The sequence below is a fragment of the Triturus cristatus genome, chromosome 10, assembly GCF_964204655.1.
Source record: "Triturus cristatus chromosome 10, aTriCri1.1, whole genome shotgun sequence".
Lineage (NCBI taxonomy): Eukaryota > Metazoa > Chordata > Amphibia > Caudata > Salamandridae > Triturus > Triturus cristatus.
The window spans coordinates 367,257,432-367,401,610 of NC_140593.1; the positions used below are offsets into that span (position 1 = coordinate 367,257,432).

Below are 144,179 nucleotides of genomic sequence, written 5' to 3' on the forward strand. Positions count from 1 at the left end.
GCCCTTTTTACAACAGCCTGTTTAAAACATTGGCAGCGGGACAACTCAAATTTTGTACCGTAATTTAAAGCAAAATGAGAATGTTCAAATGAATGAATTTTCCCTATTATACTGTCAGGATCTTTAACATATACACCCACTGGTGGGTTTAGATAGCAATGTAGATCCATTGTAGGATTGTCGCAATATTTCGTTTGCGCTTCTACACCATTATAAATTATTAAATTAAGGATTGATTATTATTTGGGACAGGGTGTTATACATGATTTTGCTAATAACCACCCTCCCCCCCCTTTTTCTTCATGAATTTTTATTTTATATTCTTAACAACATGCACATGTAAAAATTGAGTGCACTACATTGACCAGAATGCTTCGCAACTATGGAAACAGGAAGTAGTTGTAATAATAGAAATAAATGGTGTCTGGTCATGCCCGGTTGATACCTGTGATCAAGGTTCGAGTTGCGAACCGAAACGCATTGGGCATAGCTTTGTTTTGCTCGTGAATATGGATTAAATGCAATCTCAAAAGCAGCAGATTCCGAGTGAGTGCATTTTCATTTTGACTTCTGGGCTCAGAGGTCACCTGCTTTGATATATATATATATATATATATATATATATATATATATATATATATATATATATATATATATATATATATATATTCAAGCTCCAGAGTTGCCCGCAGGCAAGGCCGCACTCCCCAGCAGCTTGTTACGAGCATATTTCTTGAAGCAATTTTCAGGGTAAAGTCAACACTGCGTCCTTCTGTGATTACAGTTCTCGTGTCAACGATAGTAGAGCCTGACGCGTTTCTGGGCTTCCGCCCTCTTCAGAGGCTCGACATGAGATTGTTGCGGTGGACACGCCCACACCTTTTGTAATTAAACGCCCTCAGATGAGCTTTGCTAGGTGAATCCTTGCAATGTCTTATGGGAAAGGTGGTTCGTGTCAGCCACATTGATTTTACTGTTGTGATGCCCTGGATGGGCCCGAAGGAACGGGTGTGACATAGATCCCCTGCTGCTGGTCCGTGGCTCCCTTTGATATGGGGTGGTGCGATCCTTTACGGCCGTGCCGCCGCATAAACATTCAAGCTCCAGAGTTGCCCGCAGGCAAGGCCGCACTCCCCAGCAGCTTGTTACGAGCATATTTCTCGAAGCAATTTTCAGGGTAAAGTCAACACTGCGTCCTTCTGTGATTACAGTTCTCGTGTCAACGATAGTAGAGCCTGACGCGTTTCTGGGCTTCCGCCCTCTTCAGAGGCTCGACATGAGATTGTTGCGGTGGACACGCCCACACCTTTTGTAATTAAACGCCCTCAGATGAGCTTTGCTAGGTGAATCCTTGCAATGTCTTATGGGAAAGGTGGTTCGTGTCAGCCACATTGATTTTACTGTTGTGATGCCCTGGATGGGCCCGAAGGAACGGGTGAGACATAGATCCCCTGCTGCTGGTCCGTGGCCCCCTTTGATATGGGGTGGTGCGATCCTTTACGGCCGGGCCGCCGCATAAACATTCAAGCTCCAGAGTTGCCCGCAGGCAAGGTCGCACTCCCCAGCAGCTTGTTACGAGCATATTTCTCAAAGCAATTTTCAGGGTAAAGTCAACACTGCGTCCTTCTGTGATTACAGTTCTCGTGCCAACGATAGTAGAGCCTGACGCGTTTCTGGGCTTCCGCCCTCTTCAGAGGCTCGACATGAGATTGTTGCGGTGGACACGCCCACACCTTTTGTAATTAAACGCCCTCAGATGAGCTTTGCTAGGTGAATCCTTGCAATGTCTTATGGGAAAGGTGGTTCGTGTCAGCCACATTGATTTTACTGTTGTGATGCCCTGGATGGGCCCGAAGGAACGGGTGAGACATAGATCCCCTGCTGCTGGTCCGTGGCCCCCTTTGATATGGGGTGGTGCGATCCTTTACGGCCGGGCCGCCGCATAAACATTCAAGCTCCAGAGTTGCCCGCAGGCAAGGCCGCACTCCCCAGCAGCTTGTTACGAGCATATTTCTCGAAGCAATTTTCAGGGTAAAGTCAACACTGCGTCCTTCTGTGATTACAGTTCTCGTGTCAACGATAGTAGAGCCTGGCGCGTTTGTGGGCTTCCGCCCTCTTCAGAGGCTCGACATGAGATTGTTGCGGTGGACACGCCCACACCTTTTGTAATTAAACGCCCTCAGATGAGCTTTGCTAAGTGAATCCTTGCAATGTCTTATGGGAAAGGTGGTTCGTGTCAGCCACATTGATTTTACTTTTGTGATGCCCTGGATGGGCCCGAAGGAACGGGTGAGACATAGATCCCCTGCTGCTGGTCCGTGGCCCCCTTTGATATGGGGTGGTGCGATCCTTTACGGCCGGGCCGCCGCATAAACATTCAAGCTCCAGAGTTGCCCGCAGGCAAGGCCGCACTCCCCAGCAGCTTGTTACGAGCATATTTCTCGAAGCAATTTTCAGGGTAAAGTCAACACTGCGTCCTTCTGTGATTACAGTTCTCGTGTCAACGATAGTAGAGCCTGACGCGTTTCTGGGCTTCCGCCCTCTTCAGAGGCTCGACATGAGATAGTTGCGGTGGACACGCCCACACCTTTTGTAATTAAACACCCTCAGATGAGCTTTGCTAGGTGAATCCTTGCAATGTCTAATGGGAAAGGTGGTTCGTGTCAGCCACATTGATTTTACTGTTGTGATGCCCTGGATGGGCCCGAAGGAACGGGTGAGACATAGATCCCCTGCTGCTGGTCCGTGGCCCCCTTTGATATGGGGTGGTGCGATCCTTTACGGCCGTGCCGCCGCATAAACATTCAAGCTCCAGAGTTGCCCGCAGGCAAGGCCGCACTCCCCAGCAGCTTGTTACGAGCATATTTCTCGAAGCAATTTTCAGGGTAAAGTCAACACTGCGTCCTTCTGTGATTACAGTTCTCGTGTCAACGATAGTAGAGCCTGACGCGTTTCTGGGCTTCCGCCCTCTTCAGAGGCTCGACATGAGATTGTTGCGGTGGACACGCCCACACCTTTTGTAATTAAACACCCTCAGATGAGCTTTGCTAGGTGAATCCTTGCAATGTCTTATGGAAAAGGTGGTTCGTGTCAGCCACATTGATTTTACTGTTGTGATGCCCTGGATGGGCCCGAAGGAACGGGTGAGACATAGATCCCCTGCTGCTGGTCCGTGGCCCCCTTTGATATGGGGTGGTGCGATCCTTTACGGCCGGGCCGCCGCATAAACATTCAAGCTCCAGAGTTTCCCGCAGGCAAGGCCGCACTCCCCAGCAGCTTGTTCTCGTGTCAACGATAGTCGAGCCTCTGAAGAGGGCGGAAGCCCAGAAACGCGTCAGGCTCTACTATCGTTGACACGAGAACTGTAATCACAGAAGGACGCAGTGTTGACTTTACCCTAAAAATTGCTTCGAGAAATATGCTCATAACAAGCTGCTGGGGAGTGCGGCCTTGCCTGCGGGCAACTCTGGAGCTTGAATGTTTATGCGGCGGCCCGGCCGTAAAGGATCGCACCACCCCATATCAAAGGGGGCCACGGACCAGCAGCAGGGGATCTATGTCTCACCCGTTCCTTCGGGCCCATCCAGGGCATCACAACAGTAAAATCAATGTGGCTGACACGAACCACCTTTCCCATAAGACATTGCAAGGATTGTTATGTTATGTTATGTTATGTTATAGGGTTCTTATAAAGCGCCTATCACCACCGGTCTCTAAGCGCTAGACAGAAGACCAAAAACATAATGACGCCTCCGCAACCATCTGCCTGCTCCAATTAGACCGAAGATGTTACCTTTCCGGACAGATATGTCTTCAATTTTTTCCTGAAGGAGAGTAGGTGAAAGTCTTCCTTCAGACTAGATGGAAGATCATTCCAAAGTTGGGGAATGAGTACTGAGAGAGCACAACCTCCTTTGGTTTTTAGATTGAATCTGGGTTGAGCCAGATTTGGGACAGACCCAGAGCGTAAGGGCCTACCGGGAACATACTTCCTCAGGTGCTGTTTGACATATTCTGGGGCATTGCCAAAGAGCGCCTTGTGGGCCATGCAGAGGCCCTTGAATTGGACCCTAAGCTTCACCGGAAGCCAATGCAGTTTACGAAGAAGAGTAGATGCGTGCGAACTTCTGGGAAGAGAGAAGACCAGTCTGGCCGCGTCGTTCTGCACAACCTGCAGTTTCCTCATCAGCTTCTGTGATAAGCCCAGATACAGAGCATTACCATAATCTAGCCTCGAGATGACAGTCGCTGAGACGATGGTTTGCAGCGTGGAGGCTGAGAGAATGGTAGTAAGCTTGCGTAACTGCCGCATCACGGCTGTGCAGGAACCCACCACAGCCGACACTTGAGGGGCCATGGTAAGATCCGCATCGATCTTTAGGCCAAGACTCTTCACTACTGATTCACCTAGCAAAGCTCATCTGAGGGCGTTTAATTACAAAAGGTGTGGGCGTGTCCACCGCAACAATCTCATGTCGAGCCTCTGAAGAGGGCGGAAGCCCAGAAACGCGTCAGGCTCTACTATCGTTGACACGAGAACTGTAATCACAGAAGGACGCAGTGTTGACTTTACCCTGAAAATTGCTTCGAGAAATATGCTCGTAACAAGCTGCTGGGGAGTGTGGCCTTGCCTGCGGGCAACTCTGGAGCTTGAATGTTTATGCGGCGGCCCGGCCGTAAAGGATCGCACCACCCCATATCAAAGGGGGCCACGGACCAGCAGGAGGGGATCTATGTCTCACCCGTTCCTTCGGGCCCATCCAGGGCATCACAACAGTAAAATCAATGTGGCTGACACGAACCACCTTTCCCATAAGACATTGCAAAGATTCACCTAGCAAAGCTCATCTGAGGGCGTTTAATTTCAAAAGGTGTGGGCGTGTCCACCGCAACAATCTCATGTCGAGCCTCTGAAGAGGGCGGAAGCCCAGAAACGCGTCAGGCTCTACTATCGTTGACACGAGAACTGTAATCACAGAAGGACGCAGTGTTGACTTTACCCTGAAAATTGCTTCGAGAAATATGCTCGTAACAAGCTGCTGGGGAGTGCGGCCTTGCCTGCGGGCAACTCTGGAGCTTGAATATATATATATTCACTTAAAAAACCATAGGTTTCACACATGTTATAGTTAGCTGGACATTTCACTCGTAAAAAAACAATGAAATTCCCTCGTTATAGTTAGTGCAGGCAACTATAACTCACGCGACCGCAATCCTCTGCTGATGACGTCAGATATTACATCACTGATGACATATGTGTCTTTATGAAAAATAAATATTTGTAATATATGTATAGCTAAAGATTAATGGAAGAAGACATGGGTAAATAAGTGTCTAAATACAGTGATGTAATATCTGACGTCATCAGCAGAGGATTGCGGTCGCGTGAGTTGCCTGCACTAACTATAACGGGGGAATTTCATTGGTTTTTTACGAGTAAAATGTCCAGCTAACTATAACATGTGTGAAACCTATGGTTTTTTAAGTGAATTTGCAAGGTTTTTTAAATGCTAATTCGTAACTATAAAGTGTGAAACCTATGGTTTTTTCAGTGAATATATATATATATACATATATACATATATATATATATATCTATATATATATTAATCTATATATATATTCACTGAAAAAACCATAGGTTTCACACATGTTATAGTTAGCGGAAATTTTACTGATAAAAAACCAGTGAAATTCCCCCGTTATAGTTAGTGCAGGCAACTATAACTCACGCGACCGCAATCCTCTGCTGATGCTAATACTGTATTTAGACACTTATTTGCCCATGTCTTCTTCCATACATTTTTAGCTATACATATATAACAAATATTTTTTTTTCATAAAGACACATATGTCATCAGCAGAAGATTGCGGTCGCGTGAGTTATAGTTGCCTGCACTAACTATAACGGGGGAATTTCACTGGTTTTTTATCAGTAACATTTCCGCTAACTATAACATGTGTGAAACCTATGGTTTTTTCAGTGAATTTGCAAGGTTTTTTAAATGCTAATTCCTAACTATAACATGTGTGAAACCTATGGTTTTTTCAGTGAATTTGTACGGTTTTTTAAATGCTAAGTTACTTTACGCCATTCGTGGCGTGCGCGCCCACTTAACGCAGTTCGTTCCGTGCGCGCACGGTGCGCACACAGTAAGCACGCGGTGCGCTTCGCGCACCGCGCGCCCACTTTACGCAGTTAGTGCCGTGCACGCACGGTGGGCACGCGGTGCGCTACGCGCACCGCGTGCCCACGTTACGCTAGATGGGCCATGTACGCACGATGCGCTTCGCGCACCGTGCGCACATGGAGGACATATGATGCACTTCGTTTTGAAAGGTAATATTTTAATTTTTCGTAATTTTTATAAGCCATGCACAAATGGTGCCCTTCGGGCACCATTTGCACACGGGGTGGAGAGAGTGTGGATAATTTTTTCTTTTATTATTTTTTTAAAAAATATTATAGTTTATCACACCTCTTATAAGCCATGCACAATTGCTGGCCTTCGGCCACCAATTGCACACGGGGTGGGGAGAGTGTGGATAGTTTTTTTTTTTTTTATAATTTTTTACCGTACGCGTACGGTAAGCGTAATCGGCTAAATTAGCGAAAAAATAAAAATTACATTTTTGCCCTTGGGGGATCTTTGGGGACTCCCTCAACATGGCTATGTGTGTGGGGGCTGACTAAACAACCCCAATACATGTTTTTGGGCTTTATTTTAAAACCTAACTCTCAGTGCGAGAGAGAAAATGGCGGCCGCCGCTTCCTGGTTTCGGCCGATTCGAATGTTTACTAAGATCTAAGAGCCAATCAGAATCGCGCTCGCGCACGCCACCGTACGCGTACGGTAAGCGTACCGTAAGCGCACCGTAAGCTGGCTCAGATATATATATTGATTTAAAGGCTATTTTCTCAGAATCTACTGAACAGATTTACACCAAACCTACAAAAGGCACTTCCTTGACCTGAGGACTACCTCTCTGCCAAATTTCTAGTAATTCTGTTCAGCCGTTCGGGCTGTAGCCCTGTCTAAAGGTCCTATGGAAAAATGCATGGGAAAAACGCGTTTTGGGACCCCCCTTTTATCTCAGCCCCCGCTTGACGAATCCCCCCGAGACTTTCAGGGTAGGAGCGGAGCGTAGCGCCCCACCTATTTTGAAAAATTCGCGAGGATTCGTCGACCGGCGCCAAAGTTATTCAAAATAGAATGTTGCGGATTTCCTATGGAAACGTGGTCCTAACTATAACTACCTACTGGCGACCGCCAGTAGGTAATATATATATATATATATATATATTTTATTCTGCATTGAAATGTACTTAGCTGTAATAACAGCTAGTGGTTTTTGGAGTAGAATATGAATTTCTATTAGGTCTCTAGAGATAATGTATTACAGTCTACACCTTACTATACTGAAATAGTTAAAGAAACAAGCCATAATTCTCACAGCATGTTTTGATTGCATTTAGATACACTACAATGAGAAGGTACAGATTGCAGATATACTACAATGAGAAGATGCTGATTTCAGGTTGCTCTGGAAAAAATGAAAAGGGGAAACCATATGCAAAAATGTTCAAACCAGTGCCGCTCACTTTGTCTTCCATTTTCCAGGGCCGTTTCTACCATTAGGCAAGACTAGGCGGCCGCCTAGGGCGGCAAAAGGGGGAGGGCGGCAAAAAACATGCGCTTTTGTATGTCTAATGCATTAATTCTTCTAGCCTGGGTGGCAGGGGGAGAGAGTGATGGTAGTAAAAGGGAGGGGGCGGCATTTTTCAATTCTCGCCTAAGGCAGCAAAACACCTAGAAACGGCCCTGCCATTTTCTCACACAGTCTTTCTCTTTCCATTCAACTACTTCTCTCACATGTCCTCTCTCTCTTCTCTCTCTATTATTTCTTTCTCTCTACCTTACCCCTCCTTTCCTCTCTTTCTCTCACTGGAAGCTTACCCCTGCCTGCTGCAATTAACTTCAGGAAACTAAAGAAGTGACAGAGGCGACAGGAGCAGCCCCGGGCCTTCAAAAACTGACCTCGGAGGGCCTCAACCCAACAGGAAAATAAAACGCCTATCCAGCCCTTTACAGTGCCTCTGCCAGAGCCAGTAGAAAGTGTGAAAGCTTTGTCATGAATCGAAATGATGTGTTGTTTAAACAATGTAAATGGAGAACTTGCATTTAGGGTCTACTGAAATTTTCATGAAAGGAACAGTATTAGCAGGAAGGAGCTTTCTAAGACAGAAGTTTTCCAGAGGTAAATTTTGTTAAACTAAAGTTAGGAAAGTACCATCATGTTACCATACTTTCTGGTTGACAGCCATTTTATGTTAGGTTACAGAAAGCTTTAGCAGATGTACTTTTTGCCATCAAGTCTTCACAAAATAAATAAAAACAAATAGAGAGAGAATGGGCTTTGGGTCTGCCCCATTGAGCCACTGGCTTTGTTGTGTTTTTCATTGTTTGCCATTGTTTGGATGGCCTATCGATAAAGGGCATGTCATTTTGTGAGGGGTTACAGTATGCTTTTTTTGTTACCATTATATTTTAGGGATGAAGAATCAAGTAGTCTTTTGTTTGATTGCAGATGCGACAAGACCTATTGCTTGCTATAAGGGGCCAGTATGTGTAGTTTGATGCTACATTTTTCTGAGGGATTACATGCAGAAGTGGCATTGGAATAACCCATTTAAATGGGCATCATATCAATCAGCCATGCTCTATGATCTGGGGAGTCCCCAAAAGTGACACAGAAAGGCAATCCTTATGAATGACATTATGCAAAGAGCCATGTTACAGTAAAGCTACTCTTAGAATGGTCCTTGCACTTAGCTCATAGACAAGACCACTAGTTTGTACAGAAAGGCGAGTTTTTAATCTTTTGTTTGAAAATCGTAATTGATTGCACTGAGTGGTGTTCTTGAAGAAGCTTATTCCATACTGACGGACCCACCTGGATTCTATTAACTAGGTAGTCTGGCAAGCCCAAATACAGGGCATTTGCGTAGTAAAACCTGGATTTGATGAGTGCCTGAATTACTGATGTCTTGGCTGAGAGGGAGATAAAATGCAGAGATTTTTTCCAAAATGTGCAGCAGTTCAAAGTGGGACCCGCCACAAAATTAATTTGTGGTTGGAAGGATAGAAGGTTATCAAATTTGCCACTGAGATTTATGACTGCTCCTTCCTGCGGGTCCAGAGGGGGGGACTCCCTCCATCATAAAGGTCGGCCAAGTTGTCCGGGAATTTTTGCCGAAATTCAACATTTCAGTTTTATCTCCATTACATTTCAATTGATTGAGGGTCATCCAATAAACAGCCACTAAGCAGGATTGTATCAACTCCCCTCCGATCGCTTCTTCCTTCCTACAGTAGAAGAGCAACTGTGGGTCATCAGCTTATGAAATTCTTTTTGCCCCACAAGCTTCAGTCAGCAGTGCTAATGGCATGAGATAGAAGGGAGATGGTGCTAAGTAAAGTGGGGCTCAGGGCAGAGCCCTGAGGCATCCCCACTGTTAACCCCAGGGAACCTGAAGAAAATGGAGGGACCCACACCTCCTATCCTCTGCTACTCAAAAAGGATGTGAGCCAGTTCAAGGCCTGACCTTTCAATCCAATTGACTGAAGGCGTATCAAAGGCTGCTGACAGATCTATCATTATCAGCACTGCCTTCCCCTCTGCACACAGGATACATTTGATGTACTCTGATACCTCCAGCAATGCGGTCTCAATGGTAAATTGAGGCGTAAATCCAAACCGGCTCGGGTGCAAGAGGTTGTTGGTCTCCAGTTACTGGGAGAATTGCTTGTTTACAAATTTTGCCGGCATGGTCTGAGGTGTCCACTGAGGAAAAAACAAGCAGAAACCTGTAGGAATGGGCAGTATACAACCAGCCTTGACATAGTCACTAGGGCATCCATCAAGGATTGGCAGCAGGGCAACCCATACAAACAAGCATTACACAGCCATAAAACATGGGTGGTAGATTTCCTGCTTTGAGTGGCAGGGAGCAAGCAATAGGAATGCACATTATACAACAACCATATTATATGTTTTGAGGAGTCTATTTAGGAGTGGCAAACGAGAAACTGTGTTATACAACCAGTCATGCTACATTTACTGTGTAGATAGGAACTAAACAGAATGTGCTGTACAGCCAGCTATGGTGATTGCTCTGAGAAATGCACCCAAGGAGCATAAAAGGGACCAAAGAAATCAATAGACACCACACAAGCATGAGTTTCTAGTGACCACTCTGGAACAGTGCCTACACAACCCATCAATGTGGGTGACATTAACCCTTTAACCGCGGCATAAATTCCGCCGCAGTGCGGGTGATTTATAGCGCGGGCAGAGCCGCGTCGGCCAACGGACGTGCGCAGCGCTACCGCGGTAGTGCTTGCGACGGCTGTTGCCCGACCCACACACATGCACGCAAAGGGTTAAGGACCCAAGAAACGTTACATCAATCACTCATTGTGTGGAAAGGTTGTGCTTCAGAAGGGGCAGGGGGTACAGTTGTAGGAAAGATCATGAAGGACAGTGAATACAGCTGAAGTTCTGCCCAAGTCCCTGTCAATCCCCTAAAAGGTTCAAACAGAGAAGATGCCACTGAACAACTCCTTTAACTGCTGCTCCCATCACCTGGACATACAGGCCTGATACTCTGAGAGATGAAGTAGGATGGAGGAGGTCTTATCACAATGGGAAGATGGCTGGTCAGTGAACGGGAGCAGGTGATCTAGGCAGAAGACGGATTATTTGGTATGAGCAAGAGGAGCAAAAGCAACCAAACTATAAGACAGAAAGAACTCTCTGTAGTTCAAAGGGCAGGGAAGGCGAGAGAAAGAGTGATAGAGGCTGCAGCAAGATCAGGAGCACACCATAATTTCAAATCAAATATAACAGTAAGGTCCCAGGTCAGACTTCCAAATCAGAAGCAACCAATAAGAATACCACCATGTATCTGTGGAGCACTATATACCTGTGTGACATATAGTGGTGCTGCTGCTGAGATATTCCACCAGGCCTAGGCATTACAGATGCATACAACAGATGTGTGGCCAGTGCGTTCCTAGGGTAGTAATGGAGTAGGACATTTAGACTATTTGGAAAAGTAGTTAGAGGGTGAGGCAATTATTTTTAACCAGGCCTCCCACTACATAGAGTGAGCTGGTTTTGTATGGCTTGAGCTGTGTGCATGTGAATGCAAAACAAAAAAGGGTTGAGTCATTGTATAACAATAGAGACTTTGTTTACTGAGACGCTGTTCAGAATTTAGCTGTGAACCTGTTGGCCACTACATAGCATTAAGCAGTAAACAGTGAGCTGAAGCCATATGAGTTGGCCATGCTCCCAAACAAGAGTCGAAGTAGGCTGCAAGGAATTTGCGGGTGTTTGAAACACCCTTTTAAGTGGCTTACCATGGCCTGAGTGGGTCATAGCTGGAGCAGTCATCAGAAAAAATGTCTTAGAGGTAGAAGCTGCACTTAAACTGTTTTTAATCCAAAGGGCACAAAAACATTAAAAGTGCAGCATAATCCAGCATTTTCCGGTTTCTACTGAAAAGTAAATGTTCCCTTCAGTGGTGATTTTTATAGTTAGTTTTAACTGAAAACTGCTCCACTCATATTCCTAAACTCTAGATGACGTTGTTGTAGGATTTTGCAAGAAATAACAGGCGAGCAAAGTGGGATTTGCAAGAAACACCCCGAGGAGGTTCCACTGCTAAGGCATGAGGAAGCAGCAAAAATGGTTTCCTAGTCCAAATTGGTACTATCAGAGTTCTTTTTGGTGAATCATCTGACCCTCTGTTAGAACTAAAGCCAACACTGGTATTGAAAGATGATAGAGAGTCTGAGGCCAGGGGAGAGAAAGCACTTCCACGCACCAAACCTGAGGGTGATGGACTTCTGAACTGAATAGAGGAAAAAGAGTATCTTCTGGCAAAGAGATTAAGTAAAGGAGTTGTTCCTTTTCCACAACTTTGATGAAAATGCTCTAATGGAGACAGACTTAGATAAAAGATGGAAATTGGTAACTAAGGAGGTTGGTGGACCCATTCTCCCTCCATGGAACATAAACTGCCAGCAGAAACAAAGATGGATCACCACCCATCTGAAATCTCAGGTACCACTTGATTCAGAGAAAAAAATCTAGTTCCCCAGGTGATTTATGTAAGCGCTGGCAGCTTGGTTGTCTGTTATGACAAGAAGGGTATATCCTTCTGCATGTAAGGCAACACAATTATGACTCTTAGCGTGACAGTCGGCTCCCTACAATTTGAGGACTCTGGGGCTTCTGAAGGACAGCATTGACCCTGAGTGGAAAACTCACCTAAAGTCTCCCTGCTCCATCCCACTTGACTAGCTTCTGTTGCTAATAGTAAAGCTGTTTGAGGACATGGTGACACTCTCTTCACTAGATTATCAGTGTTCAACCACCAAGTCAAAGGTTCTTGAAGAAATATTAATTCTATCAGATAAATGTCATATTTCTGAGAACTAGGGAACCAATTACATAAAATGAAGATCATTAGATATTTTGAATAGAAACAAGCCATGGAATTACAAAATTACAAACACCATTAGTACTTGTAGCCTCAACTAGTCTCTTACAGGTGCTTTTCTTCTCTGTAACCACATTTTAAGAGAATGTGTTTGGCATTTCGACTCGAGGAAGAAAGACTTTCTAACTAGGTCTGAAAATGATAAATACTGTGTAGGTTGCAGATGAGACTTACAGAGGTTGAGTAGCAAGCCAGGGACCACAGGAGCTCGACTCATCAGAGGAGCATCCTCCTGATCTTATGAAAAAGAAGAAGCAGCAATCAGCCAGTTGATGACATATGGAGAAACTCTGACTCCTTGCAGGAAATGTGGTTATTAGTTGGGACCAGAGGAAGCCCCACTCAGATAATAAGCACAATCCTTGTCAGCGTGAACCACAAAAGTCAATAAATAAACCTGTGCTTAAACCACTGACAGGTTGGCACAAAAGGAGTCAGGCTTAACTTAGAGGCCATGTATAAAGGTATTTATGCAGCACTCATGCAGCAATAAAGTGAAAACACAACACAAGAAAAACCCAAATCAATTTAGAGTAAAATGAAATAAAATTACATCAAAATTACTACATTCCAATTGGTAGTACTTAGATATTTGTTTTTAAAGTTGAGTTGAAAATAGCACCAAAATGTTTAAATGCCATTAGTGGTTATCTGGTCGCCCTGGACCAGAAGGAAGTCACAAGTTCAGGCTGACAGCGGTGGAGCGTGGGCCAGATACAGGGACCAGATTCGTCCTGCTGGAGAGCTACCTTCTCAAGTCCGCATGAAGAGCTGTTTTTTCCAATAGCTGGTGCCACAAGCAGGTCATTGTCAGTGCAAGGAGCAGGTCGGGTGTCACAGATGGTCACTGCTGTTGCATGAAGAGTCAGTTGTTGCTGAAGCTGTGTGCTGGCAGTCAAGTGGACGGCTGCTGTCTATGCAAAATGCAGGTCTCGCTGGAGCCTCGTGTTGCTGGTCACCACAGATGGCCGATCTCAGTGCGAAGTGCAGGTCCCACTGGGGCTTCAATTTGGCAAATCTCAACCTGAAGAGATTCAGTCTCAACATAAAGAGGTCACTTCACAGTTGCAAGAGGCCCAAAACTTATGTATTTTCACCTTTTCTTCAGGAGGAGTGCTCTCTTTTGCCAGTCAAGGATCCAAGCCTGTGGAGCACCTCTTGGGGATCAGGACTCACTCCAGCATAGGCCAGAAGCAGAGCTTAGGAAGATCCAAGCAGGTCCAGTTGCCACTGGTCAGCTGATCAGTTGCAGGGCAGCACTTGGAAATCGGTATCCCTGTACCTCAAACAGGAGGTAGGACAAATGACCCTTGGAGTCACTTCTGGGGAGACTGGGTTAAAGGCAAGCAGGTACAATCGTCCTTCTTCAGGCACAGGGCAACCCTTCTTCTGAGTTTTCCACAGGTACAGGAGTGTTCTGATGAGAAGTTCTGAAGACGCCCCTTTTACCCCCAGTGCTAGCCTGTGGGTAGAGGGATGCCTCCTTTGTCTAACTTTCCCCTTTCCTGGTTTGGCTCCATACTGTCTACAGTAACAAAGGGCAGGATGGCCTAAGTGTCAGCTGCATTTGTCAGTGTCAGTGCAGGCAGCCCTTAGGAATAAGGAAGCGAGTAGGCAAGCCCTAACCCTACCCATTGAAACTCAGGAAGAACTGAATACAACCCCCAGGGCATACTTCTCAGGAGAGGAATACCCTACCCCACACCCACGGCTCTTTCTTTCACATGTCTGGAAGAAATACACAAAAGACCACGGACAGCCATTTACCGTTATGTGACAGTGGACTTTGGCTGATAGGCACATTTGGTTTAGGCAGAAAAATGCACATTTTCTAAAAGTGGCATTTTCACAATAGTATCTTAAAATCCGACTTCACCATTAAAGAGAATTTTAATTTACAACTCATTTGAGTGTAAACAACATATCTCTATCTTGCAGTTACACTTGTTAAGTGTAATAAGATATGCCAGTGTTAGTCTATGAGAGAAATAGCCTTAAAACAGCAAAAAACAACTTTAGGAGTTTTTCACTGTCAGGATATATAAAACTTACAAACACATGTCCTGTTTTTTATATTCCATGTACCCTGACCTATGAGCCTTTAGCGCCTACCTGAGGGGGACATATAAGTATAAAAGAGGAAGGTTTAAGCCTGGCAAAAGGTTTATTTTGCCTGGTCGAAATGGCAGTTTAAAACTGCACTACTTTAGTGGGTGGAACAATGAGTGCTGCATCCCACTAGCAGCATTTAATTTACAGGCCTTTGTAACATGTAGTACCAAGTACTAGGGCCATATAGGTAAATTAAATTTGATAATTAGGTGTAGGCCACATTTACCATGTTTTAGAGCAAGAGCACAAGCACTTCACCTCTGGTTACCAGGGGTAACTTGCACAAAGGTCTTAATGCCAACACAAAAAAAGTTCAGCAATAGCAAGATAGTGGAAGCAAGAAGTCTGTGTCAATGCCATACCAAGGATGTCATGTCTAACACCCCTTAAAAATTGAAAAATGTAACTAAGAGAGCCAGAATATTTGTAAAAACAATAGTAGCTGATGTTACATCAAATGAAAGTACCTGTAATTGATAATATATTTTCTCTCTGCAGATCTCAGTGACCTTTGACACTTTGCATAAATAGCTGCATGGAAGTATATATCCTTTAGATCCAGTGACATCTAGAAGTATCCTGGATTAATTAAAGGCAGAATGGATTGTAATGTACTTGTGTAAAGTGCTTAGGTCTAGAACCATCCTAAGTTCTCCATTCGGCTTCTCCACCAAAAAGAGGATTGAATACATTTGGTGACTTTCTCCTGTCTAAGGCACTATTTTGACTTAATATTGCATCTCTTTTGATCTTGGAATGATGCCATAGAGCATTCTGAAGGATTTCTTGTGGTAGACAGTTTTTGAATTCCAGACAATAACCGAATTCTAATACTTGAAGAACTCATTGTCCGGACACTGTCTTTTTCTATTGCCAGAAAAAGTGACAAATCCTGTCTTCTACTGGCAAGGTTGCACATTCCCTCTTATAGGCATGATTTAGGAGCAGCTGGTGGATTGTTAGAAGAAGCAGAAGATGAGTGGGATTTGGCATAGAAAGGGTCACCAGCCATAGGTCCTTCAACAAAAGGTCTACCTTGGTTTCCTGAAACTTCTACTGTTGTCCTCTGTAAAGAAAACTGTGGTTGGAAGTTAATGAAAAGGTTGCATAATACAACATATATTAAGACTCAAGATTTAGCTCTGAAGAATTCCCAGAAGGGACAAAATGCGTTGGCTAATGCTACAGAGATAAAAGACGTTTTCTGAAGAAGATTAAGAATACAGTAAAGATTTTAAAGAAACACATCACATTGAGTCCTTGTACTATGTGATTTGATTGAATTAAATTGGAAGCTTACTGCCTGATTTAGTTACATGTGGTTAATATAATTACAAAATAATCTTGAGTGCTGAGTCATACATATTGTAAATTGACCAACAATGAGTCTACTTTGTTACAGTTAGGGCCTCAGTTTCAAAATTATCCAAATAACATTTTTTACTAGAAATCAAGGAAAAGCTGGCATTTCAATGTCTTGCCACTCTTTTTCTAAAATCTTGCAAAATGCTACATGAATTGGCAGAGAATAATTAACTTCGGATTGAAATCTTGCAAAGAAATTCTCCTGATTATCCTCTGCTTCCGGAGCAGGAAAACCCTGGCTCTCTTTATTATGCTCAATAAGGGCTTTCTATTCTGTGCCTAGATCATGTATGTCTTTTGGTTCCTCTGCCTCAGATTTTTTGTTATTATTCTGATCAGGGAGGTCATGAACAGAATGTCTTTTTAAAGCATTACCTAGAGTCTCACAAAGCAATGCTTTATAATTCAACAATGGAAAAAGACATGGAGTTAAAAGCCTCCTCCTGAACCTTTCCTATCTGGTTTGGTCCCCATCTCATCCAATCTGGACCACTAAGGAATGCCAGAAGCAGTGACGATACTGAAAATATAAGCCCTGCTGCTTCTAGCTTACTTTGTTACCCAGGCAAAAAAAGATGGCATGACCAATGCATGTCTAGCGCTGATGAGTCATGGATGCGGGTGAAGCATTGTTCTCCTAACCACTCAGTAGGACTCTTGTAGCCAGCAACTTAAGACAATGATATGAATGTATACTTCCTACTCTATATGTGAGTGGAAGATAAGATCTTTATGGAGTAGTGCCAGAGTACTAAATAGTCACACCACTTCTGTTCCATATACCAGAGTATAGGTCCATCGCCCCGTATCAACTGAAGCACAGCACCTGAGGGTAGCTCTGATATATGTGGTGTTAATACATATGCATTAAATAATAATGTCATAATTATTTTACCCTTATCTTGTGTGTATTTGAGGAGCGCAGCTTTATGAACTTCTCTAAAAACAGGATATGATGAAGGATCAAATAGGAAGTCTAAGCAAAAGCGTGGGGCTTCAAAAGATTTACAAGGACCAAGCCAAGTCTGTAGCCGGTGCCCACGTGGGGGCTCTCTACCAGCAGAAATGAAACAAGGGGTCTTGGAAAACATGGCGGCCGCAGGTTAGGTGGTGCGCGTGTCAGCATTTTGACCTCCCTGAGCCTCCGTGGAGAATGTATGCATTTACCGGCTTGACGTTTCTTTGATACGGAGGTCTTTTCGGTGTGAAGTACTTTATCGATAACGTTCCATTCTCTCTCTTTCTTTTGCTGCTCATCTTTCGGCTTTACTACGGCACAAGGATCGGATCGCCTGACGCCTGACGCGTTGATGTGTGTGAGCTCGAGCTCGAGCCTGAGGCCCCACCCCGCCTCTACCTTGCAGTGGAAGCAGGCAGCCGTGGAGCTTAGGCGTGGATGCAGGGCGGCGGCTCGTGGGTTCCTGAGGGGGAGTTCTTGGGGTCTGCGAGGCGAAGCTCTCCTAAAGGAGCCCAAGGAGCCACAAGAAGACACAGAGGATAGAGCAGTAAAGGCTAAAGAGACTGTAAGTGCAGCTGGCGACCTCCGCTTGTTCCCGGATAACACAGGATTGAGCAGTAAGGAGGGGGCACAGGTGGGGGGGCTGGGTCGCCAAAGGCCAAAAAACCTACCAGTGGTACATTCCCAGAGAGGGGACACAAGAGTAGAAGGAGGGGGAAGGGTCCCACGAGCAGCGCCCCCGGGTGAAAGCAAAGCGCCGGCCTCAAGGCCCCCCAACAAACTACCTTAGAGGCTTTAAAGGCTTCAGAGACATCTGTGAAAAAAAGAGGTAAAGGGGCTATACTTCTCAAGGCCAACGCCAGCTCCCAGTTAGCCAGAAGAGATAGCAAAAGAGAGATACGTAAAAGTACGATCTGCATAACCCCCTTGCTGCTGTCATATTTCAGGGTACGGCCCCAAATTTTAGATATCCAACTAGGCTTAGAGGCAGTTGGTGACCTCAGTAAAACCCTGGTTGGAGCTATGAGCAGCAATAATAAGCCCGATACGGCCAATAGTGAGGATATAATTAGCTTGGCCAACCCCCCTGGTCCAGGACCTACATTGGATGTCTTAGTAGAGGGTGCGAAGTCCTTACAGGACCTCGGGGGCTTTGGCCACCTCGTGGAAGTTGGTGTCCCGCCAACGCCAACGTAACTAATACTACTAACGGGGATCTCACTGATGAGGGAAAAGAATGTGGCGGCGCATTGGAGGTCCTTTTGAATGCTATGAGGGAGGAAATAAGGTGCGGCTTTGCGGAATCAAAAAATAATCAGAGTGAGGTTAGGGCTGTATGTGAGACTCTCGAGAAAAAGGTTGATGGTCTCTCTGAAAGAACTGAGCATCTGGAAAACTCCGTAGGGCGACTAGAATCTAGTCTGGAGTTGGCGGAGAATAAGATCCAATCCCTGCTAAGGGAAGGCGATGCTATGAAGGATAGAGTTGAGTCCTTGGAAAACTACTCTAGAAGAGACAATCTCCGTCTTCTGAAAATACCAGAGGGGAAGGAGGGTAGCGACATCAAGGCATTTGTGGTGGCCCTAATAAAAGACTCATACAACCTTGATGAAACGACAGAATCTCTCGAGAGGGACATACAGAGGATACATAGAGATCCTTTCCGCCTCAACCCCGGGAGAGTGAAACCAAGAAAGATCCTGGTGAATTTTCTCACTTATTCCCTCATGGAAAAAATTCTTAACCTAGCATTAAAAGCGAAATCGGTAAAAGCTACAGACTTTTCTTTTGAAATCCGGTCAGATCTTTCAAAAACCACGTTAGATAGACAGTGGGAGCTAGGTCAAAAAATTGACAAGTTTAGAGCAGTAGGGGCAACAGTACAGATGAGGTTCCCTGCCTTCCTGAGGGTGATATATAACAACAAAATGCATAATATCCGATCCCCTCAGGAGGCAGATGAGCTAATAGCTTCCATTAGTTAGCGCTCATGAGAAGGGTACTGAGTGGTTTCTGAATCGCGGGTCTTTTCTTCTTCTCCTTTCCTCTTTCTCCACCCCTTTAGGGCCTTAGGCCCTTAGGCTCCATACTCGGGTTAAAACGAAAACAACAAGGCTTGACGGAAAAAAAAGGGAAAAAGGGAAAGAAAAAAAAGAAAAAGAGAGGAAAAAAAAATCTCAAAGGGTTAGACTTAGAAAGCCTCCAAGTCAACTGAAGGTCATGATGTGGGGGTTGCAATAACTAGATAACCAAGGGAAAAGGGAGAAGTCACAAGAGAAAACAACGTAAAATAGGAGAGAGGGGAGTTCAAGGGGGGGAATGGTCCATATGGAAAGGAAAGGAGAGGAAGAAAGAGGAAGAAAGGGGAGAAAGGGGAGAGGGGAAACAAAGTCAGGAAATGGGGAGGGGGGAAGGAGAAGGAAAGGGGAAAAAGAAAAAAAAAATCCCAAAAAGTCATAATATAGGAAGGAAAGGAAAAGGAAGAAGGAAGGAAGGAAAAAAATAGGAGAAAAAAAAAAACTTAAATGTCAAATTAATTTGGGTATCATGGAGAAGTGTTCCCCCCTCCTTGATTCCACCTTGTCACTCTGATATCCCTTATGCTTTCTCTGCCATCCCTTTCGCTTCAGTAGCCAACTTGATTTTGAGGTGGCGGCAAGCCGTTTTTTTTCTCTTTCTAAAAGGCAATGTGGGGGTTCAGGGGATGGTTCATTTCTGATGCAAACTGGCGACACATCTGGCCAGTATTAGTAAGGGAGGGTTTTCCAGGGGGGGGAGGGGGGGGAAAGAGTTAAAAGGTCCTCATAAGTTTGTCCTAGTTTTCCCTATATCTTGTAAAAAAGTTGTTGAATATGTTCAAGTTAAGAGATATCGTTTGGTTCAGTTAGAGAGACTGGTTCTGTAGGTGGAAGGACGGGATGGATAGGAAGCGATATTGTAACATGACTAGGTTGCAGTTTTTATCCTGGAATGTCAATGGCCTGCGTGTGAGGGCCAGGAGATATAGAATTCTACAATACTTGAAAGATTCCCCCGCGCAGGTCATTGTCATCCAGGAGACACACTTACTCAAGCTTGAGGTGAGGGATATGCTTAAGAATCTGAAGTGGGTCGACAAATTTATTTGTACGGACCACAATGCCAACATACGTGGGATCCTCATAATATTTAAAGGCAGATCAAAGCCCTGATTCTGAAACAGAGGGAAGACTTTAGCGAAAGATGGCTACTCGCGAAAGTTCAGTTAGAAGGGCAAGTGTATACTCTAGTGGGTTACTATGGCCCGAATCAAGACGACCCGTCCGCGAAAAAGATCTCTGGGCTCAATTTATCTGTAGAACTCTGAACCTTATAGCGAACGGCCACCCAGTACCAGATTCCTGGAAAGGGGCGGACGTGGTGACTATCTTTAGGAAGGGGGATAGAGAGGACCCTGCCAACTACAGACCGATTAGTTTAATCGATGTCGTTCAAAAAGTGGTTGGTAGGGTCCTCTTAACGAGGATGAGAGAATGGATTGATGAGGAGGGTGTGCTGTCCCACTTTCAGGCAGGGCTCAGATGTGACATTGGAACGATGGACCAGGTATTTAGACTTTGTCTGATTTATTGGAAATCAGTAACCATTGAGAAGGGTAGCCTGTATTTGGCATTTATTGATTTAAAAACGGCCTTCGATCTGGTCCCTCGTTCCAAGTTATGGCAGGTTTTGCTAGACCCTGGTATTCCTCCCCTGATCCTAAACCTTCTTAAACGCCTCCACAAAGACAATTTTGCTAGAGTGAGGTGGGGCAGCCAGGAACAGTTGACTGAGAAAATAGCAGTCCAGAGAGGGGTCCGCCAGGGTTGTGTATTGGCGCCGACCCTGTTCTCTCTTTTTATAAATGGGGTGGCGGACCATTTGAGAGAGGACTCGGCCGATGCCCCAACCCTGTGTGGGGAAAAAACACCGACATTACTCTTTGCGGATGACACCCTCCTGATTTCAAAAAGCCCTATGGGCTTGCAGAAACTTCTGGACCGCTTTACTAAGTTTTGTGAAGCCAGAGGCTTAGTAATAAATGCATCCAAAACCAAGTTAATGGCTTTGGCACCATCAAAAAACTTCAGGAACAACATCAGGCTGAATGACTGCCCACTGGAGCTTGTGGAAGCATTTGACTATCTAGGGGTTAGGGTGAACAACAAAATGAAGTGGTCTCCCCATTTGTCAAAAATGCTTTAAAACCACAAACAGATTTCAGGGGCCTTAGCCAGGCACCAGAGGCTTTCTTACAGTCGGCCTGTAGCTCCAGCCATTAAAGTATATGAGGGCAAGGCCCTGCCCGCGTGCCTTTACGGGGCGGAACTGTGGGGTTTCGAAAATCTTACCGAACTAGAGAGATCTGAGAATAAATTCTTCAGAGCTCTGGTCTCGCTTCCTCCGTCGACCCCTCTAGTCCCGCTCCGTTATGATTTTGGGAGACACCCAATAAATGAAGTGGCAAGTCTGCGTCCCCTGCTGTATTGGACTCGGCTCAGGAGGTCCCCTGACCTGAGCCACTATGCCTCTGGCCTGAGTGAATTATTACATCTGGGTGCAGGACACAAAATTTGTTGGGTATTCAACTTGAAAAAATTGGTGGGTGAAATCGGTCTGGACTGGGCATGGGAGAGCCAGATGCCACCGCCAAAACAGCTGGTAAAAAAATTGTACTGGGACTGGGTCTCTGCCACTGTTATTAGGAACCAGAATGGCATTTTGACAGAGAGATTCCTAGATGTCAAACCTGTCCCCAGACTGGAATCTTTCCTGGACCTTATTGAGTCTCCGGGAGACAGGGCGCTGTACCTAAAGTATAGATACAGCACACTTCCTCTCTGTGATTTTCAAGGAGGGTGGAGCAACCAGTAGGAGAATGACGCGGGCTGCCCGGGCTGTGCCTCCCCCACGGAATCTATTGCACACTTTATGTTTGCCTGCAGGGCATATAGTCAAGTGAGGTCAAGGTGGCTAAAACCAGTCTGTATTAATCTGGTCTGGACTGTACATCCTACAGGGTGGCTCTCCGCATTCTAACCCATGAGTCACTTATCTTCAGTGTAATCTGTGGTACAGCAAAGTTTCTTGGCAGTGCATGGCGGATAAGACAAAAGCTCATCAAGATGGAACAATCGCTGAATAGTTTGCCTTGAGCTAGCCTTCTTCCAATTCGGCCGACACTCGCCGGGATATTAATGCAATGAATTTTGTCCATTGTTTTACCTTAATTATGCACCTTACACCTTTTATCAAATGTATAGTCTGGCCAAACTGGGGAATGTGGAAACTTGTTCACTATATCGTACAAAAGTGTGTAAATAATGAAGAGTTTTTAATACCACTGTTTAAAAAAAAATTGTTTTATACTTTTATGATATTTTTTATATCGAATAAAGTTTATGAAAAAAAAAAAATGAAATAAAATTCAGAACCATCTGATTTCGTGCCAAGACCCCGTAGTGTCGGTGGGAGACTTTAACATAGTCTTAAACCCCAAGCTTGACAAATCCTGCAACTCAAGAGCGTTGTCTTCTTCCAAATCCAGGCACACACTCATAGCAATAATGTCGAATCTGGGGTTGGTAGATGAATGGAGGCAGAGATCAGGTAATATACTAGGGGTTTCTTTCCACAACTCTAAGTATAAACACAAGTCAAGAATTGACTAGGCCATCTCTTTTACCCTATTATTTCACCAGCAGACCAGGCATACCACTTGGTCTTTTGACCGGACGATCCTGCTTGAGGAGGAAGAAACCTGCTTCCTCGTCTCTGAGGTAAGCTCATTTCTGAAAATTAATTTAAACTCTGCCTCGATAGCCATCGTATGGGAAGCACTAAAAGCCTTCCTAAGAGGCTGCATAACAAACAGAGCCTCATATAGATGTAGGGCTTACAGAACTGCAATTACCAACATAGAGCAGGAACTTAGGCAGGCAGAGCAGAAATGTGGCTCAGTTTCGGTGGAGGATCAGGAGAAGCGGGTAGTGTTGAAGACAGATCTTGAAAGCTTACTTCAGGAAAGGGTGGCCAAGAGATGGGAGGCAAGTAAGTTGTCACATTTTGAATATGGAGAGGCGGCAGGTAAAATTTTGGCTTGGAAAATAAAAGCAGATCAGGCCAAAAAATATATTAAGGAAATAAAACTGGAAGGGGAAGCTAAGGCCAGATCCTCCACCTCAGAAATAGGGATCGCCTTTCAGGAGTTCTTCCAAAACATCTATAAGGATGACATTGTGGACGATCCAATGGCTAGGGAGGCATGGCTAGATAAGGCTCATCTCCCCACCTTTTCGTTAGAACAGCGCGACCATTTGGAGACCAAAATATCAGAGGTTGAAGTTACTAACGCCATTAAACAACTGAAGCGAGGGAAGGCGGCAGGCCCGGATGGCCTACCAGGGGAGGTATATGATGCATTAGGTCCAGTTATAGTTCCATCTCTGACTGCCCTCTTTAATGCCATATTTTTTGAAGGCATGGCCCGGCCAGAATCGTGGAATGAGGCAACAATTGTGCTGATCCCCAAACCCGGTATGGACCCAGCTGACTGCGGGTCCTACAGACCAATCTCACTCCTAAATAATGACTACAAAATCTTTGCGGCCATCCTTTCGGGAAGGTTGGGGAGTGAAATTGGTTCGATAATCAACCAGGATCAGAAGCGTTTTATAAGGGGGTGACAGTTGGCAGATCCTACCCACGATCTGGTTGGAGCGAATGACATCGCTGCTACGTTCTCCCTTCCTCTGGCCATTTTTACCCTGGATGCTACCAAAGCATTCAATAGGGTTAATAGGCCCTATCTGGCCGCGGTATTGAAAAGGTTTATTTAGGGGATAATTTCTGTTGAGCTATCTCGCTTCCTTATAAGGATCCAAGGGCTAGACTCCTAGTTAATGGGGCTCTTACTGAGCATTTTAAGATTACGAGGGGTACCAGGCAGGGCTGTCCGCTTTCTCCCCTCCTGTTCAATATATATATTGAACCGTTCGCTCAAATCTTGAGAGAGGAGTACAACATCCCCTCTTTTGAGTTTGGAGGATGGGTCAAGCGGATAGGACTCTATGCGGATGATATTCTCATGTATACAACTGACCCTGTGCAGGCCTTCCCCATTATCATCAAAAGGGCCAAAGAATTCGGGCAGATTTCGGGGTATGAAATCAATGAAGGAAAGACAGAGGTAATGACTTGGAATATCCAAAACCCGAAGTTGGTAGTTTCTCCATCTATGCGCTACCTGGGAATCAGGATTACCCAGGAGATTGGTAACATAGCTCATATTAATTTGGACCAGGTCTTTCGAGAATGTCGGGCGCTATTAAAAGCTTGGGCCTCTCTCCCATTGACAATATTTGGGAAAGTTAGCTTAGTAAAAATGTCCATCCTCCCTAAGTATACATTTATTTTCAATACTATCCCTCTAGCTTTTGAGTCTAAGCAAATTCAAAAGTGTCAGCAAGATATAAATTCATTTGTGTGGAACTATAAATCAACCAGACTGGCCTGGAAAAAATTGAGAAGGAGGAGGGAGAAAGGGGGGCTCACACTTCCAGACATACAATATTATGCCTGGGCGTTTCAGCTATCATACTCCAGGATGTTGCTGAAATCTCCATCAAGTGCATCAATCGGTAAAATGTTCAAGGCTATGTTGATTGGGGAGTATCTACCCCCTGATGGCTTTCTATTCAAATTCGGGGACCGAAAGTTCTTCAAGAAGGTGAGGTTAAAGAACCTACAATCACTAGCAGAAGCTTGGAAGATGATTAGAGAAAGAGTAGGGTTGCCCTATTTTTTAAGTTTCGCTCCAATCTGGGACTCCCCGGGGCTCCCTCCCTGCTTGAGGGATAGTCTTGCAACTCCCATAAAGGAGGCAGGGATAGTAAGATGGGGACATCTGCTAGTGGGAGGGGCACTGGTAGGTTGGGAGGAGTTATATGAGAAGGTTGGCCCAACACTATCGAGATTTAAATATATGCAGCTCGTTAGCTGGTCCCGGGAATTGTTGAGGGATAGGGTACATTTGGGGAGGAGTAGCATCCTGGAAGAACAGTTGGTAGAGAGACAAGAGGGGGGAAAGAGGTAGCCTTTTGGTACTGGGCAATTCAGGAGGAGGTGGATGGGGACTTCACTCTACCCGATGAGCAGTGGGGAGGGGTCATGGGTATGCAATGTGAGGACCTATGGATAAGATCGTTCACTCTTCTGTACAAAGTGGTTAAGCCGGCTTGGCTGAGGCGGAATCACTTGTTTACTGTTCATCGAGCCTACCTATCCCCTCAAAGGCTATCTAAATTTCAGATTGGAAAATGCTGTAATAAGTGCAATCTCCCTGCAGCCTCCGATGTCCACATGTTTATGCATTGTCCACTTATTAACACCTTTTGGCACGAAGTAAAGAATACTTTGGACTCTATTCTTAAGATATCCATATCTTTTACATTGCCATTAATAATATTTGGGGTGGACGATAATATCACGGGGCAGGCAAAGTGTTTCTTGTTTTATGCAATTCTGCTGGCCAGACAGCAGATTTGAAAATTTTGGGTTGACCAGAAGGCACCATCACATGCAGGTTGGCTAATGTCCCTATATGACACATCTAAGGTGGACTTGGCCAGATCATGTGGCCAACGTAACCTCACCTTTTGGAACTTGCTGGCTCAGTGGCGGTAGAAGGGTTCGGCAGACCTTCCGGGGTTTTTTTGGGGGGGTTTTTCCCCGGGTCCGATGATTATGCCATCATACTCCAAGGTTCCTTGGTGGTTCCTACTGACAGGCTTTTTAAGTCTAGATGGAGTAGTGAGGGGATTGGTGTGCCCTCTTATTTTTTCTCCTCCCCCCATAATATCCCGCAGAACGTCTTTCGCCGGTCTGTGTTTTACTGGTGTTCGGGTCTGGGAGATAACTATATCAAGTTCCAGACGACATCCAAGGTGATCGGCGTCTCTTTTTGGGATTGTGGGGCAGGCAAATGAGGACAAAAAAAAAAAAGAAATTAAACAAGGGAGGCAGATGAGATCATGAGATGGCAATTGTTGTTCTTGATAATAGTGGGTCTGAAACAGACCTATTGCTCTAAACTGAATTGTACAATTTAAATGAAATTGACATTGAAGGTGTGGTATTAGCAACACTTTATGGTCACCTCCTTATATTTCTTTGGATATTTGGAATTTGAAGGCATTCTGTTTCTTTGCACAATAACCCAATAACTGACGTGAGTCAACAGAAAACATAGGTTTGCTGGTCATGAACACCTTAAGACATTTATCAAGGGGATGTTGGCTTCATTTTTTTGATTGGCTAGCTAGAGAATGATGCTGTATATGTGTTTTAATAGAATTTTCATAAAATAGATAATTCCATTCGGACTCCATTGTTAAGATAAGAGCTGCGAAACAAGTGAATCTATTAATTGCTCACACACTCTTGTAAATGTAGGAATACCAAAAAAAGATTCCAAGAGAGATTCTGAGGACCACAAGAGCATTGGTAATGTTTCATTCTTACACTGATTTCGATCTGCACTGAGTAGATTGGAGGTATCTCTTTATTTGACAAAACAGCAACAAAACATTAACTACAAATTGCTAAATCATATATTTTCTGAAACACTGGTTCTAGTTCAGCTGAAATACTGTGATGCAATGTAACGTGGCATGCTCCAGAAGGAAACCTAAACACTTCAGAAGATCCATAATCAAGCAGCTAGGCTGAGTCAGAATCTAAATAAATAAGTCAATGATCTTATCCGTCACTGAAAGAACTCCGTAGGCGTCAACTAAAACATATATATATATATATATATATATATATATATATATATATTACCTACTGGCGGTCGCCAGTAGGTAGTTATAGTTAGGACCACGTTTCCATAGGAAAACCTCAACATTCTATTTTGAATAACTTTGGCGCCGGTCGACGAATCCTCGCGAATTTCTCAAAATAGGTGGGGCGCTACGCTCCGCTCCTACCCTGAAAGTCTCGGGGGGATCCGTCAAGCGGGGGCTGAGATAAAAGGGGGGTCCCAAAACGCGTTTTTCCCATGCATTTTTCCATAGGACCTTTAGAACGACCTACAGCCCGAACGGCTGAACAGAATTACTAGAAATTTGGCAGAGAGGTAGTCCGTAGGTCAAGGAAGTGCCTTTTGTAGGTTTGGTGTAAATCAGTTCAGTAGATTTTGAGAAAATAGCCTTTAAATCAATATATATATCTGAGCCAGCTTACGGTACGCTTACCGTACGCTTACGGTAAGCGTACGGTGGCGTGCGCGAGCGCGATTCTGATTGGCTCTTAGATCTTAGTAAACATTCGAATCGGCCGAAACCAGGAAGCGGCGGCCGCCATTTTGTGTATTTCACTCTGAAAAAAAAGAGTGAAAACAAGGAAAGGGGGCAATGAGGAGAGTTACAGACCCCCTAACAATTGTAAGGGGGTCAAAGAAGGACAGAAAAGTACAAAAAAAACATTTATTGATTTTAAAAAAAATCACGGGGTACGCGTACGGTAAGCTCACGGTAAGCGTACGGTAAAAAAAAAAAAAATAAATAAATGAAAATCAGATTTAAGAGTTTAGAAATTAGGGAGCTCTAAAAAGAGCTGTTGTGTTTATGGAGTCATTTTTTTAGTGGTACCTACAAGTAAGTACCGATGCAGAGTCTAAGGTTCAAGAGGAAGACTCTGTTCCCTTCATCATTGAAGTGCACACCATCTCCTCTATAAATGTCTTGCATGTCGTAACGCAAGTTGTTGTGGTAAATGGCACCCATACCATAGTCACGGAGGAAAGCAGAAACAGATTTGTTGACGTGCTTTCTTGCTTTGTCAATCTGTGGACAGAAATGATTGGACCAGTTCCATTTTTGCCTTTGGCATATGTTGGAAAACACAAAGGCAGTTTTAGGGAAAAGTGTAAACAGTTGTGCAAAGGTGTCCTTCATAAGCATTTCCAGACCTACCCCAGTCAAAGTGCCTAGGTCATTGCCACCACAGTGCACTATTATGAGGTCAGGGTGTTGGATTTGCATGAAGGATTTCACCAATGGCATCAATTGGTGCCACTTTAACCCTCTCTGACCAATCCATTTAATGTCTACATTTGGCAAAGCAAGGTCTCTCACCATATCTGTTTTCTCTGCAAACTTTTCACTCCAGAAGACATAGCTGTGCCCTACAATCCACACTGTGAACATCTTCAAAGGAGAACTGGATGCACTCAGGAGGTGTCTTTCAGTAGAATGGCAATATGAAAAGAAAGACAGTTTGGAAATGGAGGCATACATATTTTTTACAAAACAAAAAGAACTGATTGGCTGTTTCATACCATTCTAGAAAAAAAACTAGGCTGTATGTGAAAATTAATAGAAGCATGTTTTGTATTGGTACAAAAAAATGTGTAACCAAAGAACAGTACTATGGATTTGCAGTTAGGTTTGAAAAGTCAAGCACTCTTGCTCTGTGGAATTGAAACATTGTGTGTCGAACTTCTGACCTAACTGCACACAGCAGTGTTCCATGAGCTGTTGCTATGGTAGCAGGCAGAAGTCAAGTTGGGGGAAGGGTACTAGGCAGAAGTCAAGTTGGGGGCAGGGTACTTTTGGAAAAGGGTTGGTTTTCAACCAATAGAAATGTGTCATTACATTTGAAAAAAAGGGGGAAGCACTGAGATTTGAAACTTACATGTATATGTGTGGAAAAATAGAGGGAAAGTTTGCCATTATCTGGTTCTGCTGAGAGGAGAGAGGTGTACAGAACAGAGATCCTGGCTCTGATAATCTGCTGTTTGAGTGACACATTTCTTTCACAACTAACTAATTCTAAAGGTGAGTTTACAGTTTGAGAGGGGATGTATGTGGTAACTTAAGAAATGAATAATAGAAATGGGAATTGTTTTTGTTGTAGTTACACATGGTGGATTCATAATGTGTCAGTCTGTAAATGAGATTTTCACTTGGCCCGAAAAAAAAAGAGCAGTAAGTGTGCTTTCAAATTGGCAAAGAAATTTCGTTTTGGCACTAATGTGAAAACATGACTGTGTGTGCATAGAAGAATTATAGGCAGAAATGTATTGCGTCTTGCTCTGGTGATTTCACAGTTGCAGTAGATGGAAAAGAGGAGCGAATTTTTGGGGGAAGAAGCAGAGGTTTAGCACACACCCATGTGCTTGCCATGTATAGTCATGCACAGTAATTAGAAGCGAGTGGGGTTTTCAGGTTTAAGTCTGTAATGCAAATACATTCAGCATCACTAAGGCTGGTTGCCCCTGCTGGAGTGTAGGCAGTCACAGAGAATACACACGGTGGTGGTCTGAAAAAAAAACTGCTTGGACATGTGCATTTAAATAAATTTAAAAAAAAGGTTTCAGAATGTGTCAGTCTGTAAAAGTGATTTCAAATTGAAAAAAGAGATATACACTTGCCCCCGAAAAAAAAAGAGCAGTAAGTGTGCTTTCAAATTGGCAAAGAAATTTCGTTTTGGCACTAATGTGAAAACATGACTCTGTGTGCATAGAAGAATTATAGGCAGAAATGTATTGCGTCTTGCTCTGGGGATTTCACAGTTGCAGTAGATGGAAAAGAGGAGCGAATTTTTGGGGGATGAAGCAGAGGTTTAGCACACACCCATGTGCTTGCCATGTATAGTCATGCACAGTAATTAGAAGCGAGTGGGGTTTTCAGGTTTAAGTCTGTAATGCAAAAACATTCAGCATCACTAAGGCTGGTTGCCCCTGCTGGAGTGTAGGCAGTCACAGAGAATACACACGGTGGTGGTCTGAAAAAAAAACAGCTTGGACATGTGCATTTAAATAAATTTAAAAAAAAAGGTTTCAGAATGTGTCAGTCTGTAAAAGTGATTTCAAAGTGTAAAAAGAGATTTTCACTTGGCCCGAAAAAAAAAGAGCAGTAAGTGTGCTTTCAAATTGGCAAAGAAATTTCGTTTTGGCACTAATGTGAAAACATGACTGTGTGTGCATAGAAGAATTATAGGCAGAAATGTATTGCGTCTTGCTCTGGTGATTTCACAGTTGCAGTAGATGGAAAAGAGGAGCGAATTTTTGGGGGAAGAAGCAGAGGTTTAGCACACACCCATGTGCTTGCCATGTATAGTCATGCACAGTAATTAGAAGCGAGTGGGGTTTTCAGGTTTAAGTCTGTAATGCAAAAACATTCAGCATCACTAAGGCTGGTTGCCCCTGCTGGAGTGTAGGCAGTCACAGAGAATACACACGGTGGTGGTCTGAAAAAAAAACAGCTTGGACATGTGCATTTAAATAAATTTAAAAAAAAAGGTTTCAGAATGTGTCAGTCTGTAAAAGTGATTTCAAAGTGTAAAAAGAGATTTTCACTTGGCCCGAAAAAAAAAGAGCAGTAAGTGTGCTTTCAAATTGGCAAAGAAATTTCGTTTTGGCACTAATGTGAAAACATGACTCTGTGTGCATAGAAGAATTATAGGCAGAAATGTATTGCGTCTTGCTCTGGTGATTTCACAGTTGCAGTAGATGGAAAAGAGGAGCGAATTTTTGGGGGAAGAAGCAGAGGTTTAGCACACACCCATGTGCTTGCCATGTATAGTCATGCACAGTAATTAGAAGCGAGTGGGGTTTTCAGGTTTAAGTCTGTAATGCAAAAACATTCAGCATCACTAAGGCTGGTTGCCCCTGCTGGAGTGTAGGCAGTCACAGAGAATACACACGGTGGTGGTCTGAAAAAAAAACAGCTTGGACATGTGCATTTAAATAAATTTAAAAAAAAAGGTTTCAGAATGTGTCAGTCTGTAAAAGTGATTTCAAAGTGTAAAAAGAGATTTTCACTTGGCCCCGAAAAAAAAAGAGCAGTAAGTGTGCTTTCAAATTGGCAAAGAAATTTCGTTTTGGCACTAATGTGAAAACATGACTCTGTGTGCATAGAAGAATTATAGGCAGAAATGTATTGCGTCTTGCTCTGGTGATTTCACAGTTGCAGTAGATGGAAAAGAGGAGCGAATTTTTGGGGGAAGAAGCAGAGGTTTAGCACACACCCATGTGCTTGCCATGTATAGTCATGCACAGTAATTAGAAGCGAGTGGGGTTTTCAGGTTTAAGTCTGTAATGCAAATACATTCAGCATCACTAAGGCTGGTTGCCCCTGCTGGAGTGTAGGCAGTCACAGAGAATACACACGGTGGTGGTCTGAAAAAAAAACAGCTTGGACATGTGCATTTAAATAAATTTAAAAAAAAAGGTTTCAGAATGTGTCAGTCTGTAAAAGTGATTTCAAAGTGTAAAAAGAGATTTTCACTTGGCCCGAAAAAAAAAGAGCAGTAAGTGTGCTTTCAAATTGGCAAAGAAATTTCGTTTTGGCACTAATGTGAAAACATGACTCTGTGTGCATAGAAGAATTATAGGCAGAAATGTATTGCGTCTTGCTCTGGTGATTTCACAGTTGCAGTAGATGGAAAAGAGGAGCGAATTTTTGGGGGAAGAAGCAGAGGTTTAGCACACACCCATGTGCTTGCCATGTATAGTCATGCACAGTAATTAGAAGCGAGTGGGGTTTTCAGGTTTAAGTCTGTAATGCAAATACATTCAGCATCACTAAGGCTGGTTGCCCCTGCTGGAGTGTAGGCAGTCACAGAGAATACACACGGTGGTGGTCTGAAAAAAAAACAGCTTGGACATGTGCATTTAAATAAATTTTAAAAAAAAGGTTTCAGAATGTGTCAGTCTGTAAAAGTGATTTCAAAGTGTAAAAAGAGATTTTCACTTGGCCCGAAAAAAAAAGAGCAGTAAGTGTGCTTTCAAATTGGCAAAGAAATTTCGTTTTGGCACTAATGTGAAAACATGACTCTGTGTGCATAGAAGAATTATAGGCAGAAATGTATTGCGTCTTGCTCTGGTGATTTCACAGTTGCAGTAGATGGAAAAGAGGAGCGAATTTTTGGGGGAAGAAGCAGAGGTTTAGCACACACCCATGTGCTTGCCATGTATAGTCATGCACAGTAATTAGAAGCGAGTGGGGTTTTCAGGTTTAAGTCTGTAATGCAAAAACATTCAGCATCACTAAGGCTGGTTGCCCCTGCTGGAGTGTAGGCAGTCACAGAGAATACACACGGTGGTGGTCTGAAAAAAAAACAGCTTGGACATGTGCATTTAAATAAATTTAAAAAAAAAGGTTTCAGAATGTGTCAGTCTGTAAAAGTGATTTCAAAGTGTAAAAAGAGATTTTCACTTGGCCCGAAAAAAAAAGAGCAGTAAGTGTGCTTTCAAATTGGCAAAGAAATTTCGTTTTGGCACTAATGTGAAAACATGACTGTGTGTGCATAGAAGAATTATAGGCAGAAATGTATTGCGTCTTGCTCTGGTGATTTCACAGTTGCAGTAGATGGAAAAGAGGAGCGAATTTTTGGGGGAAGAAGCAGAGGTTTAGCACACACCCATGTGCTTGCCATGTATAGTCATGCACAGTAATTAGAAGCGAGTGGGGTTTTCAGGTTTAAGTCTGTAATGCAAATACATTCAGCATCACTAAGGCTGGTTGCCCCTGCTGGAGTGTAGGCAGTCACAGAGAATACACACGGTGGTGGTCTGAAAAAAAAACTGCTTGGACATGTGCATTTAAATAAATTTAAAAAAAAGGTTTCAGAATGTGTCAGTCTGTAAAAGTGATTTCAAATTGAAAAAAGAGATATACACTTGCCCCCGAAAAAAAAAGAGCAGTAAGTGTGCTTTCAAATTGGCAAAGAAATTTCGTTTTGGCACTAATGTGAAAACATGACTCTGTGTGCATAGAAGAATTATAGGCAGAAATGTATTGCGTCTTGCTCTGGTGATTTCACAGTTGCAGTAGATGGAAAAGAGGAGCGAATTTTTGGGGGAAGAAGCAGAGGTTTAGCACACACCCATGTGCTTGCCATGTATAGTCATGCACAGTAATTAGAAGCGAGTGGGGTTTTCAGGTTTAAGTCTGTAATGCAAAAACATTCAGCATCACTAAGGCTGGTTGCCCCTGCTGGAGTGTAGGCAGTCACAGAGAATACACACGGTGGTGGTCTGAAAAAAAAACAGTTTGGTTTCATAATGTGACAGTTTGTTATACAGATTTTCACTTGCCCAAAAAAAAAGAGGAGTTTGTGTGCATTCAAATTGGCAAAGAAATTTCGTTTTGTGACTATTGTGAAAAGAAATGTAGTAATATATTTAAATACAATAAAGAATTTTTTTTTTAGTTTTTTTGCAGGTATTGCTGAAGAACAGTGAACAAAATTTAAGATGCCTACAACATCTCGAGTTCAAAAAACGCTAAAAAAAAAACTATATTTGAGGACAACTGGAGGACCAAAGTTAGTAGAAGATGCTGATGTTGGGAAAAAGAAAAAATCTTCTGGTAAGCAAAAAAGACAATTCCTAAACAAAATATTGAAAACAAACAAAAATGTACAAAATGTCTGTTCTCGGAAAAATGTAACAAAACCTACAGAACAGCAAAAAATTGAGGATTTAGTTAATGCAAATATACCTTCTGCAATTGAAAAGTTTAACATAAACAGAAAAACAGCATTTAAAGAGATACGTAGAAAAATGTTTCAGAGAAGAGTTATGTCCAATTTGATAAAGGATATAAAGAAATATAAGCAAAAGGCTAAATATTATAAGAGAAAAAAAGAAATTGAAGCCATTGCAGCAAAGGCATTAGAATTAAAAAGGAAACTATTCATATTAATTTTGAATAGGATGCGTACATTAGATAAAATGGTTAATGTACTGAAATCACAAAGCAAAAGCAAAAGAGTAGTGAACAGAACAAATTTTTGTAAAGTGTTTTTAGGAAAGTGGATGCATAGCTCAAGTAGTGAACCTTTTTTTAATGAAGAGAGCTATTTTCAAAGTAATAGTTTGCTGCATGCAGTTGACACCAGAGGTCGTTCATACGAAGTAAAAAATGGTTGCATAATGGAGAAGGAGATAATGGTTCCAAGAGATGAGGTACAAGTGATGGCAGATGAGGCAATGGGGAGACGTCCTAAAGCCCCAGTGTACACTTGGAATTGTAGTAGTATTTGCACTGTGCGTCAGGAATCTATTGACAGATTTCGAGAGTTTCTAAGAGAATATAGTAAAAAAAGTGTAAAACAAAAGATTAAGGTGCTTCAAAGTCTGGATCCATGCAGAGTGAGAGAGAATACTGGTTTGCAGGGTCATTCTCTTGCTTGTCTATCTAGAAAAGTGTGCAATAGTGTTTTCCATCATTTTAGGATGCTGGCTGTTCATCATACTGAAATGAGAAAGTTTGTGAGACGGTTGTATTTTGCCAAAAGTCCAGCAATAAAGTTAAATGAATTGAATAGGGCTCTGTTCCGAGGAACGGTATCAGATGTAGAGAAGGTTGTTGATGAAATTCAGTTTTGTTACTTTGGTCCTGAACAAAACAGTGCAGAGAAGGACACAGTAAATGAGGCAGAAGTGGAAGAGAATGTAGAACCTTGTGTAAGTAAGACATTTAATGATCACATAACAAAATTTGCAATAGTCTCTAATGAAAGACCAAATGTTACTTGTATTTGTTGCCGCAGAACTCATTATAGAAAACAAACTAGGAATGTTGATCTCTACAGAAAGAGTGAAAATGAAGATAATTATAAGTGGATGGATTTTGCAACATATATATTTCTTGAAAATTGTTTTGAATTGGGTGAAGATCAGCGTATTTGTAAATACTGCTACAACAAGTTAGAGGAAAATAGAATGCCGACCAGAGCTGTACATAATAATTTAGAATTGGATGCTATTCCTGCTGAACTTTCTGAATTAAATACATATGAGTCTATACTCATTCAATGTGTTCATCCGTTCCAGACCATAGTACGTATGGAGCCCAAAACTGGTAAATTACCTCCTTCAGATTTACTGAGAGGTTTAAAAGGTAGAGTGGTGTATTTGCCCTTGGATTTGAAAAAAAATATGGAAACTATTGATGCGGATACTTTGGAAACTGAACCATTAATTATTCTGGTTAATGGTGTACCTACAAAGAATAAGAAGATTTGGCAGGAGCTGGTAGATGTGCGGAAAGTACAAAGAGCAAATTTGTATTTGAAAAAAAATAACAAATGGTATGAATCAATTTATATAGTAGAAGAAGAAGAAGAAGAAGATTTACAAGGAGATACAGAAACACCAAGTGGACAAATTGAAAAAGTGGACAAGTCAAAGGAAGAAGAAATTTATGAACATTTTAGCATACATCCTCTCCATTCGAAAGAAGTTATGGGAGACAATATTGATCTCTTTCAGATGAAGAAAGCAAAAGGAAATCCCGTGAGTGTATGGGAGGAGAGCTTGGAAGCTCGATGTTTTCCTCAGCTGTTTCCTAAAGGAAAAGGAGGACGATACGATGAACGTCCGGAACAGATTCCAGCTTCTGAGTATCGGACTACAAGACTATATGCTGAAGATCCCAGATTTCGACAAAGTATCCCTTATTTGTTCCATCTTTTATTTGAAAGCGACTTGTCTGCACTGTCTTATGCAGTAAATCACATTTTAAAAAGTGGAGTACATTTACAAAATGTGTCTGCTAAGGATTTTATGGAGAAAGTGCAGCACCGAGATGATCATTTGGAAACACAACTGATCAATCTGATGGCTTGTCAGCGTGGGACAAATGAATATTGGTACCGACGCCATGGTGAACTAAAATGCATGTTACGCAATTTAGGAACACCAACATGGTTCCTTACCCTAAGCTGCGCCGAGTACGCTTGGGATGATTTACTGGATTTTCTACGAGAGGCCAATTCAAACATTGAAAACATCGAATACAAGACAGCAGGAGAACTGTGCTCATTGGATCCGGTTAATGTTTGCAGATATTTCAATCATAGATTTGAGGCTATGATGTCCTTCATCTGCAATAAAAAAAATCCACCCCTTGGAGAAGTAGTGGATTTCTTTTGGAGAAAAGAGTACCAGGCAAGAGGTGCTCCTCATATTCATATGCTGCTGTGGATCAAGGATGCCCCAAAGTTTGGAACAGATACTGATGAAGCAGTGTTATCTTACATTGAAGAATATGCAACATGTGCTATACCTAAAAGCACAGAAGAGTACAAGTTAAAGGAGCAAGTTCTACGTTTCCAAAGTCATCGGTGTGGAAAATACTGTCGACGGAAATACAAGAGCAAAGAAAAATACTACACTAAATGTCGATTTGGATTTCCTAGACCTGTTCTTACAAATGGAAGAGTCAACAGTTTTATGTCAGCTGTGAGACATACTATCACAAGAAAATCACCTAAGAATACCTACAACCTTAAAAGAAAAGAAGAATCAAAAAATATAAATGACTACAACCCAGTCATTTTATCCATGTGGAACGCTAACATGGATATACAGTATGTTGCTGACAATTCCATTGCTGTTGCTCGATATGTAACGTCTTACATTACGAAATCAGAAAAAACAGAATTGAAGGAAATGTGGGAAGAGATTTCTCACGAGAAGACTGTCAGTAAGAAGCTGTACAGTTTCAGTTTGAAGATGTTATCGCATCGAGAAATTGGATCCTACGAATGTTCAGATAGATTATCTTCTGCAAGTCTCTACTCGAAGTCAAGAAGAATAATTTGGGCAAGTTTAGGCCTTGCAGCAATGAGAAATCGGGTACTGAAATCTGTTGGAGAAATTGAATATTTGGCACAGTTCGAACCTGAAAGTACAGATATATTGAAAACAAACATGTTGGACACATATTATCCCAAGAGAAGTCATCATCTGGAGAACATGTGTCTCTATGAAGTGCTGCAGAACTACATTTATTCACGGAAAGCTGCAGAAGACATCAATAATGGAAAATATAAAGTCGTTGGTGAAGAAGGATGTTTGGTGAAGCAAACCAAAGGAAGTTTGATAAATCACCGGAAGCTGAGTTGCGACACTACCGACAAGAAAGAATTTTACTACTTGGCTCTTTTACAGTTGTTTAAACCATGGCGTTCAGAGGATGAACTACTGGGAGAATTCCAGAGCTATGAAGATTCTTTTAATGCTTGCAAAGACAGCATACAATGCAGTACATTCTCAACTTATCTGCAAATGTTAAATGAAGAAATTGAACAGGAAACTACAATTGCAGCAGAAATTGCTAGAGACAGTTCTCAGGACAGCCAAAGTTCAGGAACATACAGTCAAGATCCCCTAGGACAACCAATCGTTGAAAATGAAGCATCAATAGCCATGAATGAAGTGGAAACGGCTATGAATCAAGCTCAAGAAGAATTTATAGACTTAGAAAATTTGGAAAGACAACTGAATCAAGAGCAGCAACAAATTTATGAAGAGATCAAAAACAAAATTGATCACGGATTTCTACATGAAAAAAAAGAGTGCTCATGCACATCATTTCATCCAATCAGGATGTATGTAAGCGGACAAGCTGGCACTGGAAAAAGTTTCCTAATTAAAGTCATCAGAAGCTACCTAAAGCAAAAAACAGATTCTACTTTGTCTTGTGTGGTTACTGCTCCAACTGGGTTAGCAGCATATAACATAAAAGGAATCACCTTACATCGTTTGCTAATGTTACCAGTGGAGCATGAGAACAAAATACAATTCAACAAGCTAACTGGAGAAGCATGCTTGGAAGTTTCAAGAGTATTGAAGAAGATGCAAGTTCTCATTATTGATGAGGTGAGCATGGTATCAAACTTAATGCTTGCCTTTGTGCATTTAAGAATGCAGCAAATTTTGAAGACAGACTATGACGTGTTATTTGGTGGAAAACACGTCATAGTTTTTGGGGATCTTCTGCAACTTACTCCGGTTAAAGGACAACCAGTGTTTAATACTGTGACACATGAAGACACGAAGAAGTCATTGGGAAGCATCGGTAATACAAATATTTGGTCCTTCTTTGAGTACAAGGAACTTACAACTAATATGAGGCAAGCAAACGATGAAGAATATGGAAGTATTCTGAAAGATATCAGGATTGGACTACTCACAGAAGCTGGCAAAAAAGCATTACAGACTCGGCTGCTACATAATTTATTTCCAAAGGAAGAAATAGTTGCAGAGAAGATATACAAGAACATTGCAGAAAACAAAAGTGTCATCTGCTTAATGCCAACTCTACGTGAATGCTCAATATTCAATGAGGAGCTTTTGAAATTGGAAAAGGAAGAGATCAGGAAATTGGAAGCAGTGGACAAAATTGAGGATGGAAGAATTACTGTCACAGTAACAGGCAAACTGAAAAATAAATTGGACTCACTAGAGAAGAACATCTCCAAAACAGCAGGATTAGAAAAAAATCTATATGTTTGCATGAACTGTAGAGTGTTTTTAAGGAGAAATTTGGATGTTGAAAAAGGCTTAGTAAATGGAGCGATGGGAAGAGTTGTGGGTTTTATTAATTATCAGAAAAAAGATGGAATTGAATGGTTAAAAATAAAATTTGATCAGATAGAGGAAGTTAAAGACATTTGTCGTTGTTCAGTTCGTTTCATGCTTGTGAAAGACTTATATGTACGTAGGAAGCAGTTTCCGTTTTCTCTAGCATATGCTGTAACTATTCACAAGTCTCAAGGATTGACTGTAGATTGTGCATTTGTGAACATTGGATCTAGTGTGTTCAAAGAAGGTATGGCATATGTTGCTTTGTCACGAGTCAAAACATTATCAGGTTTATTCATGATAGACTTCGATGACTCAAAAGTTAGTGCTGATACAAACTGTGTAAAGGAGTATAATAGATTAAGAAGAAGCTATGCTCCTCATTTAGGTCAGTATCCTGTGTTGGAGAAACGTGTAGTTTCTCGTAAAAGGAGAAATGAGAATATCTGTAATGAAGATGTAGAGAAGAGGAAAAAAAAGAGGAGTGATGTAATTGCAAGCAAAAAGAATAAGGAAAATGAAGAACAGGTTGTAGGATGTCATTTTGAAAATAGCTCTGGTGTCAACTGCTACGCAAATGTAGTGCTGAATGTTGCTTTTTATCTGGAAAGTTTGCAAGAGCAGATAATAATAAATCAGGGAAAAAGATTCTGTTCAGAGCTCAGTCTCCTTTTTCAAAAGCTGAGTAAAGATAAAACTCAAATAGAAAGTGCTACTGATATTAGAAAACTTTTAGATGTATGTTCAGGACGAACACAGTTTTCTCAAAATGAACAGCAAGATGCTCACGAATTTTTGATGTATTTTCTTCAGGTAGTGGAAGAAGAAGGAGTTCCCATTGACATTTTTTTTGGTCTCTCTTATAAATGGGAACATAGTTGTGATAATTGTTATAATATAAGTGGTTCTATTGTTGATAATGAAAGGTTTATTTATTTGACATTGCCAGAGAGTAAAACAGTCACTTTTGCAAACTTAGTTAAAGATGCTAATCATAGCATGAAATGTGGTGAGTGTAATTCTGACATGTTATCAACATTAATTTTAAGGGAATACGGACAGTATGTAATTTTAATGATGCAACGATGTAGAGCTGATGGATCAAAATTGGATACTTTAATAAAGAAGTTTACAGGACAGCAATTATCAATTTCAGGAAAAACTTTTGTAACTGTTGCAATAATTTTCCATGATGGACCTACTGTTACTTCTGGACATTACACAGTTTATCTAAAATGTGAAAAAGGATGGACACTGTGTAATGATTCCCAATTGATTTTCAAACAACGTTTGCCTTTTGATTTAGCAAATTCCTATCTAATCTTCCTGAAACCTAAATTTTAGAGAGACTTGGCAAGATCTGGACAAAATAATTTTACCATTTTACAGGATTACCATTGCAATTTTGTAGAAAAAAGATTTTTAAAATTATCATTTGGCCTAAAGGAAAGATAACCAATTGTAATGTGGACTTTTTAAATTTTTAATGCAATTTTGAAAAACCAATAATTTAGAGATTATCGGTAACTTCTGCACATTTTAAATTTTGGAATGTTATTGGACTGCCACTGGAAATTTTTTCAAAAATGATTTCAAAAATTACTATTTGGCCATGTGGAAAAGTAAGCAATTCTATTGTGGACTAAATAAATTATTCGAAAAATTTTCGTGAACCAAAATGTTACAGAGAATCGGTGAGATCTGGACAGATTAAACTTTAGAATTTTAATGGTTTTCCCTTGGAAATTTATTCCAGGGAAAGAATAAAAAATACTATTTGGCCTAAAGGAAATAAAATCAGATGTATTTTGGAGTTATTTGAGATATATTATTGTGAATGTACTTCTGAAACAAAAATATCAGACGGTATTTTAAAGAAAAAAGTATTGTTTTTAGATGACATTTTTTAAGAATAATATGCATTTCTGTAATGATAAGTTTAAGTGAGAAGAGATTCTGGGCTTTTTTAATACAATCTTTGAGATTGTTATTTTTTTTTGCCCGCTGTAAAATGATGAATGCAATTGCTTTCACAATTTATAGTGAAATGCAATATATTCTGAAAACAGCAAAAATAAGGCAAAAATATTTTTTGGAAAAAAATGTAAATATGTGTACTGTATTATAAAATGTTTTAAAAATATTAATACTTTTTTCTTTTTTTTCAGATCGATATAGAAAATTTTCGTAAACTACAACCATTTTAAAAACTATTTTTTAAAAAAACAAATGAATAAATATTTTTTTCAGTGAGTATGGTAAGTCAATAGTAATAATTGTAGTCTTTCAAGGACCTTGTAATGTGAAAAATGATTTTTAGTGTTTTTTTTAAAAAATAAAAAAAAAGGTACGCTTACCGTACGCGTACGGTAAAAAAAAAAAAAAAAAGTTTTTAAAAAAAAAGAAAAAAAAAGATGAAAGATAAGGTTGGCTCTTAAAAGAACCGTTGTGTTCATGCAGGGACAGAGGAAAGAAAGATTGGGAATATTAGACGGTACGACAAGTGTGCTGATCTATTTTACTGTTCACCAGGGAAACACTGGTCTCCCTATAAGTAATTAGATCGTGACAAGTGGCGCACCGTACTTCAACCCTCGCAAACCGAGGGTTAATTTCCAGAGGGCCAGCAAAAGGAGATTCTCCCCCCACAGATGAAGGGCTCACCTGACCTGCAGAAGAAGGAGTCTGCCCTGCAGATGATGGTCCAGGCTGAGCTGCTGTGGATGTACTGGCTCGTCTTTCTGAAGAGTTACCTCCAAAAAGATGACCATGTGTCCTTCTGTGTACTTCTTTGAGGTGCCTCATCATGGTGTGATTCCCAAAGGAATACTTCCTGTCAGGATTACCTCTAGAAAGTACACGCTTACACAGAATGCAAGTAACTAAGGGTGCATTCACCTTTTGCTGGCCTTCTGGAAAAGTAAAAAAATCCCAAACATAAGAAGGCTTTACTTTCCTCGCTCTCTGCCTCAAGACAGTGCTGCTGGTGCTAGCCTCACTCTCAGAAGGGCTCTGCTGTTCTGCCATCGTATCCCAAAGACAAACCAGCTCCTTCTCCTAAGGGATCACAAGCAGAAATGAGGGGAATGGGTGTGGTGTAGGAGAGTTCTAGAACTGAAAGTAGTTTCAACCAATCAAAAGTTGTGTTTCAAGATCACATGACCTACCGTACGCTTACGGTACGCTTACGGTGCGCTTACGGCAAAAAGTACGCGTGCGCGTAAAAAAGACACGCGCTTGCGCACATGCGCATAACAGTCATTTCCCGGCACTTCCGCGTAACGTGCGCGTGTTGCGTAAGCGCGCACGCGTCCCACGCGCAGTACGCGCGGCTACGCAAAGTGCGTAACTATACGCAAGCAGCGTAGATAGATTACGGACGTTGCGTAAACCGTACGCTTACCGTGAGCTTACGGTACGCGTACTATAAAAAAAAAAAAAAAAAAAAAAAAAAATCTGGAAATAAATTGTACATGTTTATTTTAAAAAATATATATAAAAAAAATATTTAAGGATTTTAAAAATTAAAGCATAGTCTTTATAAAAGATAAGAAAATTAAAATAAAAATATGTTTGAAAAAAATGAAGAATATAAAAAAAAAAAGCATTTAAAAAACCTTGCAAATTCACTGAAAAAACCATGGGTTTCACACACGTTATAGTTAGGAATTAGCATTTAAAAAACCTTGCAAATTCACTGAAAAAACCATGGGTTTCACACACGTTATAGTTAGGAATTAGCATTTAAAAAACCTTAGAAATTCACTGAAAAAACCATAGGTTTCACACACGTTATAGTTAGGAATTAGCATTTAAAAAACCTTAGAAATTTAGTGAAAAAACCATAGGTTTCACACATGTTATAGTTAGCTGGACATTTTACTCGTAAAAAACCAATGAAATTGCCCCGTTATAGTTAGTTCAGCTAACTATAACTCGCGCGCCCGCAATGCACTGCTGATGACGTCACATATTACATCACTCATGACATGGTCAGTGACATCACTCATGACATCACTGATGACATCTCAAATGACATCACTGATGACCTCACTGATGACATCATCCTTGTGATAGAGTGGCAGACCTCCTCTCACCTTAATATAAGCTTTGATACACACATTCAAAAATAGAGACTAAAAATTTCAAAACAATGGACATACCAATACCAGTTACAACAACCTCTTCAGTAATTCTAAGATCCACATACACATCCACTCATTCACCAACAGTCCTATACAGTCACTCATACATGTACTCACTCATCATATGTACTCATACATCTATACATCCTGTTACACAATGCCACTCATCCATAGAGTTACTCACACACATAGTCACTCATGCTAATAAAGAATCAAACATACATTTACTTGCATATACAGTTATACACACACCACCACACTTACTTCTACGGAAACTTACACATACTTAGTCTTTTAAACAATCACTTATAGAAACACATACTTATTCATACAGGAACTCTTTCAATCTCTCACTCTCACATATACTCACATATATACACCAATAGTCACATATACTAGTTTAAAACATATGTAGTCACTCATAAAGACACTATTGAGACAGTCATTCACTCACTAACACACCCATACACACACTCATCCACCCATGCAGTCCTGCACACATGCTCTGTTCAACACATACAAACAGTGAGTCACTCATTCATGCACCGATGCACTACGTAATACCCCCCACCGAACCATGCAGACACTCAGACTGATACTCAAAAAAACAACTAATAACCTATATAGACACCCATGTAGCTACTCACCAACCCATGCAGCCACTTATACACAAAGTGAGAGACTGATACAGATATTTACATATTTAAACATTACTCACTAAGCCATGTATTCACTATGATACACTTAATCAGTCAGTTACACAATCAATTTTTCAAAAACAAATCATCCATTTAGACAGTAATATACCCATTTATTCTTCCATCAACCTTGAGATATACATATATAAAACATATTTAATTTTCAGAAAAACACACATTCACTGGATGATGTCATCAGTGATGTCATCAGTGATGTCATTTGAGATGTCATCAGTGATGTCATGAGTGATGTCACTGACCATGTCATGAGTGATGTAATATGTGACGTCATCAGCAGTGCATTGCGGGCGCGCGAGTTATAGTTAGCTGAACTAACTATAACGGGGCAATTTCATTGGTTTTTTACGAGTAAAATGTCCAGCTAACTATAACATGTGTGAAACCTATGGTTTTTTCACTAAATTTCTAAGGTTTTTTAAATGCTAATTCCTAACTATAACGTGTGTGAAACCTATGGTTTTTTCAGTGAATTTCTAAGGTTTTTTAAATGCTAATTCCTAACTATAACGTGTGTGAAACCCATGGTTTTTTCAGTGAATATATATATATATATATATATATATATATATATATATACGCTGCTCCAATCCACCGAGATGCGAGTCACTCAAGGGGGCGGGTGCCAGAATGCGGCGGTGCACCGCACAATATGAAAGCTCCACAATTCCCTTGTTTTGTAGAAGGAAAGACGGCACTCACGGGACTTCGTTAAAGCAATGGTTTATTTGTTAAAACGAAAACAGACTTGTTTCAGAATAGATCCTTCATCAGTGTTTACAGTGTGCGCTGTGAGGCACCATTTTAAAGTATCAAGTCAATTATCATTGAAACAGACAAGGGCTGGCAGCACGCCGTATTGCGGGCGCCATCTTGGAGAGGTTGTTATTACATTGCCTACTATGTAACAGTATAACAGTAACAATATATGACCAAATGAATTTGTGATGAATTTTCAATGAATATTCTTTGTTTTATAAGATATATTGACTGTTTGTGACATAGTATGCAATGTAATAACAACGTCTCCAAGATGGCGTCCACAATACGGCGGGCTGCCAGCCCTTGTCTGTTTCAATGATAATTGACTTGATGCTTTAAAATGGCGTCTCACAGCGCGCACTGTAAACACTGATGAAGGATCTATTCTGAAACGCGTCGGTTTTTGGTTTAACAAATAAGCCATTGCTGTAACGAAGTCCCGTGAGTGTCGTCTTTCCTTCTACAAAACGAGGGAATTGTGGAGCTTTCATATATATATATATATATATACATGAATTCACTTTAAAAACCATAGGTTTCACACATGTTATAGTTAGGTGGATATTTCACTCGTAAAAAACCAATGAAATTCCCCCGTTTTAGTTAGTTCAGATAACTATAACTCACGCGCCCGCAATCCACTGCTCATGACGTCACATATTACATCACTCATGACATGGCCAGTGCCATCACTCATGACATCACTGACGACATCATCCTTGTGATAGAGTGGCGGTCGCGCTAGTTATAGTTATCTGAACTAACTATAACGGGGGAATTTCATTGGTTTTTTACGAGTGAAATATCCACCTAACTATAACATGTGTGAAACCTATGGTTTTTTAAGTGAATTTGCAAGGTTTTTTAAATGCTAATTCCTAACAATAACGTGTGTGAAACCTATGGTTTTTTAAGTGAATTTGCAAGGTTTTTTAAATGGTAATTCCTAACTATAACGTGTGTGAAACCTATGGTTTTTTCTGTGAATTTGTACGGTTTTTTAAATGCTAATTTATTTATGTATTATTATTTTTTTTATATATTTATTTTACAATAAACTACGTATTACATTTTTTTTTTTTTAAATTAAAAAATGTTTTTCTGCCTTCGGGGTCCTTCAGGGACCCCCTGACAAAGGCTAAGGGGTCAGAAACTCTCTACCCTGCCCCCTTTTCACGTTCGCCACCTTCCTTTTTCACTCTCGCACTGAAAACAAACAAAATGGTGACCGATTTGAACGTTGACTAACATGTAACCACCAATCAGAATTACGCTCACGCACGTTAGGGTGCTCGCACGGTGCGCGCACGGTGCGCGCTTATAGATATTTATATGCTTTTAAATGCTATTTTCTCAGGAACTACTGAACAGATTGACACCAGACCTGCAAAAGGCACTTCCCTGACCTGAGGACTACCTCTCTGCCAAATTTCAAGTAATTCTGTTCAGCCGTTCGGGCTGTACCTTCGACTAAAGGTCCTATTGAAAAATGCATGGGGAAAATGCGTTTTGGGACCCCCCTTTTTTCTCAGCCCCCGCTTGACGAATCACCCCGAGACTTTCAGGGTAGGAGCTGAACGGAGCGCCCCATTAGTTTTGAAAAATTAGCGAAGATTCGTCAACCGGCGCCAAAGTTATTCAAAATAGAATTTTCCGATTTCCTATGGAAACTCGGTCCTAACTATAACTATCTAATGGCGACCGCCGGTAGATAATATATATATATATTTATATATCCACCAAATGTTCGCACAATTTCCTTGCAATCACGAGCCACACGAATCCAGTTTGGTAACTCGTAAATTTATTACAGGGCAAACAAGACGGGTTTCGAGCTATCCAGCTCTTGGTCACATGACCATCGGTTCAAAGTTCAGCATTTTTAAAGACACTTTCAAGGCAATAAAAAACAGACTTAGAATTACACATCATCCCTTAATAGCGTGAATCATATATAAAGACATCTTTATAAGTTTGTGCACATGCAGTCAAGCTAATTTAATTCTAAGGATGTGGCGGATTGTATATGAAAACAATCTATTAAATAAATATGTTCATACCAATTGCACAATAGTCAATGTATGCAACTAGAAAGATATCAATTGTAAATGTGCTATATTCTACTTCGATCAGGACTTAAATCTAAGCGACAGAGATCACAATTTTTTATTATTTAGTATAAATTCATAACGAGTAACGTACTCATTGTACATGATCTCTGTCATCAATTGTTTCAATAAAGAATAAATCATTAAAGGTATAGTTCCCAGACTGTTCTCAGATTTCAATCATCGTAAACACCTATAACAAAGTATTAGAGTGCAAATAAACAATAAAACATAAAAAAATGAAAATTGAAAATAAAAATAATAATACATGTCCATCCCTATAAATAACCCCATAGGTAGATCGAAAAAATATATAATCATAAATTTGTCGGTTAACAAAGGAGAACGTGATTGTAGTAACAAACACCTATAACTCCTTGCTCGTATCTCTTAACAGTAGCAGTGGTGGTCGTGGGCTTCACACGTCCAGGCTATGGGGAAAGAAAAATAGGGACAAAGATTTATTAACAGTGATGGTATATAACTCATAATCTTACATTAATATTCAATTTTTAAGGTTGTAATTGACAAATCTACAGCAGTCTCTGGATTCAAGGTCATTGAGGATTAGGTAAGAATAAGGTATGTATCTCTCTATTAAACAATTTATATTGATCACATGCGTCACATCAACATAAAGAAATACAGAGAATCACATATATTGTGGGGATGAATTCCATGAGCAATATGGACATAACTAATACATTTAGAATACAAAAACACATGTAGAAAGAAATCTAAACTTCTATGAAAAGAACAGGAGTTTCTAAAAGGTGCAAGGCGGAGGCTACATTCAACTTAATTAATCATTCTATAGATGTACGTGCATCTCTTCATCATTATTCATCCCAAACGGAACTACACTACCAGCCTGCAGAATGAATCTAGATTCTGTTCTGTGCAGAGCCTGGATTCTATTCCCCCCTCTGGGGTTTTTGGGGATGGTATCAAGGGCAAAGAATTTTGCCTTCGTCCAGTCTCCATTATGTACATTGTGGAAGTGTCTAGCCGTGCTGTAACTGAAGTCCTTATTGGTAATGGCACGCCAATGCTCCAGTATTCTTTTCTTGACTGGAAAGGTAGTTGAGCCTATGTACCACTTGCCACAAGGGCAAGTGATAACATAGACTACAAAGTCTTTGCTACACTATATGTTTTTACGGATATACCACTTCCTCTTAGTTCTCTCTAGGATGACCTCTTTGACATTTTCGCAATGGCTACAAGCCTTGCATTTACCGCAACGATGGAATCCTCCCACTTTGTCTACCCATGTTAGTTTCAGATTACTCATGTGGCTCTTGACAACCATATCTTTAATAGATGGGCCTTTTCTATAAGTTATGGCAGGGTATGAACCTAGTTTTTCTTTAAGGACCCTGTCTTGTGTCAAGATATCCCATCTCCTTCTGATTATTCCACTAAATTGATTGGATTGGGAGTTGAACGTCGTTATGAGTCTAATGGGTTGGTCTGTCTCTGACTCTTTATTCTTGGGTACTTTATAGAGTGCCTCACTTCTTTTTATTTCATCTGCTCTTTTCTCACCCATTTTGAGTATTTTGTAAGGGTAGCCTCTGGCTCGAAATCTCTCTGACATCTTCTTTTTGTTTCTTATATATACTTCCTCTGTGCTACAATTTCTTTTGGCTCGGATGAACTCACCAAAATGTATGCTCCACCTAAAATTGGGAGAATGGCAGCTTGATGAATGTAGTACTGAGTTACCGGCAGTACTCTTTCTAAAGAGATCCTTCTCAAGTTTGTTATCCTTTACGGTAAGTCTGATGTCTAAAAAGTCTACAGTATGTTGGATATTATTTTAATGCTACAAAAGATCCTGCAGGGCCTGTTAGAAGTCACACTTTCAAATAATAAAATATTAAAGGCACAAGAAACAAACCTAAAGCTCATTGTATGGGGATAAGGGGTTTAATGCCATCAGTGGTTAGACCGGTGTCAGACACTCCCAAAGGAGGGGGCACAGGAGACATTGGACCAATTGAATCAAGTTCAGGATGTGTATATATCGAAACAACCAATGTTAATCAGGAGAAGAAATGAATATGGGTGGCAAAAGATTAGACTTCCGTCAAGGAAATTCACCCAGTACTCAGGAAAGTGTAAAGGGAAACAAACGGGCAGTAAAAAAGCAAAGTGTAGAGAAGATAAATCACATGCACCAAAGGTAAGAACTGAAAGAAGAGTTCCTTCTATAATCACTAAGAAGGAGGAAAGGGAGCAGAGGAAAGATAGTTTCCAAAAAAGTGGGCATGAAATAAGTTTGAGGGAAACAAGGGAAAGAAGGTCCCAACAAAGAAACCACCGGGAGGAAATAATGGATGAGAAATGGACTGAAAAAAGGGCAAACTTAAAAGATAAGAAAAGCAACCCAAAAAGTATAGGGAAAGTGGGTGTTAAGATATTAGGCCCAAGCAGTAAAAGAGACATAGGTGGAGGAAAAATGAGAGATCGGGGAGCCACAGAAGTAAGTGGAAAAAAGTGGATATACTTTGAACCCCAGGAGGTACCTAAGGGCAGAACAAAACTAAGGAAAATTACACCATTAAATCGCTCGCAACTACTTTTTTCCTTCGCAAAATGTCCAAGCTTATGTAAAATTGAATCAAAGGATTTAAGGCAGGTTGGATTTCTAACTAGTAGCAAAGGGAAGGAATTGACAAACGTTGAAGTATATTCAGGGATGATTAAATCTACAATAATAAATGCTGAAAAAGAGATACTAAAAGAAGGAATAAGATTAATCACAGAGGCGGAAATAGAAAATGTAGGCCAACCAGATAGTAACTTCTTGAACTGTCACGCAGGATTGGGGAAAAGACAAGCTAGAATAATATCAGGGGCATGTGGAGTAAGAGAGGAAATTAAAATTATTGTTGAAAACCATGAGTTGGATAAGAACTGGGGAAATTGGAGTACTGAGGACAGAGAACTAAATGAATCTTGGTGGGCTATAGAGGAGTCAGGCAATCTCAGCGAAATAGATTAGGAAAGTGGGCCGTCGCACAGTCTAAGAATAATTTCAAGGAATATTAATGGATTAAAAGAACAAATAAAGATGGAATGTGTAAAAAATATTTCACGTCAGGCCGACATTGTCTGTCTGCAAGAGACTTGGTTATGCGACAGTACCCAGATAGTTGAAGGCTTTACACAGATTTATAAAGCAGCGACAAAAGCCAGATTTGGTCACCCATCGGGTGGAATTATGACACTAATATCCACGAAAACAATAAACAAGGTATCTTTGATAAATACCTCTTGGAAATGGATACTTGCCAGTGAGATACGTCTACAGGACCGGGGAAGGCAAAGTGAATATATGATTGTGGTTAATATATACGTGCAGTGGGGTACCCCAGGAGAATATGTAAAATAAATGGGGTTCTTTAAAGCAGATCTGACATCCCTAAATGATAAATATGGGAAGGATTTTCTAATTATCATGGGAGATTTCAACCATAAGCTAGATCCCGAAAAGGTGGACCTTTGGATGAAGGAAATTTTAGATGCATATGAGATAGCACCAGCCCTCTTTCCCACTGGTAAAATGAATAAACAAGATGAGGAGGTAGGGAGATTACTAGGGTCATTTGGGTTTGTTAGTTTAAATGGTAGATCGGAATTCGATAGACCAGCAGAACAAACATTCAGAAGGGGAAATCAACTATGCCCTATATATTATCTTTTCGTGCATGCCTGGAATTATGCCTCACTAAAAAAGTTTAAGGTGATTAAACGTAAAGAAAGTGACCACTATCCATTGTATTGTGAAATATTAAGAGCTCCCCCAAGAGTTTGCGAAAAAGTTTTACCACAACCGATGGATTACCCAAAAAGACTAACCACAAAATTGACGGAGGAATATATTACAAAATTGTCGAGCTTCCAACAAAATTTAGACCCTAAGATAGCATGGAGTCCGAAGGTTGCATGGTTTGAAGAAAAAATCAAGCAGGCTGCATTATGTCTATCTGTCAATTTAAAGAAGACAGATAAAGGGGGCAAAAATCAGCAAGGGGGTGGCAGACAGCAAATGGCTTGGTTTGACTCCACATGTAGAGAGAAAAAAAGGCAACTAAGGAGAGAGGAAAGAAGGATGAAATTAAGATACAACCAGGAGGGCTACAATAAATTATTAGAAATGAGGAAGGAATATAAAATGCTAGTGAGAAGTAAGAAAAGATGCTTTAAAGAAAAAAGCTGAATTTCTCTGCTAGAAACCATAGAAAGCAAAAATACTAAAGGGTTTTGGAGGCTGATTCAAGATGCATCGGGTCGATCCCCAGGAACCATGAGCTGTGAAGTCGATGAGGCATCCTGGGAGGAGCATCTAAATTAATTATATAAGCCTAGAAATGAGCCAGAAATTAGTGGGGAGAAAAACGTCAGGCGACAAGTAGTAAAAAATCGAATTCCCTTACGCTCGTTTGAAAACGTAAAGAATACTATTAAGAATTTAAATTTGACCCGTGCGGCTGGGCCTGATAATTTACCTGCAGTAATAATAAAAACAGAGCTAAAATGGTGGGCCCAATTCTTTTCAAAAATGTTTACAGCAGTGTTAAACACAGGTATAATTCCAAAATCCTGGAGGGGAGCCGTAATTAGGCCTCTGCATAAAAAAGGGTCTAGAAAGGATCCTAAGAATTAGAGATTAATCAATCTATTAGATATTGGTGTGAATGGTGTTCTCCAAAATAATCCTGGGAAAAATTAAGGAATGGGTCGAATTAAACGCAATTGTCCCGGTAGAAGAAGGTGGGTTCAAAGAGGGACACTCAACACTCGACCATTGTTTTGCCATGTGAGCTGTGGCTAGGAAGACAGTAGAACAGCAGGGTAGATTTTACTGCTGTTTTGACGATTTCCGGGCGGCATTCGATCTGGTAGATAGAGAATACTTATGGGAGACGTTAAAAAGATATAATATCCCCGACGACATCCTAGAAGTAATTCAAGGTCTGCATAGTGAAAATTGGCCACAAGTTATTAAAGGTACAGCAGGAGGTTTAACCCAAGAGATAAAAATCAATAATGGTCTAAGACAGGCATGTGTTTTGGCCCCTCTTTGATTTTCCATTTTTCTTGCTGACTTACCAAAACTATTAATAACTGAAAGAGGAGCAAGCCCAAAGGTAAATGGAAAGCATCTGTCTTGCCTACTATATGCAGACGACCTAGTTATCTTAGACCAAACGGAATTAGGGTTGCAAAGAAAGCTAAATGTTTTTGAGGTATATTGTTTATACAAACACTTGATAGTAAACATGGACAAAACTAAAATATTGTGTTTTGGAAAGAAAAAACATGAATATAGCTGGTTCTTGAGCCACACAAAATTGGAAGTTGTTAATGAATATAAATATTTGGGTGTATGGTTTGATAGAGCTTTAAACTGGAATATGCACCTACAGGCCCAAAAAACAAAAGGTCTAGCAGGAATCTGTGGGTTGAAAAAATTCAATAGCATCTACGGAGACATGTCACATAGACCAGTGTTGAAAGCATTTAAGGCTATTATTCTCCCTCAGATGCAGTATGGGGCAGAAATGTTATGTTTGGGGGGGAAATGTTCATGGGAGAAGGAGGAAGGGAAATGTTTAAAAACTCTTCTCTCCTTGCCTAGCTCCTCAATGGTACAGGTTAGAACTAGACTGGCCAGCATGGAACATACAAGTTCAGGTAAACCTGTGTAGATTTTGGAAAAGGTTGGGATCAGGAGAAGAGGAGAAAGTGTCATGTTGGTGTAGGAGGGAGATCCAACAGAGTGAATTAAAGTGGGCAATAGCTACCAGAAATAAACTACACTCTATTTGTGAAACCCTAAAAGCAAAAATTAACCCAGAATAATTGTGTATTGAAGAACGGAAGAGTGCTCTAAAAATCTTGGGAAATGTAAAATCTAGACAGATCAACATGGATTACTTGAATCAAAAAAAGTCTGTGTATTTTATGTTAAATACCTGGAGTAACGATAATTTGTATCCATATTTAGATACTGTACCAAATCACGGGATGAGATTGGAATTATTAAAAATGAAAATAGGTATCAATCCCGCCCATGCAAATGAGAAAATAAAAAACATATTAATGGATGACTATGGTAAATGGACATGTGGGCTAGATTTAAAATGTACTAGCGTTCATTTTGTAATGGATTGCCCAAAACTGATATCAGTACGGCGAATGATCTTAAGGCCACTCTTTTTAAAATATAGAATAAGCACAAGGACGCAAGCAATTGAGCTACTTACGGACATGCAGTTCTTAGATAGTGCAATTGCTTTGGCGAAGTTTGTACAAGTAGCCAAAAGATTTCTCATGGAATAAGAAAATGGAACAGGGCGGTCGAAGGAGGGATAAAAGGATGGAAATAGAATGTCTTTAATTATTTTATGCTCTGAAATTTTTAGGTATTCTGCTTTGACTCATAGTATGACAGTACAAAAACAAGTTTTTATGAAAACATAATAAAATTGGTTTTTAGGCTCTTTCATAAATTTTAACAATTGTATTTTTAATTTGAGTATTTTTAATCTGATAGTATATGTAGTTTAAAGACCGATTGGTCACAATAAACTTATTTTTGATTGATTGATACTCTTTCTAAAGAGATCCGTCTCAAGTTTGTTATCCTTTACGGTAAGTCTGATGTCTAAAAAGTCTACAGTATCTTTTCTGTGCTGCATCGTAAACTTCAGGTTTAGAGTATTCTCATTCAGCTCTCTCAGAAACTGAAACAATTCTTGTTCTCCACCTTCCCATACAAAGAAGATATCGTCAATGAATCTGAGCCAGAGAGCAACCTTATTGGTCCAATATTCCATTGATTCAATCCAGAGCACCTGCTTCTCCCACCACCCAACCAAAAGATTGGCATAGCTAGGAGCGAAATAGGTGCCCATTGAAGTACCTTGTACTTGTTTGTAAAGTACCCTATTGAATGTAAATACATTTTCCACAAGACACATCTCGATCATTTGCAGTAACATCCTAGTATGTGTTAACAGGTGTATACCCCTAGAGCTAAGAAAGTGCTCACATGCTTTAAGTCCATCTCTATGTCTGATGCTGGTATACAAGCTTTCCACGTCTAGACAGGCAAGCCAAAAGTTTCTGTCCCAATGTATATTTTCTATTTTTTGTAGAAAATCTTTTGTATCCCTAATATACGATGTCAAGTCCTTAACATAGTCTGATAGAAAATGGTCCACATACATGGAAACATTCTCGAGCAGACTGTTTTTGGAGGAAACTATTGGTCTCCCTGGCGGTTGCATAGGGTCCTTATGCACTTTAGGGAGGAGATAAAAAGTCGGTATGGTGAATGTCTCGTTTTTCAGAAATTTCTGTTCATCCCAATAAAAAAAAAACTCATCCGCCCATTCATTAAGGAGGTTAAAAAATCTATCCTGCAATTTGCTAAGATACGACTAATCTACCTCAGTATAGCATGTCCAGTATTGAGCTGTCTCATAGCTTCCTGGATATAGTTATTTTTGTCCCACAGGACGATATTGCCGCCTTTATCGGACGGCTTAGTGACAATACTGTTGTCGTTCTGCAGACCCCTTATCGTCTCTCTTTGTGTTCTACTGAGATTAGAATCAGTGACAGTTTTTTTTAGAAGATGTATATATATATATATATTCACTGAAAAAACCATAGGTTTCAGGGGTGTTATAGTTAGCTGGACTTTTCAATTGTACAAAACCATTGAAATTCCCCCGTTATAGTTAGTTCAGCTAACTATAACTCGCGCGCCCGCAATGCACTGCTGATGACGTCACATATTACATCACTCATGACATGGTCAGTGACATCACTGATGACATCACTGATGACATCACTGATGACATCATCCAGTGAATGTGTGTTTTTCTGAAAATAAATATGTTTTATATATGTATATCTCAAGGTCGATGGAGGAATAAATGGGTATATAAGTGTCTAAATGGATGATTTGTTTTTGAAAAATTGATTGTGTAACTGACTGATTAAGTGTATTATAGTGAATACATGGCTTAGTGAGTAATGTTTAAATATGTAAATATCTGTATCAGTCTCTCACTTTGTGTATAAGTGGCTGCATGGGTTGGTGAGTAGCTACATGGGTGTCTATATAGGTTATTAGTTAGTTTTTTGAGTATCAGTCTGAGTGTCTGCATGGTTCGGTGGGGGGTATTACGTAGTGCATAGGTGCATGAATGAGTGACTCACTGTTTGTATGTGTTGAAGACAGCATGTGTGCAGGACTGTATGGGTGGATGAGTGTGTGTATGGATGTGTTAGTGAGTGAATGATTGTCTCAATAGTGTCTTTATGAGTAACTACATATGTTTTAAACTAGTATATGTGACTATTGGTGTATATAAGTGAGTATATGTGAGAGTGAGAGATTGAAAGAGTTCCTGTATGAATAAGTATGTGTTTCTATAAGTGATTGTTTAAAAGACTAAGTATGTGTAAGTTTCTGTAGAAGTAAGTGTGGTGGTGTGTGTATAACTGTATATGCAAGTAAATGTATGTTTGATTCTTTATTAGCATGAGTGACTATGTGTGTGAGTAACTCTATGGATGAGTGGCATTGTGTAACAGGATGTATAGGTGTATGAGTACATATGATGAGTGAGTACATGTATGAGTGACTGTATAGGACTGTTGGTGAATGAGTGGATGTGTATGTGGATCTTAGAATTACTGAAGAGGTTGTTGTAACTGGTATTGGTATGTCCATTGTTTTGAAAATTTTAGTCTCTATTTTTGAATGTGTGTATCAAAGGTTATATTAGGGTGAGAGGAGGTCTGCCACTCTATCACAAGGATGATGTCATCAGTGATGTCATCAGTGATGTCATTTGAGATGTCATCAGTGATGTCATGAGTGATATCACTGACCATGTCATGAGTGATGTAATATGTGACGTCATCAGCAGTGCATTGCGGGCGCGCAAGTTATAGTTAGCTGAACTAACTATAACGGGGGAATTTCAATGGTTTTGTACAAGTGAAAAGTCCAGCTAACTATAACACCCCTGAAACCTATGGTTTTTTCAGTGAATTTCTGAGGTTTTTTAAATGCTAATTCCTAACTATAACGTGCCTGAAACCTATGGTTTTTTCTGTGAATTTCAAAGGTTTTTTAAATGCTAATTTCTAACTATGCCTACAGAGATAGGACATGTGAAGAAAGAAGAAAAAATGCACAGAAATAAAAAAAAGAAGTGCAGAAAGAAGCAACAGAAGTCCTCAAAGACGAAGAAAAGTGCAGGAAGAAGGATAACGTGCAGAAAGAACAAAAAGAAGAGCAGAAAGAATCCTTGTTGCAAAATCATCCTGTACCCTCAACTTTTTCAGACGGATACTGGTGGTAACTGAGTCTGACTAACCAGTCCTAGAGCCAGTGCTATGTTAAAAGACACTTAGAATACAGTGAAAACACCTACATACACTAGGGAACATTATGCGTTGGGGTCCCCCTGTGATTAGCATGACCTCCTCTGTAAGCCCCTAGTATATAATAGGGCAGGGGGATTAAAACTACCTCTTAAAACAGGCCACAGGGCGTTTTTGCACATGATAACTCAGGCCCCGTCCCCTCCCTTCACCACTGTGTAAACATGCCCTGTGTCCGTTTTTAGTTGGGAGATTAAGTTCATTTGAATCCTGAGGGTCCCTAGGGTCCAACTAGCCCACTAGGTACCTCCAGTAAGTGCCACAGAGCTGCGTTGCAGAGAGGTGTAAAAAGTGGCACAGCCTGGACCACCTCTCTGCAATGCAGCTCAGTGGCGCATACTGGAAGCACTTGGTGGGCTAGTTAGCCCCCAGGGGCCCTCAGTATTGAAGGGAAATTATATCCCCAATTTAAAACGTGCCATAGTGCGTGTTTGCACACGTCACCTCAGGCCCCGTCCCCTCCCTTCACCACTGTGTAAACGCGCCCTGTCCCTGTTCTAAGTTGAGAGATTAAGTCCCCTTGAATCCTAAGGGTCCCTAGGGTCAAACTAGACCACTAGGTACCTCCAGTAAGCGCCACAGAGCTGCGTTGCAGAGAGGTGTAAAAAGGGGATTGGCCTCAGAACACCTGTCTGCAGCGCAGCTCCCTGGTGCATACTGGAGATGCCTGTTGGGCTAGTTGGCCCTCAGGGACCCTCAGTATTGAAGTGGAATTAATTCCCCAACTTACAACTCACCAGGGGGCGCGTTTGCAGAGTGCTGCAAGGAGGGGGAGTGGCCTCCGGCACGATGCCAGTCTTTTATTTATTTTAATGTTTTAAGAAGGGGGGCTGTGTGGTTCCCCTTCTTATTCTAATTTATTGGCCCTGATGACCCCATCCCCCAGGGTCTGTCTCCTAATTATATTTTTTTACCCCAATCCCCAGGGCCGGCCACTGTTTTTTATTATTTTTAAAAAATATATATTTATAGACACACCTAGGACATGCTGGAAAAACCGTACGTACCTATCACCATGAAGATTTGAGTGATATTCATTAAAAGGCGACTATGCATACAATGAATCCACGTGGAATGTATTTACACCACTAGTGAAGCTCTGACATGTCTGATGCCCTACCGTGCATAATCCCGGTAGACACCCTTGTCGTTTATTTATACAAACATGGGTAGCTATTGACGGGCACATTTAATACACATGCACACCAAGCCATTCAAAGGGGATTCGACAAAAATTTGACCAAAACTATGTAAGAAACCCCCCTCATGGTTAATAAAACACACATCCACTGCCGGATATGTAATACTTTTTATTTTACTCTCTGGAAAGGGGACGAACATCACTTGAGAGTCACAGCGCGCTCCTGGCAGAGCCCAATGCTGTGTTACACCCACCATTGCCTGCCGAGTGCCACACACCTCTGTGTTGTATTCCACCAGCTAGTGCATATGCTATGACACGCTCTAGCCCATGTGCACTGTAACACCACCCCGTGAATATGTCATGCCACACTTGTCTTCGCACGGGTTATATTGCCCCATCTAACGTTCCTTCCTCGATGCCTATGTTATAACGCACAGTGCTATGCCTTACATATTACAATCTGGGATCCATATCTTTGTCACAGTGCATATGCAACGTTACACTCCCCAGCACATATTTTATATTACAACTTTAGAGACTAGTTAGGTTACACAACACTGCCCTGCGCATATTACACTCCAAGGCGCACATCGCATAGCACGCGCTAGTGCCTGTGCCATCTCGCGCTCTCCAATGAATCTGTCATTGCAAAAAATGTATTGCATATTATATTTCACGCCCGGTTCATCTTATATCACACTTTTTGGTGCATAGTTTATACCATACACTATATCTAGTTTTCATTTTCAATCGTGCTCTCAGGACTATGTTCTATATAACACTGTGTTCACCTACCCTTTTCACGGGCATTACATTTTGCGATAGGGGGTGGAGGGTCAGGGGGTGTTTCTGCCAAGTGAGCCCGGAGTCACTGTCACAAACGTCCTCTTCTTCCTGAATAAAAGTGAGATTATGCTGCATACTTGTTCATATTTTAAGTAGTTCGCACAGACACACGTTTTAAAAACAATAAAGTTCCTAATACCCGCCTTCTCTGAACAGTTAGCTTGCTACCCCATCCCCCTCCTCCCTATCCTCTGTTGTGTGAATCCATGGACTAGCCTGCTCCCTCCTGCCATGCATGTCTGATGTGCTGCCACTGCCCTCAATTTAGTATGATGTACCAGTCCCCTCCTCCTGCCCTCCATTGCCCAATTCTATGCCCCATCATTGACCTCCTGCTTAAACTCTGTACTTAGCTTGCTGCCCCTATTCTCCTTCCCCCTGCCCTCCGATGTCTTTGTGCATGCCCCTGCTCCATCCTTTTTGCCCACCATGTTCCATGGACCTGCCACTCCTATCTACTCTGAGTGTTCTGTTGAGCTGCCACTCCCCTCCCACCTGCCTAGCATAGTCAGATGACTGTAACCTGTCCCTGCCACCTCCACCCTGTTTGTCCACATGCCGTGCCCCTATCCTCTTCCTCCTGTCCTACATGGTCCATTGTACTGCCTCACCCTTCTGCCCTCCCTGGTCTGTTGTGCTGCAACTGCTCCTCCTGCCTGTCCCGTGCGGTCTGTTGTGAGGCCCCTTTCCTTGAACTTTCTTGTCTGTGCACAGGTCCTGACCCTCCCTTCTATCCTCCATCGTCCTTTGTGCATGCCCCTGCACCCTCCTTCTTGCCCATCATAGCCATTGTGCTGCCACTAACCCTCCCACTTGCCATGCATGGTCTTCTGTGCTGCCATGGCCCCTCCCACCTTCCCTGTGTGGTCAGTTAGCTGCCCCTGACCCCCTCCCACCTTCCCTCCATGGTCTGTGTGTATGCCATCACAGTCTCACTGTTGCTCTTCATGGTGTGTCTTGCTTCTAGTGCCCATCCTGCCTGACCTCCATGGCTATCTTGCTGCTCCTGCCATGCCCCCTTGCCCCCAGCCCTCTGTTTACATGTGCAGACCCCTACTCTCTCCCTCCTGGCTTGTCTGTTCCATTGTAATGCCCCTGATCCGTCCCTCCTGCCCTTTATGGTCTGTTATGCTGCAGCTTTCTCTCCTGTCTGTCCATTATGGTCAGCTAGCTACCATTGCCTCTTGCCCCTCTGTTCTCTGTTGTCCATGTGCATGGTCCTGTCCCCTCCCTCTTGCTTTCTATGGATTGTTGTGCTGCACTCCCGTCCCGCATGCCCTGTGTGGTGTATTGTGCTGCTGCAAACCCTGATGCCTGCCCTGCAGGGTCAGTTTGGTGCACCTCTCCATGTCCCTCCTGTCCTCTGTTATCCAAGTCCATGTCCCTACCCCATTTTTTTCCATGATCCAATGTACCATACTTGCGAACATTTTGAACTTGGTAAGAGGGAGATTTTGAAAAAAAACTGGGGTATTGATTTTCCCCTTTGAGTTACATTGAAAAAGAGGAGATTGTAGACAGGAGACAGATCAAATAAAGCCCATTTGAGCTTAAAAACATTGGACGTTTCCTGGCTGAATCGGGTCTGTTGGCATGTATGGTTGTACTACCATTGCCTCTTCCTTCTGCCCACAATGGTCTATTATATTGCCACAGCCTCTCTTGCAAGTCCTGTATTGTTGGTTTGTTGCCCCTGCCCCCCTTTCCACTGCCCTCCATAGTCTGTTGTGCTGCCACTGCCCTTCTTGCCTGCTCAGTGTGGTTAAATTGTTGCCTTTGCACCCTCCTACCTGCCTTCAATTTTCAAAGTCCGTGCCCCTGGCCTCTGCCTCTCAACAGTATCCTAATGAACAACTAGATTGCTAATATTCTATATTTATTACAAAAGTGTGTAACGCCTGACGTCATCTTGATGTAATCAAAACTGTAATACCTAGAGCATTTCCTTTAGAAATTACATATATGAGAGGGTCTTATTGGCATCAAAATTATGGTTAGTGCTCTAAAAGACTAAAATAAGGACATATTTTCTGAGTTTTCAAATAGCGACAAAGCACTTTTAAATTATTTATCTTTATGTTTTTTTATCCAGTTGACCACTTGATTAAATGTTGCACTTAGGGGAGAGGATGTGGTGTTACTTCCAGAACTGCAGACTTTGCAACTGGGGAACCAGGTTGGAGTTTCTGCTTCAGCTCGACATTCTGTGATTCTGGTCAAATCACTTAGTCTCCCCATGTCTACAACCAAAATGAATTTGTTCTTGTGTGATGTAACCAATGCTCATGTAAAGCACTACAATACCTGACAAGTCTTCACTATGTAACACTGCAAAAACACAAAATATTAAGTGTTTTGCACTTCTGTCATTGGGCTATATTTGGGCTACATCTGGGTGATTTTGTGCTACATTTGGGCTCTTTTGTCTCCGGTGGCCATCTTGGGAGATTTATTTGTTATGAAGTTTCCTAATTTCCTCATGTACTGCAGTCTCCTCAGTAGGAAATGCTTTCAGTTTTTTACTTTGATTCCATAATGAAGGTATTCAGATATGTCACACATTTGCCATAAATTCTGAAAGTTAGCACTCTAGTTGCTCATTAGATCACTGTAGTAAAACTACTGTTCACCATGGAAGTCTGCTCCTGGTATTAAAAGTGCATGTTTCAGTCTGCATGTCAGAATTTTTTTATGAAATAGAAGAGGATTTGAGAAGTCACTCAAAATGTGCCCTCATTTTCTTTCTTCAGGATTAATCATAATTTCTATGGCAAAATGAACCCCCTCATTGTGTTCCTTTTTAAATTAAATGTTTTAAGTGTTACCAGTTTATTCCAATCAAGATGGCTTCAGGTGTGCCATACTTTTGTCATAATGAAGACAGTAAGCGCTCTAGTTGTTTTTAAGAACACTCTGGGACATTCTGTCATTGGGCTATACTTGGGCTACATCTGGGTGATATTTGGGCTACATTTGGGCTCTTTTGTCTCTGGTGGCCATCTTGGGAGACTTATTTGTTATGAAGTTTCCTAATTTCCTCATTTACTGCAGTCTCCTCAGTAGGAAATACTTTAAGCTTTTTACTTTCATTCCATCAAGAAGGCATTCAGATGTGTCACACATTTGCCATGAATTCAGAATGTTAGCACTCTTTTTGCTCATTAGATCACTGTAGTAAAGCTACTGCTCACCAGGGAAAACTGCTGCTGGTATTGAAAGTGCATGTTTCAGTCTGCATGTCAGAATTTTTTAATGAAATAAAAGAGGACTTCAGAAGTCAAAATGTGCCCTAGTTTTTCTTTCTGCAGCACTAATCATACTTGTTATGGAAAAATGAACCCCCTCATTTTGTTCCTTTTTAAATTAAATTTTTTAAGAGTTACCACTTTAATCCAAGCAAGATGGCTTCAGGTGTGCCATTCGTTTATCATAAGTAGGACTGTTAGCGCTCTATTTTAATTTTTTTTTATTTTATTTTTCATTTTTTACAGTGGTGGAAAAGGTATTGGCAATTTAAGCTTCATAAAAAGAAATACAGAAATATATACAGTAGATTAAAAATAAACAACAGCAAAAGAAAAAGAAGTACATGACAGTTGATGATAAAAAACAACTTATTAATTTGCTAACCAATCCTGAAATGGGGCCCAGTTTTTAGCAGAAATTAAATGTCTTCTCCTTCCCTGAAACTTACGTACAGCAGTTTCTAGCTTAAACCAAGCCAACATCCTGGCCTGCCAATGAAAGAAAGTAGGAGGTTGAGGATTTATCCAGATAGAGGTAATACAGAGTCTAAACATTGCCATTGCAATGAACAAAAAGGAGTGAAGATATCTTGATCTAGTAGTGTCCATGGCATATTGATAACCTGTAATCACCATTTCAGCAGAAATTTTAATTGAAGATTGAGTTATCTGTGTGAGGAATATTTCAATTTGATTAATGAAGAGTGATAGTTCAGGGCAGTCAAAAAACATGTGAAGAGAAACCGCAGATGGAAATTTGCATCTTGGACATGACAAACTTGTGGCACCCGAGGCGATCCCCCATCTTGCTAATTTAGCTGGGGTATAATAAAGATTAAACATAGCCATATAACTTTGAGTACGGAGAGTACCGGAAACAAAAACCGTCTCGGCTAACATAAGTGGTACCTTTAGATCTATAGTGGGTACCCCAAATTTGACTGCCCATTTGTTATTGAAGTTCGAAAGATCATCTGATAGTCGGGACAGCACAGTTTGATACAATATGCCAATTTTGGCTTGTTTTTTAACCAGTTCAAATATCAAAATCTTGTCAAACAATGCTGGATTTTCTGAAAATTTCTTCTCAAGAAAACTTCTAATTTGAAGATATTTAAAAAATTGGTTAGATTGTAATTCAAATTTATGTTGTAAAAAAGAGAAAGATGCTAGCATGCCAGAGTCAGCTAGGTCGCCTATGTCGGTAAGGCCTTGCAAAGCCCAAATAGCAGTTATTGAATCTTGAAATATCACTGGAGGAAGCCCGGACGCATTCAATGGAGTATAAAAGTTGATTTTAGAGTTAGAGAATAGTCGACGAATTTTTTGCCAGATCGTAAACAGGGCCCATGCTACCTTAAACCTCGTTTTTTTAAAATAACTTGGTTCTAAAATACGTGTTAGTATCCCTTGTGTAGCATTACCTAATGAAATTGAATAGATTGAAGGAGCCAAAAATGGCGGTAATACCACCTTCTTACCAAATAGTGGAAAGGCAAAATGTTGAATCATCGCCGCCCAATAATAGTAAGTAAGATTTGGAACTGACCAGCCCCCGCGTTCTTGCGGGAGATAAGTCCATTTAGCAGCTCGTCGTGGCTTACGATATGCCCATAAGAACCTCTGACAGATTCTTTGTGCCTTTATTAAAGTGAGGTTAGAAACTAATAGCGGGATAGACCTAAATAAATACAAAACTTTTGGAAGTACCAACATTTTAAGAACGTTACAGCGCCCGAATAGAGAGAGATGGAGGTGGTTTAGCCGTTCTAGTTTAATATGAAGCTGATCGATAATGGGAGAATAGTTTAAATCTGAAATTTGGTCTACGTTCGCCGATATCTGAATACCTAAATACGTCGCTTGTGAAACAATGGGAACAGTTGTTATTGGCATAGCTGACGATTGCAAGATTTGAGTTTTTGTAATATTTAATTTGTATCCAGAAATTGAGCCAAATTGAGCTGCTAAAATCTCCAATGCAGGAAAAGATGCAGTAATATTATTTGTTAACACTACTATATCGTCAGCGTATGCCAGTGTTTTGTACTCAGTTCCATGAACGATAATCGAAGAGATGTTTTGTGCTCGTTCTATCAGGGATAAAAAAGGATCAATATATAAAGCGAAAAGGAGAGGGGAACAAGGGCACCCTTGTCTGGTGCCACGAGTAATAGGAAAATAACTTGATTCCTCTCCTGAAATACGAATTTTAGCGATTGGGGAGATATATAATGTTTGCAAGGCTAGAATGAATTCAGGCGGTATCCCTTTCCAACGAAGAACAGCCCAGAGATAGCCCCAGTAGGAAATACTTTCAGTTTTTTACTTTGGTTCCATCAAGAAGGCATTCAGATGTGTCACACATTTGCCATAAATTCAGAATGTTAGCACTCTATTTGCTTATTAGATCACTGTAGTAAAGCTACTGCTCACCAGGGAAGTCTGCTGCTGGTATTCAAAGTGCATGTTTCAGTCTGCATGTCAGAATTTTTTAATCAAATAGAAGAGGATTTGAGATGTCACTCAAAATGTGCCCTAATTTTTCTTTCTGCAGCACTAATCATACTTCCCATGGCAAAATTAACCCCATCATTTTGTTCCTTTTTAAATTAAATGTTTTAAGAGTTACCACTTTATTCCAATCAAGATGGCTTCAGGTGTGCAATACATCGTGAGATCTGATTAGCTGTGAGTACTTCATCCAAGAAGTGTTGGCAGCCATCTTGGGACCAATATACATGATAGCACCTCATTAAAAAGCTTTGCAGTTAATAGAAGGTTTTAAGACTTTAGTTACATTATAAATCATTTGTTGATGGTACCATACTCATTTTAGGAATTGTGGTGTGTTATAAGGTGATTTTACCATGTGAAAAAGCCTTCTGCTGTGATATCATGAATTATGTTTGAGAGAAACCTATTTTCTCATGCTTTTCCCACAGAGGTTTGGAAGGTGATCTATAAGCTAAACTGAGAGCATATTTTCCGTAAATTCACATTATCTTTCTCAGTCATGTGAGAATGAAGTCTTACATTCTCAGTAAAACATGTACATCCAACAAGGGCAGAGACTGTCAGTTGATTCCTTTGTGTTCTACTGCAGCTTCCCAGAGTGTTCTAAAGAACAACTAGAGCGCTAACAGTCCTACTTATGACAAATGTATTGCACACCATAAAGTGGTAACTCTTAAAACATTTAATTTAAAAAGGAACAAAATGATGGGGTTAATTTTGCCATGGAAAGTATGATTAGTGCTGCAGAAAGAAAAATTAGGGCACATTTTGAGTGACATCTCAAATCCTCTTCTATTTGATTAAAAAATTCTGACATGCAGACTGAAACATGCACTTTGAATACCAGCAGCAGACTTCCCTGGTGAGCAGTAGCTTTACTACAGTGATCTAATAAGCAAATAGAGTGCTAACATTCTGAATTTATGGCAAATGTGTGACACATCTGAATGCCTTCTTGATGGAACCAAAGTAAAAAACTGAAAGTATTTCCTACTGAGGAGACTGTAGTAAATGAGGAAATTAGTAAACTCCATAACAAATAAGTCTCCCAAAATGGCCACCAGAGACAAAAGAGCCCAAATGTATCCCAAATATCACCCAGATGTAGCCCAAGTATAGCCCAATGACAGAATGTCCCAGAGTGTTCTAACGAACAACTAGAGCGCTAACAGTCTGACTTATGACAAAAGTATGGCACACCTGAAGCCATCTTCATTGCAATAAAGTGGTAACACTTAAAACATTTAATTTACAAAGGAACAAAATGAGGGGGTTCATGTTGCCATAGAAATTATGATTAGTGCTGCAGAAAGAAAAAATAGGGCACATTTTGACTTCTCAAATCCTCTTCTATTTCATAAAGAAATTCTGACATGCAGACTGAAACATGCACTTTGAATACCAGCAGCAGACTTCCTTGGTGAGCAGTAGCTTTACTACAGTGATCTAATGAGCAACTAGAGTGCTAACATTCAGAATTTATGGCAAATGTGTGACACATCTGAATGCCTTCTTGATGGAACCAAAGTAAAAAACTGAAAGTATTTCCTACTGAGGAGACTGCAGTAAATGAGGAAATTAGGAAACTTCATAACAAATAAATGTCCCAGGATGGCTACCAGAGACAAAAGAGCCCAAATGTAGCCCAAATATCACCCAGATGTAGCCCAAGTATAGCCCAATGACAGAATGTCCCAGAGTGTTCTTAAGAACAACCAGAGCACTTACTTTCTTACTTATGACAAAAGTATGGCACACCTGAAGCCATCTTGATTGGAATAAACTGGTAACACTTAAAACATTTACTTTAAAAAGGAACACAATGAGGGGGTTCATTTTGCCATAGAAATTATGATTAGTGCTGAAGAAAGAAAAATTAGGGCACATTTTGAGTGACTTCTCAAATCCGCTTCTATTTCATTAAAACATTCTGATATGCAGACTGAAACATGCACTTTTAATAAAAGCAGCAGACTTCTGTGGTGAGCAGTTGCTTTACTACAGTGATCTAATGAGCAACTAGAGTGCTAACATTCAGAATTTATGGCAAATGTGTGACGTGTCTGAATACCTTCTTGATGGAATCAACGTAAAAAACTGAAAGCATTTCCTACTGAGGAGACTGCAGTAAATGAGGACGTTAGGAAACTTCATAACAAATAAATCTCCCAAGATGGCCACCAGAGACAAAAGAGCCCAAATGCAGCACAAATATCACCCAGATGTAGCCCAAGTATAGCCCAATGACAGAATGTCCCAGAGTTTTCTAACGAACAACTAGAGCGCTAACAGTCTGACTTATGACAAAAGTATGTCACACCTGAAGCCATCTTCATTGGAATAAAGTGGTAACACTTAAAACATTTAATTTACAAAGGAACAAAATGAGGGGGTTCATTTTGCCATAGAAATTATGATTAGTGCTGCAGAAAGAAAAATTAGGGCACATTTTGACTTCTCAAATCCTCTTCTATTTCATAAAAACATTTTGACATGCAGACTGGAACATGCACTTTGAATACCAGCAGCAGACTTCCCTGGTGAGCAGTAGCTTTACTACAGTGATCTAATGAGCTACTAGAGTGCTAACATTCAAAATTTATATTTATAGCAAATGTGCGACACATCTAAATGCCTTATTGATGGAATCAAAGTAAAAAACTGAAAGTATTTCCTACTGAGGAGACTGCAGTAAATGAGGAAATTAGGAAACTTCATAACAAATAAATCTCCCAAGATGGCCACCAGAGACAAAAGAGCCCAAATATCACCCAGATGTAGCCCAAGTATAGCCCAATGACAGAATGTCCCAGAGTGTTCTTAAGAACAACTAGAGAGCATACTGTCTTACTTATGACTAAAGTATGGCACACCTAAAGCCATCTTGATTGGAATAAACTGGTAACACTTAAAACATTTAATTTAAAAAGGAGCACAATGAGGGTGTTCATTTTGCCATAGAAATTATGATTAGTGCTGAAGAAAGTAAAATTAGGGCACATTTTGAGTGACTTCTCAAATCATCTTCTATTTCATTAAAACATTCTGATATGCAGACTGAAACATGCACTTTTAATAAAAGCAGCAGACTTCCGTGGTGAGCAGTAGCTTTACTACAGTGATCTAATGAGCAACTAGAGTGCTAACATTCAGAATTTATGGCAAATGTGTGACATATCTGAATACCTTCTTGATGGAATCAAAGTAAAAAACTGAAAGCATTTCCTACTGAGGAGACTGCAGTAAATGAGGAAATTAGGAAACTTCATAACAAATAAATCTCCCAAGATGGCCACCAGAGACAAAAGAGCCCAAATGCAGCACAAATATCACCCAGATGTAGCCCACAGGTAGCCCAATGACAGAAGTGCGCAAAACACTTATTGTTTGTGTATTTGCAGTTTTATATAGTGCAGGCTTGTCAGGTATTGGAGTGCTTTACATGAGCATTGGTTACATCACACAAGCTCAAATTCATTTTGGTTGTAGACATGGGGAGATTAAGGGATTTGACCAGAATCACAGAATGTTGAGCTGAAGCAGAAACTCCAACCTGGTTCCCCAGTTGCAAAGTCTGCAGCTCTGGAAGTAACACCACATCCTCTCCCCTAGGTGCAACATTTAATCAAGTGGTCAACTGGATAAAAAAACATAAAGATTGCAAATAATTTAAAAGTTCTTTGTCGCTATTTGAAAACTCAGAAAATATGTCCTCATTTCAGTTTTTTAGAGCACTAACCATAATTTTGATGCAAATAAGACCCTCTCATATATGCAATTTCTAAAGGAAATGCTCTAGGTATTACAATTTTGATTACATCAAGATGACGTCAGGCGTTCCACACTTTTGTAATAAATATAGAATGTTAGCAATCTAGTTGTTCATTGGGATACTGTTGAGAGGCAGAGGCCTAGGGGCACGGACTCTGAAAATTGAAGGCAGGTAGGAGAGTGCAGAGGCAACACTTTGACCACACTGGGCAGGCAGGAAGGGCAGTGGCAGCACAACAGACTATGGAGGGCAGTGGAAAGGGGGGCAGAGTCAACAAACCAACAATACAGGACTGGCAAGAGAGGCTGTGGCAATATAAAAGACCATTGTGGGCAGAAGGAAGAGGCAGTGGTAGTACAACCATACATGCCAACAAACCCGATTCAGCCAGGAAACGTCCAATGTTTTTAAGCTCAAATGGGCTTTATTTGATCTGTCTCCTGTCTACAATCTCCTCTTTTTCAATGTAAATCAAAGGGGAAAATAAATACCCCAGTTTTTTTTTCAAAATCTCCCTCTTACCAAGTTCAAAATGTTCGCAAGTATGGTACATTGGATCATGGTAGGCAGGAGGAATTGGGGTAGGGACATGGACTCGGATAACAGAGGAGAGGAGGGATATGGAGAGGTGGCCCAAACTGACCCTACAGGGCAGGCATCAGGGTTTGCAGCAGCACAATACACCACACAGGGCATGCGGGACAGAAGTGCAGCACAACAATCCATAGAAAGCAATAGGGAGGGGACAGGACCATGCACATGGACAACAGAGAACAGAGGGGAAAGAGGCAATGGTAGCTAGCTGACCATAATGGACAGACATCAGAGAAAGCTGCAGCATAACAGACCATAAAGGGCAGGAGGGAAAGATCAGGGGCATTACAATGGAACAGACTAGCCAGGAGGGAGGGAATAGGGGTCTGCACATGGAAACAGAGGGCTGGGGGCAAGGGGGCAGGGCAGGAGCAGCAAGATGACCATGGAGGTCAGGCAGGATGGGCACTAGAAACAAGACACACCATGGAGAGCAACAATGAGACTATGATGGCATACACACAGACCATGGAGGGAAGGTGGGAGGGGGTCAGGGGCAGCTATCTGACCACACAGGGAAGGTGGGAGGGGCCATGGCAGCACAGAAGACCATGCATGGCAAGTGGGAGGGTTAGTGGCAGCACAATGGCTATGATGGGCAAGAAGGAGGGTGCAGGGGCATGCACAAAGGATGATGGAGGATAGAAGGGAGGGTCAGGACCTGGGCACAGACAAGAAAGTTCAGGGGAAGGGGCCTCACAACAGACCGCGCGGGGCAGGCAGGAGGAGCAGTTGCAGCACAACAGACCAGGGAGGGCAGAAGGATGTGGCAGTAAAATGGACCATGGAGGACAGGAGGTTACAGTCATCTGACAATGCTAGGCAGGTGGGAGGGGAGTGGCAGCTCGACCGAACACTCAGAGTAGATAGGAGTGGCAGGTCCATGGAACATGCTGGGCAAAAAGGATGGAGCAGGGGCATGCACAAAGACATCGGAGGGCAGGGGGAAGGAGAATAGGGGCAGCAAGCTAAGCACAGAGTCTAAGCAGAAGGTCAATGATGGGCCACAGAATAGGGCAATGGAGGGCAGGAGGAGTGGACTGGTACATCATGCTAAATGGAGGGCAGTGGCAGCACATTAGACCATGCATGGCAGGAGGGAGGAGGCTAGTCCATGGATTCAGACAACAGAGGATAGGGAGGAGGTGGATGGGGCAGCAAGCTAACTGTTCAGAGAAGGTGTGTATTAGAAACTTTATTGTTTTTAAAATGTGTGTCTGTGCGAACTACTTAAAATATGAACAAGTATGCAGCATAATCTCACATTTATTCAGGAAGAAGAGGACGTTTGTGACTGTGACTCCGGGCTCACTTGGCAGAAACACCCCTTGACCCTCCACCCTCCATCGCAAAATGTAATGCCCGTGAAAAGGGTAGGTGGACGCAGTGTTATATAGAACATAGTCCTGAGAGCACGATTAAAAATGAAAACTAGATATAGTATATGGTATAAACGATGCACCAAAAGGTGTGATATAAGATGAACCGGGGCGTGAAATATAATATGCAATACATTGTGCGCAATGACAGATTCATTGGATAGCACGAGATAGCACAGGCACTAGCGCGTGCTATGCGATATGTGCCTTGGAGTGTAATATGCACAGGGCAGTGTTGTGTAACCTAACTAGTCTCTAAAGTTGTAATATAAAATATGTGCTGGGGAGTGTAACGTTGCATATGCACTGTGACAAAGATATGGATCCCAGATTGTAATATGTATGGCATAGCGCTGTGCGTTATAACATAGGCATCGAGGAAGGCACCTTAGAGGGGAAACATCCTAAACAACAAAGTTTGAATAACGAATTGCCTGAACCACGAATCCAAGTCTGCAGCCCGTCTGACATGATTCATTCGGCAATAGGCATGCATCTACATCCACGAGTCTACATTCGTCATTGCAATCCACAAACAACTCTATTTCCATAGATGTTTTATTCAGCTACTATGCCATCTACTGGCCAATCACAGTGCTCACGTCTCCACTCAGTCCTTCGTACTCGGTGGGTACCACAGATTCGAATATATATATATATAATATGTTATGATTACATGCTGCCAGTTACCAATTCCAGCAATTTATGTAAATGGAGCATGCGGGGCTGGGGTAATATTAAGGCAACGACACTCTCCCTCCCGACCGGTGTATAAAAATTGCCCATGGCTCCTTCCCTCTTCAGCATGCTCTGTTTGCACACAAGGCTCCGGCATCCCAGCTCCGGTCTCTCTACAACTCCACACACACGCAGAGACAACCTAAGACCCTCAGATGTCTCCTCCTCAGAGCGTCTTTGAACATTGAAGGATGCATCAGGTAGGTCATGTATGGCTCACGACATCAATGAAGAGGGGTCAGATATCCGGGCACCGGATATCGGCTGTGAATAGTTGGTATCGGGTTATTGAAGCGACTGGGAGTCACAAAGTGAACAGTTATGTGTTTCGGACAGGACACGTGGGCTCTCTGGACTGCTACAGATGGGTTTATTGATAGGGTTTTTGGAGCAGTGAATAAGCGGGCACTAAGGCAGTAAATGAAGCGTATGGAAATAAAGGCGTTATCTGGGACAGTGAATGAGATTTTATCCTTAAAATGTTAATAATAAGCGGAATAAAAAGAACATTGTGGTGAAAAAGGGAAAAGAGCAATTTAAATATATTTCGTGGTTTTGGAATTCGTTGTAAACAATGTAGTAGTTTTGCATTCCTCGTTGTTTAGCCTTTGTGGTTAAAGAATTTGTGGTTTAGGCAGTAGTTGTTAAATCATACAATCAGGTTAGATGGAGCAATATAACCCGTGCGAAGGCAAGTGTGGCATGACATATTCACGGGCTGGAGTTACAGTGCACATGGGCTAGAGAGTGTCATAGCATACGCACTAGCTGGTGGAATACAACAAAGAGGTGTGTGGCACTCAGCAGGCACTGGTGGGTGTAACACAGCATTGGGCTCAGCCAGGAGCACGCTGTGACTCTCAAGTGAGGTTTGTCTCCTTTCCAGAGAGTAAAATAAAAAGTATTACACATCCGGCGGTGGATGTGTGTTTTATTAACCGTGAGGGGGGTTTCTTGCATAGTTTGGTCGACTTTTTGTCGAATCCCCTTTGAATGGCTTGGTGTGCATGTGTATTAAATGTGCCCGTCAATAGCTACCCATGTTTGTATAAAGAAACGACAAGGGTGTCTACTTGGAAAGTACCCACCGGCGGGGGCGCCGGGATTAGGCACGGTAGGGCGTCAGACACGTCAGAGCTTCACAAGCGGTGTAAATACATTCCACGTGGATTCATTGTATGCATAGTCGCCTTTTAATGAATATCACGCAAATCGTCATGGTGATAGGTACATAAGTTTTGTCCAGCATGTCCTAGGTGTTTCTATAATATATATATTTTTTTAAATATTAAAAAACAAAGGACGGCCCCGGGGGATGGAGTCCCCAGGGCCATAAGTGGCCTGAGGAGGGGGGCAACGCAGCCCCCCTCCTAAAGAATAAAAAAAGAAAAAGGCCATGACCCGGGGGTTGGGGTCCCCGGGGCCGATTAAGGCCTTGGGAGGGCCAAATTAAATTTTTTCAACAAAAAAAATTAGGGTGCAGGCCCTGGGGGATGGGGTCCCCAGGGCCAATAAATTAGAAAAAGAAGGGGGGCCACACAGCCCTCCTTCTTAAAAAAATAAAATAAATAAAAGACAGGCATCGCGCCGGAGGCCACGCCCCCTCCTTGCAGCACTCTGCAAACGCGCCCTCTGGCCAGTTGTAAGTTTGGGAATTAATTCCCCTTCAATACTGAGGGTCCCTGAGGGCCAACTAGCCCAACAGGTATCTCCAGTATGCGCCAAGGAGCTGCATTGCAGACAGGTGTTCTGAGGCCATGCCCCTTTTTAAACCTCTATGCAACGCAGCTCTGTGGCGCTTACTGGAGGTACCTAGTGGGCTAGTTTGACTCTATGGACCCTTAGGATTCAAGAGAACTTAATCTCTCAACTTAGACCGGCCACAGGGCTCGTTTACACAGTGGTGAAGGCAGGGGACGGGGCCTTAGGTGACATGTGCAAACACGCCCTGTGACGCGTTTTAAGTTGGGAAAATAATTCCCTTTCAATCCTGAGGGACCCTGGGGGCCAACTAGCCCACCAGGTGCTTCCAGTAAGCGCCACTGCTCTGCGTTGCAGAGAGGTGGTGCAGGCCGTGCCCCTTTTTACACCTCTCTGCAATGGCGCTTACTGGACGTACCTAGTGGGCTATTTTGCCCCTAGGGACCCTCAGGATTCAAGGGGACTTAATCTCCCAACTTAAAAAATGGCCACAGGGCGTGCTTACACAGTGGGCAAGGGAGGGGATGGGGCCTGAGGTGACATGTGCAAACACGCCCTATGGCGCGTTTTAAATTGGGGAAATAATTCCCCTTCAATCCTGAGGGCCCCTGGGGGCTAACTAGCCCACCAAGTGCTTCCAGTAAGCGCCACTGTGCTGCGTTGCAGAGAGGTGGTCTAGGCCGTGCCCCTTTTTACATCTCTCTGGAACGCAGCTCTGTGACGCTTACTGGAGGTACCTAGTGGGCTAGTTGGACCCAAGGGACCCTCAGGATTCAAATCAACTTAATCTCCCAACTAAAAACGGCCACAGGGCGTGTTTACACAGTGGTGAAGGGAGGGGACGGGGCCTGAGTTAACGTGTGCAAACAAGCCCTGTGGCGCGTTTTGAGTTGGGGAAATAATTCCCCTTCAATCCTGAGAGATCCTGGGGGCCAACTAGCCCACCAGGTGCTTCCAGTAAGCGCCACTGCGCTGCATTGCAGAGAGGTGGTCTAGGCCGTGCACCTTTTTACATCTCTCTGCAACGCAGCTCTGTGGTGCTTACTGAAGGTACCTAGTGGTCTAGTTGGAACCTAGGGGCCCTCAGGATTCAAGGGGACTTAATCTCCCAACTTAAAACGGCCACAGGGCATGTTTACACAGTGGGGAAGGGAGGGGATGGGGCCTGAGGTGACGTGTGCAAACATGCCCAGTGGCGCGTTTTAAGAGGTAGTTTTAATCCCCTGCCCTATTATATACTAGGGGCTTACAGAGGAGGTCATGCTAATCATAGGGGGACCCCAACGCATAGTGTTCCCTAGTGTATGTAGGTGTTTTCACTGTATTCTGAGTGTCTTTTAACATAGTACTGGCTCTAGGACTCGTTAGTCAGACTCAGTTACCACCAGTATCCGTCTGAAAAAGTTGAGGGTACAGGATGATTTTGCAACAAGGCTTCTTTCTGCTCTTCTATTTGTTCTTTCTACACGTTATCCTTCTTCCTGCACTTTTCTTCGTCTTTGAGGACTTCTGTTGCTTCTTTCTGCATTTCTTTTTTTTCTTTCTGTGCGTTTTTTATTCTTTCTTCACATGTCCTATCTCTGTAGGCATAGTTAGAAATTAGCATTTAAAAAACCTTTGAAATTCACTGAAAAAACCATAGGTTTCAGGCACGTTATAGTTAGGAAGTAGCCTTTAAAAAACCTTAGAAATTCACTGAAAAAACCATAGGTTTCAGGGGCGTTATAGTTAGCTGGACTTTTCACTCGTAAAAAAACATTGAAATTCCCCCGTTATAGTTAGTTCAGCTAACTATAACTCACGCGCCCGCAATGCACTGATGACATCACTGATGACATCCTTGTGATAGAGTGGCAGACCTCCTCTCCCCCTAATATAACCTTTGATACACACATTCAAAAATAGAAACTAAAATTGTCAAAACAATGGACATACCAATACCAGTTACAACAACCTATTCAGTAATTCTAAGATCCACATACACATCCACTCATTCACCCACAGTCCTATACAGTTACGCATACATGTACTCACTCATCATATGTACTCATACACCTATACATCCTGTTACACAACGCCACTCATCCATAGAGTTACTCACACACACAGTCAATCATGCTAATAAAGAATCAAACATCCATTTACTTGCATATAGAGGTATACACACACCACCACACTTACTTCTACAGAAACTTACACATACTTAGTCTTTTAAACAATCACTTATAGAAACACATACTTGTTCATAAAGGAACTCTTTCAATCTCTCACTCTCACATATACTCACTTATATACACCAATAGTCACATATACTAGTTTAAAACATATGTAGTTACTCATAAATACACTTTTCAGACAGTCATTCACTCACTAACACACCCATGCACACACTCATCTACCTATACAGTCCTGCACACATGCTGTCTTCAACACATACAAACAGTGAGTCACTCATTCATGCACCTATGCACTACGTAATACCCCCCACCGAACCATACAGACACTCACACACCCATACTGATACACAAAAAACCAACTAATAACCTATATAGACACTCATGTAGCTACTCACCAACCCATGCAGCCACTTATACACAAAGTGAGAGACTGATACAGATATTTACATATTTAAACATTACTCACTAAGCCATGTATTCACTAAGATACACTTAATCAGTCAGTTATACAATCAATTTTTCAAAAACAAATCATCCATTTAGACACTTATATACCCATTTATTCTTCCATTGACCTTTGGATATACATATATAAAACATATGTAATTTTCAGAAAAACACACATTCACTGGATGATGTCATCAGTGATGTCATCAGTGATGTCATTTGAGATGTCATCAGTGATGTCATGAGTGATGTCATTGACCATGTCATGAGTGAGGTAATATGTGACATCATCAGCAGTGCATTGCGGGCGCGCGAGTTATAGTTAGCTGAACTAACTATAATGGGGGAATTTCAATGGTTTTGTACTAGTGAAAAGTCCAGCTAACTATAACGCCCCTGAAACCTATGGTTTTTTCAGTGAATTTCTAAGGTTTTTTAAATGCTAATTCCTAACTATAACGTGCCTGAAACCTATGGTTTTTTCAGTGAATTTCAAAGGTTTTTTAAATGCTAATTTCTAACTATGCCTACAGAGATAGTACATGTGAAGAAAGAAGAAAAAACGCACAGAAAGAAAAAAACGAAATGCAGAAAGAAGCAACAGAAGTCCTCAAAGAGGAAGAAAAGTGCAGGAAGAAGGATAACGTGCAGAAAGAATAAACAGAAGAGCAGAAAGAAGCCTTGTTGCAAAATCATCTTGTACCCTCAACTTTTTCAGACGGATACTGGTGGTAACTGAGTCTGACTAACCAGTCCTAGAGCCAGTGCTATGTTAAAAGACACTCAGAATACAGTGAAAACACCTACATACACTAGGGAACACTATGCGTTGGGGTCCCCCTGTGATTAGCATGACCTCCTCTGTAAGCCCCTGGTATATAATAGGGCAGGGGATTAAAACTACCTCTTAAAAATGCGCCACAGGGCGTGTTTGCACATGTCAACTCAGGCCCCGTCCCCTCCCTTCCCCACTGTGTAAACACGCCCTGTGGCCGTTTTAAGTTGGGAGATGAAGTCTCCTTGAATCCTGAGGGTCCCTAGGGTCCAACTAGACCACTAGGTACCTCCAGTAAGCGCCACACAGCTGTGTTGCAGAGAGATGTAAAAAGGGCCACGGCCTAGACCACCTCTCTGCAACGCAGCGGCGCTTACTGGAAGCCCCTGGTGGGCTAGTTGGCCCCCAGGGGCCCTCAGGATTTAAGGGGAATTATTTCCCCAACTTAAAATGCGCCAAAGGGTGTGGTTGCACACGTCACCTCAGGCCCCGTCCCCTCCCTTCACCACTGTGTAAACGCGCCCTGTGGCCGTTCTAAGTTGAGAGATTAAGTTCCCTTGAATCCTAAGGGTGCCTAGGGTCAAACTAGCCCACTAGGTACCTCCGGTAAGCACCACAGAGCTGCGTTGCATAGAGGTGTAAAAAGGGGCGTTGCATCAGAACACCTGTCTGCAACGCAGCTCTCTGGCGCATACTGGAGGTACCTGTTGGGCTAGTTGGCCCTCAGGCAGCCTCAGTATTGAAGGGGAATTAATTCCCCAACTTACAACTGGCCAGGGGGCGCGTTTGTAGAGAGCTGCAAGGAGGGGGTGTGGCCTCCGGCGCGATGCCGGTCTTTTATTTATTTTATTTTTTTAAGAAGGAGGGCTGTGTGGCCCCCTTCTTTTTCTAACTTATTGGCCCTGGGGACCCCATCCCCCAGGGCCTGCACCCTAATTTTTTTTGTTGAAAAAAATTAATTTGGAGGGGGGCCGCCCTCCCAAGGCCTTAATCGGCCTCGGGGACCCCAACCCCCAGGTCATGGCCTTTTTTTTTTTTATTCTTTAGGAGGGGGGCTGCGTTGCCCCCCTCCTCAGGCCACTTATGGCCCCGGGGACCCCATCCCCCGGGGCCGGCCTTTGTTTTTTTTAAAAAAATATAAATTTATAGAAACACCTAGGACATGCTGGACAAACTGTATGTACCTATCACCATGACAATTTGTGTGATATTCATTAAAAGGAGACTATGCATACAATGAATCCACGTGGAATGTATTCACACCGCTAGTGAAGCTCTGACGTGTCTGACGACCTACCGTGCCTAATCCCGGCATCCCCGCCGGTGGGTAATCTCCAAGTAGACACCCTTGTCGTTTATTTATACAAACATGGATAGCTATTGACGGGCACATTTAATACACATGCACACCAAGCCATTCAAAGGGGATTAAACAAAAATTCGACCAAACTATGCAAGAAACCCCCATCAAGGTTAATAAAACACACGCCTGATGTGTAATACTTTTTATTTTACTCTCTGGAATGGAGACGAACCTCACTTGAGAGTCACAGCATGCTCCTGGCTGAGCCCAATGTTGTGTTACACCCACCAGTACCCGCCGAGTGCCACACACCTCTGTGTGGTATTCCACCAGCTAGTGCGTATGCTATGACACTCTCTAGCCCATGTGCACTGTAACACCACCCCGTGAATATGTCATGCCACACTTGCCTTCGCACGGGTTATATTGCCCCATCTAACATGCCTTCCTTGATGCCTATGTTATAACGCACATCGCTATGCCATACATATTACAATCTGGGATCCATATCTTTGTCACAGTGCATATGCAACGTTACACTCCCCAGCACATATTTTATATCACAACTTTAGAGACTAGTTAGGTTACACAACACTGCCCTGTACATGTTACACTCCAAGGCGCATATCGCATAGCACGCGCTAGTGCCTGTGGTATCTCGCGCTCTCCAATGAATCTGTCATTGCGCACAATGTATTGCATATTATATTTCACGCCCCGGTTCATCTTATATCACACTTTTTGGTGCATAGTTTATACCATATACTATATCTAGTTTTCATTCTCAATCGTGCTCTCAGGACAATGTTCTATATAACACTGCGTCCACCTACCCTTTTCACAGGCATTACATTTTGCGATGGGGGTGGAGGGTCATGGGGTGTTTCTGCCAAGTGAGCCCGGAGTCACAGTCACAAACGTCCTCTTCTTCCTGAATAAAAGTGAGATTATGCTGCATACTTGTTCATATTTTAAGTAGTTCGCACAGACACACATTTTAAAAACAAAAAAGTTCCTAATACCCACCTTCTTTGAACAGTTAGCTTGCTGCCCCATCCACCTCCTCCCTATCCTCTGTTGTCTGAATCCATGGACTAGCCTCCTCCCTCCTGCCATGCATGGTCTGATGTGCTGTCACTGCCCTCCATTTAGCATGATCTACCAGTCCACTCCTCCTGCCCTCCATTGCCCAATTCTATGGCCCATCATTGACCTCCTGCTTAGCCTCTGTGCTTAGCTTGCTGCCGCTATTCTCCTTCCCCCTGCCCTCCGATGTCTTTGTGCATGCCCCTGCTCCATCCTTTTTGCCCACCATGTTCCATGGACCTGCCACTCCTATCTACTCTGTTCTGTTGAGCTTCCACTCCCCTCCCACCTGCCTAGCATTGTCAGATGACTGTAACCTGTCCCTGCCACCTCCACCCTGCCTGTCCACATGCCATTCCCCTTATCCCCTTCCTCCTGTCCTCCATGGTCCATTTTACTTCCACACCCTTCTGCCGTCCCTGGTCTGTTGTGCTGCAACTGCTCCTCCTGCCTGCCCCGCGCAGTCTGTTGTGAGGTCTCTTCCCCTGAACTCTCTTGTCTCTGCCCAGGTCCTGACCCTCCCTTCTATCCTCAATGGTCCTTTGTGCATGCCCCTGCACCCTCCTTCTTGCCCTTCACAGCCATTGTCCTTCCACTAACCCTCCCGCTTGCCATGCATGGTCTTCTGTGCTGCCATGGCCCCTCCCACCTTCCCTGTGTGGTCAGCTAGCTGCCCCTGACCCCCTCCCACATTCCCTCCATGGTCTGTGTGTATTCCATCATAGTCTCACTGTTGCTCTCCATGGTGTGTTGTTTCTAGTGCCCATCCTGCCTGACCTCCATGGTCATCTTGCTGCTCCTGCCCTGCCCCCTTGCCCCCAGCCCTCTGTTTCCATGTGCAGACCCCTATTCCCTCCCTCCTGGCTAGACTGTTCCATTGTAATGCCCCTGATCCGTCCCTCCTGCCCTTTATGGTCTGTTATGCTGCAGCTTTCTCTCCTGTCTGTCAATTATGGCCAGCTAGCAACCATTTCCTCTTTCCCCCCTGTTCTCTGTTGTCCATGTGCATGGTCCTGTCCCCTCCCTATTGCTTTCTATGGATTGTTGTGCTGCACTCCCGTCCCGCATGCCCTGTGTGGTGTATTGTGCTGCTGCAAACCCTGATGCCTGCCCTGTAGGGTCAGTTTGGTGCACCTCCCCATGTCCCTCCTGTCCTCTGTTATCCGAGTCCAAGTCCCTACCCCATTTCCTCCTGCCTACCATGATCCAATGTCACATACTTGCGAACATTTTGAACTTGGTAAGAGGGAGATTTTGAAAAAAACTGGGGTATTAATTTTCCCCTTTGAGTTTCTTTGAAACAGAGGAGATTGTAGACAGAAGACAGATCAAATGAAGCCCATTTGAGCTTAAAAACATTGGACGTTTCCTGGCTGAAACGGGTCTGTTGCCATGTATGGTTGTACAACCACTGCCTCTTCCTTCTGCCCACAATGGTCTATTATATTGCCACAGCCTCTTTTGCCAGTCCTGTATTGTTGGTTTGTTGCCCCTGCCCCCCTTTCCACTGCCCTCCATAGTCTGTTGTGCTGCCACTGCCCTTCCTGCCTGCCCAGTGTGGTCAAATTGTTGCCTCTGCACTCTCCTACCTGCCTTCAATTTTCAGTGTCCGTGCCCCTAGGCCTCTGCCTCTCAACTCTATCCCAATGAACAACTAGATTGCTAACATTCTATATTTATTAAAAAAGTGTGGAACACCTGATGTCATCTTGATGTAATCAAAACTGTAATACCTAGAGCATTTCCTTTAGAAATTTCACATATGAGAGGGTCTTATTTGCATCAACATTATGGTTAGTGCTCTAAAAAACTAAAATGAGGACATATTTTCTGAGTTTTCAAATAGCGACAAAGAACGTTTAAATTATTTGTAATCTTTATGTTTTTTTATCCAGTTGACCACTTGATTAAATATTGCACTTAGGGGAGAGGATATGGTGTTACTTCCAGAGCTGCAGACTTTGCAACTGGGGAACCAGGTTGGAGTTTCTGCTTCAGCTCAACATTCTGTGATTCTGGTCAAATCACTTAATCTCCCCATGTCTACAACCAAAATGAATTTGATCTTGTGTGATGTAACCAATGCTCATGTAAATCACTCCAATACCTGACAAGTCTGCACTATAGAAAACTGCAAATACACAAAAAATATGTGTTTTGAAAACTTCTGTCATTGGGCTACATGTGGGCTACATCTGGGTGATATATGTGCTGCATTTGAGCTCTTTTGTCTCTGGTGGCCATCTTGGGAGATTTATTTGTTATGAAGTTTCCTAATTTCCTCATTTACTGCAGTCTCCTCAATAGGAAATGTTTTCAGTTTTTTACTTTGATTCCATCAAGAAGGTATTCAGATATGTCAGACATTTGCCATAAATTCTGAATGTTAGCACTCTAGTTGCTCATTAGATCACTGTAGTAAAGCTACTGCTCACCACGGAAGTCTGCTGCTGGTATTAAAAGTGCATGTTTCAGTCTGCATATCAGAATTTTTAAATGAAATAGAAGAGGATTTGAGAAGTCACTCAAAATGTGCCCTAATTTTTCTTTCTTCAGCACTAATCATAATTTCAATGGCAAAATGAACCCCCTCATTGTGTTCCTTTTTAAATTAAATGTTGTAAGTGTTACCAGTTTATTGCAATCAAGATGTCTTCAGGTGTGCCATACTTTTGTCATAAGTAAGACAGTAAGCGCTCTAGTTGTTCTTGAGAACACTCTGGGACATTCTGTCATTGGGCTATACTTGGGCTACATCTGGGTGATATTTGGGCTACATTTGGGCTCTTTTGTCTCTGGTGGCCATCTTGGGAGATTTATTTGTTATGAAGTTTCCTAATTTCCTCATTTACTGCAGTCTCCTCAGTAGGAAATACTTTCAGTTTTTTACTTCGGTTCCATCAAGAAGGCATTCAGATGTGTCACACATTTGCCATAAATTCTGAAAGTTAGCACTCTAGTTGCTCATTAGAGCACTGTAGTAAAGCTACTGCTCACCAGGGAAGTCTGCTGCTGGTATTCAAAGTGCATGTTTCAGTCTGCATGTCAGAATTTTTTTATGAAATAGAAGAGGATTTGAGAAGTCAAAATGTGCTCTCATTTTTGTTTCTGCAGCACTAATCATAATTTCTATGGCAAAATGAACCCCCTCATTTTGTTCCTTTGTAAATTAAATGTTTTATGTGTTACCACTTTATTCCAATCAAGATGGCTTCAGGTGTGCCATACTTTTGTCATAAGTAAGACTGTTAGCGCTCTAGTTGTTCGTTAGAACACTCTGGGACATTCTGTCATTGGGCTATACTTGGGCTACATCTGGGTGATATTTGGGCTACATTTGGGCTCTTTTGTCTCTGGTGGCCATCTTGGGAGATTTTTTTGTTATAAAGTTTCCTAATTTCCTCATTTACTGCAGTCTCCTCAGTAGGAAATACTTTCAGTTTTTTACTTTGGTTCCATCAAGAAGGCATTCAGATGTGTCACACATTTGCCATAAATTCTGAATGTTCGCACTCTAGTTGCTCATTAGATCACTGTAGTAAAGCTACGGCTCACCAGGGAAGTCTGCTGCTGGTATTCAAAGTGCATGTTTCAGTCTGCATGTCAGAATTTTTTAATGAAATAGAAGAGTATTTGAGAAGTCAAAATGTGCCCTAATTTTTCTTTCTGCAGCACTAATCATAATTTCTATGGCAAAATGAACCCCCTCATTTTGTTCCTTTGTAAATTAAATGTTTTAAGTGTTACCACTTTATTCCAATCAAGATGGCTTCATGTGTGCCATACTTTTGTCATAAGTAAGACAGTAAGCGCTCTAGTTGTTCTTGAGAACACTCTGGGACATTCTGTCATTGGGCTATACTTGGGCTACATCTGGGTGATATCTGGGCTACATTTGGGCTCTTTTGTCTCTGGTGGCCATCTTGGGAGATTTATTTGTTATGAAGTTTCCTAATTTCCTCATTTACTGCAGTCTCCTCAGTAGGAAATACTTTCAGTTTTTTACTTTTGGTTCCATCAAGAAGGCATTCAGATGTGTCACACATTTGCCATAAATTCTGAATGTTAGCACTCTAGTTGCTCATTAGATCACTGTAGTAAAGCTACGGCTCACCAGGGAAGTCTGCTGCTGGTATTCAAAGTGCATGTTTCAGTCTGCATGTCAGAATTTTTTATGAAATAGAAGAGGATTTGAGAAGTCAAAATGTGCCCTAATTTTCTTTCTGCAGCACTAATCATAATTTCTATGGCAAAATGAACCCCCTCATTTTGTTCCTTTGTAATTAAATGTTTTAAGTGTTACCACTTTATTCCAATCAAGATGGCTTCATGTGTGCCATACTTTTGTCATAAGTAAGACTGTTAGCGCTCTAGTTGTTCGTTAGAACACTCTGGGATATTCTGTCATTGGGCTATACTTGGGCTACATCTGGGTGATGTTTGGGCTACATTTGGGCTCTTTTGTCTGTGGTGGCCATTTTGGGAGACTTATTTGTTATGAAGTTTCCTAATTTCCTCATTTACTACAGTCTCCTCAGTAGGAAATACTTTCAGTGTTTTACTTTGATTCCATCAAGAAGGCATTCAGATGTGTCACACATTTGCCATAAATTCAGAATGTTAGCACTCTAGTTGCTTATTAGATCACTGAAGTAAAGCTACTGCTCACCAGGGAAGTCTGCTGCTGGTATTGAAAGTGCATGTTTCAGTCTGCATGTCAGAATTTTTTAATGAAATAGAAGAGGATTTGAGAAGTCACTCAAAATGTGCCCTAATTTTTCTTTCTGCAGCACTAATCATACTTTCTATGGCAAGATGAACCCCCTCATGTTGGTCCTTTTTAAATTAAATGTTTTAAGAATTACCACTTTATTCCAATCAAGATGGCTTCAGGTGTGCAGTACGTTTGTCATAAGTAGGACTGTTAGCGCTCTAGTTGTTCTTTAGAACACTCTGGGAAGCTGCAGTAGAACACAAAGGAATCAACTGACAGTCTCTGCCCTTGTTGGATGTACATGTTTTACTGAGAATGTCAGACTTCATTCTCACATGACTGAGAAAGATAATGTGAATTTACAGAAAATATGCTCTCAGTTTAGCTTACAGATCACCTTCCAAACCTCTGTGGGAAAAGCATTAGAAAATAGTTTTCTCTCAAACATGATTCATGATATCACAGCACAAGGCTTTATCACATGGTAAAATTACCTTAGAACACACCACAATTCCTAAAATGAGTATGGTACCATCAACAAATGATTGATAATGTAACTAAAGTCTTAAAACCTTCTATTAACTGCAATGCTTTTTAATGAGGTGCTATCATGTATATTGGTCCCAAGATGGCTGCCAACGCTTCTTGGATGAAGTACTGACAGCCAATCAGATCCCACGATGAGATGTGTGGTTAGGCTCCGCCCAGATATATCTATCTTTTTAAATCTAATTTTCTCCGGAACTACTGAACGGATTTACACCATTAAAGCAAAAGGCACGAGTCTGAACTGAAGACTACCTCTTTGCCATATTTGGTGTAATTCCGTTCAGCAGTTCGGGTTGTAGCTGCGTCAACAGGTCCTAAGGGAAAATGCATGGGGAAAACGCGTTTTGGGACCCCCCTTTTTTCTCGGCCCCCGCTTCACTAATCACCGTGAAATTTTCAGGACAGGAGCGGACCGGAGCTGGCCAAAAGTTTGGAAAAGTTCGCGAAGATTCGTCAATCGGTGCCAACGTTATTCCAAATAGAATGTTGTGGATTTCCCATGGAAAATAGGTCCTAACTATAACTACCTACTGGCGACTGCCAGTAGGTAATAATGCTCCATCCCACTCCGGAAAAGAAGAAGGCACGTGCTCGAAGATGTAAGGTAAGGCTTTCTTTATTGTATCAGGTCTCACACGAACCCATGGCTAGAGAGACACGTTTCGGCTTCGCAGAAGCCTTTATCAATCTAATTGGCACTCTACACCTGAGAATATTTATAGCCCTTCCCCCTTGATGCATGGATGGACATAAAGAAAATACCATTGCACTTTAAACACATGTAAATGTAAGACACTTTTGCCAATGTGTAAGCATGCTCCTGACAACAAAACGAGAAATACAGCTGGTAAAATTATGAAGTGCGATAGTGTTCATGAAATACACAGTGTAGGGAATCAAACAACACATTGCATCATAATATATCACCAGGCTTTGTTACACTCGACTATGCATAATACGTGTAGAAACAGTTATCCAGGATAATGTTATCACTAGCCTTTCGGGGAAGAAAAATATGTCATTTCTAAATATAGACGGTGGTGCCAATCACTCTAGAAAATTAAGCCCTTAATATAAAAAACACACATTCAGATAAGGATGCATGACAACGTGCTACAACTAATACAAGAATGTTACAACAGAGGCATTATTAAGTCAGTCGCGCTACTTCTGATAAACATAGGCCCAGCAGCATGTTGTGTTTGAAAGCTGAACTGCGGAAATTGGTGTTACCTTAAACCCATTTTAAATCGCTAAAATGAGTCTTTTCATGCACAAGGGGCCGGAAGCCATAAATATGACAGCAGTTGCACCAAGGAGTATATAGATATATATTATTTTTATTTTTTTCAATTGAGCCTTTACTTGAAAAAGGGACAACTATCTCCAAAAGCTGACCTCCTATCACATCCCGGCACGAGTCTTTGGATCGGGCAACTCCAAGGTGGTAGAAGTTGGGTAGTTGGGGGGGGGGGCATTACAGTTCTTGTGCTTAGTCCTGGAATGATGCGACTCCAGCCTAACAGCCTTCAAGAAAGTCAAAGCTGGAACAGGAGGCACATGGTTCTGGGGAAAGGCCAACTTCCATCTTGTCTCTAGGTGGGGAAAGAATCTTGAAAACCTCTAAAGACATCTGTTATGAACTAACAGAATAATCTTCGCCACAGCCTACCTCAGTCTTTAGCACCAGATATATAGCTGTAAAGTGGCTATCATGAGACATGCTGGAATCATCTTAAGCAAAAATAGACATTTGGAGTCCTAATTTAACTTTTAGACAATCAGGAAAATCTGCAATAGCTTAAACGGGAAGTTAATTAGAAAGGGAATGATTTTTACGCACCGTTGAACAATTGAACTCAGGGGCTTTGAACATAAAATGCAATCGAATTCAAAGCATTAGGATTTGTCGAATATTGTTTCGGTAAAGTGCATTGCAAATGAGGCAAATCGGCAAATGTAAGGGTAGGAGCAGGAATGTAGGTGTTCAAGGGGGAAGGCGGGTGCACACAAAAGGCAATTAGCACTCACAAACATGTTTGCGGGCATTTGCTATGATTTGCAAGTTGCTCCCCCCGCTTGAGTATTTGCTAGGATTTGCAAGCAGTTTCCTCCTCTTGACTATACGTTTTTCCTGCACTGTCATGCAAGATAACTGTGTATAATGAATGTCAGTGTGTTGTGGCTTAGTAAGAGTAAGTAAATAGCACCCAAGTGTTTCCCCTCTTTTATAAGGCTGCAATAACTATTTCTGGACAAGTATTTGAATGTGGCATCTCTACCAAGTGTATGCATTGAATATTAGTTTAGATTCTATCAACACATAGACCTCACAGCTTTGTATTGCAGCATTTTCATCACCCACAGTAGTACTTGGCCACAATTCTCTTTAAATGCCCAAAATTATATGCTTGTTTCCACAGGTGGCTGATAGATGTATTTCCTGTTGGGATTCAGCCCCCCTGTAGAGACAACGGATAGATTCTTGATGACAGTTTCAGATACTCCAGTGCACAAGTTTATACAAGTAGTTAGATATTATTCCAGACATACACTTAAATCCACGAAAGTGCCAATTTCTTGTTGCCTCCAAGGAGAAAATGCACCGATTGCCATGACGAGACCAAATTGCTCAGCCCTAGGGAGAAACTCAAAAGGTTTGTTTTACTTTGTACTGCAGAGCGATGTTCCATCAGTTTGACGCCGAAACATCCCATCTGTTAAAGGATACAGTAATCTTAATATTACAGTAGCACAAAACAATGTTCCTCGAGGCTAATCTGCTGTACAATGAAAAATATGCAACAGTGATTTATGACAGACAAAATCGTTTATAATATGTTATTGTGGTGTTATTCCGAAAATATGATGCACTATAAGTATGCATCATAATTCAAACTAAAATGTGTGTGTGCGTGGTATAATTATTTTTAAATCCTCCACATTTGAAGTGGCGTCTGCATCAGAAGGCAAGAAGTGAAGTTAAAGTAGATCGGATTTTCACACGGCATGTGAGGAAAACAGCAAAGTTCAGAAACACTTTTAACCTCGAGAACAAAGACAGCCTCGTAAGGAGGTAAGGTGCACGTATAAACCACATGACTGAAAGTAATACAAAAAAGGCATGTAGTGCAGAAAGTACGTAATACACACATACAAAACATGCATTAAAAATAATTTGAGTCTTCAATAAACTCAAACTTAAAAAAAAAAAAAAATTGAGTGACATTGAGCAGCGCTTAATGGTCACTGTTACACTCATTTTGAACTGTTTTAAAGAACGTTACCCGGAGGCTCAGTTGGCATTATCACGTGTTTATTGCACCCCTATTGCACTTTGGTATTATAGATGGGGTCACCGATGCTGTAATATGTACATCACATGTGCACACACTTTTCACCTGTGAGATCCGAAAGTGACATTCCCTCCTTTGCATGGGACATGACGACCACTCTCCCTCGCCCACACCTAAAGAAAGCATTTCCTTTTCACTTGCTCTTACTCCGTATTACAGATGTGGGTGCAAAGGTGCGTTTGAGGGAATACTCGTAGTATCCACTTCAGGAGGGTGCAGTCAGTCATTGCACTCACCAGCCCCCTCCAGCTCTCTCTTCAAAGAGCTGCCAGACCATCTGCCTTGGAAGACAGACCAGCAGTTTCACACAACAGGCTGTCTTTGAATACTGCATTTCCCCCATTGTAGGTCTTTGTTCACATCTGCACTGGGACAGAGTATTATTTTCCACCATAATATGAATTGGTCTATCGCAGGAGAGCCCTGAGGAGGGTGCACCATCAAGCAGGACCAGGACAGTGCACACCATCTGTAATCCACGACCAGGAGCATGCCTTAGTGAGTGAAATTAGGGAGGGATGTGAGTCTGCTATTAGCCTAGTGGTGTGCTCGACTAAAAAATATAAGCAGACCCGCCTTGGAGTATTGGCAAATAAGGTGTTAGGGGTTCCAGTAGGAGTCAGGGTGTATTCTGCCACGTAAACAATATTCTTAAAGGCATTCAGATATCCACAAATATTGAGATCTATACATGATAAACTTGGTTAAACTGGTGAGTTGAGCACCTGCCTTAGAATATGAAACCAGCAGGTGATAACCCCCAGGCTCAATAAAATAACTGTCGATTTCGGGTGTCTGGAGTAGAGTTTTATGTGTAAACCGTTGGTTACCGGTTCGTAACCTCCGTGTCATCTGGGTTATTTTTAATTCTTGTTAGGTATTTGATGTACTGGGAGCCTAAAGCGAAGTAGCAGGGGCTGACATCACTAAGAGAACATTTAAATGCCAAAAGCGGAATCTGAAATTTAATCTGCAGAGTTTAGCGTGGTATTTGGTGCATTCATTTTGGTTGCAACCAGATTACAAAACCCAGGGTTGGATGAGGAGATGGGGAATTAACATTTCAGTGGGACACTGTGAGACAATGCAAGGTGTGTTTAACTTTTACACTACACACCATTTACATTACAAATACTTACAATTGCAGCTGCAATTCTTTGATCATAGTTATACAGTGTGTTCAAGTCAAGTCAGGTGCATTTTTAAATGGCATTTTGAAGGTAGGACTGAGGAACCTGTGCACAATTAACATTGTCCCGGTTCCCACACTTCACAAGATTTTTAAGAGGAAAAAAGACATAAAGAGAGTAAGATCAATTGGAGAAATGAGTGAGAACTTATTGGTCACTGCATTAAAATTGGACCATTCAGCAGCACAGCAAGTGTATGAGGACCCACCTAACCGATAACAGATCTCTCCATTATATATAAATCCGCTGGCCTTACTGGGGGAGGCAGGGGAGAAAACGTAGGGTCTAATATATTGCTGAAATTAAGCAACAACAGGAAGAAACTCGCTCTGATAGCCGCAAGACATGGATGGCTAAAAAGAAATTACAGGGAGCAAATATAAAGATCTCCAAAGCCTGTGCTGAAATCGTAGAAAGGATTACTTTGGTTGAAAACCTAGCTTCTGTATTGAAGATAAGCCTGGTGGGGCTGAAAGGTCAATCAGAAGCCAAGAATCTCAGGTCTCGGGCATACAATGGAAACTTGGGGATTTTGAAAATAGGCAGCAACAAAATAAACTGCGGATCTTGGGCCTCAAGGAGGGAGTCGAAGGAAACGATAATAGAGTATTTGTTGTAAAGCTGCTGAAGGGAGCTTTTCCTTATCTAATAGCCTGGAATTTGGAACAAGATATCCTGAGAGCTCATTGGTTCTCTCTCATGTTAAAAAGACAGAGTCAATCACAGGGAGAAGGAATTGCTAGGCCCAGGGCTATCATTGTCCATTTTGTTAACTTTCTTCTCAAGCAGCCCATGTATGAGAAAGTACGCCCTGATGCCAGATGAAATTTTGAGGGATATTCCTTCTTTCCAAGGCTGTATTTCTGCCTTGTAACTGTATAAAGACGATGGAGATCGAGACAACTGATAAAGCCATGCCAGGAAAAGGGAGCTGAAGCTTACCTGATGATCCCGCTCGTCTTATGATTATTTTTAAAAATAAGACTTGTGTATTTACTTCAGAGATTAAAGCCAAGAAGAATTTAGATGAATTTGTAGGATTAACATGAATGTCTGAGTCATAAGTGTATATTGATTGGCTCACTGTTGTTTGTATAATGTTTCTTTCTCTCAGGCATCTCTATTAAGTGCTCTGTTATTTCCTTTTTTTCTGGTTCTCTTTTTTTTCTCCAAAATGTTTCATATTCATGTATAGGTATGGATATGCAACTGGGGTACTATATTTATGTAGCTGAATAATCGATTATTTAGTCAGCTTCCATTAGCTCTCACGGTCAAGAGAGGTGTTGGACTTGGCTCTTCTGGCAGGTTCACCCCTGAACTTTTTTGCTTTTTACTGGGGACTTGGTGTGGTGATTTTTTGGTTTCTGCGCACTTTCCCTGTGTCCCAGGGTAAAGTGCATGCGCGGTCTGAGTGCATGTGGTGAGATAGGCCTGTCCTCCCATAGGAATGCATGGGGAATGTATGTGTCCCTACTAGTTCCTGATGCGTGGGGTGTGCAGGCCCGAGTTTGGTATGTGCGGACTCGTGTGATTGAATGCTGCGCGATGATGTGTGCGGCGTGCATGTACCTAGTGTGGAAGTGCCACTTCTAGAAGTGGGCACTTCAGTGTGCAGTGTGAAATGTGTGCCTTGTCGCGTGATTGGCTGGTTGAGGTCATGTGACGGGCTAGGGATTCCCCAGAGTCAGGATGAGTCACCCAGTGGTGAATGGGGAGATCAGCAGCTAGATGGGTGGGAGGAGTACACCTGGGTCCTGAATAGGGCAGGGTTTTCCCCACACAATGCTGGCTCCGCCCCCTGTGGTGCGACTGACGACCCTAGCCCTGCCAGTGAATAGAGTGAGGGGCTGAGCACATCAAGGGTGCTCCCCAACCAGCTGCGACTGGTTTTCCCCCTCACCCTGAACCCAGAACAAAGGGAAAAGATGTATAAAAATGGGGCTGTGTCCCCACAGAAGGGGTTCTGCTTTTTGGATCCTGACAGGAGGGGGCTGCTGCTGCTGGAGGCTAGGAGGAACCGCCACTTGGGACTGCCTCCCTGCTCTGGAGGGCCCAGTGAGCTGGCCCCTGGCCCAGCCTTGCCCCCTTCCTAAAACTTTGCTGGACCTTCTCTTTTTTTCTTTAATTCTCCCCTAAAGCGCTGGGAGCGCTTTATTTGTGTCCCCAAGTGCCTGGAGGGGCCTTTATTTTACATATAGCGCTAGGAGCGCTTTATTGGATGCCCCAGCGCGTTTAAAGCGCTCCTGTGTCGCCTCTTTCCAAACGAGGGAATCCCTGGCGTAGGGATTCCCCCCCCTCGTGTTATTTAAATCGGCGGGTGCCCACCCCGCATTGTGGTGTGCCCGTGGGTGCCCACCCCACTAATTTGTTTATTTTACGGCGGGTGCCCACCCCGCCGTATATCCACTATCAAGAGGGAGCCTACCCCTCGTTGCCGCCGTAGTAAAAATCACCGCTGCAGCCCGGGCCGGGACATCCCGGAAGTCAGGCGGGCCGGGGGCGGGCCGCCGGGACAACAGGAACAGGAAGTAGGAGGGCGGGAGCCTACCCCGCCTCCCACCGAGGACTCGCTGCTGGTTCTGGAGGTCCCGGAGCAGGCAGGAGCCTACCCTGCGCCCCGGTGCCCTGACACGGAGGAGAAACGTCCCACCCAGGCGGGAGCCCACCCCGCACTGGGACGAGCTGCCATCGTGTACGGGGCCCATAGGCCCCGCCTCCCTGGAAGATTGCCCCGGAGAGAGAGAGAGAAGGCGACGCAGGAGTCCCCCGTGCAATAGCCCGGTGAGTGCGGAAGGGCTGGGGGGGACTTCGTGTGCGTGCTGGCTTAGAGCGCTGGTGTGCTCCAACGAAGGCCCGCATTGCTTGGTTCTCGAGCTCTGTGTAGCTCCAACGGTTGGGGACATTCTTCTTCTCGAGCGCGAGTGGCGCTCCAACGAAGGGACAGTGGTTGTCCAGAGCGCGAGTACGCTCCTACGACGGGGGAAATATTTGCATAGAGCCCTGACAGGCTCTAGGGGGCATTTCATTGTTTTAGAGCCCAGAGAGGCTCCAAGGGCAACAGATTGTTCTAAGGGCCCAGAGGTGCCCAGGCCCCAGTCCCTACAGCTGTCCAGAACTTATTGGGCAGCTGCCACGTTTAGGTTGTGCCTTGTGCGCCTGGCTTGCGCAGCCTGCATAGTCGCTCCCTGATATCGCTGTATATTGGGTATTTCTGCATCCTGAGAGGCCAGTTGGCCTGCGGACAGTTATCTTGTGTTTTGCCCTCCCCTAGGGCGCTTGGTGATTTTCATACATGTACTTTTTGAGCCTGCGCAATGCCTTCATGATATTTTCTGTCCTGAATTGTGTTTACACCTCTGAATGTTTTTATGCGTCATGTGTAATGTGCGTTTACCCCTACAGGTATTGTGATACTTAGGTGGTTGTTTGTTTTCTCCTAGTACAGGTGGTGCTAGTGAGGTCCTAGTTCCCTGTGTGACATTTTCCTAAGGTGGTTAGGGTTGCGTAGGTGGTACTTACCTGTTACCAGTAATTACTGGTTGTGTGCTACATTTGCTATTTTGTACTACAGTATTATTCCTATGTTCTAAAAGTGCTAATTCCTGACAGTGGTCCATGTGGCCCTGTCCCTGTATATATAATCCCTTGTAAATTCTGCCTGTGCCTGTTGGCACATTGTAAAGTGTGTGTTTTTATCTAATGTGTTTGGTATAATACAAAGGTTATTTTTATATAATACCTTGTGTGGAGTTTCCTTTGTGGTGGGCCTTGGGTGTTGTTGCTGGGTGCGCGCGCAAACGCTTTACACATCGCCTCAGGGATAAGCCTGTCTGCTCGTGCCAAGCTACCAAGGGGGTGAGCAGGGGTTATCTTTGGCGTGTAACTTCCTTGCCCTGACTAGAGTGGTGGTTTCTGCCTGACTTTGGCGCAAGCCTTAGCCAACCAGAAATCCCATTTCTAACAAGAGGATATTAAATTGTGAGTACACAAGCTGGGGAAGGAGGGTGAGCATGGGAGCCATAATGCAGGCCAGCTTAGGTCTGAATTCTTATTGTGGTTTGAGAGGGTGGGAGGGGTGGGGAGAGGGGGTGGGAGCAAAGGATAGATAATACAAGAGGAAATGAGAAGGACAAATGTTTTTCCAAATTCTCACAGGCTTTCCGGATTCAGTTTCATTGTGGTCTTAGGATTGAGGTTGATGGAGTATTTTATATGGTGGGACTAGAATATGGAATCCTCAAATGGTACAAGTTAAATTACATATAGCCACTATTAATATCTGTGGCAAGAGCGATGGAATGAAAGAAAGGAATGTTGTAGAAATGCTGCAAATATTGAGAGCAGATATGCTCTGTTTGCAAGAAACTCATGTAGAGGGCTCAAGGAAAAATCTTTTGGAGTCTTTGGGCTTTATGTTGTTGGCATATACTACACAATGTGAAAATACACTGGGATGGCAATTTTGACACACAGGAATATCTTCAGTTTTATATGCAGTATCTCTGACAAATATGGAAGGTGGGTGATAGCAGTGTGTCAGTGGAAAAGCCACACTGTGCTCTGTTTATGGACCTAACTTAGATGATCCTACACTTCTCAATTTTCTGACTTTCAAGCTGGCCTCATGGCCAACACCAATCATATTGTGTGGGGACATAAATATAAGCCTGGCAAGTGGGTCATCTGGTTTAATAGAAAGGTACCTACCTAGAAATATACAATTTTTCAGCCCACCATAGGAAGCATGTTAGATTAGATTACTTCTTCAAATCAACTTAGACTTGCTACCGGGGTACAAATTGAGAAATACTCTTGAGTCATGTTAGATTAAAATCCTCTGGTGTTTGAAATTCCTTTGATGGGTTGTGTGAGATCGGCCAAGACTTGGTCATTTGAATGGTGACTATGATCCAATGAAGAATACAGTTCCCATATAAATAAATGGATCCCTGACTTTTAGCACAGTAATAGAAATATGAGTAGTGCCTCAGTTGGTGTAGTCTGGGATACATTTAAGGTGGATATAATGGGGGAAACTCTTAGTTCTTGTCTAAACCACCAAAAACCTCAATCACAGTTTCTAATGAATACATATAGAGAATTAAGTGATCTAGAGGCTCAATTGATTGCAGCAGTTGTAGAGGGGGCTGAGCTGCAAGAAATTCAGTGTCGGCCAGCAGTTGTCAAATCTGCTATTAATAATAACTCAGCATATAAGGCAGCGGAAAAGTACATGGTGCACAGAAAAGAATGCTATGACTACAACAAGCAGGTTGGGCACGTCCTGGTGGTATGGAGCAGAAAAAAGCATGTGCATGGGGAAATTGCAGAGATCAGGGAGAAGGGGGTCAGACTGCTTCCACCCCAGCGGCTATTTTAGGGGTGTTTCAGGATTTTATAAAGATTTGTACCACGCTAGAGGAGACATTGATGGGCATGAAATACGGTAATACCTGGATTCAATCATAGGAAGTGCGAATAATTGTGAAGAGTGTGAATATTTGGAGGCCCCATTTTGTAATGATAAAATCAGGGAGGTACCTTAAAGCTTTACCCTCTGGAAAGGCGGTGGGCACAGGTAAAGTTCTGGTTAGAATTTTATAAGTGAATCAAGGAATGGTATGCAGTTCGTAAAGGAGATAGAAAAGAGGGGGGCGGGAGGGGGAAGGGAAAGGACAGGGTAGGGAGGGCGGAGAGAGAAGGGAATGGAGTGGAACCAGGTAAGTGAAGGATCAGAGAGGGGAGAGCTCCAGTAAGCAGGTTTAATTCCCCCTGCCAGCCGAGACATTTGTAGTCTTTTTAATTATAGCAGAGTGCCCAGTCAATAAAGGTTCCCTGGAGCACTGATAGCTATTTTTATTACATGTATTGCACCCACTCTACTCACCACTCAATGCCCCTCCACCCCCACACATAGGACCTCCTGGCGTTCTAATCTAAAGACCTCCGGCAAAGAGCCCCCCTGAGGGGCCCGTTGGGCATTGCAGCGCCAGCCCAACGAAGAGCTGGCCTATGATGAAGCATGACACCTCTCGGGCGTGTGAGGGCCCTTGCTCCTTATTGGAGTTCGCCCCTCTCTGACCCTTCACTTACCTGGTTCCCCTCCATTCCCTTCTCTCTCTGCCCTGCCTACCCTGCCCTTCCCCTTCCCCCTCACCCCCCCCCTTTTCTCTCCTTTAGAACTTGCTATTGGGCATGTATTCTGGACCTGCCTCTCAAAAAGCCCTCGTTCCTCGATGTTGTTTAATTGGAATTTTATATGGTCTTTTCCCCTGTCCTAGAGGCATATTTGATTAAAACTCTATGAGAGGTACAAAGCAGTCAAAAGGCTCCGGAAACTTGGGCTACTACATATATAGTGGATTTTAAAAAGAAAGGGCAGTCCCTTTGAGACCCTGGGTCATATAGACCTTTTACACTTATTAACAGCAATACCAAGCTTTACTCTAAAATTTTGCATCAAGGCTAATCAGTGTCATCGGTAAATAGGTATCTCCGAAACAACAAGGTTTTATACCTGGGAGATGGTAGCCTGGACAGAGTGTTGATGGGAGGACCACCAACTTGGAAAATGTTTTGGAACAGCCAAGGTTTGTGTGGGTATAGAACCCTTGCACGTCGTGCTGATAAAACTGGACACAGGCAAGTCGTTAACCGCTAAACTAACTGGATTCTAAATGAGAGTGACTTCACCTTCTATATTATTTTGATGACTCTGCCACATATGGAATGTTATCTTTTAAAGGCATGCTAAGAGCATGTTGGTTCATGTAACTAAGAAGGGATGAATCAATCAAAAATAAGACATTGGAGGACAGCGACATTGGCGACAACTACAAAGCATTATGGCTATTTTGGTCCTCATGATATCAGTAAATGAGTTAAGTTAATGCAGTGAAGAAAAGTGGTGAATGCCAAGTTTTTCATTTCAATGGACTTACAAATGCATGACATTTCAAAAGTACACACTGTTTTTACATGGGAAGTAGTATATAGCACCCTAGTGACTGACAAACTACCACTTTGAATATCAGTTGAAATGCTTAAATGCCTTGTCCTTCTTCATAGCCCTTGAATCTACATTTAAAATGACCAAATGTAACGTGTGTTCACTTTCATTTATTGCATATGATTAAGACTGGTAAAAGTCGATATGCATTATGCTATGAGGCTTGCCCAATTATCACTTATTCACTTATGCACATGTGGTGAGCCTGTTTACATGGTATGAGAGGCGGTGTATGTGTTTCTATTTGGCAGGCTCACGGCGACGTCTTGAACCTCAAAAATCCAAAATCTTAGTTGTGTTTAAACAAACCAATGACGAGCCCAATTCCTTTGTAGCATGGATACGTTTATTTCATGTAGCGAAAAATGCCCGAAGAGTTTCGAAGTAGCCGCTCCTTGGTCACGGGTCGAGAAACGTTTGTTTACATCAATAACATATAGTGCACAAGTATACCAACATAAAGGTAGGACTACGATATCATATACATTAGTGTGCAAAATGGCATCCATTTTGAAAGGGTCAATTCATTTTGAACAAGTTTACTCAATATCATGTTAACACTTCATGTTAGGTTAATTCGTCCCTATTACATGAAAATTCTTGTAATGACCGGAACATCTATTCATGCTGTTATAATATGATAATTAATGGAACCAAATTAATTATTCGGTCTATTTCTTTCAATTGTGCCCCAGTGGGATGAAGAATTACAGCAGTCAAAGATGCTCATATTACAATCACTTCAATTCTGCCCAAGTGGGCATATAAGTGTACACTTCATCACTTAAACCTCTTTAAATTAAACAGCGACCCAGGTACTGTAGCTCTTTTGCATTCATCTTCATTACCTGATGATAACCCCATCTCCTACAAAATTAAAAACAAAGTGCATCATCATTAATGATCTTCTTATTACCATTAAAACCAACAAACATTTAAACAAAAGAGGTGTAATGAGATTACATATCAATTACATTCTACATTTAAAGATACATCGATTCGGGTTTAAACCTTTAGGCCCAAGTGAACAGATAATTCTTCATCCTTATTTAAACCTATTGGATGCATGGTCTCATATTTTAAAATCAGTTTAGATTCCAAGCGTCTTAATTCACAAACCCTATGTACTCCTCTCTCTGAAATTGGAATTCTGACAATAGCACAATATTTTAAAAGCCTGGTATCTTTGTTATGACATTCTTTAAAATGCCCAATAGGATACTGTTTATCCTCCTTTGCGATCGCTCTCATATGCTCCAAGATTCGTTTTTTAACTTTATGGATTGTACTTTTAATGTAAATTAATTAACATGGGCATGTTAGCGCATAGATGCAGAAATCAGAATTACATTTCAGATGTTTCTTAACATAAAATTGTCTTTGATGTTTAGACAGATATATTTGTTTGCAATTTTTGCGCCATTTGCACGCTTTGCACGTCCCACATATAAAAAAAAAACTGTATTTGATGTGGACTGGATTATAGATTGTACTGTGTTTCTACTCAAAATATCTTTCAAAGCCATACATCTTCTGAAAGCTGTCCACGGATTATCACCAACATATGTTTTCAGTGTATTATCAGTGCCTAGGACATGCCAGAATTTTTTAAGGCATCTCTTCACCTCCCAAGCCTGATTACTGAGTGATGTTATAAACCTTATTGTGTCTTCCATGGTGTCATCTTTAATTTTTATGTTCAATAGATCTTCTCTTTTAACTGTTTTCACTTTGTCACTCACTTGTTCTAGCACTTTCTTAGAATAGCATCTTTCTCTGAATCTCGCTTTGATCATCATCATTTCATCATGGAATGCCACATCCGAGCTACAGTTTCTTCTTGCCCTGAGAAGTTCTCCATATGGTATGCTGTTAATTAGATATATGGGGTGAGAGTTATCTGCATGCAATAAACTATTGCCTGCTGTTTTTTACGGAATAGTAGACTCTCTAATTTGTTGTCAACAACCCTTAGTTTAACATCAAGAAATTCAATTTCATTTGTATGTATTACACTTGAAAATGTCAAATTGAATTCATTTTCATTCTGGGTTTCCACAAAACATATAGCCTCAGTTTCTGTCCCTCTCCAGACACAAAATACATCATCAATATACCTGTTGGTCAAAGGCTTTGATGTTACTAGCCACTTGCTCCTCCCACCAGCCAAGGTACAACCCCGCATAGCTGGGGGCGAAGCAGGTCCCCATTGCCGTCTCCTGGCTCTGATGGTAAATCACATGATTAAAAATGAAGAAGTTATTGGTTAAACATGTGTACATCACGTCTAACAGCATCTCAGTATGCATCAACTATGACAGGGACCAAGCTTGTAGGAAATGGCGACATGCATCCATACCGAAATCATGCGGTATGCATGTGTACAAGCTGTTTACATCTAATGTCATTAACAGATCTTTCTCCCAGACTATGTTGTCAATCAACCTTAAAAAGTCACCTGTATCTCTTACGTAGGATGGAAGTGATTGCCCAAAAGGCCTCAAAAAGTAATCAATATATTTTGAAGTATTTTCATAAAGACTCCCCATGGAAGAAACAATAGTGCCTCCTGGTGGATTTTGCTTGTCTTTATGAATGTTCGGCAACATATATATTGCTGATAGTTTTGGGAACTCACAATTTAGATATTTGTACTCATCAATCGATATCAGGTTTTCATTTGTCCAATTAATAAGATTGGCTTTGTATCTTTCATTGCTTTTCTCATAACTTGTTCTGTCTGTTTTTATATAGCTATTTTCATCTTCTAGTTGTCTATTGCCCTCCTTCAAATACATGTCTATGGGCCAAACCACTACATTTTCACTCTTGTCCGATCTTTTGTTCACTACTGATTTATTGTCTTGTAATTCCTTAATGGCTTCCTGTTGTTTAATAGTAAGGTTACTGCGTTTAAAGGTTTTAAATTTGTTACGTTTTTTAAATTTATTCTTAACACCTTTTTCAAATACCTCTATTGCATCATTATGTATTTGGTAGAAATATGGATTTGGTTCTAAAACCACTAGGACTAGCTCCATCTATTGTCAGATCTTCACCTGCTAAACTCAATACAGGGTTATCAATCAATCCCTCTTCTCCTTTCAATTCTCTCATTGTATGTAGAATTTCTATATTACCTATTGTAAGATGTGAATCATCACTGTTTACAGGTGGTACTCTCTCTCTTTTGTTTCCATATCAGTTTTTTTAATTTAAATTGTCTAGTGAATTGGAACAAGTCAATTCTCCCATCAGTATAATTAAATCTGTTTGTTGGACAAAATGTTAGGCCTAAAGACAGAACATAAATTTGACAGTCTGAAAGTAAAATATCAGATAAGTTTACCACAGTGAATGAGTCCTTTATTTTGTTGCCGATTTGCCTCTTGTGGTTATTCCCATGAAGCCATCTAAGTTTCCTTGCTTTTTTGTGTCTCGCTTGTTGCCTCCTCTGGTGTCTCGCACTTTGTTTTCCTGGGGACCCGGCTCCCCAGTCCTTGTTGCCCCCTTGCTATAAGGTCAAATTCTTTTAACCCCTTCGCTGCTGCGGACATTCCGCTGCAGCGCTGGGGGGGGCAGGGGGGCAGCGCGGTGGGCCTGTGCTCATGACGGAGCCGCTCCGTCATGAGCCACAGTTGAGCTGTGCTCATGACGGAACGGTTCCGTCATGACTCCGCCCATTTGCGTTGTCGCCCCGCACAGGCGGGGAAACAGCGCCGCGCAGGCGGAGCGGCCGCCAACAGGATTGTCATGACGGAACCGTTCCGTCATGAGCACACGGCAACCGTGGCTCATGACGGAACGGTTCCGTCATGAGCGGGGAAGGGGTTAAAATTTTGGATTTTACTCCCGGTTGTCCGACTTGCAGTGAAATAGCACTTTCATTGGCTTCTCTATCTATACCCTCTCTTTGATCTTGGTGTGCCTCCTTTTCAGCCTCAGTTTCAACAATGGCCTTATGTTTTATCTGTTGAATTTTCCCAGATATTGGCTGGCTTGTCTCACTTAGATGGTCAAATTTTCTCCCAAACGTAAATATTTGTCCCATTTCATAGTCTATTTGATCCCTATGAAATTTTGATTGTTTCTTCATTTTAATTTCTTCTTCAGTTTCCTCCAATCTCAAATTTAACTTATTCATCTCCAGGTCAAATTCATTGTTAGTGTATTTTTCTTTCAATAGACTTGATATTTTTTTAATCTCCAGTGATAGCCTCTGTGTGTCCTTTGATGCATATTTGATTATTAATTTCAGCATGAAAGTGGAGCAGTTATGATTGCTAGTGGCCCATTCATCGATTATGTTGTTAAATGTCGGGGTGCTGAAAAACCTTAAACCCCTTGGGACTCTCTCACAGTCAGCATATTTTTGCAAAGCTGTCGCTTCCCATCATTTTGCCTGTTCCAACTTTGCTGCTTTCCATAGCTTATTCCTTAGTTGCTTTTTCGTTTGGAACTCACTTGCGGCTATACCACTCGGTTTATCTCCCTCTATTGTGTCTTTCAACATCGGTATAAACAGCAATTCTGCTGCTTGACATCTTATTGCCTCTCTGTTTGCTGACATCATGATTAATGTTTTAGGGTTGGTTGATTAGAATTTCCCCCTTAGCTTGTATACACAAACTCTTACCACGCTATACTCGGCTGTGGCTGAACTCGACCAGCCGCGCTGGTTCCACCAACCACCCGATATTCGTTTCCTGGCTCACGGTCAATCAGCTGATCGGTACAAGTCATCCGACTCCGCCGGTCGCTTCACAGCAGGAAGTGCTTGACGGTTCCAAAACAGTCCTAGTGTTATTTCGAATCCCAAGATGCGGGCAGAAAACGTTATTATTCCAATTCAAACACTTTCGCAAAATCTTAGTTGTGCTAAAACAAACTAATGCCAAGCCCAATTCCTTTGTAGCATGGATAAGTTTATGTTATGTAGCAAAAAATGCCCGATGCGTTTCAGAGCAGCTGCTCTTTTGTCACAGGTCAAGAAACATTTGTTTCACCAATAACATATAGTGCACAAGTATACCAACATAAAGGTAGGACTACTATATCATATTCATCACTGTGCAAAATGGCATCCATTTTGAAAGGGTTAATTCATTTTAAACAAGTTTGCTCAATATCATGTTAAAACTTCATGTTAGGTTAATTCGTCCCTATTACATGAAAATTCTTGTAATGACCAGAACATCTATTTATGCTGTTAAAATATGATAATTAATTGAACCAAATTAATTATTCAGTCTATTTGAATTGAAAGAGGAAAGCATGCAGAACAGTGACCAGTTATTGAAAAATATCAATGCCTCCACGGAATCAAGCAAGCTGCGTATTAGAAATAGACACAGCCCGTTGTGCCTTTCAGCTTGTTCGAACAGAAGAACCTGAATGTAATTTCAGTAACATTACTATGCGTACATCGTATTTGCTTTCAATGTTTAGAATAAGAAGCCTCCAACCCTGTAAACAGTCATAAATCTACAGCATGGTTTTCTGTCCTCATGCAGAACAGCAACCAGTTATTGAAAACTACCAATGTGTACACCACTATTTAACTCATAAAAAGACCTGGTGTCACAGGCTCTTAATACAGGTACCACGTTTTACGATACTCAGAATAAAATGTAGTACTTAGGAATGACTAAGAGAGAATTGAAGAAATTATAGCTAAATGTCTCTGGATTTCTTTGAATTCCAGATTTTATCCAGTCACAAGCCCTGAAGAGAACCCTGAAAACTGTTTAGGAGCTCGAAATGCGTCAGAGTTTACTCCTACTGGGATAGCATAATTCATGAATAATGTTTGTCTGCGTTGAGTCTTGTGTTTGAAATGATTTATGCCCGTCAGACTTTCAAAATGAGCACCCAGTAGGCAACAGCCTTTGTAATATTTGTGATGGATTGCTTAAAAATATTTACTCTATTGGCTGTTGAGTTCAAAATTGACTGGTCTATGAGCAATATTGTTTTGTACTTTGTACATAATGTATGTCTAATTCTATGTTGAACACAGTATGTATATATGTTTAATGTTTTATGTGGTTTGTCTTTTTGAAAGACATGTTCAATAATGTTTGAATGAGCTAAAAAGAAATGGCATAAAGAAAAAGTAATTAAATTACTAAAATTACTAAGTTAATGGTCAGGATCTGGTGTGTTTAAAAACTCTTTCTAAAAGGGGCTTTTTAGACTTGCAACTTAAAATCCAACTTCGCCCTACATTGTTGTTTTAAATTGTGAGTCCAGGGACGCCAAACTCAGTATATTAATCTTGTCCCAATTGGAAATTACACTTATAACATGTAATAAGGTAATCACAATGTTAACCTACAGAAGAATAGGCCTTGCGGTACTGAAAAATGAAATTGGGAGTTTTCCGCTACCAAGATATGTAAAGTTTAAAGTACATGGCCTGCCTTTTGAATACACTGCACCTTGACATGAGGGTTATACAGGGCCTACCTTAGGGGTGACATATGTATAAAAAGTGATGGCTAAGGCCTGGCATGAGGGTTTTCTTGCCAGTACAACATGGCAGTGTGAAACTGCACACACAGGTTCTGTAGTGGCAGGCCTGAGATATGGCTAAAGGGCTACTTATGTGGGTGACACAGGTCATCTGCAGACTGACTTTTTACATCCCTGTTCTGCAAACCTACAGAGAGTAATACCCTCCTCACCTACACTAGCCATCACCCAAGAGGTCTTAGGGATTCCTTACCATTTTCACAGTTCCTCCATCTCTGGAGAAACTGTTCCCTTAAACAGGACTTCTTTTCTGAAGCCAAGACCTTATGCACCAAACTACAAGCCAGTGGATACCCACGCAGATTGGTGAAAGAGTCCATGTAAAGTATCTGGTACTGTGCTAGGGAGGCACAATTGACACCCAAGATCAAGCAAGACAATGAACGCATGATTAGTGTAAATACATATTCCCTTGTTGCCAATCTGATAAAGAAATGCATACTGAAACATTTGCCAGTATTCATTGCAAGTGCACTTCAGATGGAACAACCCTTATTTGCATTCCGCAAGAATAGGAGTATTAAAGACAACTTGCTCAGGGTTAGCTTTCCCTTCACCAAAAAAAACCTCAAACCTTACCAGAAATTTGGAATATGAAGCCCGGCTTGGGACATTATAAATGTGGTATTTGTAGTGTCTGGCCTTTCACTGTTGAGACCAAAAACGTTATACACAATAATGTAAACATCATGTTAAATCAATTATCTAATTGAAATACAATGATGTTATATATGCCATTACCTTTCCATGTGAACAGATTTATATAGGGCAAACTACACAAAAGGTATGCATTCGGATCTGTCAGCACAGGAGCCACATTCGATGCAAAGGCGGCAACACACCATTGGTGGACCACTGTGAACTCAAGGGCCATCCACAGAATGATCTACGCTGGCAGGTGATCACTGTATTAAAGCCCCCACCCAGAGGTGCAGACATGACCTCATTACTCAACAAAGAGGAACTCAAGTGGATACCTCGCACCAACAGCTTAAACCCTGGCTTGAACAGAGCAGAGGACTGAACTACTAGGTTATAATCCTGCTTGTTCCGCTAATGACTGCTTGGTTCCTTAATGACTACATTGTGCCCGCAGCTTGTCGCCAATTTTTCTTAAATGTTTCAAATATATGTTTCATTTGCTAACTGCACGAAATATGATCTTCCTTTCCACACTTATAGATGTGGATTTGGTACACTGGTTATTGATGAAAGTATGGCATGTAATAATCCGTTTCACACCATGATCTAATTTGTCATTTCTTGTCTACTCCAAAATTTTTCCCCACGTAATTTACAATCTTCTCATGAGCTGGATGTGAGCAGTCTTCAATTAGTAATTACCCTATCAACCACCTTCACCTGTGGTTATACTGCCCCTTGCAGGTGATGGAGCAGGTAAAGCAACATTTTGTATACCTCCTCTATTTACATGAAAATACTAACTATATAACCTACTTATATTATAATTTGACTAACGGTATGATGTGTTATACTAATCAACCTTTTGCAAACCTTTGTAAACACCAATTACACGTGGGACTTATTGCTATTTGCATGGCAAAATAACTCTAATTACTAAAATATTTACGCATATTAATAGTAGTACATGTGGTAATAGGATATCGCATGATTTATGTTGCTTATGTGACATTTGCGTTCCCGTTTTGGATCGTAAAGGTGAGTATTATCGCTTTAAATGTCGCTAAAAGCTAGGAAGATACTAATACATAAAGGGATTAGTGAGGGTTTAACATTAGAATCTTCATTTATTTGTATTAATTATTCTTTTGTGTTTGTTTCGCTTAAGTTGGCATTTGGGCCTACCAAAATATGGCGTACGAAATGAAGTTCAGAAGTGGCCACCATCTTGTGAGTGCGATGCCTACTGCGCAGACTCGGATGGCTCCGTAGACCTCCAGGCGACCCCAAGTCACAGTGTTCCTGGTCAAGGATAGGAACATGGAGGACTGCCAAACTTCAGTCAGTAAAATCTGGTCTAAATATACAATTGGGACATACAAGCAAATCTTCAACAATGTTGCATAAGGGCAACACGGACAGAGGAAGTGAACCAGCAAAATCCATGAGAACCTCATAGTGTAAAAAATCTGACGTTCCCAACCAGCCAATCACCTGTCTTCTTAGCCTAAGAATGTTTCATGTTATACCGCAATGTATTATAAAAAAAAGCAGTAGAATAGGGAGGAAGTGGAATGGAGATCGATTGATGCAGATGCTGCCTTCTTACTCGATGACCGCAAACCTCTATTGACCCCACAGGCGATGACAGATGCTTGCACGATTTCTGGTCCTTTTGAGATCTTTGGGACTATAACATGCTGAGCAAAGAACTTTTGGACTTTGAGCATTGGCCTGTTTTATTTGGACGATTAATGGCTAAATTTGGTTATGCAGAGCCAATTGAATTAGAGAAAAATCCAGATAGCAAGAATTGGTTAATATAATGTCATGCGAATATTAATAAACAGAAATTACGAGTTTGTGGTTTTTCAATGAAGAGAGTAGAGGATTCTGAGTCTTAAATGTGTTTTTAGCTGGTTCTAAATCACCATCAACCAATCAAACTAATTGGTCCATCGACCAAGTGGCGGAGTGCCTTGATGTTTAGGATTAGGAATCTATATGTGGTAAATGCTAATGTATATTCTGTAAAATAACGTTTCCTTCCTATAGGTAATAAGATACCCCCCACATGTCCAGCGCGAAATCATCATCCCTCCTCTGTGCAGACTCGTGAGTGGAGACGTGCGAGTGTTGGTGTTATGGGCCCCACCAATGAATGCGTGTGTGAATGAGCTAGTGTGACGTTGGGTCTGCGACGCAGGTAGGATAATTTGTAAAATATTGCCCCTTTCTCTTTTTCCCCCGGTCTTGCGCTGGATCACAGGAATACAGTCAATTCTATAACTGATAATGCTGTACAACATGTATGGTAGTAAATAATTTTAACTTACGCACTTTGATTTGTCTTCAAGTAGCCCTTTTCTAGACACTACTTGGTCTGATTTTTGTGTCCATGACCAACTACAATATGGCCGCCTTATATCATCTCATTATTTGTAAAATATGTCCCCTTTTAGCTTTCCATCCATTCATATGTAACCCAAGCGTACAGCATTCCTCAACCGCGAGGCTGCTTGTAAACGTGTCCTGGTACTTTCCTACCTATAGCGATCCTTTAACTGAACAATGAATTGTAAATCACACAATCTTCATTGATTAGCCTGCATGTCATTCTCATTCCTTTTATACCGCTCTCCATATTGCCACACTGTTCACTTTATTTCATATTCTTGTGCACCATCCTCCATATTCTGGCCAACCAGAAACTGCACTTTTGGAGTCTGCGATAGTTGCTGACTCTAGTTACTAATGGTAAGTGGCCCCTCCCTTGCTTACCACGCTTGCACCCATGGCATCCATGAGTCCTTGTATGCCTTTAACCATCCGTTATTTCTTCCTTTTTAGATCTGCAGCCCCACTTTCTCGTCGCTCTCTCAATGTCCAATTTGTTATCTGCTTCGACATCTTATCTTGCCATTAGGTGCATCCTTCACTATTTATTTTCCCTTAGTTAATTCAAACCAGGCTAATGCACGCTCACTTTGCAAATTATTCGTTTTAGAATATATAGCACTGCTGCCATAGGGACTGGGCTCCCGCCCCCTTCAGGAACTATAGTACCCCAGTGGGTGCTTATGTGTAGGTCAGTGTTTTCTGCAATTTTGCTCTTAAATTCTGGACCCATGTTCAGATCAGTCACCTTCTCATTCTGCGTTTGTCAATATTTTAGCTACAGTGTGATGCACGTTCGGTTTACACATGATCACATACATGCATGAATTGAGTGGTTGTTGCCTTCCACCGTGGCTCAATCATCATTAATCAATTTCAACATCTTTTCTCATCTTTTTTCTGACCATATCTCTCTCTCTCTCTTCTCTCTCCACCTCTCTCTCTCCTTTGTATTTCATCTTCCTTACAGGCATTTTTTGCATCTCAGGCATATTCAATTAAATCGTGACTACTGCAAATGTTTTTGAGTAATTATAGCATTGGTACTCTAAACTGACATGTGACATAAACGTTTTATTATTTCTGCTGTCACTAGAAAATGTCTGAGCTTTGACATTTTTGTTTCTTGTTTTTGCTTGTTGTTCCCCACTCTTATTTTTTTCTGTGTGTGTTTGATTGAATAAATACATGTATGAATCCATTTGGATCTTCTAACATAGAATGGATTATTCTTCTATGGTTTAAGCTTAGGAATATTCCACAGTAAGGGACCTCTTGTTCCTTTATAAATAGGCCCACTAGAAGCATTTAATTCACAGGCTCTGGGCACAGTAGTCCACTTTGCTGGAGACTTATAAGTAAATTAAATATGCCAATTTTGTATTACCCAATGGTACCATGTTCTAGGGAGAGAGCACATGCTCTTTAACACAGGTTACCAGTGGTAAAGTGCTCAGAGACCTAAAGCCAGAAAAAACGAGATCACAAAAATAGAGGTGTTAGACAAAAGGTTGGGGGGAAGGCCACCCTAAGGCTGCAGGTCTAACAGCCCCTGAATATGGGGTCCTGCAGAGGTCACACATGTAATTTCCACATCAGTATTGGGGTATCCTGTGTTCCCAGCTGAGGGATAGCAGTAGTGGGGTACGGACCGACTGGGTGCAATATAGTTATTTCTGTGTCCATGATGGCTGAAGTAAGTCTGTGGGAGCACAGAATCTTCTCGAGCCAGTTATGGAAGTCGTGTATAGAGGAGTAAAAAGAATGTGTTGCGGGGATTCTGCACATATATAGAATTATGCTCAGGAAACGGGACCTCAGTGAATAGGGGTGTACCAACCTACCATAATAGTACCCAAAATACCAAACCGACTAGCTATAGTGACTCATTCATTTTCCGACCACAGCAAAGCTACCAATGATTAGACAACCCAGAACACGTAACTCTCTCTTGGGAATCGCGGGAGCCAGACAACTATTTTGCTCACTCACTCATACTTGTCCACAATGCGTGTATTCAGAGACGCTGTATAGTTTAAAATGTTTATTTTAACTAACGTGCTCTATGGTACAGTACATGTGCCATTACTAGCAGCAAAATGCATAAACACAATATAGTCAGCATTGTCACAATTCCATAGAATACAAACGGGGATATCATTTTATAAAGACAGTGGAAAAAGTACTAAAAGACCTAGCCACCCTCCCCGTGGTAAGTAATAGTTTATTATAAAAATAGAAGACCTCTGGGCTTTGTCAGCAGACCCCATACCTCAAGGCCTAGATGAAAGGTTCACATCGCAGGACAAGCACAGCTCTTCTCTCTGGAAAGATGTCTCTCCAAGTGTGTCAAAACACGTTTAGCTTGCAATAATAAAGCACACGATTTCCAGTAGTGCAGCTGTGGGTAGTATGTTATGTCTAGGTGTGAGGGACTGACCAGAACAGAATAACAAGGGATCGATCTTGTACCTCATGTGCAGGCTAAACCTCAGAGCACAGCAGAGAACACAAAAAGCAGACAGTTCTCATGTGAAAGGGGCACAAACAGAGTCTTGCGAAATATATGCTTGCAGTGTCGTGCGCAAAAGCCGCCTCATGGCAGCGAAGCTCATGCTAACTTAGCAAATGTTGACAATGAACCCATAAGCTATACTGCACCCTCCCCCTGGTAAGCCTGTCACATGTAGGCATAGGACAAAAACAGAGTTCAAAAAAGCGTGAGCAGAGATTAACAGGCATGTCCATAAATTTGGAAAAAATCAAAGACAAGAGTCTACATAAAAAAAACAATTTCTGGAAGAAGAGAAAGAAATATAGGGGGAAAAAGGCATCCAAAATCAAAATGATGCCGGCTGGCCATTTATGCGTTTAATCCATCAGAGTGTAGGAGCAAAAGAATGCAACACCCTCCAAAAGTATATCATTGTGGTCAGTAGAAAAAAGAGACGCCATCCAACTTGTTGAAATTTGCTTTCATAGCTGGTATTGAAGGCCAAACAGAACTATCCAGCGGCCCACGCGGGGGCGTAAAAAGCACATTATTGCAACAAATTACACACTGTGAAACCATTGCAATGTAGGGTATGCCAGCAAGCAAGCCACAGCATTCCTGGTTATTTAAAATAAAATTACTACCGTTAGTAAGCAGAGTGAACGTGGGAACTATTGCTGGAACTGGTTTACCTTTTAAAACACAAGCGAGGTTCGGAGCCGACATGTTACATGCTCTGTGCAACTTTATGTTTTTGCATACCAGGGAATGAGCTACTGTGGCATCACAGTCCTCCCCATTAAGAAATACTTCCATATCTTCCCTTAAACATCAATAGGTGAAAGGCAAAGACCAAAGTTCATGCATAAAAGTGCTTCCAAGGGGTTCAAAGTGGCCCAAACGGTAATGTTTCATACAAGAGCTGAAATGAAACACTGAGAAAGGCAAAGATATAACTCCATGGATTAACCAAACAGCAGAGTCAGTTTCTGCGATAGAAAAAGGTAAAGGATCTATTATTTCAATGTGCAGAAGAGTGTAGATAGCATCTTTCATGGACGTGAATTGCTCTTTGTCTGTTAAATTAAACGGTAAAAACAAAGTAGTTGCATTCAAATGATCCCACTGTACTTTTCCCATTTTTAGAGTTTGCAAAGTACATGCGAATTGCATTACAGAACGCAATTGATTCTGACTATGATATAACAGAGACACATCTTCTTGTACAATGTCAATAACAGAGGAAACAATATTGCCTAATGTATAAATGCGGGAAGACAGTGTATTTATAGTGTTGTCGACAACAGCTATGACTTTTTCTATGTTAGCCTGGTTTATTTCACGCAAACAAGATGCTGCTTCAATTTGTGAAAGTTTCCAAATTTCATTGTAAGCAGCGTTTATCTATCTTTTTGTCCTAGGAGCCCTCGGTCCTAAGACAAAATCGGCCAAATTAATAGTGTTGGATAACAACGATAAGTGTTGTTGAACAGACGATAGTGTAGAGTACTGCAACAACTGTTGACATAATTTACCAACCGAATAGGTTGTCACAGAATGGGAATCAGGAAATCTTGGGTCAGTCCGTCTTGCTTATAGCCTGAAGTAGTGTTATGAAAACGGAGCTGGCGGGCATTTGAATTTAACTGCCAAACTATCTAACCTAGAGGATCCATTCCAGATACATTGAATGAATTATTTTGAAATAAAGTCTGTAATGACTCAATTGTATAATTTGTGTATGAGCGCCAACTATTATATTCAGCTAAAGAGGGAATGGCTGGGACGTTCATTTTCTTTGCAGTAGCCAAACCAAAGCATGTAGTTTGGTACCCTGTATTATTTAAACATATAATCTGTGCTGGGATAAGGCACGCATGATGTAAGGCCTCAGTGCCTCGCACGTGCAAGTTCTTACAACCTCAGATGGATTTCAAATCAACTGTGTCCTTCCAGTGATCATAACCTTTTAGAGACAGATCATGTCGGAAAGAAGTGGAATAAATTAATTTACTATGGGTCAACATGACTTTTGGAGAGGAAGAAAAACTCAATTAAAAAAATATGTCTCAGGATTTGACCTATCAAAGTCTGTAAAGCATGTAAACTTATTTTTAAGTGTTTTTGAGCTTCCTTTTAACGGTGTTGGGCAATGTTCCCACTGAGTGTAATTAACCACAGGACGTAATGTATTTTTCTTGTGTAGGAAATGATGCCCATAATGTTGATAACAGAACAGATCAGCATAATTGGCAGAAATTATATATAAATCTTCAGCATCAAAAGCAGGATAATATTTTAAATCAGAAAAGAAGGCTTATATTGCATGCACATCCCAATCATCAGAATGTATGTCCTGGGTCACCACATCACCCATAGAAACACGAAATATGTATGGTACATTGATGATCTCACTCAGACCATGGACCTGAAAATCCACTTTATCCCAGACAATACCATCAGAAACTGGGAACGCTGAAATATTTACAAGTCTGGTCAAGCTTCATGATGTGGGAAGATGAGTGGGGGCCAAAATACCAACAACCAAGTTTACAGCAGAGCGATCGGACAAAGTAGTGACCATTGATGAGTAGGAAAAAAACAGTTATAAATCCAATTGACATGAAGACAAAAATCAGGATAAGGACCAACCAGACGTATGTACATGGAGGGACCAAATAAGTCTGTTTAAACCAGGAGAAAAAGATAGTCAATTTGGTTGGGCCACTGGAGGAGGTGAAGGACAAGTCGTAAGAAAAACTGCCATGGTGCAAAGGACTATCTTGCAATTCATGCAAAGACTCGCTTGTGGGATATGTGTATTCAGCCTCCGCGTTGCAGGAGGTAGCTGGTGGAAGAGAAGAATGGTCAACAACAGGGTCCATCTCGATGACAGTGTCGTGTGGTGTACTGGAAGACATGCCACTTTACGAATTCTCGAAAATGTGGGACACAAAACAGCAGGCGTCACACTATTCAGAATCGTCCAGATATTGTAGCTTGACATTGTCCACTGAAATGTAGCTGTTGTCTTTGCGACCAGGAAGAGGAGGTAAAATTACTGTTCGAGTACCCTTCAAGCCAAGCACTGAAACTGGTGCACGATAAGAGGGACCAAATACTTTTTTGTTCTCCAACTTTTCCCAGACCAGATCACCAACTTTATGAAGCCAGCCAACCACCGGAATCAGTAGTGATGCATCAGTTGCTGAGGACAGATTTTTAGTAGCAGGACTGGCACGGGTCTCTTGTAGGTTCCGTAACATAGTAGAATGATTCTCTACGTCAAAGATCACGGCAGCTGCCGCAACGTCTAGACCATCAAGGTCTGGCACAAACATTTTGATGCCAAACAGCATCTTGTACTGGGTCCGCCCACCCAGAGGTCTTCTAGGGAGATTATTAAGTGCACGTTGAACACCATACAAATGGGCTAACCAGTTCCTGCCAATACCTAAGACTCTAGCTGTCAAAGATTGCTTTAAGTCACGGTTCATTCGCTCCACAATTGAGTTGCCCTCAGGCCTGTATGGAGACGAATACTGCACCAGCACCCCCAAAGACTTCATAGCATCCTTGTACGCCTTAGTGGCGAACGCTGGACCTTGTTCAGAATGAAAGGTGCCACAGAAAAAAATCCATACAAAGACACGCAAATCCCTGATGACATTTCGAGCGTCAGCACTGCGTTGTGGCCAAACCCAAAGGAATCTAGTGCACGAATCAACTGCAACTAAAATTTATTTATATGCAGTATTGGAAGAAAATGGACCACAGTGATCAACATACACACAAGCAAAAGGGCGATTGGCAATGCAAAGCGTAGTTTCGGGTGGTCATGTTACCGTAGAAGACTTGATTTGTTGACAGATGTCACAAGAAAGTACTTAATTACAGGTCTGTTTATATAAACCACACCACCAATAACGTTGTTGCTAGATTGAAACAGTCGCAGACACTCCAGCACGGTCCGAAGCCATACCTTCGCGTGTGGTTTTGATAGAAGTGTGTCTGCGGTCTGCATTGGAAATTAGCCGATCTCTAATGTCAGATATTCTAGCAAAAAGGACATGTTCGGGAATTAACTGATGAGAATACTTTGAAGGGAAACCCAGTGGATAATTAGATCCCTCCGCAGTCGCAGCTATTGCTGCCAAAATGTCACTATCAATCTTAGTCATCAACCTTGTAACGTCTGCAACAGAACACGTGGCTACTGCAGATTTGGCAACTTCATCAACCAAACAATTCCCAAGAGCCTGTGCTCCCACACGCTGATGGCCAAGAGTATGTATAACATGTGTGAGTGGCAGACGCTGCTTAAGATCTGCCACTCGAACCCAAAGCGTTTTATGCTTAATTGTGCTGCCTTTAGAATCTCGATAATCATTTTGAGACCAAAAGAATAAGTTGTCATTGAAAGACTGAACACAGTAAAAAGAGTCACATACAATAAGAGTTGACACCTTTGGACCCGCAAAATCGAGAGCAAGAACCAGAGGTGTAGCTCAGCCAAATAAGCGGTACAGTCTCCTAGTGCCTGATTGTGCACTATATTAGACTTGAACTTACCATTCACCATTGTACCAGCCACAATAGCACAAGCCACTGAATAAGCATGTTTAGAACCAGTGGCCGGTTGCGCCGAGCCATCTGTGTAAATGATACATGCGTACTCCTCCAAAGGAAGAAAAGACAGAGGAGTTAATTCTATAGGAAATTTTGACACAGGCTACAGCCCGAACTGCTGAACGGAATTACACCAAATTTGGCAAAAAGGTAGTGCTTGGTTCAGAAAGCGACCTTTTTTTTTTAAATGGTGTACATCCATTTAGTTGTTGATGAGAAACTTTTTTAAAAAAAGTTTCGATATCTATGGCTGCGGTGGATTCGCGAACCCTCCCGACCATGAGCTTTATTCAAAAATCCCCCGGGTGGGCCAGGTCCTGGGGGCACTCATAAATTATGTTGCAGGGGCCCGCAGGGGTCCCCGCAGCCCTGGGGACCACCACCTCCCCAGGGCTTATTAAATGAAATACGGGGGCACCATGCCCCCATAGCCCCAGGGACCGCCACCTTCCCTGGGCTTTCTAAAGAAATACATGGGGGTCTCAACCCCCTCACGCTGCTCCAGGGACAAACACCTCCCCGGAGCATTTATCTAAATTTGGCGGGGAACCTCGTGGGCCCCCCTGAGCACCGGGGACCACCACCTCCCCGGTTCTAAAAAAAAAAAATTAGTGTGGGGGGGGCTCATGCCCCTTCACACTGCCCTAGGGGACCACCACCTCCCCACGGCTTCACACATGTTGGGAGGGTGGCTGCGCGGCCCCCCTCCTGGAGCCCTCGATGGCCATGGGGACCGCCACCCCCCAGGGCCAACTCCTGCAGTTTCCCGCGGTGCCCACACCCGGGACACTGCTGTTTGCTATGACAGGGCGGGAGCCGCACGGCTCCCGCCCTGTCATAGCAAACATTGGTTTGGATTTTGAAACCAGCTCTCGCTTACAAAATCCAAACCAGATTGCTTTACCACAAGGGGAGCTTCATGTTAGCAGCTCCCCGTGTGGAAAAGCAATGCCAGCTCCCGCAGGAGGCGGGGAGCCAGCAGGGACCGTGGGGGCATTGGGGCTCCCCCCACGGTCCCCAACGGAGTGGCCAGGCCCCAGAGGATGGGGTCCCCGAGGCTAGAAGTGGCCCGGGAGGGGGGCCACGTGGCCCCCTCCCTCGAATAAAAAAAATAAATAAAAGAGGCACTGCCCCGGGGGATGGGGACCCCGGGGCCATTAGAGGCCTCAGGAGGGGGGCCATGAAGCCCCCTCCTTAAAAAATATATGAAATAAAAATATATATGTGTGGCCATGCCTGTGGGGATAGGGTTCCCGGTGCCGAAATTGGCCTCGGGAAAGGGGGCCACGTGGCCCCTTTCCGTTTTTTTTTTTTAAGTAAAAAAAAAGATCAGGCTCTTCTTGTAAAAGAAGGGGGGCCACACAGCCCCCCTTATAAAATAAAAAAAAATTAAAAAGCCGGCATTGCGGCTAGGCCCTGACCCCTCCCTGCAGCACTCAGCAAACGCCCCCCTGCCGGGTTGTACGTTGGGGAACTAATTCCCCTTGAATACTGAGGGTCCCTGGGGGCCAACTAGCCCACCAGGTACCTCCAGTATGCATCACAGAGCTGCGTTGCAGAGAGGTGTTCAGAGGCCATGCCCCTTTTGACACCTCTCTGCAATGCAGCACTGTGGCGCTTACTGGAGGTACCTGATGGGCTAGTTGGCCCCCAGGGAGCCTCAGGATTAAAGGGGACTTAATCCCCCAACTTAAAATGGACCATGGGGTGCGTTTGCACACTTGTCACATTAGGTCCCGCCCCCTCCCTTCACCACTGTGCAAACGGGCCCTCTGGCACATTGCAAGTAGTGGGATTAACTCCCCTTGAGTCCTGAAGGTCCCTGGGGTCCAACTATCCCACCAGGTACCTCCAGTAAGTGCCACAGAGCTGTGTTGCAGAGATGTGTAAAAAGGGGCGTGGCCTCGGACCACTTCTCTGCAAAGCATCTCTGTGGCGCTTACTGGAGGTACCTGGTGAGCTAGTTGGCCCACAGAGACCCTCAGGATTCAAGAGGACTTAATCCCCCAATTTACAATGTGCTAGGGGGCGCGTTTGCACAGTGGTGCAGGGAGGGGGTGGGGCCTGATATAAGAAGTTAGCAATCCTGCTGTGTGGGACTTACTGGTTCCAATTAAAGGGGTAGTTGGCCCCCAAGGTTGACATTGGGGGCTAACTACTCCTCCTGTTACCTCCAGTAAATCCCACACAGTGGGATTGTTAAGAGGTATTTCAAAGGCCACGCTCACCTTTCTCCACCACTCAGGAAACGCAACTGGTATGTTATACTTAGAAATTAGCATTTAAAAAACCTTTCAAATTCACTGAAAAAAACATAGGTTTCAGGCACGTTATGGTTAGAAATTAGCATTTAAAAAACCTTAGAAATTCACTGAAAAAACCATAGGTTTCAGGCACGTTATAGTTAGTTGGACATTTCACTCGTACAAAACCAAAGAAATTCGTCTGTTATAGTTAGTTCAGCTAACTATAACTCACGCCCCCCAATGCACTGCTGATGATGTCACATATTACATCATTCATGACATGGTCAGTGACATCACTGATGACATCACTGATGACATCTCAAATGCATAAACACAATATAGTCAGCATTGTCACAATTCCATAGAATACAAACGGGGATATCATTTTATAAAGACAGTGGAAAAAGTACTAAAAGACCTAGCCACCCTCCCCGTGGTAAGTAATAGTTTATTATAAAAATAGAAGACCTCTGGGCTTTGTCAGCAGACCCCATACCTCAAGGCCTAGATGAAAGGTTCACATCGCAGGACAAGCACAGCTCTTCTCTCTGGAAAGATGTCTCTCCAAGTGTGTCAAAACACGTTTAGCTTGCAATAATAAAGCACACGATTTCCAGTAGTACAGCTGTGGGTAGTATGTTATGTCTAGGTGTGAGGGACTGACCAGAACAGAATAACAAGGGATCGATCTTGTACCTCATGTGCAGGCTAAACCTCAGAGCACAGCAGAGAACACAAAAAGCAGACAGTTCTCATGTGAAAGGGGCACAAACAGAGTCTTGCGAAATATATGCTTGCAGTGTCGTGCGCAAAAGCCGCCTCATGGCAGCGAAGCTCATGCTAACTTAGCAAATGTTAACAATGAACCCATAAGCTATACTGCACCCTCCCCCTGGTAAGCCTGTCACATGTAGGCATAGGACAAAAACAGAGTTCAAAAAAGCGTGAGCAGAGATTAACAGGCATGTCCATAAATTTGGAAAAAATCAAAGACAAGAGTCTACATAAAAAAAACAATTTCTGGAAGAAGAGAAAAAAATATAGGGGGAAAAAGGCATCCAAAATCAAAATGATGCCGGCTGGCCATTTATGCGTTTAATCCATCAGAGTGTAGGAGCAAAAGAATGCAACACCCTCCAAAAGTATATCATTGTGGTCAGTAGAAAAAAGAGACGCCATCCAACTTGTTGAAATTTGCTTTCAAAGCTGGTATTGAAGGCCAAACAGAAATATCCAGCGGCCCACGCGGGGGCGTAAAAAGCACATTATTGCAACAAATTACACACTGTGAAACCATTGCAATGTAGGGTATGCCAGCAAGCAAGCCACAGCAATCCTGGTTATTTAAAACAAAATTACTACCGTTAGTAAGCAGAGTGAACGTGGGAACTATTGCTGGAACTGGTTTACCTTTTAAAAGACAAGCGAGGTTCGGAGCCGACATGTTACATGCTCTGTGCAACTTTATGTTTTTGCATACCAGGGAATGAGCTACTGTGGCATCACAGTCCTCCCCATTAAGAAATACTTCCATATCTTCCCTTAAACATCAATAGGTGAAAGGCAAAGACCAAAGTTCATGCATAAAAGTGCTTCCAAGGGGTTCAAAGTGGCCCAAACGGTAATGTTTCATACAAGAGCTGAAATGAAACACTGAGAAAGGCAAAGATATAACCCCATGGATTAACCAAACAGCAGAGTCAGTTTCTGCGATAGAAAAAGGTAAAGGATCTATTATTTCAATGTGCAGAAGAGTGTAGATAGCATTTTTCATGGACGTGAAATGCTCTTTGTCTGTTAAATTAAACGGTAAAAACAAAGTAGTTGCATTCAAATGATCCCACTGTACTTTTCCCATTTTTAGAGTTTGCAAAGTACATGCGAATTGCATTACAGAACGCAATTGATTCTGACCATGATATAACAGAGACACATCTTCTTGTACAATGTCAATAACAGAGGAAACAATATTGCCTAATGTATAAATGCGGGAAGACAGTGTATTTATAGTGTTGTCGACAACAGCTATGACTTTTTCTATGTTAGCCTGGTTTATTTCACGCAAACAAGATGCTGCTTCAATTTGTGAAAGTTTCCAAATTTCATTGTAAGCAGCGTTTATCTATCTTTTTGTCCTAGGAGCCCTCGGTCCTAAGACAAAATCGGCCAAATTAATAGTGTTGGATAACAACGATAAGTGTTGTTGAACAGACGATAGTGTAGAGTACTGCAACAACTGTTGACATAATTTACCAACCGAATAGGTTGTCACAGAATGGGAATCAGGAAATCTTGGGTCGGTCCGTCTTGCTTATAGCCTGAAGTAGTGTTATGAAAACGGAGCTGGCGGGCATTTGAATTTAACTGCCAAACTATCTAACCTAGAGGATCCATTCCAGATACATTGAATGAATTATTTTGAAATAAAGTCTGTAATGACTCAATTGTATAATTTGTGTATGAGCGCCAACTATTATATTCAGCTAAAGAGGGAATGGCTGGGACGTTCATTTTCTTTGCAGTAGCCAAACCAAAGCATGTAGTTTGGTACCCTGTATTATTTAAACATATAATCTGTGCTGGGATAAGGCACGCATGATGTAAGGCCTCAGTGCCTCGCACGTGCAAGTTCTTACAACCTCAGATGGATTTCAAATCAACTGTGTCCTTCCAGTGATCATAACCTTTTAGAGACAGATCATGTCGGAAAGAAGTGGAATAAATTAATTTACTATGGGTCAACATGACTTTTGGAGAGGAAGAAAAACTCAATTAAAAAAATATGTCTCAGGATTTGACCTATCAAAGTCTGTAAAGCATGTAAACTTATTTTTAAGTGTTTTTGAGCTTCCTTTTAACGGTGTTGGGCAATATTCCCACTGAGTGTAATTAACCACAGGACGTAATGTATTTTTCTTGTGTAGGAAATGATGCCCATAATGTTGATAACAGAACAGATCAGCATAATTGGCAGAAATTATATATAAATCTTCAGCATCAAAAGCAGGATAATATTTTAAATCAGAAAAGAAGGCTTGTATTGCATGCACATCCCAATCATCAGAATGTATGTCCTGGGTCACCACATCACCCATAGAAACACGAAATATGTATGGTACATTGATGATCTCACTCAGACCATGGACCTGAAAATCCACTTTATCCCAGACAATACCATCAGAAACTGGGAACGCTGAAATATTTACAAGTCTGGTCAAGCTTCATGATGTGGGAAGATGAGTGGGGGCCAAAATACCAACAACCAAGTTTACAGCAGAGCGATCGGACAAAGTAGTGACCATTGATGAGTAGGAAAAAAACAGTTATAAATCCAATTGACATGAAGACAAAAATCAGGATAAGGACCAACCAGACGTATGTACATGGAGGGACCAAATAAGTCTGTTTAAACCAGGAGAAAAAGATAGTCAATTTGGTTGGGCCACTGGAGGAGGTGAAGGACAAGTCGTAAGAAAAACTGCCATGGTGCAAAGGACTATCTTGCAATTCATGCAAAGACTCGCTTGTGGGATATGTGTATTCAGCCTCCGCGTTGCAGGAGGTAGCTGGTGGAAGAGAAGAATGGTCAACAACAGGGTCCATCTCGATGACAGTGTCGTGTGGTGTACTGGAAGACATGCCACTTTACGAATTCTCGAAAATGTGGGACACAAAACAGCAGGCGTCACACTATTCAGAATCGTCCAGATATTGTAGCTTGACATTGTCCACTGAAATGTATCTGTTGTCTTTGCGACCAGGAAGAGGAGGTAAAATTACTGTTCGAGTACCCTTCAAGCCAAGCACTGAAACTGGTGCACGATAAGAGGGACCAAATACTTTTTTGTTCTCCAACTTTTCCCAGACCAGATCACCAACTTTATGAAGCCAGCCAACCACCGGAATCAGTAGTGATGCATCAGTTGCTGAGGACAAATTTTTAGTAGCAAGACTGGCACGGGTCTCTTGTAGGTTCCGTAACATAGTAGAATGATTCTCTACGTCAAAGATCACGGCAGCTGCCGCAACGTCTAGACCATCAAGGTCTGGCACAAACATTTTGATGCCAAACAGCATCTTGTACTGGGTCCGCCCACCCAGAGGTCTTCTAGGGAGATTATTAAGTGCACGTTGAACACCATACAAATGGGCTAACCAGTTCCTGCCAATACCTAAGACTCTAGCTGTCAAAGATTGCTTTAAGTCACGGTTCATTCGCTCCACAATTGAGTTGCCCTCAGGCCTGTATGGAGACGAATACTGCACCAGCACCCCCAAAGACTTCATAGCATCCTTGTACGCCTTAGTGGCGAACGCTGGACCTTGTTCAGAATGAAAGGTGCCACAGGGAAAAATCCATACAAAGACACGCAAATCCCTGATGACATTTCGAGCGTCAGCACTGCGTTGTGGCCAAACCCAAAGGAATCTAGTGCACGAATCAACTGCAACTAAAATTTATTTATATGCAGTATCAGAAGAAAATGGACCACAGTGATCAACATACACACAAGCAAAAGGGCGATTGGCAATGCAAAGCGTAGTTTCGGGTGGTCATGTTACCGTAGAAGACTTGATTTGTTGACAGATGTCACAAGAAAGTACTTAATTACAGGTCTGTTTATATAAACCACACCACCAATAACGTTGTTGCTAGATTGAAACAGTCGCAGACACTCCAGCATGGTCCGAAGCCATACCTTCGCGTGTGGTTTTGATAGAAGTGTGTCTGCGGTCTGCATTGGAAATTAGCCGATCTCTAATGTCAGATATTCTAGCAAAAAGGACATGTTCGGGAATTAACTGATGAGAATACTTTGAAGGGAAACCCAGTGGATAATTAGATCCCTCCGCAGTCACAGCTATTGCTGCCAAAATGTCACTATCAATCTTAGTCATCAACCTTGTAACGTCTGCAACAGAACACGTGGCTACTGCAGATTTTGCAACTTCATCAACCAAACAATTCCCAAGAGCCTGTGCTCCCACACGCTGATGGCCAAGAGTATGTATAACATGTGTGAGTGGCAGACGCTGCTTAAGATCTGCCACTCGAACCCAAAGCGTTTTATGCTTAATTGTGCTGCCTTTAGAATCTCGATAATCATTTTGAGACCAAAAGAATAAGTTGTCATTGAAAGACTGAACACAGTAAAAAGAGTCACATACAATAAGAGTTGACACCTTTGGACCCGCAAAATCGAGAGCAAGAACCAGAGGTGTAGCTCAGCCAAATAAGCGGTACAGTCTCCTAGTGCCTGATTGTGCACTATATTAGACTTGAACTTACCATTCACCATTGTACCAGCCACAATAGCACAAGCCACTGAATAAGCATGTTTAGAACCAGTGGCCGGTTGCGCCGAGCCATCTGTGTAAATGATACATGCGTACTCCTCCAAAGGAAGAAAAGACAGAGGAGTTAATTCTATAGGAAATTTTGACACAGGCTACAGCCCGAACTGCTGAACGGAATTACACCAAATTTGGCAAAAAGGTAGTGCTTGGTTCAGAAAGCGACCTTTTTTTTAAATGGTGTAAATCCATTTAGTTGTTGATGAGAAACTTTTTTTAAAAAAGTTTCGATATCTATGGCTGCGGTGGATTCGCGAACCCTCCCGACCATGAGCTTTATTAAAAAATCCCCCGGGTGGGCCAGGTCCTGGGGGCACTCATAAATTATGTTGCAGGGGCCCGCAGGGGTCCCCGCAGCCCTGGGGACCACCACCTCCCCAGGGCTTATTAAATGAAATGCGGGGGCACCATGCCCCCATAGCCCCAGGGACCGCCACCTTCCCTGGGCTTTCTAAAGAAATACATGGGGGTCTCAACCCCCTCACGCTGCTCCAGGGACAAACACCTCCCCGGAGCATTTATCTAAATTTGGCGGGGAACCTCGTGGGCCCCCCTGAGCACCGGGGACCACCACCTCCCCGGTTCTAAAAAAAAGAAATTAGTGTGGGGGGGCTCATGCCCCTTCACACTGCCCCCGGGGCCACCACCTACCCGGGGCACTTAATAGTGAAATATGGGGGACTGTAGCAGACCCCCGGCCCCGGGGACCACCACCTCCCCACGGCTTCACACATGTTGGGAGGGTGGCTGCGCGGCCCCCCTCCTGGAGCCCTCGATGGCCATGGGGACCGCCACCCCCCAGGGCCAACTCCTGCAGTTTCCCGCGGTGCCCACACCCGGGACACTGCTGTTTGCTATGACAGGGCGGGAGCCGCACGGCTCCCGCCCTGTCATAGCAAACATTGGTTTGGATTTTGAAACCAGCTCTCGCTTACAAAATCCAAACCAGATTGCTTTACCACAAGGGGAGCTTCATGTTAGCAGCTCCCCGTGTGGAAAAGCAATGCCAGCTCCCGCAGGAGGCGGGGAGCCAGCAGGGACCGTGGGGGCATTGGGGCTCCCCCCACGGTCCCCAACGGAGTGGCCAGGCCCCAGAGGATGGGGTCCCCGGGGCTAGAAGTGGCCCGGGAGGGGGGCCACGTGGCCCCCTCCCTCGAATAAAAAAAATAAATAAAAGAGGCACTGCCCCGGGGGATGGGGACCCCGGGGCCATTAGAGGCCTCAGGAGGGGGGCCATGAAGCCCCCTCCTTAAAAAATATATGAAATAAAAATATATATGCGTGGCCATGCCTGTGGGGATAGGGTTCCCGGCGCCGAAATTGGCCTCGGGAAAGGGGGCCACGTGGCCCCTTTCCGTTTTTTTTTTAAAGTAAAAAAAAAGATCAGGCTCTTCTTGTAAAAGAAGGGGGGCCACACAGCCACCCTTATAAAATAAAAAAAAATTAAAAAGCCGGCATTGCGGCTAGGCCCTGACCCCTCCCTGCAGCACTCAGCAAACGCCCCCCTGCCGGGTTGTACATTGGGGAACTAATTCCCCTTGAATACTGAGGGTCCCTGGGGGCCAACTAGCCCACCAGGTACCTCCAGTATGCATCACAGAGCTGCGTTGCAGAGAGGTGTTCAGAGGTCATGCCCCTTTTGACACCTCTCTGCAATGCAGCACTGTGGCGCTTACTGGAGGTACCTGATGGGCTAGTTGGCCCCCAGGGAGCCTCAGGATTAAAGGGGACTTAATCCCCCAACTTAAAACGGACCATGGGGTGCGTTTGCACACTTGTCACATTAGGTCCCGCCCCCTCCCTTCACCACTGTGCAAACGGGCCCTCTGGCACATTGCAAGTAGTGGGATTAACTCCCCTTGAGTCCTGAAGGTCCCTGGGGTCCAACTATCCCACCAGGTACCTCCAGTAAGTGCCACAGAGCTGTGTTGCAGAGATGTGTAAAAAAGGGGCATGGCCTCGGACCACTTCTCTGCAAAGCATCTCTGTGGCGCTTACTGGAGGTACCTGGTGAGCTAGTTGGCCCACAGAGACCCTCAGGATTCAAGAGGACTTAATCCCCCAATTTACAATGTGCTAGGGGGCGCGTTTGCACAGTGGTGCAGGGAGGGGGTGGGGCCTGATATAAGAAGTTAGCAATCCTGCTGTGTGGGACTTACTGGTGCTAATTAAAGGGGTAGTTGGCCCCCAAGGTTGACATTGGGGGCTAACTACTCCTCCTGTTACCTCCAGTAAATCCCACACAGTGGGATTGTTAAGAGGTATTTCAAAGGCCACGCTCACCTTTCTCCACCACTCAGGAAACGCAACTGGTATGTTATACTTAGAAATTAGCATTTAAAAAACCTTTGAAATTCACTGAAAAAAACATAGGTTTCAGGCACGTTATGGTTAGAAATTAGCATTTAAAAAACCTTAGAAATTCACTGAAAAAACCATAGGTTTCAGGCACGTTATAGTTAGTTGGACATTTCACTCGTACAAAACCAAAGAAATTCGTCTGTTATAGTTAGTTCAGCTAACTATAACTCACGCCCCCCAATGCACTGCTGATGATGTCACATATTACATCATTCATGACATGGTCAGTGACATCACTGATGACATCACTGATGACATCTCAAATGACATCACTGATGACATCTCTGATGACATCATCCACGTGAAAATCTGATGCACCTCCTCAAACCCTAATATAAACTTTGATACACCCACTCTAAAATACAGACTACCATTTTCAAAACAATAGACACACCAATACCAGTTACTAAATATGCACTGACTGATTTCTAGGTGTACACACACATTCACTCATTCACCCATACAGTCACTCATACATACAGTCACTCATCAATACAACACTATCATATGCACTCATACACCTACACAGACACTCACACACCACCACATTTCCAGAGTTACTCACACACCTAGTCAGTCATGCAAACAATCAATCATACTTCCATTTACTCACTTATACAGGCACCACCTCACTTATCTTATTCATACAGATACTCTCTTATAGAATCACTGATACAAGTACACACTCATCCATGCAGCCACTCTCACAATCACTGACTCTTATATATAGTTATTTATATACACCGTTACTCACATTAACTGCCTTTTACATATGTAGTTACTCACACATGTACCACTGAGACATCCATTCACTCACCAAAACACCAATACACACACTCACCCACCCATACAACTATTTTCACACGCACTCTTGAACCCATACACACAGTGAATCAACCACTCACACATCTATGCAGAGAGCCACACAACACACCCTCAGGCAGTCATTACAAACACTCAGGCACCCAATCAATAACCTATATAGACACTCATGTAGCTACTCACCAACCCATGCAGCAGCTTACAAAACAAAAGACAGACTGATACAGACATTCACACAGTTTAGTCACTAACCCATGCATTCAGTAAGACACATGTATTCACTCACTTATACAGTCAGTCACACTCCTACTAAATTCTCCATCCAGACACTTATACACCCAATCATTCTTCAATACACCTTAGCATATTTATAAAATATATTTAAACTTTATAGAAACACACAGTCACTGGATGATGTAATCAGTGATGTCATCATTGATGTCATTTGAGATGTCATCAGTGATGTCACAGATCTTGTCATGAATGATGTAATATGTGACGTCATCAGCAGTGCATTGCGGGGGAGCGAGTTATAGTTAGCTAAACTAACTTTAACGGCCGAATATATATATAATTGTAAGTATAAAAAATAAAATACATTAAAAATGTATAATTACATCCAAATATATATATACATTTCAATACATCTTTTTGACATTATTCCAAAAGAATGTAATATATTTAAAAGTCATAAAAAATTAAGAATATGTTGAATAATATATTTAAATATATAAATAATAACCAACATAAATTGAAAACACTATAAACATAAATACAACAGTTAAATTAAAGTACAATGTATATTCTTATCACAATACAAAACTGAAATATAACATTAAAAATGATATCACATAAGTGAATTCTTAAATGACAATAATATAATTAAATACCAAAAAATAAAATATTTAAATCTGTAAAATGAATTCATAAATGTAAATACATTACAACGATTTTTTTCAAAAAATTCAAACTTCAATTTATATTTTTGAAAATCTACTCATCCTTTCCCCATATAACCCCAACATCCTACTACTGAAACAAAAATAAATCTACATTTGAAAAATAGTATACAGATAGTGAACAAAAAAAAACCTTCAACATTTAATTCAACTATTCTGCAAAGAAACACAACTACTAAACTAAAAAATATAAAACATAAGAACATACTATCAAATACACTACAAATATTACTAAAAGGACTGACAAACTATAGAAGAAAACAATATTTTCTTACAATGATAGTTTGACCACGCAATTTTTTAAAGAATATTAAAAACAATATTCTTAGCTGCGATATTCCTGTTGATTATATTTTCTACATCGAAATATACTTGTGGTGATATTCTGGTTTCACAATATTAACAACTCAATATTTTGTCCAGACCCCACTGACTAAGATGGAAGATAGTGGATACTCTGTAGGACTCTGCATATGACTAGGAAGGTGTGTGAGATTATGTTGCGGAGGCTGACATTTTGTCTATGTTCTTCCAGGAATGTGAACAAGTAAATATTGTTTTTTATCAGACCCTTGCGATACAGACTTAAGTTGATTAATGAGGATTGATTAGTGCTATATTTTCGGTCACTTACCTTCAAGATAAGGTGGTAGAAAATATTTTGGCTATGGTATTTTTGGAGCACAACAGGTTCCTACAGAATATTCTGAAATACAACCATTTATTTGCTGGCTAATTTTATTCCCTGTTGGAGAAAAGTGTCAAGGAAGTAGTTTTTGTTAGAGGAGGCTTATTGAATCAGACTTTAAGTTTCCAAATAAGTCTATGAATTATTGTGCATAAGGGATGGAATTGCCATCAAGCCAGAAGCTTAACTCACCTACTGGTAGGATATGGTTGGAGTTACGTAAAAGGTCAGCTAGAAATGTATAGTAAGTATTAGAAGGAAGTTTTATTAGTATGTGGTGAGAGTTAGCATGTCAGGAGTGTGTATGCATTGTTTGGGGAGACTCGTGACATGTTGGAGGGCATTTGTGTTGTACTGAGGATATATTTGTGTATAATGATTACCCTACATCCCCTTCATAGGTGTCTGTTGACATGGATGAGAGTATAGTTCAGGGGAACAATGGGCTTGAATGCTGGGATGCTGGAGTCTGTGATCCAGGTCTCTATAACAAGTAAGATATCAAGGTTATTCTCAGTGAAGAAGTTCTGAGTATTGTGGATGTGTTTGATGACTGACCTGAAATAAATAATATAACAATGTATAATATAGCATTTGTTGCGGCCTAAATTAATTATGTTTGGCCTTGGAGATCGGTGCTGAAATGTTATGGCATTAGGATTATTTTGGGTTGAGCATAGTAAAATATTGTGAACTCCTATTAACAGTGTTTTTAACATGGGTGCTTTAAGACTGCAGGTGCATTATGTGTATACTGGAATGGTGGAGGGATGGCAGTTCTGTTGGTACAGTGACAGGCCTTCACATGCTCAGTCTGATGTGTCTAGGTTTCTCACACTGATCCAGGACTTGTCAAAACCTTAACAAACACAGACTAGCAGGGCCCTTAGCAATTGTTCCCTAGCTTCTTGACCTGCAGTATATGGGAGGCTGGAGTAATTCCTTAAATGAACAATTCATAACTTCAGTGTCATTATAGCTAATTTCAGAACTACCAACCTCTGAAAGCATATGCTAAGGGGCTATCAGCCTCTACAGAAACACACTATTGGATATACACTCTTGTTGTCAACAGTAAGAAAAGTAGAACAAGAGACAGGCATTGCTATACAAAGTGAATAAGCACATCAGACATACAGAAGCATTTTTATCTTTACATCTTATCAGTATTGGACATACTAGCAATTTGCCAATAGTGACATTACATGCAGTCATGGTATTACCCTTCTTTTCTTCTACATGTATTGCTATAATCTGCTTCCAAGAACCTTGGCCAAGATTAGGAAAGACATTAATTTATCTGCGAGTCTCCAGGATTTGTAAATTAAAGGAATAGGGTTAAATGTCACAGTATCGAAATATCATCTGACATAAATATCATATCCTAAATCTAATTTTTAATAACATCATGCCATTTAGTGTAGAGTTTCTATTATTACCTTCAATGAGTCAAATTTTTTATAGACTAACTGTAGGGCACATTTTTTATGTGGAACAATTTTTAGGCAAATGCTCTCACATCTGAACCAGAATACTGGAAAAAGTCTTAAAGAGTTTCACTGGAATAGCAATGGAACCAGTCATTTTGCCGCCTGAGTACAATACAGGTTCCCTGTAATGATCTGCAAATGTCTGTGAAACCAGCCCCAGTTTTCTTCCACCTCTCTGCTATCTGCATTTTCGGTCCGCCTATCCTTATACAGAGAAGATGGTAAACTGTGAAAGGTTGTGCTAAATGTTTAGAAGGTAGAATACTGTATATTTAAACACACTTTTGCAAACTAAAGCACGTTGGTATGTCACGTAATAAATGCATTTCCATTAACACAAACATAAATAATTTACACTTTTCGGCTCTAAAACAGTGAAACATGTACATATTCACTTTCTGCATGTTATTCCCCATTTAAAATGAAATTACCCAAATATCATGTTTGTTGCTTGTGGCAATGCAGTCACAAGTATGACATATAACCAAAGCCACTGAAAATGTATGATTGGACAGCTGAAGTGTTTTCCACACAGTTATTAATTAACAACACTTGGAACACAATTCACCATCTGCTGCAGGCAAAATTTAATTTTGGTTGTAGCTCAAGGAGATCAAAAGTTAATCTAAATAAGCATTGGCAAAGCCACCAGGAATGGCTTTGGCTGCCAGAATGTTGACTTTGTCCATTCTTGCTTGGTTTGTACATGGATTTTGAAAACTTTTATTGTCGGGGAGGTTGCCTGTCCCTCTTCTATATATTCAAAAAGAGAAAAACTGTCTAGATTTTTTTTTGTCTCAATAAGTAAGCAGCACACATTGCCATAATAGTTCCTGGCAGCGACGTGCTTTAATTTGCGTGCAATTAAGATCCTTGCAAAAGAGCCAAATGCTACTACTCATTTTAACGCTGGTCAATGGTTGAAGTGGGCTGACCCACTGCCCCATGCTGTATGCTGTAGACAAGTGTGAATGACACAACAATATGCCAATAGATAGAGGCAGTTGGCTGAAATGCTGTGTCTGTGCGTGCGTGTGTGTGTGTGTGTGTGTGTGTGTGTGTGTGTGTGTGTGGGTGTGTGTGCGTGTGTGTGGTTGTGTTTGTGTGTGTGTGTGTGTAGATATAGATATATAACCTACTGTCAGCCACCAGTAGGTAGTTATAATTGGTCAACAGAAGTGGAAGTAATCAATCTATCGAAGAAACCTCTTACTGATCTGGAAATTCAAGTCCTCAAACGTGGTTTAATCTTCCGTCCCACCAATACAATGGACCAGGCACAAACCAGGATAGATATGTGTAAATATGTTTGAAAACTAAAACTTGCCAAGACAATCAAAATCTGGCTGATTATAAAAAACAATTAGAAAAACCAACAATGAGTCTGGCAGCAAATGACTCTAGTGACTTCATAACACTGATGGAACTGGATCAGGATCCCAATTCACAGAGCAAAGAACTGGCCACAATTGGATGCTGGCACCAGTGGTAAAAATTCAAAATCAAAATTCTATCCACAATTACCAACTGGAAATATAATAGACACTTTTCACGAAGCAGTGATCAAAGATCTACATCAACTGAAGAAACAAAAATATAGATACAACCTGACACTTAAGGAATGCAATGCTCTAATTGTTTTGAAAAAATAGGAAGATATTGAAATAAAAATGGCCGACAAGGGTGGAAACATTATTGTTATGGATAGGGATTTCTACATTCGAGAGGCACACTCTCAACTACAAAATACAGAATATTATGAACAAGTAAAGCAAAACCCAACAGCCAAATACATACAGATTCTAGACAGAATATTACAGGTTTGGTTGCATCAAAAATTACTTGAGTACGATGAAGCACAACACCTGACGACAGAGTATCCAACAACAGCTACAAATATTTCCTCCCCACGATCCACAAACATTCAACTAGACCACCAGGGAGACCCATTATCTCTGCAAAGGGGTCTCTACTCAAACCTATTGCAAATTTTGTGGATGGTTACTTGTTACCATATGTCAAAAGGCTAACATCATATTTACTAGACACGAGTGACTTACTACGATTTGTTCAAGACATTTCATGGTTACCAACATGCAAATTAATCACAATGGATGTGATCTCGTTATACACGAACATCAAAAATAAGATTGGATTGATTGCATGTGAGTACTTTTTCAGAGAACGTAACATCCACTTTGCTTATCACAACACAATGGTAATGGAAATGATTAGACTATATTTGTCACAAAACATATTCATGTCTGGGGAAGAAATTTACGAGCAAAAAAACGGAACTGCGATGGGCTTTTCTTTTAGTCCCAGTTACGCGTGTCTAACAATGGGGTGGTGGAGGCAAAAACTGGCATGGCACCCTGAAAATGATAGGTTTGTGAATAAAACCATAATGTGGTTGAGATACATAGACGATCTTTTCATAATATGGGATGGCTCCCATGAAGAGTTTGAAGAATATTTCCAAATTCTGAATAATCCCAACACCAACCTACATTTCACATATACAATCAGTAACAGTCAGGTGGTCTTTCTGGACACCGAGATCTATATCCCTGAAAAAAAGTACACACTACATTACATCGTAAATCCACCGCAAGCAACGCAACTCTCAATGCGGAAGCCACACTAATCAAGAACATCCCATATGGTGAATTCTTGAGGATACGCTGGATATGTTCTAAAGAGGAGGAATGGCAGAAAAACAGCCAACAAACCACCAAAAGCTTCAAAAAAAGAAAGTACAACAAAAAGGTTAAAGCCTCCTGCCTACAAAGGACATACAATCAAACAAGATCAGAAATAATAAAAGAACAAAATAACGAGCGACTTGCTGATACAAACAATGACAACATTTGTAAAATTACAACATTCTCCACTGAATCGAAACAAATCTCCAACATCCTACGAAAACACTGGAACATTTTGCATCTAGATCCAACAATGTCGACAATTGCAGGGAACCATCCAAGCATTGCCTTCAGATGAGCAAAAAACCTGAAGTATGAACTGGTTCACAGCCACTTCAAAACAAAAAAACAAGATGTGTGGCTGAAAGCAAAAGGGTTCCATAAATGTTCCAACTGTAAAGTGTATCAAATTGCTCAAAACCCCAAAGAGATTCGCATGGCAAACAAAAAATTGTGGAAAATCAATCAGTTAATCAACCGCAAAAGCCAGTATGTCATCTAAATAATTGAGTGCCCCTGCTCATTAAAATACATGGGGAGCATGATTTGCAAACTCAAGGAGCGCATACTAGAACACGTAAGGGCAACGATTAACACAGATCGAAGCAACGCAGTTACCAAACACATGGAAACAAGCCACGGAGGAGATTGGAAAGAATTTAAAGTTTACGCAATAGAGATGGTAGAACGCCACATGAGAGGTGGTGACAGAGAACAAATTTTAAGGCAGAAAGAATCACGCCACATTTTAGCCTTCCGATCATGAAATCCAAACAGTACTATTAGGAGGAAGAGATGCATTTGCATCTATAATGAGAGATACTACCCCGTATACACATGTGTGCATAGAGATATATACATGTGTATCTGTATAGACAAAATCTGCACTCTAGCCTCTCTGATATATTGTTTTTAACGTGCACTCACAAAAATCACATGTGATTTACACTGTGACATAAGAAGATGTTTGTATGTGTTCCAGAATTAAATTAAAACTGTTTGTTACATGTAGGGAATAATTTATGCCCAATATCCAGAATTAAAAAGTTTGTGCGCAATATAAAATGCAAAATGTGCGATAAACAGCTGATGCTCATAAATATAAAATAAGCCCACTGGAGGGCAGGATTTAAATATTAATTGGAATATTATATTGTACAACATCATATTGTATGATATAGAAAAGATTATTAGCAATCATCCAAGGTTTGCAAACAGTGATGCACGCAAATTGGTTGGGGGACTAACAATTTATTGAAGTTGAGAGGTTGAGCCCTTGACCAAAGATTGCTTGAAAACAGTTATCAAAACCACTTTTGAAGGGCTGTTATACATTTACATAAGGTTGTGCTACAGGTAAATTTCTTTGCCCTGGATCAGATAACGGTTTCATTTTCAAATGTATTATCATGTTTAAATTTTGACATTTCACTCACACATACTTTTGCATACATTTGTAATCCGCGTAATGGAGTCTTTTTAATCACATGCACTACAATTACCACAATGCATAGCGCGAGATAAAGAGGATATGATGTAATGAATCCTGTTTAGCATATAACTTGAGCAGAATTACCGCGCTTTGTTAAACCCTTATCAAGGTCTTGGATAGACGTATTTGTTTCTAACAGAAATACCATGCTGATATATATATATATATATATACTAAAATCCCGACGCCAGCATAGGAAGCAGAAGGTGCGGGGAGGAGAGTCAGATGGTGTCGCTGCCCTGATGGAAATCTTCATCGACCCACTGGGGATTTTATTATATGTTACTTGTGATTATCGGCAAAGATTCCACTGTGAATACATCAGCAGGCACTACAATAACCATCAGGCAGTTGGACTGTCTCCGCCCACATGGGCTTGTATCGTAATTAAATACAGGTGACCTGAACTTTCTTGCCGTTCTCACTTCGTCAAGCCATGAAGAAGTGCGCACAGCGCACGAAATGCGTCAGCAGAATTGACATTGATTCCTGATGTTTGTCTTCACTTTGCAGCGTCATCTCTCCCCCAAATAAACCGCTGAAAACTTACCTTTTGCTGTGTGGCTTCCACTAAGGGGACAACTCTCTGATGTTTATTTGATGCGGCCAGTCCTGCTGCGGTGGAAGCCCTGCCATGGTTTCGTGGTCCGTGTGCTGGCGCCAACCGACGCCAGGATAGGAAGCAGAAGGTGCGGGGAGGAGAGTCAGATGGTGTCGCTGCCCTGATGGAAATCTTCATCGACCCACTGGGGATTTTATTATATGTTACTTGTGATTATCGGCAAAGATTCCACTGTGAATACATCAGCAGGCACTACAATAACCATCAGGCAGTTGGACTGTCTCCGCCCACATGGGCTTGTATCGTAATTAAATACAGGTGTCCTGAACTTTCTTGCCGTTCTCACTTCGTCAAGCCATGAAGAAGTGCGCACAGCGCACGAAATGCGTCAGCAGAATTGACATTGATTCCTGATGTTTGTCTTCACTTTGCAGCGTCAGCTCTCCCCAAATAAACCGCTGAAAACTTACCTTTTGCTGTGTGGCTTCTACTAAGGGTACAACTCTCTGATGTTTATTTGATGCAGCCAGTCCTGCCGCGATGGAAGCCCTGCCATGGTTTCGTGGTCCGTGTGCTGATGCCAACCGACGCCAGCATAGGAAGCAGAAGGTGCGGGGAGGAGAGTCAGATGGTGTCGCTGCCCTGATGGAAACCTTCATCGACCCACTGGGGATTTTATTATATGTTACTTGTGATTATCGGCAAAGATTCCACTGTGAATACATCAGCAGGCACTACAATAACCATCAGGCAGTTGGACTGTCTCCGCCCACATGGGCTTGTATCGTAATTAAATACAGGTGTCCTGAACTTTCCTGCCGTTCTCACTTCGTCAAGCCATGAAGAAGTGCGCACAGCGCACGAAACGCGTCGGCAGAATTGACATTGATTCCTGATGTTTGTCTTCACTTTGCAGCGTCAGCTCTCCCCAAATAAACCGCTGAAAACTTACCTTTTGCTGTGTGGCTTCTACTAAGGGGACAACTCTCTGATGTTCATATATATATATATATATATATATATATATACATATATATATATATATATATATATATATATATATATATATATCACGATTTTTCCTCCGTAGCTTTTCCAAACTAGCGGCTCTCCTGAAGAGAAAGGCACGGACCCAACTTGTAGTGCAAAAAATCTTTATTCCTCTGGCGCCATTACGCGTTTCGGCTCGCCTGAGCCTTGATCACATGACAGTGGTCTAAGAGAGATAACACCTTTTTAAAGTGACAGTGCCAGTATGATCGTGACCACGTGATCAGCTTGCTGCGATAATCTCGTAATAGACATAAACAACAAGAACAGCATATATTGGTGACGAGACAGGTAAAATTACATAAAATGTCAACCTGAGTATATATTTTGTAACAATCTCATAAAAATATTGAGAAACTATATCACATGTATATTTACTTAGTGTACTGTCTTCAAACATGATTGATGTTTTATCTTCTGTTTTTTGCGTCACGATCAAGGTAAAATCAATAACAATAAATAACAACAATTGTTCTTGAAAAAAAGTGCTTCAGTGTAAAGTGCCATATAAATGCAAAGAAACCTGGAGTATGTGCTGCGCAATAACGCGATAATTCAGTGAGGTTGAATTATTTGTTACATTAGTTAGGTGATACTTGATGTTTATTGGATCATGGTTTTAATACCCAAGCGCTCTAGTATAGGCAAAATGACAAGTGGAAAGGTAGAGAGAGTTATTGTAATATCACCTTGGGTTCGTGTATTATAGCCAATATATTTTAGAAGTTTGGTTGTTTTATTGAGAAAATATCCATGCCTTAATGCACCGATACTCCAATGAGGTCATTCGCCCTCTACTTAGGAGATTAAATACTGCCTGACACCGATGTAGTCCTAGATCAAAGGGAACGTAATATGTGCATCAATGCTGATACATAGTTTATGCAAATTCAACTAAGGTTCTTCTACGACTAAACATATTAGACTAAATGTCATATGTAAAATGTATATAAGTCAGTGTCGTAGCATAGTGCAAATTGCTAATAAATAGATAAAAAGGTGTTAAAAAACCTTAAAAATACTATCTATCCATTGACCTATCCCTGTAATGTGACATATGGATAGGTGCCAATTTAAGAACAAATTTACAATAAATATATTAAAAGACTAAGAATTCAAAATCTTATTAATACCTTAAAAAAGTTGTACAAAAGACATAACCACATAAAAAATTATTATTGTCTTCCCTTTGCGAACTTATAGGACTTAAAAAATGTTTTCTATATACCAGTGTCAGTGATGGGTGCTAAAACTGAATATTCTGAATCTAAAATAGAAAATGTCATTGAATGCTATATATAGTCAAATCACGTGGTGACCACATATTTCCTCTCTTTGAGTTAAATCAAGCATGTGTATAAATCTTCAGTAGCGTTGAGGCCGGCAGGGTGCTTGGTATCTAACTGCAAAATGTACCGAGTTTCAAGTTTTCTAAGTTTGTTCTCTCGGTTGCCTCCCCTCCTGCTTGGTGGTACGGTGTCAATTACAAAGTATTTTACTTTGCGATTATCGGATTGATTACATTCTTTAAAATGTCGTGCGACGGGGTAGGTATTGTCCTGATTTGTGATGGCCCTGAGGTGTTGAAGGATACGTTTGTACACGGGTAGCTTAGTGCTGCCAATGTAGCGCAGCTTGCAGGGACATGTAAGTACATATATCGCGAATTCAGTTTTACACATGAGTAGCTTGGAAATAACGTGATTGTGATCGCTGAAAGGGGTTTGATATTTGTTGGTGTTCACTCCCTGGATGCATGCTTTACATGTTTTGCATCGAAAAAATCCTTTCATGGATTGTATCCAACTATTGCTATCAATCACCTCAGGGCTTGTTCTGCCAAGTAAATCCCTCATTGAGGGCGCCCAGCTGTAAGTGATGGACACCCTCTGCGGTAGCAGGGGTCCTATCACTGGGTCACTTCGTACCAAAGGCCAATTATGCTGAAGAATTTTGTTTAACGCTTCGTGCTGTTGATTATATTGCACAATCAGACGAAATTCATTGTCTTCCTTAGTGTTAATACTTATGGTATTAGTGGAGCTTGCATTAGTCAAAATGTTTACGGATTTCTTGTCCCTTATGACTTCATCTCTACTCAACATCATAGATTTTTTAATGGCATTATCAATGACTTGTGATTGGTAGCCACGTTGTTTGAAGCGAAGTTTGCTTGCTTCTTGTGCTACCACTAAATCATCATTGTTGCTACAAATGCGTCTAATCCTTAGCATTTCCCCATAGGGGATGCTATTGATAAGATGTTTAGGATGCGCACTTGACGCATGAAGTGTAGAGTTGCCTGCCGTCTTCTTTCTGAAAAGACGGGTTTCAATTTTGCCATTCTTTATATACACCTGGGTGTCTAAGAATTCAATTTGTGTGGCACTGACTGTGGCAGTAAACTGTAAATTCATGTTGTTAGCATTAATCTTTTCAATAAAGTCATTAGCTTGCTGGCTAGTACCTTCCCAAATAACAAAAAGATCATCAATATATCTTAACCATACTTTGACATTAGTATTGACATATTCTTGGTGTTCTTTCTTGAGGACCAGCTCCTCCCATCTGCCCATATGCAGGCATGCATAGCTCGGTGAGAAGCTGGCCCCCATAGCTACGCCTCTAGTTTGCTGGTACAGTTGACGTAAACAAAATTCTGTCATTTCAACCAGCATGCGATTATGTTCTAGATGCTGCGCAGATCTTTGTGAAAGGTAATGTTGGATCGCTGCTAAGCCAGACACATGTTCAATGCTAGTGTATAGAGATGTTACATCTAATGCAATAAGCAAATAATTGTCCTGCCACACAATGTTCAAAATTTTTCTGAGGAAGTCACTGGTATCTTTTACATAAGATGGTAATTCTTGTACAAACTCCTGCAGGTAATAGTCAATGTATTTGGTTGTGTGTTCCGTCAGACTGTTTCTGGCACTGATGATTGGCCTACCAGGAGGATCGTTGTAGTTTTTGTGAATCTTCGGGATAAAGTACATAGTTGGTGTAGTAGGACTGTCATTTTTTAGGAATTTAAATTCATCGTTGCTGATCAGATTAGCATTTTTCCATTTGTTGAGCTTAAGGTGGAAATCTTTATAGGTGATTTTCATGTTACTAATAGTGGTTCGTGTGTAACATGTGCGATCGTTGAGTTGCTTATATGCTTCCTTGTTGTATGCACTCATTGGCCAAATGACAATATTTCCAACTTTATCGCTGTTACGAATTACAATCTCTTTGTTGTTTTTTTGTAATTTAGATGTTAACTGCTTGTATTGCTGATCAACTTTATTATAATGCTTCGTTTTAGATTGTATTTTCCTGTTCAACTCCTTCATTTGGGTGGTCACCGCTTCATGGAAGATATCGATGGAGTCTCTGATCATGATTGGGTTAAAGGAGGATTTGGGTTTAAATGGACTTGCTTTAAGAGTTAGATCAGTTGGGTTACTTTCATTGCTGAGATCCTGCATAATTTGTAAAAGTGATGTATCTGACTGGGTTAGTGTGTTCGATCCCCGTTGGGTATCCGAGTAGAGATATCACCCATAATTGTTTGGTTGGGTGTATTTATAAGGAAATGCTTTTTTAGTTTCAATTTACGTACTCCTTTGTATACATCAATTCTTGTTGTAGCGTAATCAAAGTTATTGCACGGAGCAAATGATAGACCCAATCTTAGAATGTTTTTCTCCTGTGTTGTGAGCTCGATGTTGGATAGGTTCACTATGGTATTTTCTACCTGCTCATCAATTATTGTTTGTTTCGCCAATATCCCCGTCCCCTCCTTTTGCCTTGTCTTTGCTCGTTTGGAATTTGCTTTACGCCTCTGTCTCCGTTTGAAATTGATGTAACCAGATTTGCCTGAGGTCTTGGGCGCAGAGTTTGTCTGCGCTCTTGACATATAGCGCAGACAAGTGTGGTCAATTCGTAGGGACATACATATTGGGATTTTTATGCCCCTCTGAAGTTTCCATTGATTTAATTTACTTATGGACACTTCTCACTTTAATTTTCTTTTTTATCTTTACACTAGTTGTGATAATAAATAGGTATTTTTATTGTACAGTACTTTAAGCATTCTATTACATGTACTAATATGTACTTGCCAACATTGACGGTGCATTAAATTAAATTCCTATTAGAATATCTGCACTATGCACTTTTCGCAACTTTGCACATTTGAGGGGTCAATCGAATGTTTTTTACACTTTTCCTTGGTTTATGGGTGATTTTGATTATGAAGTAGAGTCTTTTTCTGTGACACCTTCATCCCTTTTCACATACACATAGTTGAGTTTTGATGGAAATTAAGATCAGGTGGACAACCACACATCTAAGACTCACTAAATTACGCATTTATGCCATCATTTTAAGAAAACGATTTTAACATATAGTGAATTATATTGTATTTATACTGAAATGTATTTATGTATTTATTTATTTATTTATACGTAAATGTGTATTTAAAGGTGTATATATATGTTATTCCTTCCACTTTATGTAGTAATATGCAATTAATGTGGAGAGATACCACCTAGTCTGTTTTCCAAAATCTAGTATGTGTAAAAATGTCGCAGTCTATTCTCTATGTCTAGTAATCATGTGACACTGGGTTTGAAAGAGAGAAAAAAACATTTAAATTGGAGTTTTCCCGCTATGGCGTTGTTATGTGAACAAGGCCGACGGTACGGCCGAAACGCGTCATGACCAAGAGCAGTGAGAACCGAAAATAAATTTCGTTTTGCCACCTAAGAGGAGTTCGTGTCATTTCCTGATGGAGTGATTGTTGCAACATATATATAGATATATATATATATATATATATATATATATATATATATATATATATATATATATTACCTACTGGCAGTCGCCAGTAGGTAGTTATAGTTAGGACCTATTATCCATAGGAAATCCGCAACATTCTAGTTGAAATAACTTTGGCGCCGGTTGACGAATCTTTGCGAAATTTTCAAAACTTGTCGGGCACTCTGGTCCGCTCCTATCCTGAAAGTCTTGGGGTGATTCGTCAAGAGGGGGCCGAGAAAAAAGGGGGGTCCCAAAACGTGGTTTCCCCATGCAATTTTCCATAGGAACCTTTAATCGCAGCTACAGCCCGAACTGCTCAACGGAATTACACCAAATTTGGCAAAAAGGTAGCCCTTGGTTCAGAGTCGTGCCTTTTGGTTAAATGGTGTAAATCCGTTCAGTAGTTCCTGAGAAAATCAAAAGTAAAATCACATATATATCTGGGCGGAGCCTAACCACACATCTCATCGTGAGATCTGATTGGCTGTCAGCACTTCATCCAAGAAGTATTGGCAGCCATCTTGGGACCAATATACATGATAGTACCTCATTAAAAAGCACTGTAGTTAATAGAAGGTTTGAAGACTTTAGTTACATTATAAATCATTTGTTGATGGTACCATACACATTTTAGGAATTGTGGTGTGTTCTAAGGTGATTTTACCATGTGAAAAAGCCTTCTGCAGGGATATCATAAATCATGTTTGAGAGAAAACTATTTTCTCATGCTTTTCCCACAGAGGTTTGGAAGGTGATCTATAAGCTAAACTGAGAGCATATTTTCTGTAAATTCACATTATCTTTCTCAGTCATGTGAGAATGAAGTCTGACATTCTCAGTAAAATATGTACATCCAACAAGGGCAGAGACTGTCAGTTGATTCCTTTGTGTTCTACTGCAGCTTCCCAGAGTGTTCTAAAGAACAACTAGAGCGCTAACAGTCCTACTTATGCTAAACATATTGCACACCTGAAGCCATCTTGATTGGAATAAAGTGGTAACTCTTAACAACATTTAATTTAAAAAGGAACAAAATGAGGGGGTTCATTTTGCCATAGAAAGTATGATTAGTGCTGCAGAAAGAAAAATGAAGGCACATTGTTAGTGACTTCTCAAAACCTCTTCTATTTCATTAAAAAATTCTGACATGCAGACTGAAACATGGACTTTCAATACCAGCAGCAGACTTCCCTGGGGAGCAGTAGCTTTACTACAGTGATCTAATGAGCAACTAGAGTGCTAACATTCAGAATTTATGGCAAATGTGTGACACATCTGAATGGCTTCTTGATAGAATCAAAGTAAAAAACTGAAAGTATTTCCTACTGAGGAGACTGCAGTAAATGAGGAAATTAAGAAACTTCATAACAAATAAGTCTCCCAAGATGGCCACCAGAGACAAAAGAGCCCAAATGTAGCACAAATATCACCCAGATGTAGCCCAAGTATAGCCCAATGACAGAATGTCCCACAGTGTTCTTAAGAACAACTAGAGTGCTTACTGTCTTACTTATGACAAAAGTATGGCACACCTGAAGCCATCTTGATTGGAATAAACTGGTAACACTTAAAACATTAAATTTAAAAAGGAACACAATGAGGGTGTTCATTTTGCCATAGAAAGTATGATTAGTGCTGAAGAAATAAAAATTAGGGCACATTTTGAGCGACTTCTCATATCCACTTCTATTTCATTAAAAAATTCTGACATACAGACTGAAACATGCACTTTTAATACCAGCAGCAGACTTCCGTGGTGAGCAGTAGCTTTACTACAGGGATCTAATGAGCAACCAGAGTGCTAGCATTCAGAATTTATGGCAAATGTGTGACATATCTCAATACATTCTTGATGGAATCAAAGTAAAAAACTGAAAGCATTTCCTACTGAGGAGACTGCAGTAAATGAGGAAATTAGGAAACTTCATAACAAATAAATCTCCCAAGTTGGCCACCAGAGACAAAAGAGCCCAAATGCAGCACAAATATCACCCAGATGTAGCCCACATGTAGCCCAATGACAGAAGTGTGCAAAACACTTTTTATTTTTTGTGTTTTTGCAGTTTTATATAGTGCAGACTTCTCAGGTATTGGAGTGCTTTACATGAGCATTGGTTACATCACACAAGAACAGATTCATTTTGGTTGTAGACATGGGGAGATTAATTGATTTGACCAGAATCACAGAATGTCGAGCTGAAGCAGAAACTTCAACCTGGTTCGCCAGTTGCAAAGTCTGCAGCTCTGGAACTAACACCACATCCTCTCCCCTAAGTGCAACATTTAATCAAGTGGTCAACTGGATAAAAAAACATAAAGATAACAAATAATTTAAAAGTGCTTTGCTGCTATTTGAAAACTCAGAAAATATGCACTCATTTTAATTTTTTAGAGCACTAACCATAATTTTGGTGCAAATAAGACACTCTCATATATGTAATTTCTACAGTAAATGCTCTAGGTATTAAGTTTTGATTACATCAAGATGACGTCAGGCGTTCCACACTTTTGTAATAAATATAGAATGTGAGCAATATAGTTGTTCATTAGGATACTGTTGAGAGGCAGAGGAGAAGGCAGGTAGGAGGGTGCAGAGGCAACAATTTGACCACACTGGGCAGGCAGGAAGGGCAGTGGCAGTGCAACAGACTATGGAGGGCAGTGAAAAGGGGGGCAGGGGCAACAAGCCAACAATACAGGACTGGCAAGAGAGGCTGTGGCAATATAATAGACCATTGTGGGCAGAAGGAAGAGGTAGTGGTAGTACAACCATACATGCCAACAGACCCGATTCAGCCAGGAAACGTCCAATGTTTTTAAGCTCAAATGGGCTTTATTTGATCTGTCTCTTGTCTACAATCTCCTCTTTTTCAATGTAACTCAAATGGGAAAATCAATACCCCAGTTTTTTTTCAAAATCTCCCTCTTACCAAGTTCAAAATGCAAGTATGGTGTATTGGATCATGGAAGGCAGGAGGAATTGAGGTAGGGACATGGACTCGGACAACAGAGGACAGGAGGGACATGGAGAGGTGCACCAAACTGACCCTACAGGGCAGGCATCAGGGTTTGCAGCAGCATAATACACCACACAGGGCATGCGGGATGGGAGTGCAGCACAACAATCCATAGAAAGCAATAGTGAGGGGACAAGACAATGCACATGGACAACAGAGAACAGAGGGGAAAGAGGCAATGGTAGCTAGCTGACCATAATGGACAGACAGGGGAGAAAGCTGCAGCATAACAGACCATAAAGGGCAGGAGGGACAGATCAGGTGCATTACAATGGAACAGACAAGCCAGGAGGGAGGGAATAGGGGGTCTGCACATGGAAAGAGAGGGCGGGGGGCAAGGGGGCAGGGCAGGAGCAGCAAGATGACCATGGAGGTCAGGCAGGATGGGCACTAGAAGCAAGACACACCATGGAGAGCAACATTGAGACTATGATGGCATACACACAGACCATGGAGGGAAGGTGGGAGGGGGTCAGGGGCAGCTAGCTGACCACACAGGCAAGCAGGAGGGTTAGTGGCAACACAATGGTTATGATGGGCAAGAGGGAGGGTGCAGGGGCATGCACAAAGGACAATGAAGGATAGACGGGAGGGTCAGGACCTGGGCACAGACAAGAGAGTTCAGGGGAAGGGGCCTCACAACAGACCACGCAGGGCAGGCAGGAGGAGCAGTTGCAGCACAACAGACCAGGGAGGGCAGAAGGGTGTGGCAGTAAAATGGACCATGGAGGACTGGAGGAAGGGGATAGGGGCATGGAATGTGGACAGGCAGGGACAGGTTACAGTCATCTGACAATGCTAGGCAGGTGGGAGGGGTGTGGCAGCTCAAAAGAATACTCAGAGTAGATAGGAGTGGCAGGTACATGGAACATGGTGGGCAAAAAGGATGGGCATGCACAAAGACATCGGAGGGCAGGGGGAAGGAGAATAGGGGCAGCAAGCTAAGCACAGAGGCTAAGCAGGAGGTCAATGATGGGGCATAGAATTGGGCAATAGAGGGCAGGAGGAGTGGACTGGTACATCATGCTAAATGGAGGGCAAAGGCAGCACATCAGACCATGCATGGCAGGAGGGAGGAGGCTAGTCCATTAATACAGACAACAGAGGATAGGGAGGAGGTGGATGGGGAAGCAAGCTAACTGTTCAGAGAAGGCGTGTATTAGGAACTTTATTGTTTTTAAAATGTGTGTGTGCAAACTACTTAAAATATGAAAAAGTATGCAGCATAATCTCACTTTTATTCAGGAAGAAGAGGACGTTTGTGACTGTAACTCTGGACTCACTTGGCAGAAACACCCCCTGACCCTCCACCCCCATCGCAAAATATAATGCCCCTGAAAAGGGTAGGTGAATGCAGTGTTATATAGAATATAGTCCTGAGAGCACGATTGAAAATGAAAACTAGATATAGTGTATGGTATAAACTATGCACCAAAAAGTGTGATATAAGATGACCAGGCGTGAAATATAATATGCAATAAATTGTGCGCAATGACAGATCCATTGGAAAGCGAGAGATAGCACAGTCACTAGCGCGTGCTATGCGATATGCACCTTGGAGCGCAATATGCACAGGGCAGTGTTGTGTAACCTAACTAGTCTCTAAAGTTGTAATATAAAATATGTGCTGGGGAGTGTAACGTTGCATATGCACTGTGACACGTTAGATGGGGCAATATAACCCATGCGAAGGCAAGTGTGGCATGACATATTCACGGGGTGGTGTTACAGTGCACATGGGCTAGAGAGTGTCATAGCATACGCACTAGCTGGTGGAATACAACACAGAGGTGTGTGGCACTCGGCGGGCACTGGTGGGTGTAACACAGCATTGGGTTCAGCCAGGAGCGCGCTGTGACTCTCAAGTGAGGTTCATCTCCTTTCCAGAGAGTAAAATAAAAAGCATTACACATCCGGCGGTCGATGTGTGTTTTATTAACCGTGAGGGGGGTTTCTTGCATAGTATTTGTCGAATTTTTGTCGAATCCCCTCTGAATGGCTTGGTGTGCATGTGTATTAAATGTGCCCATCAATAGCTTCCCATGTTTGTATAAATAAACGACAAGGGTGTCTACTTGGAAAGTACCCACCGGCGGGGGCGCCGGGATTAGACACGGTAGGGCGTCAGACATGTCAGAGCTTCACTAGCGGTGTAAATACATTCCACGTGGATTCATTGTATGGATAGTCGCCTTTTAATGAATATCATGCAAATCGTCATGGTGATAGGTACGTACGGTTTGTTCAGCATGTCCTAGGTGTTTCTATAAATATATTTAAAAAAAAATAATAAAAAACAAAGGCCGGCGCAGCCCCCCTCCTAAAGATTTTTTTTTTTTAAAAGGCCATGCCCCGGGGGTTGGGGTCCCCGGGGCCGATTAAGGCCTCGGGAGGGGGGCCATGTGGCCCCCTTCCAAAATGTTTTTTTTCAACAAAAAAAAATTAGGAGGCAGGGCCTGGGGGATGGGGTCCCCAGGGCCAATAAATTAGAAAAAGAAGGGGGGCCACACAGCCCCGCTTCTTAAAACACAAAAAAAAAAAGACCGGCATCGCTCCGGAGGCCACACCCCCTCCTTGCAGCACTCTGCAAACACACCCCCTAGCGAGTTGTAAGTTGGGAAATGAATTCCCCTTCAATACTGAGGGTCCCTGAGGGCCAACTAGCTCAACAGGTATCTCCAGTATGCACCAGGGAGCTGCGAAGCAGAGAGGTGTTCTGAGGCCATGCCCCTTTTTACATCTCTCTGCAACGCAGCTCTGTGGCACTTACTGCAGGTACCTAGTGGGTTAGCTGGACCCTAGGGACCCTCAGGATTCAAATGAACTTAATCTCCCAACTAAAAACGGCCACAGGGCGTGTTTACACAGTGGTGAAGGGAGGGGACGGGGCCTGAGGTGACGTGTGCAAACACGCCCTGTGGCGCGTTTTTAGTTGGGGAAATAATTCACCTTCAATTCTGAGGGACCCTGGGGGCCAACTAGCCCACCAGGAGATTCCAGTAAGAGCCACTGCACTGCGTTGCAGAGAGGTGGTCTAGGCTGTGCCCCTTTTTACACCTCTCTGCAACGCAGCTCCATGGCACTTACTAGAGGTACCAAGTGGGCTAGTTGGACCCTAGGTACCCTCAGGATTCAAGGGGACTTAATCTTCCAACTTAAAACAGCCACAGGGTGTGTTTACACAGTGGGGAAGGGAGGGAATGGGGCCTGAGGTGACGTGTGCAAATACCCTCTGTGGCTCATTTTAAGAGGTAGTTTTAATCCCCCTGCCCTATTATATACTAAGGGCTTACAGAGGAGGTCATGCTATTCACAGGGGGACCCCAACGCATAGTGTTCCCTAGTGTATGTAGGTGTTTTCACTGTATTCTAAGTGTCTTTTAACATGGCTCTAGGACTGGTTAGTCAGACTCAGTTACCACCAGTATCCGTCTGAAAAAGTTGAGGGTACCGGATGATTTAGCAACAAGGCTTCTTTCTGCTCTTCTGTTTGTTCTTTCTGCACGTTATCCTTCTTCCTGCACTTTTCTTCGTCTTTGAGGACTTCTGTTGCTTCTTTCTGCATTTCTTTTTTGTCTTTCTGTGTGGTTTTTTTTCTTTCTTCACATGTCCTATCTCTGTAGGCATAGTTAGAAATTAGCATTTAAAAAACCTTTGAAATTCACTGAAAAAACCATAGGTTTGAGGCACGTTATAGTTAGGAATTAGCATTTAAAAAACCTTAGAAATTCACTGAAAAAACCATAGGTTTCAGGGGCGTTATAGTTAGCTGGACTTTTCACTCGTACAAAACCATTGAAATTCCCCCGTTATAGTTAGTTCAGATAACTATAACTCACACGACCGCAATGCACTGCTGATGAAGTCACATATTACATCACTCATAACATGGTCAGTGACATCACTGATGACATCACTGATGACATCTCAAATGACATCACTCATGACATCATCCTTGTGTTAGAGTGGCAGACCTCCTCTCACCCTAATATAACATTTGATACACACATTCAAAAATAGAAACTAACATTTTCAAAAGAATGGACATACCAATACCAGTTACAACAACGTATTCAGTAATTCTAAGATCCACATACACATCCACTCATTCACCAACAGTCCTATACAGTCACTCATACATGTAATCACTCATCATATGTACTCAAACACCTGTTCATCCTGTTACACAACGCCACTCATCCATAGAGTTACTCACACATAGTCACTCATGCTAATAAAGAATCAAACATCCATTTACTTGCATATATAGTTATACACACACCACCACACTTACCTCTACAGAAACTTACACATACTTAGTATTTTAAACAATCACTTATAGAAACACATACTTTTTTATACAGAAACTCTTCCAATCTCTCACTCTCACATATACTCACTTATATACACCAATAGTCACATATACTAGTTTAAAACATTTGTAGATACTCATAAAGACACTATTGAGACAATCATTCACTCACTAACACACCCATACACACACTCATCCACCCATACAGTCCTGCACACATGCTGTCTTCAACACATACAAACAGTGAGTCACTCATTCATGCATCTATGCACTACGTAATACCCCCAACCAAACCATACAGACACTCAGACACTCATACTGATACTCAAAAACCAACTAATAACCTATATAGACACTCATGTAGCTACTCACCAACCCATGCAGCCACTTATACACAACGTGAGAGACTGATACAGATATTTACATATTTAAACATTACTCACTAAGCCATGTATTCACTAAGATACACTTAATCAGTCAGTTATACAATCAATAAAAAAATCATCCATTTAGACACTTATATACCCATTTATTCTTCCATCAACCTTGAGATATACATATATTAAACATATTTAATTTTCAGAAAAACACACATTCACTGGATGATGTCATCAATGATGTCATCAGTGATTTCATTGGAGATGTCATCAGTGATTCACTGACCATGTAATGAGTGATGTAATATGTGACGTCATCAGCAGTGCATTGCGGGCATGCGAGTTATAGTTAGCCGAGCTAACTATAACGGGGGAATTTCAATGTTTTGTACGAGTGAAAAGTCCAGCTAACTATAACGCCCCTGAAACATATTTATATATGTTTTTTTTGTGAAAAAAACCATAACTTACAGTGACAATATAGTTAGGTGAAAATGCCAGTTTTAATGTGACATTTTAAGCTAAACAACCATTGAAATGTACCAGTCATAGTTAACTGAAGTAACTACAACTCATGCCCTCACTAGGCACAGTGTTGTCTTCAATTATGTCATTTCAGATGTCATCAGAGATGTTATTAATAATGTCATACAAGAGGGGAGGAGCCTAGCGCGCAACCAAGATGGCCGCGTAGGTGCGAGGCTCCCGAGGACCTCCGCGACCTCCTACATATATCCTGACAATATCCTGTCCTAGATGAGGGGACTGTGTTGGTGAGCCCGAGCTGAGGTGGCACCCGCTTTCCGCTTCCAAATTGGACCTCGGACTCCGGCGGTAGCACCGATTGAGATTTCCGGCCTTCTCCACGCCGGACCCCGGATTGGAGTTGTGGGGTGATCCGGAGGCAAAGTCAACAACAGCGGCGGGCTGGGCGCGGCGGCTAGCGTACCCCGTACTTTCACTTTCGCTTTTGCACCCTCCTTGCTGTCTCGGCGAGGTTGGGTCGCGGGGCACTGTGGGGTGGTGTGGCCCCGTTGGGGTGCCCTGCCGGCCCGCCGGCTGTGACT

The 144,179-nt window shown here is 41.8% G+C and overlaps 1 protein-coding gene across 1 annotated transcript; it reads left to right on the forward strand.

Annotated features, from left to right (window-relative positions):
• Positions 1-28,754: 28,754 nt before the first annotated feature.
• On the forward strand, positions 28,755-101,723 carry LOC146789445 (uncharacterized). Its single transcript, XM_085631102.1, has 3 exons — positions 28,755-28,864; positions 33,246-36,900; positions 101,457-101,723. The coding sequence occupies exons 2-3, from the start codon at positions 33,289-33,291 to the stop codon at positions 101,721-101,723; spliced, it is 3,879 nt and encodes a 1,292-aa protein (XP_085487228.1). The 5' UTR covers positions 28,755-28,864; positions 33,246-33,288.
• Positions 101,724-144,179: the final 42,456 nt, after the last annotated feature.

What these genes read in the sequence shown, in the direction of transcription:
- LOC146789445 (XM_085631102.1), top strand. Translation starts at nt 33,289, where the DNA reads ATGCCTACAACATCTCGAGTTCAAAAAACGCTAAAAAAAAAACTATAT. An exon ending in TTGGTGAAGAAGGATGTTTG is followed by an intron (nt 36,901 to 101,456) that starts GTGAAGCAAACC and finishes CCATGTGAACAG; the next exon opens with ATTTATATAGGGCAAACTAC.